General features: G+C 45.7%; 5 protein-coding genes and 1 long non-coding RNA gene across 11 annotated transcripts; 3 read left to right on the forward strand and 3 right to left on the reverse strand.

The window, feature by feature from the left end:
• The first annotated feature begins 1,796 nt into the window (after positions 1–1,796).
• Positions 1,797–21,568, forward strand: LOC140899951 (probable glutamate receptor). 5 transcript variants are annotated; one of them, XM_073316285.1, is made up of 11 exons: positions 1,797–2,060; positions 5,117–5,225; positions 8,435–8,466; positions 12,123–12,185; positions 12,922–13,101; positions 14,711–14,937; positions 16,315–16,412; positions 17,038–17,255; positions 17,678–17,903; positions 18,717–18,964; positions 19,935–21,568. In XM_073316285.1, the coding sequence occupies exons 1-11, from the start codon at positions 1,812–1,814 to the stop codon at positions 20,025–20,027; spliced, it is 1,743 nt and encodes a 580-aa protein (XP_073172386.1). In that variant the 5' UTR covers positions 1,797–1,811; the 3' UTR covers positions 20,028–21,568. The 5 variants fall into 5 exon arrangements, with proteins under 5 accessions (XP_073172386.1, XP_073172388.1, XP_073172389.1 ...); XM_073316287.1 differs by having other exon boundaries at positions 12,922–13,017; XM_073316286.1 differs by having other exon boundaries at positions 1,964–2,060; positions 5,120–5,225.
• A 2,357-nt stretch (positions 21,569–23,925) lies between these two features.
• PANK4 (pantothenate kinase 4 (inactive)) lies at positions 23,926–52,965 on the reverse strand. Of its 2 annotated transcripts, none has more exons than XM_073316276.1 (19): positions 49,778–50,904; positions 47,980–48,062; positions 46,038–46,246; positions 44,970–45,153; positions 43,141–43,233; positions 40,730–40,883; positions 40,348–40,529; positions 38,687–38,768; positions 37,296–37,396; positions 35,669–35,824; positions 34,661–34,773; positions 32,940–33,027; positions 32,042–32,193; positions 30,313–30,368; positions 29,607–29,656; positions 28,623–28,730; positions 27,495–27,595; positions 26,459–26,527; positions 23,926–24,681 (listed from the first exon to the last, which is right to left on the reverse strand). In XM_073316276.1, the coding sequence occupies exons 1-19, from the start codon at positions 49,875–49,877 to the stop codon at positions 24,468–24,470; spliced, it is 2,295 nt and encodes a 764-aa protein (XP_073172377.1). In that variant the 5' UTR covers positions 49,878–50,904; the 3' UTR covers positions 23,926–24,467. The 2 variants fall into 2 exon arrangements, with proteins under 2 accessions (XP_073172377.1, XP_073172376.1); XM_073316275.1 differs by lacking the exon at positions 49,778–50,904 and adding an exon at positions 52,802–52,965 and having other exon boundaries at positions 23,928–24,681.
• Positions 52,708–71,991, forward strand: LOC140899949 (uncharacterized). Its single transcript, XR_012155519.1, has 3 exons — positions 52,708–53,003; positions 54,961–55,064; positions 71,956–71,991. It is a non-coding gene; the product is annotated as an uncharacterized lncRNA (long non-coding RNA).
• On the reverse strand, positions 56,020–57,828 carry HES5 (hes family bHLH transcription factor 5). Its single transcript, XM_073316448.1, has 3 exons — positions 57,734–57,828; positions 57,425–57,590; positions 56,020–57,307 (listed from the first exon to the last, which is right to left on the reverse strand). Exons 1-3 carry the CDS (start codon positions 57,785–57,787, stop codon positions 57,054–57,056), a joined length of 474 nt encoding a protein of 157 aa, XP_073172549.1. The 5' UTR covers positions 57,788–57,828; the 3' UTR covers positions 56,020–57,053.
• Positions 70,829–72,000, reverse strand: LOC140899948 (transcription factor HES-5-like). Its single transcript, XM_073316282.1, has 3 exons — positions 71,935–72,000; positions 71,348–71,528; positions 70,829–71,097 (listed from the first exon to the last, which is right to left on the reverse strand). Exons 1-3 carry the CDS (start codon positions 71,998–72,000, stop codon positions 70,829–70,831), a joined length of 516 nt encoding a protein of 171 aa, XP_073172383.1.
• Positions 72,001–84,013: 12,013 nt separating this feature from the next.
• On the forward strand, positions 84,014–90,082 carry LOC140900084 (transcription factor HES-5-like). The gene is made up of 3 exons (XM_073316678.1): positions 84,014–88,413; positions 88,637–88,817; positions 88,953–90,082. Exons 1-3 carry the CDS (start codon positions 88,351–88,353, stop codon positions 89,192–89,194), a joined length of 486 nt encoding a protein of 161 aa, XP_073172779.1. The 5' UTR covers positions 84,014–88,350; the 3' UTR covers positions 89,195–90,082.
• The last annotated feature ends 12,751 nt before the right edge of the window (positions 90,083–102,833 follow it).

Genomic DNA, 102,833 nt, shown 5'->3' on the forward strand with positions numbered 1-102,833 from the left:
CTATCAGCTTGTACATGTTGGTTCGAACAAAACAACTCTAGCCTTCATATTACCCTTTTGCCCCTGTCTTTAGGATGGGTCCGCCTGTTCCTTGTTATCTGTGTGGAATGTGTGAGTATCGGAGTGTTCTGGTACCATCCTGGCACATGTTTGTACCTCTAGTGTCCAGTACCTTGTAGGTATGTGTATTTTTGCAACATCAGCTCTTTCCTTGCCCGCTTCTGTGAGCAGGGCCTGCCTCTGGCTCACAGGTTAACTTTGCTTTATGTTAACAAAGTCTTGACCATTCCTTTAGTTCAGGCTTTAGGCCTCATACCGGGCCTCTGATACAAGGGTTTATGTTTCAGGGCCTCATCTTACCACAAGGGGTTGCCCTGTTCGCTCTCTGACCACCTCATTTCCGGGCTGCGGTACGTGTACAACTAAAGCCAGCCTCCACAGCGCTGATGTATCGTCTTCTGGGAAGCCACCCTGCAAGGCCGTGGGCATCTGGTACCACCCAACAGAGGGGCGACAGTGGACCCTGGTGAAGGGCAGCAGCTCCCTGGAGCAGGAATTGTGCCTTCTAATCCAGGTCTGTAGCCTTCACACTTCAACTGCCTTGCAAGGTGCGTTGCACCAGATTGCATTGAGTTCCCTATGAAAGGGAAACTCTGTTCCTGCAAGTGGGTATGAATTTAAACGTCCAGGGGTCATGTACCTACATTACCGGGCAAAGCAGCGTTTCTGCCTGGATAGCACTGCGCTCCAGGCTGGCTCTTTCTGATGTGGAAATTGGTAAAGGAGACATGGCAGGGGCAGGATTTCACACAAATCTGTGTGTGATCAGATATTTTATAGCGTGTTTCAAAACACTGGTGAATACGCCTACAAACTCTCAATCACTTTGCCAGTTTTTATATATAATTATAATAAATTCTTTAATAAAAAAACAATTTAATTCCTCACTTAAACAGTTGATTAACGAGGGGCAACGAGGCTTCAGATAGTAACGAGGGCCTCCCCGTCGCCTGACGTGCAGCAAGGAGCACCCAGCAAACCATACCTTGCTTTATCAGCTCGCTGTTTGATAGTGTCCTAAGGTGGTTGTCACCTTGGGGTCCGGGCGCGCTTTACATGGCTGAAAGTTGGGCTGTTAACATGCAAAGCTAGAGGCAAGACCCACCTGCTGCAAATCAGTTTTCTCTTGCAAAGTCACTGAACTCTCTAGCGGTCGCTGCTCAGAGCCAGCCCTGGTTCATCTGTGAACGCCGTGAGCCCTTTGGTCTGTGACAGCTTGCCTGTCTCCTGGCACGTTCTTGCAGCGAGGGGGGTTTATCCCGAGAAGTATGTTCTACACATCTGATGGTCTCCCCCAGTCTTTGTAGGCCACATGTTGTGGCCTTACACTGGAAGCCCTTCAGCACAGGGACTGTGTTTGTGTTTGCACCTAGCATCACAGGGTCCTGATGCTGTGGGAAGGCCTGAACACTATGGTAAATAACAGACCTGTCAGACAGCCCAGCCCATAGCCTTAGTGACTTAGATGTGGGATTGGTCCTGCTTTGAGCAGGGGTTGGACTAGATGACCTCCTGAGGTCCGTTCCAACCCTGATATTCTATGATTCTATGTGCCCCGATGAACTTGTATAAGGAGACAAGCCAGCCAAAGAGCAGGAGGGTAAACTGAGGCACAGAGTGGGGGAAGCGCCTTGCCCAGACTCGCTCAGCAAGCTGGTGGCAGAGCCAGAACAGAACCCGAGTCTGCTGAGTCTGAGCCCAGCACCCTGCCTGTTGGAGCACTCTGCTTCTGAGCCCTCCACTTTGTTGGTATGACACTGCGTTGGCGTGAGCCCCCTCTCGCCTTCCCAGAATCAAGGGGCTCTTGCTGCGTGCTTGGAACAATAGCCAGCACTCTCCCTGCTGGAGTCCCCTTCGCCTGGCTCCTCCTACTGAGTCCAACCCTTTATCTAGGGGAAGGGGCGAGCCAGCCTGCATGTTCGATTTATCCCAGCTCAGAGTCGTTTCTGCTGCGGTCCCCTGGCAGACAAACCAGTCTAGGAGAGGCAAAGGGAATCGCTGTAAGTGAGACGCTACCTTGAATTTCTCCTCTTCTTGTTTAGCTGAAAGGCCAGGTGTGCAGCTGGCTTTTCAGCTCCGTCCGTTGGGGTCCTCTGTCCTGCTAGCTAGATTTGGCAGCGAACATGGCAACTTGCAAGAACTCTGCAAACGGTGGTTTGGTAATACTGACAGCTTTTGTATTTGTTAACTCTTTGTAGAAGGGGAAAGCCCCCGAAGATTGCGCACCAGCTCCGCTTGTCTCCCCTCCTGCTTCTAGTGAAGTGACTAGCCCTCTCCCTGTGAACAACAGTAGTGCTAACTCCAAGCCAGTTTCCCTAGAGCTGTGTCGCTCTACTCTAGCCCCCTCTCTAGCTTTCTGGAGACTGGGATGCCCTGAAACCCTTTGGGGCTTTCCTTCCCCTTGTGCCTGAGCTTACTGGGACCAAGTCACACACTGTTTCCTAGTGGAGCATGACACATGTTTGCATGGCCTTCCCAGGTTTTATTCCTGAGTGTAAGAAGCTGGAAAAGCTGGAATCTGTTCCTGCTAACCAGCATTTCACCAGGCTGTTTGCTTATGGCAGGCACAGGCAATTCACTACCAGCGCAAATCCAGGATATTCCTTGAGTGGAGATGCCAAGTCACTAGAAATAAATCCAGCACTTTACTGTATGTGCTCTGTTGTAAACGGCTGAGAGCTCAATTTGCAGTGTAACCCGGGTGGGGACTGTTTTTTTTCTTTATGTGCAGTGGTGGCTGATTTACCTGGTGTTCTGGCAACAGCTAACTGCAGCTGCTGCTCAGTCTCCACCCCACAGTGATTTTCCAGAAACCCAGGTGTGCACCCCAGACTGAATTCTCGCCCTGCCTTTGGGATTTAACAATCAAACCCCACTTTTGAAGTCTCTTTATGAAGAAGGCAGCTGTAATGTTTACTCCCGAAAGGCTGCTTTTGCATCAGCTTTGGTTTCTTTCAGCTCCTCTTGCTCTCTTTGGAGGGGAGAAGGAAAACCTAGAGGGAATCCGCTAGGGAAACAACTGTGTCTTTGTATTGTTGAGTGTGTGCGGGATCCCGGGCTGGGGGTGAGCGCCACTAGAGCTGGGAGGAAGAAGTAAAATATAAATGGAAGCATTTAAGAGGCAGTTTGGGAAGCACAGGTGCTGAATGAGTCACTGTGGGAGCTGCTAGCACTTGGGAGGACTGGATTTGTTGTTTTAGCCCTGGGTCCCTTCCCCTGGTGAGTTCCCACACTGGGCGAACAACTGGGGGAGCTTTGTGAGTCTGTCCAGCACCAAGGTTTGCTGGGACCCTCTTGGTTGTCAAGCTGGCAGTCTCTCTGGTTGGGATCCTGAGTGGTGCTAAGTCCCGCAGTTAATGGGAACTGAAGCCACTCAGCACCTCCCCGGATCCAGCCCTCTCTCAAGATCTGACCTGTGTGAACTGGACCATGAGTCCTGAGCCCAGCATTCAAACACGAGGAGCTGCTGCCTGTTTGTCCAGTTGAAAAAGAAGGTGAGCTTTTCGGAGCAAGGTAAATTTGAGAGACGTGTCTCTTCCCTGGGCTAAGGGTTGAACTAGGGATAGGGGGGCCAGGAGCTGATCTGGGAGGCTGTGCAGACCCAGTTCATTCAGCCAATGAGGTGGGGTTATGAGAGCGAATCAGCTTTGGGAGAAAACCTATTTTTCTCCCCAGAGAGGTGGCCTGGGCCATGTGTCCGGGCCAGAGAATTCCATCTACCCTCTCCAGCAAGATCTGAGGCGATGGTGGTGGGAACCTTAGAGGCGGCTGATGCTACCAAACTGTGCCCTGGTAACTCAGCAGTGTGGGCAGGGCCTTGGAAAAGTGTGTTAAGGTTTTTAAGTGGCTAGTCATTTTGGGTGCTTGGATACTGCGTGCCCTGCGTGAGGCACCGCCAGGGGTCCTGAGCTCCAGAGGGCAGGTGCTCCATTGTCTGCAGATCACGCCCTTTAAAATGCACCAAATTGAGCACCCAAAATAACAAGTTGCTTCTGAAAATCTTGGGCTTAGCTAGCTGCTCTGCCCTATTTTCTATGGACGGGGGACCAGAGATCCCTCTCCTTACCTTGTCTCTTAACCAGCTATTTGTGCTCAAACCACTAAGGGAGCGAGTCATTTCCAAGATTACAGCATCTTGCCCTCTCTTCTGTATAATTTCCTGGGGTGTGAGCTCTCTGGGGCAGGCACTGGCTTTGTGGTTTCGTGCTATGGCAATAGAGGAACTAGAGCCTTTTGCAATGGTCTGTGTGACTTGGCATAATACAGCACCATTGCATCTGTCATTGCAATTACAGCTGGTTGCAAATTTTTCATCAAAGTTGTTCAATGACAAACGGCTTTTCAAACTTTAGGAAAACTTCTGTTAAAAAAAAAATTTCATAACATTCTAACGTTTCCAGTTTTGTGAGGAAACAATTCAGAATGAAATTTGTTCATTGTTTGGTGCAGAATGAAAATGTTTCACTTCAAAACATTTTGGTGAAAAATCCCTGAAAAGTTTTGCTTGAAGCTGACACTTGTAATTCTGAAATCCCAGAAAACAAATCCTCCTTTTTTGTTGTTTATCCTGCCCTAATTGCAACTCAGGCTGCAGCACAAACCAGCAAGATTTCAGTACTTGGCCTGTGTCCAGTTGCTCTGCGCTCACTCTGCTTTCTTCCTCCTGCCAGCCCAAGCAGGCTAATGAGGAGCACTGCTTTCCTATTAGCACCTCATTACCACACACATCTGCAGCCATTTCTCTTCTGCCCCGGCACGCTAATTGTGCCAGAGGAGGAAATGTAAGTCCTCCCGTTTCCCCTTTCCTTCTGATGCAAGAACGGTGACTGGAGAACCCTGCTTGTGGCATGTCCTGGCCCTTTTGCTGCAGTGAAATGCACTGGTGACCCGTCACTGAGGTGCCTGGTCCCATAAGCCGTCATACTTTCCCCTGGAGACCTCCCTTTGAGTCAGAGATTTTTAAAAATACAATGCAGAAAATCAGCGATGCCCTGACATTTACCCAGCCCTAGTGAACTGTGAAACTGACTTTACCCTACCTGCCTTTTGTCTCTAGCAGGGCTCCCTCTGGGCACCAGCTGCTTCCGCCCTGATGGAGGAAGCTTTTCGCTTGGCTTTGTGCGTGACGATGGGCCTGCTGCTCCTGGGGGGATCGCGCCTGGCAGGTGAGAGCAAAGTCTGCTCCAGACGTGGGAGGGACCATCCAGACACATTCTCACTCTACCTTGGGATGCGGTCATCTGTGCAGCTCCCTCACTGATGTGAGCATACGGGACTGTCCCTTGTGTATTCTGCTCTGTCCAAGGCTTTAGCTTGGCTACAGGGATGCAGCCACGTGCCTTCTACACTGCAGCTTGTAACCATGCTGCCACCAGGTTAGGAGACATGTGGCTAACCCCGTTTTGGTTGTAGAGTGGATGAGTGGGGCCAGGAGGCAAACTGGCTGGAGAGAACTGGGAAGGGAGGCTGGGTTTTGCTAAACCACATCAGTGAGGTGTCTGTAGCTAAAATCTCCCCAGCATTCCCCACTTTAGCCTGCCCCTTGCCAGTGGTATTTTCATGTAACTTGTTAGCATCTTGGAAGGGAAGTGTGAAACGGGAAGCAGTCATTCTGACAGGCCTCCCGGGCATGGTGTGTCCCTGAGGGGACGCAGGGGCTCCAGGGAGGTGTTTGAGGGAGAGAAAAGCCCTGCTTGGTTTGTGGATAATTGATGCTGCGTTCCCTAGTGCTATCCACAGACAGCAACAGGAGCTTGGCAGGGGCTTGGCACAGTGAGGAACGGGTTCACCCCTCCCTCAGCCCTCTGCACAAGGAGCCAGTTTACTCTCCTCTGCTCAGGGGGCTTGTGTAGCCAAGGGAGCTGATGTTCAGCTGCTCAGATTCCTTCCACTTCCTAGGTTCTCCCAAGTCGTCTGCTTCAGGAACAAGCTCTAGGGCAAGCAGGGAGGGGGCAGGAAATTGGGTCAAGCCCCCTCCTCTGAACAGTGGTGCAGGGTCTCTCACTGCCCGTGCGGAACGGAAAAGCCCTGGGCTAAGGTCTCCTCTGGCAGGCCGCTTGTGCCATGTGGCATGTCGACCGGATGGGGTAAGGGCTGAGAATACGAGACCTGCAGTTCTCAGATCTCAGGTCTGTTGCTGAGGAAGCTGAGGTGGCCTCTTGCCACTGGGAAAGGCTTGAGGTCAGGGGCACGGAGCGGGGTGGATGAAGGCGCTGCTGGTCTTGCTGTCCCCAAAATGCACAGTCAATGCATGTCGCAGCCCTCCGGCTCCCCCCTGCCCTCCAGTGGAGCACCAGGCCCACACCGCCGATGGGAGCTGGACGTGTCCCCTCTGCAGCACAGTCCCTTCATCCTGTCCCTTCCCCCGCTCCTGGCCTCTCCTGGGTTCCCTGGAGACGGGCTTAGGCCCCAAAAGCCTCCCTCCCTTTGCGGCCTGCGAAATTGGAACCCACGTCTCGTTCCGTGGCTTGCGCCCTCGTCACGGGCGGGAAATGGCCGTGGCGGTTTGGCCCTGGAGCAGAGCCTGTTGCTGTTGAAGGGGCAGGGAGCAAGCGCCTACGTGGCCTAGACGTAGCGCTTCAGCCCTCCCCAGCACAGGTTGCTCTGTGTCCAGGTGGCTCACAGCTCCCGTTTGTCTCTGTTTTCCTCTACCCCCTTCATTTTGTGCTGTGTACTTGGATTCTCACAAAGGGCCGGCCGTGGATTTGGGTGCAAATGTTGCTGTTGGGCTTGGCGTGAGTGCTACCCCGCTCGGTTATTTACCGTCCTTTCACACAGTGAGAGCTGGATGCGGCTCTGACAGTGAGAGTTTTGAACGGCCCCATGCAGCGCCGCTGCAGGGGGGCTGAATACTTCAACACAGATGCTTGTTTTGTTCCAAGAGTTCCAAGAAACTCTTCAAAAAGGAACCCAAAGGAACTCGTGCTGGCTCTAACTTCTGAAACAACAAAAGAGCTCCTTTGAGGAGGTTCCAGCTCCCCAGAGAACTGCAGCGGTGAAGGAGAAAGCTGGGCTTGTTCTACATTAAGCTAGAGTTCAGCCTGAGAACAGAAGAGGCAAAGCTGATGAACCTTTGTTAAATGAAAGAGCCCAGCAGCTTCCATTTGAAAGTGCTCTGAATTCTGCTCGGGGTTTGGCCTTGCAGGCTGGTAGGTCGGTATCTCTCTCATCCCAAAACACAGGCTTGTGTTTTCCCGTGGAAAACTGATTCTGTGCAGCTAGTAAACGATGCTCTGGACTGTTTGCACTTTTAGTCCAGCACTTCCATTTAGCACTGCAATCCTGGGGTGGGAGGTGACTATTAGCTGTAATTTTGTAGATGCAGAAGCTGAGGCTCAAAGGGACTTGTTCAAGGTCAGGTGATAGAGCTGGGAATAGACCCCAGGAGTCCTGATCTCACCACTAATAATAGTGTCCAGCTTTTATACAGCACTTTTCAGCCACAGATCTCAAAGCACTTTACGACGGAGGGCAGGGTCGTTGTCTCCATTTCACAGATGGGGAAACTGAGGCACAGTGCAGGGAAATGATTTGCCAGCAGGCCAGTGGCAGAGCCAAGAATAGAGCCCAGGTCTCCTGAGTCCCTGCCCACTAGGCTGTGCTGTCACGCACCAGACAAAACTCCTGCAGCAGTAACTGGCATTTTGCTCTGTGTGCTCCCGAGGGTGGCACAGTGAGGCAGCAGCTCAGGCTGGAGTCCGTTCTTCTCTCTCCCCAGTGCCATCATCAGTGGGGTCCCTGTCTTCATTTCACTCTTTTCAAAGACACGGCATCTTCCCAGCACCCTGCATGCCATGCCAGGGCCAATGGGCTCTCCATAATGGGGCATGGCGGGGAAGGATTCCTGCTTCCATCCTGGTGGCTGCACGGCCGGGTGCCTTCTGCTGCCCCAGCCCTATGCAACTGGAGAGTATGGGAGCCTCGCTCTGATGTCTGGGTGTTGTTTTGTTTTTTTTTAATAACTTCCTGCCCCCCCTACAGAATTTCATAGCGAAGATGATTGAAAAACACTAGGGAACGTGTCTCCATCACTATCAGCTGCAACAAGACTTTCCCATAGGGATGCAGGTGAGGTCCCTGGGCACCCTTTCCTGGAGCGAACATTTAGGGCTTTCCGTACTGGTGGCAGCTGGGATTGTGGCATTTGGCCACATGTATCTGTAGGTATTTGCTGCCCACTAACAGTGTGGTGGGAACAAGGGAGCACACAGAATAAACCCATCAAGTGTCATGAAGCCAAACTCTGAACCTGATACAGAGCCCCCTGAAATCAAGGAGAGTCATTCCCTGGATCGAATTCCCCCCTAGGAAATGTGATCATTGCCCTTTAAAAGCAGAGTAACCCTCACCAAGAACATTTTGTTTGTATTTGCAGGAGCTATCGAGACTGGAAATGCTGTCAGTAAGGTATGTCAGTTTGTTAGTACACAGCTGTGAATGTTCATGTGAAAAGGCCTGTTTCACTCCAGAGTGGGTTGTTGGTATTAGTGTTGTCAGTGCATAAAGTTTGATCAGGAAGGATTAATTTTTGTAATTAATTTTCATGGTTAATGACATCGGTTCCTGTGTGTGTGTTTTTTTTTTTTTAATGGATTTTAAATTTTTTGCCGTATCAAAATAAGCCTCAAGGAAAAACCAACCTTCAGCTATTATTATTTCAGGACGATGGAAATAAACTCCTCACTGAGGGTCAGAACAAACACTGGATTGTCTGTTTTTTCAGCATGATGGAATGCTGCATTTTTAGCCAGACACGCACAAAATCCTTGTTCTTAGCCCTCAAGTTGTGTTTTAACTGCCAATAATTTCAATTAATAATAATTCAGGGGAAAGGGGAGACAGTGCCCCAGGTTTTTGCATGAAGGAAGAAATAGGCAATTAAAGGACGTTTACTAATTAAATCTAATCCTGTTTAGAAATAAACTGCAGGTCTGATAGCAGCTCGGGTAGGCATCCCCACGCTAGCTGTGATCTGGCTAATGCAGCTCAGGTTGGCAATGAAGACATGACAGCATGTGCTGCATGAATCTGCCTGGAAACCCGGGTCCACACTTGCGTTCCTGGTCTGAGCCAGGGTCCACACTACCATGCCTTCACTGCTGTTTGAGTCGCGCCAGCTAGATTCAAGCTAGCACGGATGTATCTACCTGACTCCAACTGCCAGGTACACATGCCCTTTATTATTTTTATATTAGATAGTGTCTAGATGCCCAAGCCAAGCTAGGGATTCTGTTGGGCATGGTGCTGTATGCAAAAAGGGAGGGAGGGGAAACAGTGGCATAGAGAGGGGAAGTGATTTATCCAAGGTTACACAGAGGGCAGAGTGGGGAACAGAACCCAGCTCTCCTGGATTATGGCTACACTCCAAAAAACAACCCCTTGTGCCAGTCAGGCTGCGCCTGGGGCAGCTGGCTCGGGCTGGCGCTCTGGGGCTAAATGTAGCCGTGTGGATGCTTCCATTCTGGCTGGAGGCAGCTCTGGGATCTGGTGAAGGGGGTGGGTTTTGGAGTTCAGGCACCAGCTCCAGCAGGAACATCTACACTGCGATTTTTGGCCTTGTAACGTGAGCCTTGCAAGCTCGTGGCAGTTGCTGTGGGGTTTGGGGGACTTCTTTGCAGTAAAGACGTACCCCAAATTCCCACGCTGGTGCTCTAGCCACCAGATTGTGCTGCTTCTGACAGGGAGGCAGGTAGATAAACAGATGGATTCATTCACTGTGTTTCAGAGGAGCAGCCGAGTTAGTCTGTATTCGCAAAAAGAAAAGGGGTACTTGTGGCACCTTAGAGACTAACCAATTTATTTGAGCATGAGCTTTCGTGAGCTACAGCTCACTTCATCGGATGCATACCGTGGAAACTGCAGCAGACTTTATAAACACAGAGAGATCATGAAACAATACCTCCTCCCACCCCACTGTCCTGCTGGTAATAGCTTATCTAAAGTGATCATCAAGTTGGGGCATTTCCAGCACAAATCCAGGTTTTCTCAACCTCCACCCCCCCACACACAAACTCACTCTCCTGCTGTGTTGCTGATTACAAAAATAAATACTTCAGCTTCCTGCAGGGTCCCTTATTTTCTCCCCATCAATACGACTCTTCCCGTTGGGCAAGTTTTTGTCTCTTCTTCTCGTTCAGTTCTTTCGATGGGACTGAAACGAACGCAGCTCGTTTGACTTCTGCAGCGCTTTGTGCGATAGTAGCAATTTCAGCATTGCTTCTAGAACAGCATCTTCCTTCGCTGCTGACGGATGGCACCCAACTCAGGCCCTGATTCTGGGAGGTGCCCAGCTCCTTCCATTCCAGGGGCACTCAACACCCTGGCAGATCAGACCCCCTTTTTCTGCTGCACCTCCTGCAAAAATAGTAGCTCTTGGTGTTTCTTTTGGCAGCAAAGCAGATGTAAATACGTCTTATAGAACCTGGCCTGTTTTCAGGCAAAGCTCAGAAGAACTTTAGAATGGGTCAGGTTCTGGCCCTAAAACCTTGCGACGGTGGCCGTGCGAGGGCTGTGAAGGTAGGAAAACACTGTTTTCCAGTTCAGTGCTCCATGCAGAACTGAATCTGTGCTTTCCTTACCTCCCCCTTATCTAATGCTCCCTGCCGTTCTGTGCCTCCTGGAAGTGAGCTCTAATGAGGCCTTAATTGGCTTCCAGCTGTTTTGTCTGCAGTGTAAATTGATCGTTTTTGAAAGAATGTGTATGTGCTGTGTATCCCAAGAAGTGAGACAACATGGAAAGTGATTTTTTGTTTGGGTAAAATATGTTGGCAACACACGATAAAGTAAACGGTTGTGATTTATTAATTACCATTGGGGAGCGAGTGACAGGTGACGGAGTCGAGTGGGAGGGGGAGACATATCGCTGCGAACACTGGGCCCGCTCCAAAGCAGGTGAAGAGCTGTGGTGCTTCATTGACTGCAGTGGGGTTGTGCTAACTTACACCGGCTGAGAATCTGGCCCTTTAAATCTAGACGTTCAGTGCTGGCAACAGCATGGAGAGTTGGCTGCCCTGAACATGGCCCCCTGGTGCCGGGGCTGCAGGCTGGAGGACCAGGGCCTGTGTTCCTGCAGAACCATGTGGCAAGTGGATTGCTGCAAAACCTCATACTTTGGAGTGTGGCTCTCTGATGCTGCAAGGTGCCCACCTGCCCCAGCGGGGAAGGCACAGAGGACCTTGGGGGCATCGCCAGGTGTTTAGTGTGTGAACCGGATAAACCCCAGCGGTGAGTCTGCCATTATTAGAACCATTTAACACATGCCTGTGAGATGCCTTTACCCCGGAGTTCCAGTGCAGAAAGCAGAAATGAGTCTGCTTTGCTGGATCGAGCCCTTCCTCCCATTTCTATGCTGAGCGCCTCGAAAGGAGACACTTAGTTTTTCTGGTGGCCTTGGCATTGCCGTGTGCCTCAGTTTCCCCACATGGGGATAATGATATTAAACTTCCACCTTTTGTGGTGGTGGAGAGTATTTATCCAGCACTTTGCAGGGCCGTGTTGGTAAGTGTCTGGCTTTGATGCAGCACTTTTTATCAGTGGATCTCAAAGTGCTTTATGAAGGAGGGCAGTATTGCTATCCCCATTTTACAGGTGGGGAAACTGAGACACAGAGAGGAGACATGTTTTGTCCAAGGTCACCCAGCAGGCCAGTGGCAGATCTGAGAATAGAGTGCAGGTCTCCTAAGTCCACTACACCGTGCTGACCCTGGTACAATGTGTGACGGAGCAGAGAGAGGGCAGTTTCACTCATTGCTGTCAGGAACGTGCCAGCATTCAACCCTCGATGCATGGGTGGAAAGTGGAATTTGCAGCCGTCCCTTCACTCCTGATGGCATGTGCCATTTGCTTTCCCACAGCTTGAAAGCAGGCTTGCTAATTCTGTGGTACCATTTAAATGGTAAGGCCCTTGGGACAGGGACCGTCTGTGTTCTGTGTTTGTACAGTGCCTCGCACTATGGGGTCTTGTTCGTGACTGGGCCCCTAGGTACAATAACAATGGGTCGGGCTGAGCCGGCGCACTTCATGGCTGAGATCCAGCTGCTCACCCTGAATGCTTTGCATTGCAGGGTGGCGATGAGGAAGGACAAGGGGCAACGGATCCTCAGACGCTGACTGTCACAACAATCCTGGTAAGGCCAAGGAGCGTGTTGCTGCTAGCAGCTGGGGTAGCGGACTCTCTTCATCCCACCCCTAGGCTTGCACGTGGCTTCGTCTGTTTTTGAGACCAAACTCCCTTCCTCTGTCTGTCTTCAGTGAGTCTTTCTAGGGCGCTCAGGTACCAGCTAGCACAGGCTAGAGGGAAGAGTGCCTGGAGGCTTCCAGGACAGAATGGACCCAATCCAGCAGGAGGGCTGGGTGGATGCTTCCTTCAAACACACATTATCTTGAGAGCTGGGCCTGTTCCCAGCTAGACGCGGCCAATGCCCACTGAGTCGTGTCCCGCAGCGGAATCTGGTAGTGCCCAGGCTTGTCGCTCAGCATTGTCAGGAGGCTCAAAAGCAGAGACAGATCATGTGAAAAGCAAATAAAAGCCTAAGTGGTAAAAAACGAGGCCGCCCTGCTTTAGGATTGGGGGAGTCTATGTTTCATGTGAATGAGTGACTGCTAGCATCTCTTACCAGGGAGGAGGTGTGTGGGGAGCAGATTTCCAGGCCCTGGAAGCACCACAGCTAAATCCTGGGTTCTGTCACCAGGTCTTGAATCTGCAGGTGGCCATCTGTTGGGGGTTTGGCAGGCCGAGGGGGGTGGAGGCTGCTGAAATGGGGAAGGATCTCACAGCCGGTTCCTGGTTGTTGATGGTGGAGCTGTCTGGTTTCAAACATCCTTCTCCTCCCCACCCCCCCACCCCCGCCCCTTTGCGTGCAGCAAGACCCCTATGCGATGGCAAGAGGCACAGAGCTGGAGGGCTATTGCCTGGATCTGCTGGACATGCTCGCCAAGAAGCTGCACTTCAACTACAAGGTGACAATAGTGAAAGATGGCCGCTATGGGGCTGTCTCCTCCAGTGGGAACTGGACCGGGATGGTCGGCGAGATCGTCAGGCAGGTGACTTCTCGGGAGGGCTGAACTTCCCCAGGTGTGGGGGTGGAAACAACCACGTTAGCATCCCCCGCCGGGGATTCTTGTTTCCCTGACAACCCCAGGGAGCTGTCACCCTTCCCACTTCACCTCAGCACTAACAATCCAAGTGCCTAGCGCACATCTCCTCTTCACGCAGTACTTGGCAAGCATTTGGCATGGAGGCCTCCCTGTGAGGTAGGCCAGTAGTGTTATCCCCATTCTTCAGATAGGGAAACTGAGACACAGAGATGGGACATGACTGTGCACAAGACCACAAAGGAAAGTGGGAGTTCCTGGCTTGCTGTGTTGTGCTCAGACCACTAGGCTGTGCTGCCTCGTGGACTGCTGAGAGGTACTGGATTGCAACCGAGTGGCCGCAGTGTTCCATTCAGTCTGATGTGCCGAAGATAAAGGCTTTAAAGGAAACTGTCTTAAAACCAAACAATTGGCTGAAATACACCCGAGGTGCAGCCCTTGCTAGCTGGTATCATGGAGTCAGAATGAAACTGATGCAAATGCCTTGGAGGCTGGGACAAACTCACTTGCCAACTTTCAAAGAGACAAGGTGGGTGAGGTCACAGTTTTTATTGGACCAGCTTCTGTTGGTAAAGGAGACAAGCTTTCTTGACCTGAAGAAGAGCTCTGTGTAGCTCGAAGAACTTCTCTCTTTCACCAGCAGAAGTTGGCCCAGTAAAAGATACGACCTCACCCACCTTGTCTCTCTGATTTCCTGGGACCGACATGAGTAACTTTGAAAACTTTTGGTCATAGCAGGTTTCAGAGTAACAGCATAGTAACAGAGTAACAGTCATAGCAGTTGCTCAACAAGGGTGCATTTACTGTACGCTTCCTGTTTTTCACATTCCATGGATCTATCTGAATACATGCTAGGGCTGGTCCAGAAATAAAGGGCCAGCCCAAGTGTATGTAGCTCCAGGTAGATTTTGGAGGAGGAGGGAGGGAGAAAGCAGGCCTCTTTGGGTTTATTACAATAAACTAGTTAAGGACACGTTTGAATGGGCGCCTTGTCCTGTCCTGTGCTGCCACCTGGTGGCAAGTTGCAAATTAGAGCCTACGCTGCCTTGAGTCTGGCCCTGTGTACCTACTTGCAGCTCTCCAAATCCTGGCTCTGGCTCAAGTTGCAGTGGGGGAGGTTCAGGTTGGATATTAGGAAAAACTTTTTCACTAGGAGGGTGGTGAAACACTGGAATGCGTTACCTAGGGAAGTGGTGGAATCTCCTTCCTTCGAAGTTTTTAAGGCCAGGCTTGACAAAGCCCTGGCTGGGATGATTTAGTTGGGGATTGGTCCTGCTTTGAACAGGGGGTTGGACTAGATGACCTCCTGAGGTCATTTCCAACCCTGATATTCTATGATTCATGCCTGTAAATGCTGCAGCCTGGAGAATTGGGAGACACAACTTGCTTCTCAGCCCTGGCTCTTCCCGAAATGGGGATGGCTTGCCAGAATGGCAAATAGTAGGCTGCTAAGTGGGACAGTGATGGGGGTTGTCCGGTGGCCACCTGTCCACTGGGAACTGAGACTCCTCCAGCTTGTGTCCCAAGGGTTGCTGAGACATCACGGCTTGTCCTGCAGGAAGCAGACCTCGCTGTGGCTCCCTTGACGATCACGTCAGTGAGGGAAGAGGTGATTTCCTTCACCATGCCATTCCTGGGCACAGGGATCGGGATCCTGCTCAGGAAGGATGCTGCCTCCCAGGGTGCTTCTCTCTTCGGCTTCCTTGCTCCTTTCAGTAAGGAGACCTGGACTGGCCTGATGGTTGCTTACCTGCTGACCTGCCTCTGCCTCTTCCTTGCAGCCAGGTAAAAATACAGCTGCTGTTCTGTACAATGTGTTTGGCTTTCTCTGGGACCTATTGCTTTCCCCAGGCACCGAACAGACCCTTACTCCTAGCCAAAGCACTGGGTTGTATTTGCTTCTGCACACCTCAGAACCGCTCACTGGGCTAAAAGTGCAGATAAAGTGTCTCTTTTAAGGCCTACAGTACTTGAGAGATCTCAGCAAAATCAGGGTCTCTTCCCCTCTAGATAGTCACATGCAGCATGTCTCTAACATTCTAAGAAGCTTTGGATGCTCCATTTAAACACACAAATTTCATCCCTGTGCTTTCACCTTCATCCCAGTTAATTTCTCTCCCCTTAAACCTGACTATGTTTGTGTCTAAGGCGCAACTCACCTCTGGGTGCTTCACTCACACTGGCTTCAGTGGGTGGAATTCTCTCTCCTCTAGGGTGACCAGAGAGCAAGTGTGAAAAATTGGGACAGAGGGTGGGGAGTAATAGGAGCCTATATAAGAAAAAGACCCAATAATCGGGACTGTCCCTATAAAATTGGGACCTCTGGTCACGCTACTCTCCTCTCCTGCCCATGCAGAGCAGGGATATCCAGGCATGATGCGGGAGGAAGAACTTCACTCCCCACTTCCAAGCCAGCCGCAGCGTGGCCCCCCTGCAGCCACAGGCTAGAACAGCAGCTGCTGCTTTGCCTTCCTTGTGCTGGGATTTCCCTGTGGAATCCATGTCATCACAGATCCACTCGCTGCGCCTCCTGTCCCGAGCACCCTGCACAGCCCATCTCTACTGCTTCAGTAGAGTTGAGGATGTGAACAGGGCCACTCTTAGCCCAGCCCCCCAGTAACCAGAGGCCTTGGTGATCATCTGAGCTGTTCCCCCTCCTGCCTCTCTCACTTGGAACTGCCTCATTGGATTCGTTCTTCTCCCTTGGCCTGGGCATAGGCTGGGGCAGTTAAGCAACCCCAGTGCCAGTGCATATCAGCCACCATTCATGCCCCCAGGGCAGAGTGATCTCAGTGTGCTGGGGCCCACACCGCTCGCTTTGTACCAGGTCTTTCCCTTCAGTGCCGCCCCACTCCCTGCGGAAGGCCCAGCTTCGCAGCCCAGCACTTGTTCCTCCCAGCTGGCTGCCACCGTGGCCAGGTTGGGAGAAGGAGGCTTGTCTGTGTTTCTGGGCAATGCACCCGTCCCAAGCCTTCACTGCTGCGATGCACCCCAGGTCGAGGGCAGCATCAGCTGGTCGCTTCCAAGGTCATGGCCCGGGTGCTCCAAACAGGAACGCAGTCACTGAATCATAGACTGGAGCTGTGTGGGCCACGGAACAACCCCGGCCCCTCTGCGGTTGATGCTGGCAGGACTGTTGTGACACCTGGTTTCTTTCCATAGGCTGAGCCCCTGTGAATGGAAGGAACCCAAGAGTGAGGAGAACCACTTCACCTTTCTGAACAGCCTCTGGTTTGGAGCGGGAGCTCTTACCCTGCAAGGTAGGACCCTAGTGGGGCTGTGGGTGTGACCAGTTAAACCTACAGCTGTCAGGGAGCCGATCGCACCATTTCGGCCCACATCCATCGCGGTGTAAAGACCTTGTGTGCGGCTGGCATGCTCTGCTCTATGGATGGCCCTGCCTGTTTGATTTTGATGGAGAAGGCCATCTCAGCAGGGCGTCCTGCAGCACTAACTCTGCCCACTGGACCACAGACAGTACCTTAGTCATCGCTCTGCTTGAGTACCGGAGGGGTGGAGGAGTCTGGCTGCAGTGGGAGGTGGTTTGAAGGGACGTTACCTGAACACCGGTGTTTGAGGTCAGAGGGTGCCAGGCTCTCCTTTGCCTCTGGCCATTGGTGTGGTTTCCGTGCAGCGGGTGGGTGGACTGGGCTGAGGCTGAGTTGCTGTCCAGGGCTCATGTACTAGCCATGGCTGCTGTGTGCTGGGCTCTAGCGCTGCCGGGGAAGTTTCCATCGGGACGAGTGTCGTTAAATAAAGAGAAACGCACTTTTTCAAGCTCCCTGAGTCCCTTTAAATACATGGATCCGCTCCCGGCTGCCCGCGCTGTCCCTTTCGTGAGCGTGTCAAGCTGCGAACCCTGCAGCTGCCTTCTCTCCTCTGCAGGTGCAGCACCTCATCCCAAAGCACTGTCCGGGCGAATCATTGCTGCCATCTGGTGGCTGTTCACCCTCTCTCTGCTGGCTGCCTATATTGCCAATTTCACCGCCTTGCTGCGTGCTGGGAACGAGCCGCTTCCAATCCAGACTTTTGAAGATCTCGTGAAGCAGAGAGAGATCGAGTTTGGGACAGTAGAAAGTTCCTCCACGTTTCAATTCTTCAAGGTGCCTGACCCTGTTGTAGAGTCCCTAAGAGCCCAGGAGCTGCGATTGTGCTCAGAGTCAGACTCCGCACGTAGACAGCTTGTGCTAGCCAAGCTTTGATGAGCTTCTTTTGCTTAGCTAGTGAGCTTCCTGCATAGGCTGGGTGTGTTCCCACTTCAATTCTTGCTGACTTTTAAAGCTGTGTATCCCCGGTCTGCCTGGTGACGCTTTACCTTTTATCTGAAACCTGTGTACTTTGCTGAGAGACTGGTTAACTTCCCCACCAGGGATAGTGCATTGGCAGCTCTCAGTGCAGAGGCTCAATGGGAGAGAGAGTTTAAACTATCTTCTCCAGATGGCTATTTTGCAATTGGTGCACACCGGTCTTGTACAGCCGCTTCCTTGATCACTGCGAGGTTGACGCTTTACTTTGTGGGCTGCAGAACTCCAGGAATCCCATCCATCAGATGATCTATGAGTACATGGACAAGAGGAGAGACCATGTTTTAGTCAAAAGCTACCACGAGGCGGTTCAGCGTGTGCTGGAATCGAACTATGCCTTCATTGGGGAATCTGTATCCCAAGATCTTCTCGCAGCCAGGCACTGCAATTTGATCAGGGCTCCCGAGGTTGTTGGAGCACGGGGATTCGGCCTGGCCACAGCAAAGGGTGAGACATGTCTGCTGCTTTGTTTCCACCCCGCCAGCTCCTTTCAACTCACTTGCAGTAACTGTGCCACAGAGCTAAGAACCCCTGATTTCTAGATCCACTTCAGTGCCCTTCTGCCGGCCCATGGGACATAGGAAACTTCAATGGGCCAGGTCCAAAACAGCCTCTCCTGCCATGAGACTCCGAGGGGAGCTCCGTGACCCGAAGCAACGTCAATATCCAACATATTAATTCTGCTGATGACTTTGGGCTCACAAAGTTTTGCTCTCTGACACGGACCCTTCATTCTTTAGAGGCTAAAGAATCCTCTGCCAGTCAGTGATTGGTTAATTTTTTTTCTGTAGCCCCAACGTCCCAGAATAGCAGCCGATGCATACTAAGGACTTTAAAAAAAAGTAAAAGTTTGCTGGGAAGGCTTTGATGATTGTTCTCTTTAATGGCTGTTCTGCCTGTATTTTTTACATTGCCTTTCCCTATATCTCTTTCATTATTTTTTTAGGCGGACTGGCATGAGGATAGCATAGCTGTTCAACAGCTCAGCCGCTCCTACTGCATGGCTGTTTTGAGATGTGACTGTTTGTTTTTAAAATGCAAAGATTTAACATTATCTGTCATGGTTATCCCATCTTTCCTCTCAAAAAGCTTCAACAATTACACACACAATATATGCCTGGACTGCAGCCATTCCAGAGGTGGTAGGCAGCAGCCAACCGACTGCCTGCTGCGTATTTATGGGTTGTGCCTGAGCAGCTAGCAGTAAGTTGTGCAAGTGTCGTATAATGCTCCAGTTCACTTCTCTCTGCTACCCTCCAGGATCACCGTGGGCCAGTAAACTCTCCCTTGCTGTGCTGAAACTGGGCGAGTCAGGCGACCTGGACTACCTACGTAACAAGTGGTGGGAAACCACCTGTTTCCATAAGGGCCCGGACACATGGAGTCCTCTGAAACCGCAAGCCATGGGAGGACTTTTCCTGGTTCTTGCCATTGGCCTCGTGCTGGGAGTGATTGTGGCTTTGGTGGAGTTGTCAAACAAGAGCCGACATGCTGCTGAACGGGAGAAGGTAAGTGGCACTGTGACACCTCCTTACCTTTGCACAGCTTTACTCTCATGCGATGGACCTAGATCCCTACCCCCAGTACAGCTGCACCTCCTCTGATGTAAGTAGCAAGTCAGAGCGGTGTCCTGGACCCCACCTGGTGGAAAACATTTGACATGGGGTAGATCTGCACTGCAACTGGAGAAGTTATTTCCAGCTCAGGTCGCAAAGCTAGGGTCTGAGTATGTACCTAGGATCTCAGACAGGATTGTCCATGAGCTGTTAGCCCATGACACCATTGCTATGCTGTTATCTCTGTCAAAGCCAGTGTGGCTACAATTACTCAAGCTGGAAATTACATCTCTAGCTGCAGTATAGATGTATCCTTAGAAACATCTTTCTGTATTACTATGGATCTTTGCACAAAACTACGATCTCCATTATGGAAAGAAATCTGTTTATTCCTCACTTCGAATGATGATCTATAACATTTCCACAGCCTGTGATTCGTGATGATATCATTGAGGGTTACGAATTTATTTAGGGAATAAACTGGAGAAGATAAACAAAAATCAAGTTTTTTTTCTTAACTCTCGTTAATAGTTAGTATCCGTGTGCCTTCTAACTTGCTGTGGACAGACAGAGGACGAGTGTGTGTCAGAGTTAACGTCAATTGCATTGCTTAAGTTATGCTGCCGTAAAACTAGTGCAAGTGGAAAGCCTTGGCAGTACACCCACTTTATTTGCTACTTCTGTCCTGTTTCCTTGGCAATGATAAATTTGTTCTAAAGTACCAGTAGTTCTAACGAATGCTTTGACAAGTAAGGGAATGAATGCAAAGAAAAGACAGCTCTTGCAGTTCCTGTACTTGGATCTCAGCCTTGTTGTGCTCAGCTGATTCCTTAGTACAACCAAGGCCCTGTGTATATTAAAAGGGACTTTTCTGGGTCACATGGAACACCTTCTCCTCCCCCACCCCCTTCATATCTTTCAGAAATCTTGCTGCTCTGTTCTCATCGAGGAGATGAGTCATCGGTTCAGAATAAAAGAAGGTGCAAGAGAGAATCCAGAGAAGGTTAAACCATAAGAACCTCTTTAGGGAGTGGAGTCTCCGTGTTAATCAATTTCTTTCCTAGTGTGTGTATTCAGTAGTAGCTGTTTCTCTGCATGAGTTTTCTGCACTGGTACTGTATCTCTGTATACCTAGAGTGTAGCTCCCCTAGCACTAGGAAAGGTCAATCTCTATAACGATTGAACTGCAGACAGAGAACTAAATAGCTCAGAGGCCTGACTCCAGATCCTGGCCGCTCTAGAGCACTAAATCCAGCCTAGCAATGATTACTGAAGATGTCAGCATCTGATGGCTACCGGGTGGCCCTCGTAAAACAGTCACAGCTCAAAGGTTGAGGATTGAGCAAACGTGGAGAATGAGCACCTCATTCATACAAGGTTCTGTCTACACTGGACTTGGAGGTGTGACTGCAGCACCTAACCATCGCAGTGAAGCCTTAGCAGCATGGGCTGGACAGCCCTCCCGCTGATGCTGGGGTATGTTTTGAAGCAGTTAGCCCATGTTACCCAAGCTAGCTCAAATAACTAGAAGTGAAGCTGTGGCCAGTCTGTGTGTGCCCGTCACACCTGACTGCAGTGTAGACATACCCTTAGCATATGGCGACACTGCAGCTGGGGATGTGACTAGCAGCTTGTGTAGAGTGAACTAGCTCGAGTACCAGCTACTGCAAGTCTGTCTGCAGGCTGTGCCAGTCACACCCTCGGCTGCAGTGTAGACGCACCTTTAGAAGTGGAGCCTGCAGCTCAGAGTGATGCATGTAAGCTGTCCCTGCTCTGTGACGCAGCAGAGGATTGTGGCTGTCAAGCCAGCAACCTCCATCAGTGGTAATTGTTCATTTTAAATGCTCAAAACTGAATGACACGTGGAGCTGCAAGTCAAGGGGATCAGTGTGAATATTCTGGAACCAAGCTTAGGAGACTCTAGAATGAGACTTTGAGAGCAGTGTAAAACAGAATAAGCAGCATTTTCCATGGTGCTGCCCAGGTTACTGCCTGCCATTTTTCAGTATGACAAAGATTGTGTCTGTACAGAGCTTTGAATAATGAAAACATAACAAGTATCAAAGAACAGCTTTGCTAGACAAAATACACTTATTCGGAGCCAGAGCATGGGAACAGCTCTATTAAAAAACAAACTGATATTTAGCCTTTAAGTTAATGCAGCTGCTTGCCACCTGCCAATGTTTATCAGTATAACTTCCTCCAAGTGAGATGCTAGCCAGGAGCATGTTGAAGGGCACAATGATTGAGATTCACTCTCATGCAAAACTTCCAGTCTCAAGTTCCTAGGTCTCACTCACCGACCACACGAAGGTGAGTTTTTTCCCAGTGAAAATGTATTGACTATTTAAAAAAAAAGGGGGGGAGAGGCGGGGGAGGGTGCAAATCTTGCTGCCTGCGGTTTTCAAATTGAATGACTCAATATCAGCCACCTGTGGAAAGAGTGACTGCAATGGAATATTAACGGCCTCAGTTATGCTGAGCTTGAACTAAATAAAATGAGGTAAATCAACTAAAATAAACTGGCTCTTAAATCAGCAGGGCCAATTTAACTAACTTGTGATCCAACAGAAGTTGCATTGTTCTTACCCTTGGTTTCTGAGACTTTTGGTTGCCTTTCCGCATATCAGAAGAGCTGGGCTTAGTGGCAGAGCATGTTACACAGCATATGCATTGCCCTCCTGTATATACTGCCTTATATCTGCTGCTAGTTTTGCCTGGCTGTAGTGGGAAAGGGTAAAGAGGGACAGTCAATTTCAGTAACATATTGAATATTGGCAACTGCAAAACTTGGGAAACATGCATTGCCTTGTGGTAGTAGGAACATCTGTAGAGTCTCTTTGCACCTGGCACCTAACAGTATATACAGGAGGGTGAAGCATAAGGGATGCTAAAAATGTTAGAAGAAAAGGAGTACTTGTGGCACCTTAGAGACTAACCAATTTATTTGAGCATAAGCTTTCGTGAGCTACAGCTCACTTCATCGGATGCATACTCCGATGAAGTGAGCTGTAGCTCGCGAAAGCTTATGCTCAAATAAATTGGTTAGTCTCTAAGGTGCCACAAGTACTCCTTTTCTTTTTGCGAATACAGACTAACACGGCTGTTACTCTGAAACCTGTAAAAATGTTAGAGGAACAGTCTGATCACTTGGCTGAAGTTACTTAAGGACATGTTTAATCCCAGCTATTACAGAGTAGGAATTTTCAAATTAAACATTCAATGTTACTGTCTGTCTGGCTTGTTTTTGATTGAACGATATAAGGGATCTAATCTAATTTAAGGGAGAATAAAGTAAGTGATGATCTCCATCTACCCCCGGAAAGGTAAGAGACCTTCATTTACTGTTTGGCTGGGTGGTGAGGGAAGAAGCAGCAGCATGTTGACTATGGTTCATATTCACCTTCGGGCTGACTGGAGTTTACTGTGTAAATACATGGTGCTTCATGGGGAGAGCAGACTTCTGTGCTGAGACTATCCCTCCTCTTGTAAGAGACACGCTAGTGCTTTAATACAAGGCTGAGAGCCACATAGCAAATGCTATTTAAAACTATGAAAGCCTGTCACCACTGCAAACGTAACCAGTCCGCCACCCTTAAAAAAGTTGTTTGAAAAAGAGCATGTGACTTACTTAAAACTAAATTAAATTAGTTCTTGACAAGTTGACTCTGCTCTTTCATCCCTCTAGACAACACTTGTTGGGACCTGTTAAGTAGAAGTAGCAGGGTTGTACCTAGAGGCCCTTCTGAATGCTATATTCATGTAGCCTGTAGCAGAAGGATAGCGTTGGGGTGTAGGCACTGGACTGGCCTTTCTGTCTCAGCAGTCTATCAGTAAAATGAAGAGGTACTTCCTCACTCATGCAGCTGGTTGATAAAACTTCTTTTTTGGAACTGCTCAGGTGCAACACAGAGGGGTGTATAAGTACCCTAGAGATACTTACATGGAGTTGGGGTCCAGGTGCACTAGGATTAGGGTGACCAGACAGCAAGTGTGAAAAATCAGGACAGGGGTGGGGAGTAATTAGTATCTATATAAGAAAAAGCCCTAAATATCGGGACTCTCCCTATAAAATCGGGACATCTGGTCACCCTAAATAGGATACTGCTGCTAATTTAAAGTTCTATAGTGAAAGTCAGTGAAGAGTACGGAGTATCTTTCCTTGCAAGCTAATGGAGACTTCACCAAGCAGGCTTACGTTACTACAGATTTTCCACTATTTAGAATATCAGGAGCAGAGAAGAAACAGGCATCTTCTCGCAGGTATCCTTGGAGAATGGCCAGGAGGGAATCATTACCATTCACTCTGAATGGCTATTTGATGCTGAAGATTTGGCCATAACCCTCCAATTACTTGCCTTTATTTAAGGGAAACTGGAGCAGAGCTGAAATGAATTTGAGCGTGACCTGAAGTCACTTGTTACCCGGCGTGTAGGTACAGTGCTTTGAGCTGATCAACAAAAGCCAAGTAGTTTAGCATGGATATGTGTACTTTCGTACACATATCCATGCTAAAATCTTATTGCCAGGGAGGCAATCTTATTGGCCAAAATCTTATTGCCAGGGAGGGTTTAACAAGCGGAACAGATTAAGATAAGCATGCATTAGCTGATTGTGTCTTTAGGGTACAGGAATATCAAATGGAAGAAGAGAGTACATGGGAATTCTTGAAGGCCTTATTCCAGATTAATTCCTAGTCTAATTTAAGTAGCTGTATGGGCGAGGAATTGAGCTTGCTTTGGTTCAGTCTTAAAAAATTAGACAATTTAGCTGAAGAGACTGGTTTTCCTTAACCCATTTAGATGGGATCCAGAAGACTATAAAACCCAGGAATGGAGGTGGACGAGCTTCAGGAATTTAACTTCACCCTGCAGCAGCTGGATAAATCTTAGCAGCAGTAAGTTTGCTGCTCTCATTGACGATCAGGTCAGTTACTGTTCTAGGCTCCCGTGTGTCTGAAATAAACACTGCTCAGAGCTTGCAAGGAAATAAGTCTCTTCCTAGCTTAACAAGAGAGAATTTAGAAAGGTCTGAAGTATTTCATGAACTAAAATATTCAAATGCAAAGTCAAACGCTTTCAGCACTTTAAAAACTCTATTTGGTATGTGCTAAGTCACTGCTGGCATAGTAAGCAGAGATATATAAAAAGAGTTCATTGACATTTAAATATATTTCTATATGAATGTCTCACAGAACAAAAAAATAAAGTCTTTCCATCACAAATACTGCAGCATTAAAATAAACACTTACCAAAATAAACAGTGAGTGATATACATATATATTTTGGGTGTATTTTTTATATAATGAATATTGTTGCTTTAAGTCACAAAGCACAGTATAAATATGGAATTTCATGTGAATTCATTTTCCCTGTCGTAATAAAAATACATTCTTTACAATTAAAGTAAAACTAGTGCAAGTCCATTGCTGCCATACTTCAGGCCTCCACCCCAGTCACTTGCGTGGCACTTCATACTTAAAGATGACACTGAAGATTTTTCCGCCCAGCCGATCAGCCAACCATGAGTTTTTGATGACTGCAAGTTTGAGGCTCTCACACTGCAGAGCTGCATAGTAATTCGTATGGATAGCGCGGCCCATCCCTTCAATTATAACCAAGTCAGTCCTCCGCTCCCTGACCAGCAGGGCCAGGCCTTTGTCCAGCCGGCTGTAATGAGATGCAGATAGAAAATTTAATTGTCCAGTTATGTCAGTAATGGAGTAAGATCTGACTACACCTAAAACATAGGTTGACCTAACTATATTGCTCAGGGCTGTGAACAATTTGTCACCCTGTGTGACATAGTAAAGTAGACTTAACCCCCACTGGTCAACTGAGGAATTCTTCTACTGACCTAGCTACCATCAGAGGTGGATTACCTATGTTGATGGAAAAACCCCTTCCATGGGTGCACAAAGTATCTATACTACACCGGCATAGCTGCTATTACCTGATAGTCCATTTGGCTTGCAGAGAGCACCTTCAGGCGCTCCAGAGACTTTACCCTGCATGGCAGGCGGATTTAATGTCTACACTGCAATCACAGACTGTGGCTGCAGCTTGTGTTAGACATATCCTAGTTAACTGTGTGCTGGTATCAGGGAAGGCTACAGAAGCCTTCCCAGACCCTCAGGTAATTATTCCGGTTGCTAGCTTGTGCTATCATGGCTTTAGGGCTCCAGTACCTGACTTAGTGCCATCGAAGCTAGCTCAGGTATGTCTACACAAGCTGCACTCACTCCACGATTTCAAGGTAGATATACACTTAGCCAGACCATATAGGTGGTACCGCTAGCGTATCTACAGCGAGTTCTCTCCTTCCATCAGGGAAGGTTAGGAATGGTTGATTTGGTTATTCTTCCAAGAGGGCTATCTTGCTTTCCCCATGCATTGTTTCTTCTTTTAAAGCAATTAGTCCAACAACTAGGGGATGAGAAGGGAGCAGGAGACTCATTCTAGCCCATTTGGAAATACCAATTGAGAGAAACCAAGAGCCACAAAGTTACATAGAGCAGGGCTTGTGAGATGTCCTCAAGCTCCCTTCCCCCTGCAATTTTCTCAAGCCAGGCCTATAGTGCTCTAGCTGCCTTCTCAGAAGACAGGTAGAATGCAAGCAAAGGGTTCCAGTTAACTTCTTTAGAGAGAATGAGGTGCCAAGGCAACAACACGCAGGATAGGAAATAAAGCATTACATCTAGTTCTACAAGTGACAAAGCTGTAAGAAGTCCAATTGTGCCAAGTACAGATGGGGTCAGGATGTTAGAAAAAAAACAAGCACTAGTGGCATTCAGCTTCTCAATGGGCTGCTGGAAAGGATCGCTGTCTTTCTGCATCGAGTTAAAGATTTTACTGCAGCTTTGATTTAATCACTAGACAATAGGAATCTGCACGATGAGACTGAATCTTGGGGTTAAGTCCCCTTTTCTCTGCACCGGGGCAAGGACTCAAGTTAACCTCATGTATGGCAGAGAGCAGTCTGTGCTTGCTACCAAATCCAGTATATAAGGCACCTGTGACTGAGAAAACTACTTTAAGACAAAGAGCCGATCCAGGCAGAACTGCCTACAATAACTACAGGCTTAGGCCTGTTACCCTTAAGAACCAATTTTTCATTTCCGACAATAACCACCTGATGTAGTTACATAGAAAATTCAGAGTAGTTGAATATTCTGAGCCAAAGCTTTTAATGTTTAATCCACTTGAGGGTGAAAGTAGATATGTTTGCTGCAGCAAGAGAGAATTAAGATATCAGACAGACAGCAGGGACTGATCATTATCATCATACATGCTTGTCTGCAGGTTTCAGCAAGTATAATGGATTTTATAGAAATGCTTTCTATTGAAAGAGAGGTTGGGTGGTTACTGTACTAAAGTGCATATCTACCTCACTGCATGGCAAAGGCAGAGAATTTACAATACACATTTCATCCACTGGTAAACATACCTCAGATCTAAACATGGGGAACTGGAGCCTGTTTGTACCAACAGCAACCTCTCTTCCGTCAGTGCAGATCTTTGGAAAAAACAACAAACAAACAAACAAACCACATAATTTCTTTCGCTATCATCTAAACAAGGAAGTCCTGAAGGCAAGAACCCTTGGGAAAGCCAGGCCCACAATGCAGCCAGACTGGCATTAGTCTGAAACAACGCAAGACTTAACTCCCTCCTGCAGACCAGAGCCAAGTTCTAGCTTACTCCATGGAGGCAGATGGGGCAACCTACGCACTGAGGCTGAATTGTGAGTATCCAGACACATGGCTGCAGGCTGCAACGTACCCTGCCACCAAGATGCTCTGTGCCTGTTACTGAGGATTGTTTCTCAATCTTATGTACCTATTCAGGCTGAGTAGAAAGGGGGGCATTTAGTCATCCTTTTCCAGAATTTCACTCTAAACTTACTACACGATTATGAAGCAGTTGCTCGGACAGTGGGGACATATTTCACTCATGCAACCCTAGAAGGGATGCTTTGTACACCACATTAATATACATTTCTCTCGTTTCATAATTCAAAAAAGTTAACACCTGTAAGGATTTGAGTGGCATCATGTAAGAGATCCCCAAGAACACTTAAAATACATCTTTGGTGCTTTATCATCTTATATTATGAAAGCTGAAAGTTTGTGAATTCTAGCTTATTGTAACAGAGTAGTCAGTTTTGAATTTCCACTCAGTTTTCATTAAGTTTCATTTCAGTATTTCCCCATTTATTTCAGGTTCTGGTTCTCATGCGTTAGCCAAATGGGGTTGAGTAGGAGATACAATCATTACAGGAGGTTTCTCTTCTCACTGACATTTAAGATATATTCAATCTTGTGTATATCATGTATTCTACACCTTCAGCATGGACAGTATTTCCTTTTAAGGAAATGACGGGGGAGAGGGCAGGTCAAAGTGCAGAATCTAGTTTAAGTATTTATAAATGTGGTCAGAGCCTTTTTCTTCACACAATTCAAAAAAGGAAAAAAGAGACTTACTGTATAATGGGATCCATTGCTGCTATCCGCTCAGCAACAATTAAGGATTCACTGTAGGTAACATCGTTTAGTGCAGGGCCAGAGTTACAAGCCAATATAACCTGCAGCAAAGAGATCAGAAGATTTCCCCTCTTATCTAAGATATTCACACATTCATCAAAACGGGTGGAGGTGGAAGAATGTCTAGCTGAAATCTCAATTTCAAAGATGATCAAGGTTGTTTCATGTTCTATGGCTGCCTTCAATTGCCCCTGCCAAATTGTGGCTTTACAATGACATTTTCCTAGTTTTGGTTTTCCCTCCCCAATACAGCATGGAAGATCACCACCAGCCACAGCCGACACCCATGCATGCACATTTTCCCGTTCGAATAGTTTATACAAATAGATAGAAGCATGGTTTTTAAATTTGCAAAAACCAATGGTTGTATCAGACTTTTAGTGTATTCTTTTAAAGTTTATTCCACTACTGTCTAATACAACAACATTTTGGATTGGAGTTGCCAGTTTCACAAAGTTATTGCTTTTACCAAGACTTGCTAAACTTTCTCTCAGATACCCCTAGCTTCTCTTAAAAGGACTGAGGACCTCAAACCTAACAGCCATTTATTACTCAATTTACCCATCACCGTTTCTTACGCTCCCTGTCACCACACTCACAACTCCCTTATCAGTAATCAAACACGCAGTCAGACTAAACCCAACATTTAGTGTATTAAAAACAAGAGTGTCAGATTTTTACTGCCATTTAGTAACTCCTTAAACTGCTCCAGCACATTTCAACTAAAGAGATCATAGCACTTTTAATTTATGCCTCCCCCAAATTCCTCAGTTTCTCCTGCAGTAGGTTATTATTAGACTCATTTTATAGCTCATGAGACAGAGGCTGTGATTTTTTTAAGTCAGAGCAGAGATGAATCTAGATGCCAGGAGTCCTGACTCCTAAATTCCCTTACCCATATCACTTGGCCACATTCCTCCCATTTGGTTTATTATTACAATTTCTGGTGCACAGAAGTGCTTTAGCAGATGTTAGTGGGAAGTAGTGTTAAGTCTTTCACTATTAGTGAACACTTCAAACAATTATAAAGCCCATGAAGCATCCATAATCCAGAGTACTCAAACTCACCTCTGTACCTCTAGAGAGTAGCTCTCTGACAAAGGGGAAGACTCCTAAAATGATGTCTATTCCACTGTTATCTGCGAAAATTAAGGCACATTTATGAGGGGGACCTTCCTGAAAGAGAAAACCAGTGCATTCAGGGTTGAGTTGCCAGTTCTCATAAGTTCAATGACTAATTTGTGTTAACTACAAAGATTCAGATCAAAACCCCAGACTCTTAATATCCAGAAATTAATGATATCGTTGGCAAATGTCTGCATGGGTCACCATTATTTGGAAGCAGCTCAGCTCTCCTGCTGGTGAAGAAGGCTATACTGACACTGCTGGAAACAGAAGCCCTATCCATAGTACAAGCAGAGCAAGATTTCCACAACATAGTCCTGCCAACAAGGTTTAAAGTAGCTTTGAACTACCCTATTCCCTTAGAGGTAGCATCTTCAAACTCTGATCAATTAATCCTAGGCCTGTCAACTAAAGTGAACTGTGGCAGTTTGTCACATCAACACCAACTGAGGCTATGGAACAGCCAGAGACATTAACTACTCCATTGTCGCCACTGATCTGGGCTGCCTTAGTACTAGGAAACTAAAATGAAAAGCTTATTGCCTAGTCCCACTCCCCTTCAATTCACTCCAATTCTTAGGCTATGAAAACTTTAAAACCAGTCTTATGGTACTGCAATTCATGCTGCTTAAAGTATTTTTGTTAAACCCTGATTGAGGTTTTGATGAGGAGTAACAAACCTTTGTTTCGGGGTTTTTAAGTTGTAGAAGGCAAGTAATATGTTTTCCACTTTAATAAACACGATCACAAAATGCAAATTTGATCAGTAATTACAGAGCTTGAGGATATCTTTTTTTTTTTTTTAAGATGGAAATTTACACCTGAGACAGTGATTGCATTATGCAACTCAAAAGGTGATCAGAGTAATTTTTATGACTATTGCATAAATCTAAGTGAATAGTTAAAGCCACAATGGACCAAGCATACCTTTAGTCGTTGTATCCACTCACTGTAGGAATCTTCTAGCCACGGGCGCTCTGTAGAGTTGACAAAATCAGGTGGTTAGCATTTTTCCCATGGCAATCTTTGTAAGCATTGTTAGAACAAGTACTTATGAAAAGGCAGGTCAGGTTTATATATATCTGCTTTAACATTAAAACATTGGAGCTCTGGACGATGCTATAATATTAGATTTGTAGGTTCAAAGAATTCTTGGGCTCTTAACTGTGAAAGCAGATCAGTTAGTTTCCCTGAAATAGCACTTGATAAAGAATACAGAACAAGTCATAAGAGATTAGAGTCAGTGTCTCCAGTGACACACTGTTACCCCTCATATAGGATGACTACTTTCTATTTGGTGTTGCTAAGCAGGAGGTATATTTAGAATAGCAGGCAGGAAAAGACGGTTGACATTCAGGCAGAGTCTTTTTGCTGGAGCCTTTTTGCTCACTGGAAAAAAAAAATCTTACATGTTCTGGACTAAGAGGAAATGGGGCCCTGACATCTTTGGAATTCAGAGAGCAGCAATTCAGTGAAGTACTGTAGCATAGTCATCTGGAATAAAGACTAGACACCATTTATTTCATGTGACCTTCCTTGGTAGAAGAACTCTCTCCCACTAGACACTTTCTTGCCCACCTCCATTCTTATATTAACACGCACAGGCAAGATGCCACAGAATGATTCTCTATACCTTGCAATTTTTCCTTGGCTTCTTCAAATCCAAATTGTGGCTCAGATTCCAGAACGCTGCATCAGAAGAAAGATGAACAGGACAGCATTAAACAAGTTTGGACAGGGCATCTATGTGGGATAAACAGCTCTGCAGCTGAATAAACAAAATATCAGATGGGGGTTTTATAGCATCAGTTTTAGTGGGGGTGTGCAGAGATCCACTGGCTGAACAATAGGTGCTTTATATTATTTTTATAAACAAAAAATTCAGAGGTTTTAAACAAGAGCCCTTATGTTCAAAGGAAAGAGCTGCCAGCACCATGTAAAAACGTACAGGCACTAACAATAGGTTCTAGGGAAAGCATCGAATGGTAGCACCTATATTCTCATGTAAACATAGTTATGATTTATATATAATCATGACAAACTGCAAGACAAGCTTTGGATATTTTTGTACAGGAAGCAGTAATTTGCCTTGTTTAATTTGAAGACGACAGTAGAATTGGTATTGAGCATTTTGTCAAACTTTTAAACTAAGCCATTTTAAAGTTAAACTGGTTGACAACATATTGCAGACTTCTCCATCAGCTAGACATTTTAAGCAAAAACCTCCACCACAGTTAAATGGTGGTGTGGATGATGCGAATATGATGGCCTGGTTTAATTTCAAGTGATCAGCAGTGAAATGTTGCAGAGCTCTGCTGGGTTTCTCCACCATCCTTGACACCTTCCCCATTCCCATTAGATGCATAGATATTGCCTGCAAATCAATTCCCACCGAGATAAAATTCCTTGAGCCAGTTGTGAATGCCATTAACTTGGACATCTTCCCTTAATCCTCTCCTCTAAGGGAAGAGAACATGCACTGATGAATAGGTGGGTGACCAGATCTATATTAGTAACTACAGTTGGTCATTTTAGGAACTGAAATTCTGTGATTTACTAGGCTAAAATCGGATTGGCCATGGAAACATTCACATAATACAAGCCTGTTTAAAGTGCTTTCCAAAGAGTGTTTTCTGGAAGGGGTCTATACCAGTATAACAAGCTTATACAGAAAGCCAAAGAGCCAAATCATCCTGGCAGGTGCACAAGGTCACCTCCTGTTGGTTTTAAAGGGGCGTTTTGTATGCACATCTCCCAGAAGTCAGACTCCCTGGGTTTAAGGCAGCTAACCCTGAGATACTGTGAGAATGCGGGTATTCAGGTATCTAGTGCTGACAGGAATGAGGAATTCATTTGTGTGGGAGAGTTTAATAAAGGTTTTCCAGATAAAGATTTAGTCTGAGCAAAGTATTGGTAGATTCCCATTCTATCCAAACTCGTTCAGCCATCCCTAATTACAAACTACCGAGTGAACACGTAATACAGGGTACTAGGACAGCACAGAATAACAGTGGGAAGTACACATTCATCTTACAGGAACATAATGCCAAGCTAAGTGGAACACATATCCAAAACAGTGCTAAAGATGTCCACTACAAGCGAAGTGCGCAAACTTTCAAATGTGAACCTCTGTATTATTACTACTTCATTCAAACATTCATAGTGACATCTGCCCGTTTTAAGGGTTGGTAATGGTGAATTTCCTGCAGCACCACAAGTCTTGCAAATAAACAACCAGCATTTGAAGAAGGTGACATACAAACTATTCCATTAAAATTGGATTGGTGCACTTGAATTTGTTAAAAGAAAGATGGGATATTTAGTGTCTTAAAAATGGTGTTTTTAAAATATTTAGCACCTACTCTGAGACTGCTTTTGCTCCCCAGTCAAAGACATTCCCCGCAAGAAGTCCTTTCACCAGAGCAAACTGCCTCTCCTCCCAGCCTAATGAATCCAAAGATTCGATTACGCTTGGAAAACATTTTAACGCTATGCCATTTTCTTTCTGCTTTACCTGTAAGAAAGATATGAGACATTGGATTTATAGATGAAAAATTCTTACCCATCATTGGTTGCCTCAGTGCCAAGACCACCTCCAAGCATTCTCCTCTAGGTTCATGGCCTCTAATGGACCAACAAGTTACTGTTATCAGCATGCTTAGTATGAACAAGTAAAAATAAAATATCTCCTTGGCTGCTAATAACTGCATTAATGCTAGAAAAAGAGCACAAATTGCTATTGTTTCTTTTCAAGACAGTGACAGGACAATGGATCTTGGCCAGCAGGAAGAAGTAGTGTCAAGTGAGCCATCAAGAACAAAAAAAAACAAAACAAACTAAAACAACCCTAAGCAAAGGCATCCCCATGATAATCAGCCTTGCAAAATGCATGCATCCCCCTTATATTTACTATAAATGTAACAGTAAAAAAATCCCAATGATAATGATTAGACTATATAATTTGTATTCTGAGAGGTTAACAAAATATTTGATTTAAAAGGGTAAAGGGGTGCTGGGAATAGGGGAACAAGATTTTCTTTAGTTTAGATTGTAACAAAAATGTTCAATGCCTTGCAATCACCCTGATTGCCTTTCATGACCCCTGGGGGTAGCGACCCACCAGCTGAGAAACTCTGCCTTAAGCTATCCAGTCCCCACCTCCTCACCATGAGCAACTACCTACCTACATCAAGTTTGAGAGGAACCAAAAATATCTTGAACTTACATTTTTGTCCACCCTGTAAAGCAAGAAGGACTTACCTTTGAATAGGGATCTGGAAAGTTGAATTCATTTAGACAATGTTCCCGCGTATCCAACAAACTTCTAACTGTTAAGGTGCCGTAGGCACTGAAAGAAAGAGTGAGAATGGAGGATCAGCTGCTTCAGACAGTGGAGGAAGAATTGGTTCTCTCCCCATGCCCACCATCTTCAGAATCTGATTCTGTAAACTGACCCAGATGTAATACAGGTGCCACTTCACTATACCCTAGATTCACGACATCAGTCACTATTGTATCTGAGCATCTAAAGCAGGGTTGACTATTACACACAGGCTTCTTTTACTCCAGTGAGAAAAGTCCTATTTTAAAGTGGCAAGGATAGTGAAATTTTGACCAAGAAACTGGCCATTAAACTATTCTAATTACTACTTCTAGGATCATTGCCATATCTAGACCATCAAGTTTTACTGTGCAATAAAAATTAAAATGTCTTTGTTAAGTTCTAGTAATTGTGGTCAAATCAATATGGTTAACTAGGAGCACAGGCACCTCTGAGGCTAGGAAGGTATTACAATATAAAAGGCTACCATACATAAGCTGGTCCACTGCAGTTTGTGCAAGCACAATGAGACACAGTAATGATTAGCTGGACATCTGAATCTAGAGAGGGCCTTAATCTTATTTTTCATACTTTAAGAGGTAATGTATCAGTCCATAGTCTACTCTTAATACGGGCCAAGATCATAAAAAATGGGGGCCTACAGCAAGCTTTACTTATGGACATACAATGGAATGTTGATTCCTACTCTAGGAGACAGTTGTCGTTTTGATTACTTGGGATGTAGAAATATTTTGTTTCCTACTAATGAATCTGAGCACCCTATATAAAAAAACAAACCTAATTTCTTCCAATATGCATCTGTAACAGGGTGGCCTGCCTCTTTAAGGGTAAGGAACCCCCAGGCTAGCCAGTGTGTTCAGATAGCCCCACCTCACCACACCTGTGCAGGATGTAGGACTTAAAAAGGGAGGAAGCCCAGCCATCAGGGGGATGGCAGTTGGATTGCAGCTGGAGAGCTATCTCCTGTAGGGTGTCACTGGAAAAATAGGCCAAGCTCCAGGGAGGCAATCCATGGGCTCAAGAGGAACCTGAGAAGGATGAGAGGCTCAAGCCTGGAGAGGGGTTAAATATGCTTAAGTTAGCTTTGTTTGTTGTTTTGAGTTCTACTGAGTGGTCCCCAGAGATTGACAGAAGAGTGTCAATCTGTTAAATTCTGTTTGAGTTGGAAGGACTTTGGTGCTGGCTCACAGAGGTGCCAGGTGAAGGGATGTTGAATAGGCCAGCCAAGAGAAGCCAAATGGGGGCTTGACAAGTTACAGCTGGATTTGGGTTCCCCAGAAAGGGACTGAACTCTTAAGTGTGAGCTGGCCGGAGGGCCAAGTCACTCAGCCAGACCAACAAAGGGTCTGAACAGCCATCAGGAGGAGGCAACCAAGCAGAAGGCCCAGCAACGCTGCACCCAACCATGAGAGGGCACCAGCTGGTGAGTCACCTCTGTATGCATGGGGCTCACTCTGGGGTAGGAACCTATAAAAGCAGTAGTTTTAACTTTTTATTTCTTATGCATATGACCTAAATGTAACATGTAGGGAACAAAGAATTACAAAAGTGAGCTACTTGCTAACAAATGCATATTAAACATACATTTACTAAATCACATCTAAGTTAACTGTGCTCACTGGAAAAAGCCCACACTTACAAAGGCTGCTGTCTGAGTGTCTGAAGCTTATTCCAATACTTCTGTCGGAACTTTTCAGCTCGCTCAGCTGCATCCATAGAGTCTGGCTGACTGACCATAGCACGATTCACTACCTGGCAGAGAAACAAGGAGGCTGGATTGGAGATAACAAATGCTTCTACCCTCACGTGATGGGTAATGCAACAGTCTCAATGGCTGAAGTTCAGGCTTAGAAATATTTGTTCTGTCTTCTGTAATGTTCAGTGTGTCAATGCCAAAGAACTTTAGACTTGAGGTTTTCCCCCCAGATTCAAGTCATAGGTTGAAGGATATGCAATCAGAGAGGAAATAGGCATCTAAAAATAAGTGCTTACTATTGTTTGAATAATACAGGTGGGGGGGGGGCATTCCAGATAATCCCAAAAGCTAGAAGCATCTGATACAGTATTCTACCAGTCTGCTACAATAAAGTTCAAATCATCCGCTCTTTAGTTAAGATGCGGGTTAGTCAATTGTTTTTATATCCAATAAATTCTTTGGATGGGTTTGCTTACTATGGATACAGGAATTCAGGAGTGATTTATAAACACAGAATCCTTGAAGAGCATGACAATCATGTGAATTATTTAAGTTAGGCCAAACTGTATTCATCTGACTCACACCAGTAGTTCCACTGCAGTCAGCGGGACTGCTTAAAAGAATAAGGACAGCAGGATTTGGCCCTTTAGGCATGATCATCTTTGCCCTCGTTTGTTTGTTTGTTTTTTAAACAGGGAGCATTTTATTGTTTAGAAACCATTCAAAAAAGGTCACAAGAAAAAAAAATTCCAGCTATGCTGAGGTAAGAGTGTCCAGAGAACCTCCACCAATGCACCTATAAGATTTGCTAGAGGGAAGGCTCCATTATCCACCAAGTGTAACTATGTGCTCAAGTTAGCAGTTTGAGCTCATCCATGTCAGCCCACAGAAAAATCTATTTGCCAAGTCATGAAACTATTTAGACACACATTACTGCATTGTGACCCTTACCCCATCCAAAGCCTCCTCAAAGCAAGTGAGCCAGTATTTCCTGGCCATGACATCATCAGTGAGGTCAACAGTGTCAGGGATGTATGTGGATGGGTCCTTTAGCAAGGGTAGGTTAACAAGCGGTCGCTCCAACCGATCCATTTCGAACATGTCAAACTGGGAAGTGATGGGGGGAAAAATAAAGGTATTAGACTTCTCAATTAAATTAACTCAGAAACAGGCTGGTCCAGTAAGATTGATTTGTAATGGGACTAGCTCACAGAAGTTACAGCTTAGTGGACAGCTGCCTTAGAGTGTGCATAGAGTATGGTAAAGAATGTTTCCACAATTGTCAAAGCTTTGCCTTGACATCTTAGGAGTTTTCATTAATAAAAAAAAGCTTCTTATAATCTCCCTATTTCTTTCCCCTTCCCACAAGTTTCCTGGTAAAACGAGAGGTGGGATCATTCTGAAGGGAGTATTCAAGCACACAGCTTTCACTTTATTAAAATGATATTTCCCCCTCCATTTCAGTTCACACATTCCTGTTTGCTGCCCTTCCCCCACAGCCCTTAAACTTATAGAAAAACAACACTGAGGGTCAAATGTTTAACAGGCAACACACAAGCAGTTAATTCCACATGTACAAATATTCTGTTGCACAGTTAAAAAAAGCTAGCAAAGTGCATAGATTTATTTTTGCAAATGAACTGCATATTATGCACACAGTTACCTGTTCTCACCTACGTATGATATGTACAACTTGGACACCTACTTTAAATTTTTTGCCATGTCAGATAAGAACTAGGAAGCTTAGAAACTGAGCGCTCAAGTATTTCAGTGGTTTTACATACAGCCTCTGAGCACTATTGTGTATATGCTACTCCTTATCTAGGTATAGCAATAGGCAACAAGAATCTCGTGTGTGTGAATTCCCAGATTTTTTTATTTAAATATTCTTCTAAAATGTTATCCAAGATTGAGTGTAAATCATACAAGTCAAAAGTGTTCTTTACTTCAAAATTAACATTGACTGCGGCTTCTTTACTAAAGAATTCTACCACCATTCTCTGGAGAAAGAGTACACCACATACAGACAGGTTTTCCACCTGTTGAGACTCAAAATCAAGCTTATGAGTCATATGGACATTACTAACATCTGAAATAGTTCAGTGTACTCCTTCTACTGCTTTAGGCATGAGCTGTAGCAATGGCTACAGAAGAAACACAAACACTGGTTTTTGCAGGTCTAATTGAGGATCTGATTTTTCACTTAGTTGGTTTTAAAACATTGACTTGCAAATGTTGGGCTCTGTTTTCAAGATACAGATTACCGACTGCACATGCAACACTGCATGCACAACTGTTGGGACTCATTTGCATACACACTGATTTGCATGTGCAGTCTTAACAACTGTGATGACAAGACTGACACCCAGTTGATGGTTAACTTTCTTCGGGCGGGGTGAGAAATCAGGCTACAAATTATTTACTTGGGATCTTGAACTATTATTTAAGATGGGGAGGAGTGTGTGCAGGGAAGGTAGTTAGGAGTTTGATAGTTTTATTACAGTCCTGAAGTCCCATGAGGGTTCCAAATGATCTCTCAGGGAAGACAGCTTGTGGTCCTAGAAAGACAGTAACTTACCGTTCCACTTCTTGCACGTTGCATGGGGCAGAGATCGGGTGAAGTGCTCATAAGGCCAGAACTCCCAGCATAATTCTCTCCCCAACTGTACTGGTTGGGATCTGGAAGAACAAAGACAGAGATGCCATAAACTGAAAGTAAGACAGTCTATACCACAAGTGATTTTAATGTCTATATGCCTCTGTTTAGGTTTTAAATAAAGACAAATAGCCATGGAAATAAATGTTTTTTAAAAAGTGCAGTTACTCAACCATCCAGTTAACTAGTAATTTGGGGCTTCTTATTTACTGAATTCGGGGAGGGGCAAGAAACCTTAAGTTTCAGAAATGATCACTTCATCACTTTTTAGTAAAGTAAACTTTAAAAAAAAAGGGGGGGGGGTGTTCTGTCAAGAGAATACATTTTTTTTTCCCCCTTCTGGAATTATCTCCAAGCCCCTATTTTTATTTCCAAACCTAGTACATCTTCATCTTTAGAGCTATTAAAGTTCTTATTAAGAATGCATTGCAACCAATTAGTTTAATAAACTCTTTACAGCTATTTCTAGGAAGAATTGGCTCTTTTGATAAATTAAAAAAATGCACTAGTCAGAGTGTAGGATATACAGCTACAGAAGAAGAATGCCTTGTGTTGCAGGGATTCCTAGTTACTCTTCCCACACCTACAGAACCTCCACCAATTTACATAGCTTCTTAGGACCTTAGTTTTCCATCTCTGTAGAATGGGTATGAAAATTTCCTGCTTTACAGGACTATTATGAGGCTTAATAATTTCTGTGAATGCAGACATCACTGGATAAGTAAGGAGAAGTTTTATTAACCCCAATCTGTCTGGTTCTGTTCCCACCCTAACACAAACTGAGTGGCTTGGCCATACAGCAACTACAAATAGTAGTGACTAATCAGAGAGTGCAGCACCACAGCTCTATACTCAGCAAAAACAACCTGTAACTGAAGAATGCTAGGAGCAGATATGTGCTCTCCAATTATTGAGGCGTTTTTATGGGCAAAAGAATGCAATTTCATAATTCCATTATTTCTACACTAACACACTGGCCATATTCAGAAACTGTCCTCTCTGGAGCAGAGAGAAATCAGAAGCCTGGCTTCTCCCTCTGCCTTTAGAGAGGAGGTTGTTCTTGGCACAGTCATGCGGGGGAGGGGGAAGAGAAGAAGCAAATCTTCCAGGCTCCTCAAAGTGGAGCAAGGAAGTGGAGTAAATAGAGAGCTCCTTGCCAGAAGAAAATAAGCGTTTACAAAATAAATCTGTGCTGTTAATGGCAAACCTATTTGATTAACCAATGATTTACATGCAGCCCCATGAAAGAACCTTGGACTGATACTGACATTTCAGAACACTGCATATACAGAACATAGTGATGCCGTACTTACTGTCTTGTTCAGCTCCTTTTAAAAATGCCCCAATGGCTCCCAGGTAGCCTTCATGTCTCAGGAACAATGCCTGAACCTCTCCCTGCCACAATATGAAACATTGCATTTGGATGGCCCCTGATTGCTAACATGTACTTTGTCACTAATTTACACTTAACACAGATAAACCAGCTAGAATATTTCATTGTATCCATGCTACATTCCAACACACTTCAATAATTTCAAATGGTGCTGTAGGAGGCATGTTTGAAACATGTCTTTTCAGCATGTGCTACTTACACCTACCTGCCCAGGATTATGACACAGCCAGGGAACATGCAAAGAGGAATATGCAGTTTGTTCTAAGACTGAATAATCCTGGAAGTGTAATTAGCCTCTGCTTCAGTATAGAAAGCTACTGCAACTTCCCATGGAAAAGTGCTGTTAATGTCGCGGCATTTGGCACATTCATTCATGTTTGGCAGTGCATCTCTCAAATGTTCTAAACCATGACACTCGTTTCCTTCCTCTACTTCACTCCCTCTCACGTCGCACTGGCTCAAGATCCAAGCACACACTGGAATGTCCATGCAAATGGAGAGAGCCAATACACCTGCGCACGCACACACACTTTGCTAAACCAGTCAGGGAGATATTCACTCGTCAACACCAGAAAGCAAGACCTCCGCAATACAATGCGGGAATCTTCGTGCTAAGGAGGTGTACCCATTATCCACCAATCCCCTCACCTTCCTAGGCAATCAGAAATTTTGTGGAAACTGGGAGGGAGAGAGGGGGGCAAAATCAGCTCCCACCTAAAGGAGCTCACAAAAGAATGTTTTGCGTGGGGTACAGCAAAAGACCAGCAATGACTTCACAACTCACTTACACAAGTGGAGGAAGTTTCCTAAAGCTTTCAGCTAGTCTATAAAAAGGCATTGTAGGGGTATGACAAAGGGAGATCAGAGAGAAACTGAAAAAAGATCCAGAGACCCAACCCTGGAGGGTTGAGTTGAGAATGAAAAAATCTAAGCATTGATGCCTACGGGGTCCAAATACTATTAAGTTTATAAAGCCACCACACATGTAGACCAGTTCCCACTCTGGCAAACCAACAGATCTAAAACCAGCTCTTGGCTTTGGATTTCACCCACACACTCAGTTCACAAAACTTTGGAACTAGGGAAAGCCTCTGTAAAGGGGAAATTACACTTTGAAATGATTTCAGATAGCTATTTTAGAAGGAATGGCAGTTGGTATTTTTTAAAGCTGGTATCAGTTGCAGGTTTTATCTTAGAAGAACAATCGCACACTGAACTTGACAAGGGAATGTGAAGTTTAACAAGAGGAATTGAATAATCATGGTTAATAATCATGCGAGGAAAATTGAAAGGATCAATGCTAAGCAGCCACAGGACAACTGAGATGGTTAGAAAACCCAGACAACTACTCTGCATAACTATTTGCAATTCATCTTTATAGCAGTACTTGACCTTTAGTAAAGGATGGCCCTAGTCAGTGGCCATTCATTATTAATAATCATGTGTTACAGATTCACTGCATTACTTTGATCATGCTGCCAACTTGGTACACTTGAAAACAACTATCTTAAGGTCTTCCAGCAAATTGGGAAAGGTACCCAAGACTTGTTCTAGTGTTCCTGAGAGCTTAGTTTTTATTACCTTGGAGAAGAAGTTAATACTGTAGGTGATTGTGCGCATAGTGACTGGGTGACCCCGAATAAAGAATCCTCCGAAGTAAATTTTGTGTAGGTTATGGAGTTTAGCATAGAGGCAGGCAAGCTGTCCAATGTCATTACTGATCATGTGCAGTAAACTCTTTGCCATATCATCTTTAGAAAATTCTAAAGAAAGAAATAATAAAATACATTAAAAATGGTTGAATCATGCCCAAGTGGACATTCTCATCCTTTCAGTATTTGAAAGTGTCACAAATATTCACACAATCAGCATACTAAAGTAAAATGGACAATAGGCAAAAAAATATAGTATGATCTGTACAGCAAAACTTGGGCAGACTCCTCCCCCTGCCCTGTGTTGGTACCTTTATCTGCTGTGGCAGATTTCCCAAAGCTGCTGGCTATTAGATTTCCACTTAACCCCAGTGTCTGGTAGGCCCCACCATACACATCTTTCACCAGCATGTCGACATTTGTATGCTGTCCCTTTGAAGCAAGCTGCAGCAATTCATCAAATTTCTGAGGAAGAAAAGCAAACGAACAGTGTTACTGCAGGTTTTCTGGATGGCCAGATAATTTTGTCTGAATCTCAAACTTCTGCAGAACTCTTAGTAAGACCAGTCATTCAAAAAAACCCAGCCCCCACCAAACAGGCATTCCTTGTATTTCATATCACAGGGACTGACTACCCACCCTAATCTTAGAGCAGAGCTTCAGAATCTCCTATTGTAACCACTCCTCTCTGAATCAGACCTCAGATGACCAAGTGATCAAGTGACCAAGATATGCAAGTAACTGGTTGAAAGATGTTCCTCCTGAAGACTGGAAATGAGGAATGTGCGAGTGTCCTCCAAGTTTATTGCTTGCAACCCCTTAGGGTATTGCTGCTCTCTGGTGGAGAACTCCATCCTAGACTAGCATGGTGCGAAATGAGACAAATATGTACCTTTCACCCAAACAACTCCCATGAATGGCTCAGAATTCAAATAGGGTTCCATAGGCATATATAAATAGAATGTGACCCAGTATCCCTAGATACTTTGGATTCTATGTTTCAAGAAGCAGATTAGCAAAAAGCCTTAGCTCAGTATCCTTCACCTCACCCTGATTACAGGGATAACATGTTTCATAGACTTTAAGGTCAGAAGGGACCATTATGATAATCTAGTCTGACCTCCTGCACAACGCAGGCCACAATCTCACCACCCACTCCTGCGAAAAACCTCTCACCTATGTCTGAGCTATTGAAGTCCTCCAATCATGGTTTAAAGACTTCAAGGAGCAGAGAATCCTCCAGCAAGTGACCCATGCCCCATGCTACAAAGGAAGGCGAAAAACTTCCAGGGTCTCTTCCAATCCAAGATTCCCCAGCCAGATACCCAGTAAGTAAACTGTAGTGAAGCTCACAAGAGCTACTCTGGATCAACTTCTTAATACTCAGCCGTTGTTTCCATTCCTTTCCTTGTTACTAGAGACTGTTGGTGTAGCCTAGCAACCTTTCAGGTATCAGCATGAATAGAATTCCAGCCAGAGCCTGCCACATAGGCAGCGTACCGATCATCTACTCAGGATGGGAGGCCAAGTGGGCTTAGTTATAGGATGAAGTGGGATTATGTCTCAGAGGTATTTTAGTTCAAAAAGTAAAACTATAAAAGAGGCTGTCTGTCCAGCTACAGAGAACTATTAAAAGGAAGCACCAAAATAAAATAAACCTAGCAGCAGACTAGTCCTGCCTTTCTGGGCTCCCCCACTGCTTACAGTTCAGCTATAAACTCTGTTAGAAGTCTAGACATGTTACTCCACCAAGTCCAGTAAAAGAGAACTTGTGAAGCTCTGCTCTGAGACTAATAAATGTATCTGACAAAACACAGCTAATATAGACTCTTCCCTTTGACCTTTTGACAGGTTCATATGTAACAGTATCTCCTCCTGTATAAGCTAACATTTACAGTCACATGCATCTTGGGACACAGAAAAGCCACATGATTTAAACAGTTGAGTTAAAACACAGCAGTACCAGGTTAGGCTGTGGACTGGCAATTGGCCTTCTGGTCTCTGAACATACAAATCCCCTAAAATGCAACAGGAACTGAGCTACCCCTCTTGCCTCAGATATACTGCAATACTCAGGCTCTCTACTTTGCTACTCTTCAGGACTTTAGACTGAAACTGAACCTGGAGATCAGATCTCAAGGCGTGAGCAGCTCAATCATGTTGGAACACAGGGCACAGAAAAACAGGTAACATGGAGCAGACTACTCAAACTGTACACAGTGAGGGGAAAAGACCCTTCAAGAATAAAAGGGAATTGTACACTGCACCCTCTCCATGCAATCCTAGAAGCTGTAAAAAAAAAAAAAAAAAAAAAAATCCTCTATCCCAGGCAGCCTCAGCCTTTTGCCCACTTGACAGGTATTTCTTTATTGCTTTGTCCCCTGTGTTTCTAATGGGGCTTTTTTTGGTTTATTGCTTGGATTTATGCACCAGTATCACAAAGGATATTATCACAGCTCAAGGGCCCAGGTTTGTTGTTTAATAGTAGCAGCAGAGACAAGAGGGAACAAAAGAGCATATTATAACAGAAAATATAAAAATAAGCTGCATAGTGCATTAATGGCCATTTTAAAAAAATTTCTGTGGCAGAATAGTGATCCTTAATCTGTAACGTTAGAAATCATAATTCTCCACCAGATTGTTTGTTCCTCGTTTCTAAAGAGCAACACAACTGAAGGCCCCTGTATTTCCCCATTCTACTTTAAGTGCAACTGTCAAATACCTTTGTTTTTGTGAGTAAAGCTCCTAGACCCCAGAAGGTTCCCCCTCCGATTGAACTCCCTCCAATCCATTCAAATTTGTCCTCTGTTTCCACCTATGAGTCAAACACAAGTTTAACAATCAATCATGGATATAAGTATGAATTAATACACAACACACTTATAAACCGATTAACATATGGACTCCAAAAAATGGAAAGGATGCAAACAGTATGAATAAATGCTGTTAACAGGGCTGCTTAATGATCTAAATATCAGGTATGAAATATATAGACTCCATGGAACTACATGATCCAATCTCGGTAGGATCCATTTAGCCCTTTATCTTCAGCTACAGACTTGCTACATGAAATTCAGTTTATGGTCTTCAGGATGACTCCTTAGAAGTTGGAAGTCCTTTCTGCTCTATGGACAAACCAACATCTCACAGTATCTGATGTAAGAGTAGGGGTTTGCTTAAGAGCCCTGGCCGAAATTTCCTCCCTTCTTCTCCCCATATGTTCAGTGTGCCAGCTGTCCACTTGGCTGCCACACTCCAACAGAGGTGGCAGCATTTCAATGGCAAAATTCTCTTATGTAAAGAATTTGTAGCGTCCTTGTCTTTAGATGATAAGAACTGGGTATGTCTGCGCTGCAATACAATACCTGCAGCTGGCCCAAGTCAGCTGTCTCAGGCTCATGGGACTATAGAATTGCAGTGTAGATGTTCAGGCTCCAGCCAGCTGACGTGGGCCAGCCACTGGTATTGTATTGCAATGTAGACCTACCCACTTGTTGAACATATTCGTACAGATCACAGCACAATCTTAATTGAGGCCTTTGGGTACTTCTACCACAATAATTACAAAAATACAATAAGTTATCTATAAGCTGAGATTCCTTGCCTTTGTTACATATCCAAGTTATACTTTGAAATCCTACATGGCTTCTATAATCTCTCACTCTGTATCTGGCCCACTGGTTACCATATAGCTTTTTCTTTAACCCAGACTGCTTAGGGATTAGAACTACAGACATGCTTTTACAGAAAGAGTTGCTTTAATGGACTGAGCATGATTTTAGCCACTACAGATGTGCATAGGATAGTTACTAGATTTAATTTAGAGGATATTAACTATGACAACACAACCCTTGTCACATGCCGAGAGTTGGAAATTGTTAGTCACTAATACAACGTACAGTGCTTTCGATCATAACCAGTCCTCTAAAACTTCTGAAGCAGGGAAGCACTGCCACCCCCCATACCCACTTTATATACTGAGAAGTTCCAGCAAAGAAGTTTAAGGCAGGCATTCTTCTTCTGCTCACAGCATCCATCTGAAGACTAAAGGCTTTTCTACCCTAGAAATGCTACCACAGTGCAACTGCACTGCTGTACTGCTTCAGTGTAAACACTACCTCCACTGACAGGAGGGGGTTCTCTCTTCAGAAAAGGTAATCCACCTCACACCCCAGAGACATGACATGATGATGATGTAGTTTCCCAGTGTGGACCAGCCCTAAGCGTTTATCCATAAGTGGCTGCCAAAAGTGTGTTTTTGTATTTGTCATTTGCAGCTGCAGTATTACACTAGCCTCTTTAAGCACAGCATTATCCAACTAAAAGGGGACAGATGGTAGTGCAGTGGAAAAGCAGGTAAAACGTATATTAAGAAATGGAAGTCAACATGTTGGTTGTGGTTTGGGTCTTTTTGTTTAAAATTTGATAACCCACAAAGGAAACAAACATCAATCTGTGTAGATCTAGATGACTACCGTTCATCAGTTTGAGGACACAACCCCCCCGCTCTCCCCACACACACTAAATGAAATAGTCTAAAGGCTTACTCACCTTCACTATAGAAACCCCAGAGCCAATATTGACTAGCAAATAAGGGAAAATATTTGGATGATTTGTCTGAAATCGGAATTCCGTATCTGAATCTTTCTGGTATGCAAACACCTCATGGGGTATATTTTTTAACACAAAGTTACACCCTTTAATTAGGCAAGTCATTACATCTTCTTTATCCACCCTGAAGAGAAAACACACACACTTATAAACAGAATAATCCTAAAGACAATATGCCCTTTTAAAAATTACCTTTTTTCCACACACATCCAACAACACTTGGCAGGAAAACAGAAATCCACAATCATGACTTTTAATGGCTTATGATTTTGGACACAGTCTATGTAGATTTATGTACAGAAAAATATTGACATGAGAAAATACAATAGTTACAGGCTAAAGATTCCAGAGCTTTGCAATTCCTGTTGTTAAAGAACTGATAGCATTTATATAGTGCTTTGAATTTTGAATCCACTGTGATAGGTATTCCAGAGATAGGAATGATGGTTTCTATAGGAACTCTCCTCAAAATGAATCCAAAGCACTTTAGAAACTGATGGAGAATCACTTGCCCACCACTGAAATGCAGCCACCTCTGAGATAAGAGTTGAACTGTCTAACATCAGAGTCACACTACATAGTGTTTAGGACACAGAGGTAAGATTACCATATGCAGCTGAAACCGCAGGGAGAGTTTTAGGGAAGCAGAATATATTAACAATGCTGGAGTTTAGCCAGGACCCTGAGGGTAAGACCCCTATTGTGTCAAATTTTCAGATCTTTAGTGACCTTCGTTATTTGTCAACTGAAAGATGGCATGTATGGCAGCACAGCACACCCAACCAACATGCTGGGGAAATTCAGTACCAACAAAGAGGGACAAGTATCTCCTAGTGAATTACAATCACATCAACATTCCTTGATGTCACCTATTCAAGCCCAGCCTTGCTAAGCTTATGAGGTCCTAGAAGATTACAGTACAAGCACGTAAGGCTACAGTCTAACATTTACTAGTGACAGTATTTTATCTTTCAAAAAGAGTTTGATTTTCAACCAGTTTCCACTTACTTCAGTCCTAGTTTCTTCTCAATGAGGTCTTTGAATTTGTAGGCACCACCCCCTGTGGCTTTGAGCACTTTAGTTTCTGTGTTGACAAGATGGTCTTTAATGAAATCTAAGCAGGTTTCAATGTAAGTGTTCTCAAATTTAATGAAGTGCAGTCGAGCCGTGATTTCCTCTTGAACTGTAATTTCATATGGAGATTCATGTTCTATGTCCTAAAAAATTCAGAGTAAGTATTTCTCTTTTGGCTTCACTTGTCAGGACATTTTTCTGAGCAGTAGAGTTAGTTATTCAGTAAGCTAGTGAATATTTCCATTTGTATTTTCTATGCATGCAACAACTACCTAATGGCTACCAAAGCCTCCCCACGAACACCCTCAATTTTCTTCACATAATATAATTGTAATACACACTAATTCATAGAGAATGCCCATTCCTCTATCTTTACACAGGCATACACAGAAAGCACCAGTGTACCAGACAGAACTTGAGTTTAGAACTTCAGCAGTCTTGTATTTTGTATATAAGATGGCGACCCTGATGTTGCATACATCAGCTGCATAGAGTCAAGCATTCCTTAATATCCAAGCCCATGAAGAGTATATATGACCATTGGTTTGATGCATGAGAGCCAACACCAAAAGATCGGTTCAGAAGACTCCTACCTTTTTATTCTAAGAACCAAGTAACTAGCCTTAGTCATCCAATGGTATTTATTATTCACACAGCATGTCAAACAAGAGCATCAAACTATACCATGGTCAAAGAGCCAACAGTTGGAGGAAAGCTTCCTCCCACCCCACAAATGCTGCAGTAAGACAAACTCTCCCCCTGCCCCCCCTCCCCCCACTTTGAAAGGGGGACTTGAAATTTGTGTCAGGAACGTCTTTTGCCATCCTTGTGAAAATATGTCCAAATTATCAGCCTTGGGAGGGGAAACAGGGGGGTGGGGGGAATCGGGGGGGAATCAAACGAGGCAGGGATCATGTGGAAAAAATAGTCTGATTATGTGATCACATACTATCATAATGTACATCCATAAGGTGACCAAGTTAAGGTTGCCTGTGCAATCTCAAATCTGGCATTTCCTAACTTGACTTAGCAGCCTTAATAACATCCTTTTAACAAGTTCTTTGTTGAGTTTGCATACTGTGTTCTTCATGCAAGCTTGGAACTAGAACTCTAATAAGCTTCCACAATGAAATATGAGTGTCAGCTGGCAAACCTGGGCCAAATGGTGGTTTCACCTGAAATACTGAATCAAACTCTATAGGTGTGAACAAAAACAAGGGTCTCACACACACTTAACCTGAAATGCAAGTATCTACAAATGGTTAGGTGCACACTCAAAAATTTCCGCATTACAAGCTATAATGCAGGACAACAGTAATTGATAATTTAAGGTCTCAGGTAGGACAATCGCCCTGGAATTTCCTTCTTGACCCCCAGCTGCCTGACTTCCACCCTCCTCCAAATCCCTTCTCAAAACCCAATTCAGTATTGGCTTATAAGCTTAGATGTTAGGTTTGTTTTTCATTTCAGATACTGTACATGCACTGCTCACTCACGTGAGCACACAACCTTACTGCCATTACCAACAATTCTTCCTTGTGCTAAGCCTCCCATTTTGTTTTTAACGCTTCTTAATTTAGGTTCCAAACTTGTAAACCCTTACTACAGTGCTTCAGGTCAATGGGACTCCTCACAGCAGGAACCATTAAGGGTTTGTAGGATTGGACTTTAATACCATGAGCAACTCGTGGCAAGAGCTGTGCTCTGAAGTACCGTGCACATATATAGTGCTATATAAATAATAGATATTCCTGGTGCCATCTGAAAATTGATATTATGGAAAACTGCCCTGTTTCAAATTTCCATTTTTTTTTTTTTGTTTTCTCATGCCTGCTCACATTAGAGGTTCTGGTTTGCTATATAATGCAATTCTTACCTTTCCAGAATGATCAAAAGATCTCACTCTTGCTACTTTATGCTGTACAGTTGAATAATAAGCCAACTTGGTTAACGACCCACCTGTTATCAAAAACAAGACATCATGCATCTCAGATTCAGGCGTCAGACAGAATTTAGATACTTCTGCGTATTAGTTACCTAGCACAGTTTTAAGAATGGCTTGGCTGCAAGCAGAGCTAATTAGGCAAAGCTCTTTATTCAGTGAACCAAAGGACAGTCATTTGGGGACTGTCTTGGCATAGCTAGATCCAGATGCATTGCGTGAAGGTAGAAGCTCCACAGAAGGGACTCAAGCCCAACTGATGCTGCGGTGGCTGAAGATGAACAGAGGTCATGAGTTCACTTCCTAGTTACCTCACAGTATGCATGTAAACAGACTACTTGCTTGAGTAAGGGCTATTCAGGTGATTATAAATAGATGATTGCAGGATTGGAAATTTAACCTCCGGCCCCTCCAAGATTCAAGAAAGCTTCTTTCCCCCATGAAATAAAATCCCTTAGCATAGACAGGCTCTCTACTGGAGGTAATGAAATCAAGCTTTCAAACTGAATGTGATCATTTTTAAGGTTGTACATCAAGAATTATGACTTTGCTAGACAGAGTAGAAGATGTCTAAAAAACCAAAGCTTTTAAACTAACATCTTAAAAGCCATTTTTGCCAACAGTTTATAGAACTGCATTAAAGGCAATATAATTACAATGTTCTTAGGAAAGTACTTTTTCAATCTAACTATTTTATAACTGCCAAAATAATTTAAGACAACTTGTTTTAAAGCAATGACAATTTCTTAAGGCTGTTGATCAGAATGTCGTAAGTGCTTGTTGCTTTGCATTACACAGAAATACTTTGATAGGCACCTTAAAAATATGCTTTCAAATGAAAACTGTTTCTCTTGCTTTAGTTGATTTCCAGTATTTAGTGCAGTTGTCATCCAGAGTATGGGAAACACTTCACTTCATACAAGCAAAAGTGGTGCTTTCAAAAGGGTTTGCTTCAAACCCATTGGTAAATGTGAAATAATGTGTAGACTTCAGTTCACCTTTAGGGCTTCTCGGTTATCTATCACACACCTTCTTGCAATTCTATTTCTCCAGTACCATCCCATACAGGGATTACCCACTCTGACAACCCCACCTAAAACACAAACACACACACAGAGCTGACTGATTGTCTTTAAAATGGATCAGCATTGCCTATGCCCCAAGAAACCCAGCATCACCAAGAACACACACAGAGAACCAAAATCTCAGCAGTGACTGGAACCAAATTTTTAAAACTCTTTAGCCAGCACTCTACTAGCACATCAGTTTCCTTCATAATTTTATTTTAGCTTCTGACTTTTGGACAGATGTTAATTTACAGGAGCCAATGCCCAAAAGCCTCTGGGCAATCTGAGAGGAAAATAAACCCCTATTTTAACCGCAAGTAGAAAACATTATTTAAAAGGTGTTATGGGCTACACATCACATAACTCCCTCCCTCCACTCCCACACACCTACATAGAAAGAAACACATCTTAAACCTTGCACCGAAGGATGCCAGTGATATGTTGTAGCCAACACAGGGCTACAACATATCAGGGCATTCAGAATCACAGATCCTGAAGGAAGATAGTGCCTCCTTTCCTCTTAGAACAGAGCCTAGGACGGTTCTAGGTCTCGTGCTGCTGTTTTGCAAATAACTATACAATTAATTCTCCACCCTATCTCTCTCATCCAACTATTTGGAGAGGTGTCCCCTTATTAAGATCTGCATTTCTCTTAGACAACATACAATGCACTCTTGCGGTCCACAGCAGCGTTCCGGATGCTGAACTGCCAAATCTCTCAGACACAGCCTGTGATTTTTCCAAAATCCAAGTGAAAATCTGCATGCACTAAGCCATATCATACTGCTTCACTAACTGATTCCTGGACTGCACACGTCCTCCATTGGTAAATTCAGTGTCACGCTTCTGCAAACTAAAATTTGCAGCACTAAAGCTCTGTAATTTAGGCAAATGAGGAAAGTGGGTTTTTTTGTTTTTGAAGAGTGGTACAGAGGAGACACTGAGTGCCAGACAGATTAAGCAGCATATGATGGTCAGTTCCACAAGACCAATGATGACCATTTATGGTAACAAAAGCAGTGAAACTTAATAACCCTCAGACCTTCTGAAGTCCCATTCTGATGCATCAGCTGAAACTGTCACTTCCAGTTGATAAGAAAATAACTTTTTACCCTTCTCCTAGTTTTAACTTCAAAATAGAAATTCAGAGATCAACACAAGCTTGATGGATCTCTGCTGAGAAGGTACATTTACCTTCCCAACCTCTAAAAATAGGGAAATATAAAAGATAGGGATGCTTTGAAATTAAAGTGGTGTTTGTAAAGCACTTTGAGATCCCTAGATGAAAGGCACTGCAGAAGTACGAAGTTATTTCTTGATATCTACCTTGCACTGCAATTCTCTATCTAGCTAAATTGCTTTTAGCTTTTTTTTCCCAGTTTGGAATTTAACCTGAGCTGCTTCACTTGCACCTAGAGAAGTATCCTGTCTCCCTTTGTGCCATTCTTGCAATGATCAAGTGCTGGCAAGGAATATGAAAAGCTGGGGGAAATCTATCCCTTCAGCCTCTGTTCCCTGGCATAAAGGTTCAACAGTGTCCCAACAAGTAACATAGTAGTTTCATCTTCCCATTTGTTTGTTTTCATTTTTTGATTATATTGTGACATGCTATGCACCTTGGTCCAAGATGTCAAGACCTTTGTGTATATGCCCATTGGGTTTTCACCAGTGCATATTGGTACTTTCACAGAGAAATATCCAGTGGTGAGCTGGAGCCGGTTCACATCGGTTTGCTAGAACCAGTTGTTAAATTTAGAAGCCCTTTTAGGACTGGTTGTTCTGCGAGGGACAACTGGTTCTAAAAGGGCTTCTAAATTTAACCGGTCAAAAGTGGCACCTTAAGCGCCGACTCCATGGGTGCTCCAGCCTGGGTGCACCGGCGCTGGAGCACCCAAGGGGAAAATTTGGTGGGTGCAGCGAATCAGCTGAAGGGAGGAGGTGGAGCGGAGGTGAGGTGAGCTGGGGCCGGGCACAGGGTGGGGAGCTGCCGGTGGGTGCTCTGCACCCACCAATTTTCCCCATGGGTGCTTCAGCCCCGGTGCACCCAGGGAGTCAGTGCCTAAGGTGCCAATTTTGATGTGATCAGTGGGGGAGCGACTGCTCCCCCTGCTCCCCCCCAGCTACGTTCTCCCACCCCTAGGAGCCAGAGGGACCTGCCAGATGCTTCCTGGGAGCTGCCCCAGGTAAGCACCGCCGGGACTCCCCACCTCACCCCCTGGCAGGTACCTCTGGCTCTTAGGGGTGGGGTGGGCACCCACTACGGTGGCCCATGAGACCCTCCTGCCCAGTTCTGGGGGCAGTCAGGGGGCAGAGGAGGGAGACGGATGGGGCAGGGGTCCTGGGGGGCAGGGGTGGGCAACAACCCCCTCGTTGTTAAGATTTTGGCAGCTCGTCACTGGAAAAATCCCATCTCCCTAGGTGGCTGTGGGAAATGCACACACATCCAGCTGTCAATATAGATAGGCTACTGGCATATTATAAATTCAGAAATTAGCCTTTCCTCCACCATCGCCCCCACAGTCCTTACATTCTCCCTAAAGCAAGGGGAGGGGGAAAGCAGGAGGAAAATCAGGAAAAAAAGACATAACTAACAATACTATGTCTTTCTCCTGAATGTGTTTTCTTTGAGGGGGTGGGTAGAAGACAACGGCAGCGTCAGAGTTTGTCTACAATGTAAGCTCAGGGTTAGTACAACTCGCATTAGCAGACCTTGGGGTTGTCAGCCTAGGTTTTGAGTATCCCTACGCTCACTTCTAATCTGAGGTTAGGAATAGTTGAACCCCCAGCTCAACCTGGGGCTCCAGCATCTATGCGGCCCAGCGTTCAACCAGGCGTATCCCAGTCGTCCTAGCACCCTCTCAAAACGTGACCGCTCTAGCCTTGGTCTGCGGGGCAGCATGGGGAAACCTGACCGTCCACCAAGCTTAACTGTCCAGAGGACAAAGAAAGTCAGCCCCTGGGCCTGTCAAATACTTTTGAAGGACGCCCCCGAGCACAAGTCCGGAGGGGCTGCCTCTACACCGAAAAGCAGCAGGGCTTGAACCCTGGGTGGCAGGGCGGGAGCCTGGGGCCGAGGCCTGAGTTAGCCTGATGGGTGTGCCAAGTTCTGCCTCCAGGCCCGCTCTCCCGAACCGTGCACCCGCCCGCGCCGAGGCGGCCCGGCCCGGCCCGGCCCGGCCCGGCCCCCCTCACGGGGGCTAACCCCCTTCACTCCTCTCCCTTGACGCTGCGGAGGCCTCCCTCAGAGGGGCCCGTCCCCCTAGCCCCCTCCCCGGGGTCGCCCCCTCTCCTAGGCTGCTGTCCTCCGGCCCCCTTTCGTCTCCCCCGCAACGGGCCCCACCCCGCTCTCCTCGGCTGGCCCCTCCAGCCTGTTTACCGCCCCGGCCGGCCCGTTAGCAGCCCCCGGCGGCATGCTGGGACTTGTAGTTCGACTGCCCGCCCTCTGCCTCGCCACGGGAGAGCCTCTGGACCACAACTCCCGTCATGTCCCGCTCCGCCAGCCCGCCGCGGCGCACGCCGGGAGCCGTAGTCCCTCTCCCGCTCCAGGCAGTGTGCGTCGCGCCCAGCGGGACTGCATTTCCCAACGTGCCCTGCGCGCCACTGGCTGTCCGTCCCGGCGGTTTCCCTGGGCGGTCAGAGCCGCTCCCCGCCCTCGACCGCTGCCGCCCCCGAGGCGCCCGCCCGGTTACCGATGTCTATGGCGAAGCACTTGGCGTTCTCCAGGTTGCGGAAGATCTCGTCAGGCGGGAGAGTGATGCTCTTGTCCAGGCTGCTGTCACTGCCGCTGCTGGTACCTCGCCCGGCCCGCTCCGCCATTTTGAACGCCACCCACCACCTTGTCTGGCCTCATCGGTATGCAAATATATGCGCATATATTTACATATTAATACGGTATGTGCCCATATTATGCAAATGAGGTCAGGCTGGGGCTCCCTAAAGCTTTACCAGCATTCATCCTTTTTGCCCAGGGCGGTATGAGAAGGTGGATCGTGGCCCCATTTTATCTGCAGCCGAAAAAGTTATGAGGGGGTGGAACTGGGCTCCATATTTTTTACCTTACAAAGTTATTGGTAGGTTAGAACTTTGATGCTAAATAATCTGCCCGCCCCCCCAAAAGTTACAGGGGTCTAGATCTATGATCTACAACGTTATAGGTGCGTGAGGGTCTGGATTCACTTTTATTTGCACCTCGGAGTTGCTGAGGGGTTTCCACCTGGCCCCATTTCATCCTCAGCCCACAAAGTTACTGAAGAGATGGTAGGGGGTGTGTTGGGGGTTTGTGTTCCATTTCATCTGAAGTCCCAAAGTTATTGAGGGGAAAAGGCACATTGATACAAATAATCTGTTTGCCTCTTCTCTAATATAGCATCATCATTTATTTTTATTAGCAATGATACTTTCTATGGCTCTCTCATCCAAGGATCTCAAAGTACCTTATGATCATAAATTGTTGTTAATAATACTAGTACACTATAATATCCTGCACTTACAGTAGATCACCCCAAATAAATACTTGTAGTTTGCAGCATGAGCTTTCGTGAGCTACAGCTCGTGAGCTGTAGCTCACGAAAGCTCATGCTCAAATAAATTGGTTAGTCTCTAAGGTGCCACAAGTACTCCTTTTCTTTTTGCGAATACAGACTAACACGGCTGTTCCTCTGAAACTTGTAGTTTGCAGGTCCTCCCTGCTCTTGAGAGAGTTTGTACCCCCACTCCATTTTTGGTGAGAGAGAAAAGGAGATTTTTCCAGGTATTGCACAAAAAATTGAGGACAAATTATTGCGAATGGATTCAGTAACACATTATCTTTTGATGCTAATCTGAAGACCCCCAAACCCACCCAAATGAGAAAGTTGTTGCAGCTTTCCGTAATATTGCTGTTTCATACTGACACAGTGCTTGAACTGGGCCACAGGGTGGCATAGCACAGTTGGAAATTACAGTTCTGCTTGTGCAGCAAACATCACATGATCCCTCCCTGAAAACGTATAAGTCAAAACTGGAGTGATGGTTCAATGTGGGTAAAGAAGACAGGAGTTTTTGGAGGGTAAAGTCAGAGTCAAACAAATGTCTCTACCTGTCATAAACTAACGATAGGGCAAACAGCAAGAGAAGTGGCAATACATAGAGCTTACATTGATGCAGGGGCATTGCTGGAAACTCCAACAATTGAGATATTTATACAGGACTAGACAAAATACTAGCAAATGTGCTGTAGGAGACACATTAGATGAGACCTGACAGACCTCTAATTTCTGTGATTCTAGGTGGGATACATTCCCTTATTGCAAACACCATTTTTTAGCTCCTTGCATATGTGCTTCTGCATTCTCAGGTAAAACATTTGCACTAACAGATATGAGGTAAAGGCAGGTTGGTGCGGAATGGAGGTACATTTGGGTTTAACTGAAATGAGGGAGAGTTAAGGGTTAACATCAGCGTAATAGCTCCCAGTATTCCTTTTTCTCTGAATAAAGGGATACCTTGCTGGCCTAACATATAGTTTGAGTTTTGTAGCCTCTAACTTTCCCACTCTGTGGCCCTAATACTGCTCCCATTCACATCAGTGTTGTGGGTTCAAGCCCCAGGTATACTGGCTTTTCCCCGCAAGGAAGAATTAAGTAGCTACAAATATTTCTGCTTTATGTGGAAAACCATTTGGATCTAAATTTTGTTGCATCTCTTACTACTAACTGTTGCTGCCCCACATCTAATTAATATATGAAAAGAAGGGAATTAAACATTAAGTGCCTAGCAAAGTTTGTTTTCACTTATGAAGTTATTTCTTCCTTACTTGAAGTGGATTCTCTGTTTCTAAAATGATGGCCCTCATTTTTCTCATTCATAGATACATCAGAGCCATCCCGGACCTATCAGTCTGAATATGAGACCGAGACCCAAGAGCTCCTGAGTTAAATCCAGCTGTGACACTCACCTTTTCTGTGATGTTGGGTAAGTCACTTGGGTCTAAGTGTCTAGTGACGTTTGGTTGTCTTCATTTTGGGGGAGTGATTTCTGAAGGTGCTGAGCGCTCACAACTCCAGTTGAAGTCAGTGAAACTGTATACCTTTATCACCTTGGAAAATCAGGTCTTAGACATCTGAAATTGGGCATCTGAAGATTAGGGGCTTGTTTAGAATATTTTTACTTTAATCTCTGTCTCAGTTCTTCTATATTTAAAGTGGGAATCATAATATGTAAGGGCTTAATATTATTGTTGGACGTCTGCAAGGTGTTTGATTTTGTTTGTTAAAGGGGTATATCTAGCATGTGACTAAGAAGCTGCAAAATGATCAGTTAAAAGTACAGTACTAAAGTTAAGTGTCTGTCTTTGAACTAATTTGTGAGTAGCCTTGTTAAATGAATATGAGATCTATGAGAAGTCTGCTATAGAATCATATTTATTGGACTCTTCCCCTTAGCAAGGGCTTTGCTTTCCCCTCACTGTCTCCTGGCACAGTCTCAACAACTCAGGGATACCAGCCATGAGTATAGTGGATTTGCCTTATTAAACCCAAAGGCAGACACCAAATGGCCCATTTGGTGAGTGTTGATAGTGAGTGTTGAGGGTGGGCATTCTGCTGCATTATAGAACGTGAGTGCTTGATCCTGCAAACCCTTACTCACATGAGTAATCCCTATTCACGCTTTCCTCACTGCTGAGGAAGGCTGACTATGGCTCCTTCTGGATCTTGTCAGTGCCATTCTGTATGTTAATCAATAGGAGTCGTTAATCAATAGGAGTCATTCAAATTACGGTGCCTTAGATCAAACTTTACAAATCTGGGTTGCTCCACAGCTGAACTGTGATCTTTGTGTATCTATTGTGAGGTCTCCTATGGTAATTCTTTAAAGAGCACTATCCTGTGAAGCCTCTGTCAAAGGGGCATCAGTTAGGGATTTCTACACAGGAGAGAATAACTTGCTGCATATAGATTCAGTAATCAGATTTTATTTTAACAGTGTGTAAAGTTTCTGCAACTTTTGAAATTCAAAATGGTTTCAAACACAGATCATACAATCGGTGCACCTGACAGATACACATCAGAGCATCCTCTGAGGATTATAGTGAATAGACTATCTTCCATAACATTATGGTACCAAAAATGTAAATATAACTTGTACAGTTGCCTTTCATGAAAGACTTTTGCTAAATATTTCTTGTAAAACCGACAACACATGTTGATACTTTCCTTCTTATGAGGATACAAAACAAGTTACTGCCTTTATAAAAGGCATTGCATATCCTGAACATAACAAACAATACTCTGCTTTTAAGAGTAATACATCCTGAAGAATCTCCTCTACGTAGCTTGAGTTATGGTGTAACACTTTTCCAAATACACTCAATAAACTCTATAAACATTATAGAACCCCTTACAACAACAATATGAGAGCCAGATTTTCAAAGGTGCCCACTAAGATTGAATGCTCACTTTATGATTTGTGGGTCATTGATTTTTCACAAGCGGTGAACTCCCACAATTCCAGTTGAAATCAAGTGGAGTGGGATGCTGCACGCTTCAAAAATCAATGTTCTGTGAGTCTCAGGTTGGGCCGCTAAAATTGGAGGCACTCCAGTTGAGTGGACGCTTTTGAAAACTGTAGCCTAAACTTCCTAGAAGTTACTTCTTTCTAAACAAATACACTCAGAAACCTCAGCAAGGTTAAAAAACCATTAAAAGTTCCCTTTTGAACAACTCCTCAGTCATCCTACCATGAGGATTACTTTGCACATTCTTTTAGAATAGCTACCTCTCCCCGTGGTGGGAGCATTTAGATCCTTCTAGAAGGGAAATTGACATCCAAGCATAAGTATGCTCTGTAAAAAGAAAGTATTCTTCCCTACTCATTAGAGGAGTAAGAGGACTTGTACAGCAAGTCACAGTCTCCTCTGGAATATGAGTGAATGTCCAGAAACCAAACAGAAGTCCTTCTAATCTACCAGGGCCTCCAAAGTCTGCTGGTGGGTTTCAGTGCTGCTTGTTTTGCAGATATTTGGTGGGCTGCAGAGGATGGAGCTGGAGAATTTGAGTCCTTGGCTGTAACTTTAGGCCTTTGGAAGTGGCACAGCAGTTTCATCTGCGTTTCTGTGTTTGCAGAATGGAGAGACAAGAACTGCAGAGCCTCTTTGAGGCACCAGGAATACCCTTCACTGTAATCCTGCTGCAGGCTTGTAGAAGTGGGTGCAAAATCTGGGAAGAGAGAAAAGATGGAGATGGGTTTTAGATAGGGACATCTAGGCTGGAGTTTGGACCGGGGATAAATGCAGCACAGGGGAGTTATTTAGAAGCGAAGGGGGAGGCACTTACTTTGACTGTATTTTAGGTAGCTGACAGTCATCTCCAGGATGTCAGCTTTCTCCAGCTTGGAGTTGGGCTGGTGTCTCTGGAACTCCTCCTCCAGCAGGAGTTTCAGCTGCTCGATGCTACTGTTAATCCGGTCCCGGCGCAGCTTCTCTACAATCGGCTTTCTCAGCTGTAACACAAGAGGGGAGAGAAAGTTAGTGACCACATTTCTCTTTTCCATCCATTTCCCATCTTCTCTGTGTAATCAGCTCAGCCTGTATCAACCACTTGCCCTTTAGTCAGTGCATGTTGCAATATGCAGTAGATACTTACTCTGTTTTTCTCTTTGGATGTTAAGATTTCCAGTGAGATAGTATTGGGTGCCATTATCCCAAATGTTCAAGTGCAGGTTTCACTTCCAATCTTGCTGTTTAGCCAGTGCAGAAAGGAGCTGGAAAGCTCTTCTATTTATACCCATAAGCTGCATTCAAATGTCTGGGTCCTAAGCTTCTTTGAGTTTCCCACACTCACTAGCCAATCCATGCATTTACCAGGACAATAGAGAAAGCATCTATTACAGCATGGTAAATTGACTGTGAATTGCCTGGGGATAATACTGTGCTCCCAAAGGAGCAGGTGGACTGGGGAGCGTGTTACACAATAGAGACTGGCCTTGGAGGGAACGTGGGAAAGCATTCGTAGTCATTATAATCAGTCTTGTGCCTGATGTTGGGAACATCAACATCTCAATATGCTGCCTTTTCCCAGGCTGCGGTGAAATTAAGCACAGAAGACAGCTCCCTGGAAGGGAAAATGTCCCCTTACTTTCCTGTGCCCAGAAAAGAAGCTGTAAAGGGAAAAGTGCAGAATTAGAGAGACTAAACATTTTCATTGACATTAAACCGTGCTTAGATGAATACAGTGCTTGTCAATTTGCAGGTTTCAGAGGAACAGCCGTGTTAGTCTGTATTCGCAAAAAGAAAAGGAGTACTTGTGGCACCTTAGAGACTAACCAATTTATTTGAGCATGAGCTTTCGTGAGCTACAGCTCACATCTACATCTGATGAAGTGAGCTGTAGCTCACGAAAGCTCATGCTCAAATAAATTGGTTAGTCTCTAAGGTGCCACAAGTACTCCTTTTCTTTTTGTCAATTTGCAGGCAACTGTGATCAAAATCAAAAGGGAAAACACATGTTTTTGGGGAAGGGATCTTTTTAAGAAAGATACAGTTCAAAATGCTTTTCTCCCCATCTTTTATAGACATTTTGGTTCCTCTGTCATTCTTTAAAAGTCTTAAATCTTTCTTTTTTGCTTTTTTTTCTGGGCAATCTCAATTCCTCCTATGATGGTCTGGCAAATCTGTACAATAATAATTAATAGTTGCTTTGCCCTTCCCTGACATCTTCCATTTGATATCTCAGAGTATTAGACAAATAATCATGAACTAAGCCTCACAACACTCTCCTGTGCCTCAGCCCCCATGTGCAATAGGGGAATATCTTCCTTAACACTTGGGGAAACTGGGGCACCAAGGAAATCATGCCCTCACCCACACTCGGCCTCAATTATCCTATCTGCAAAATGGCTATAATACTGCAAGATTTCCTGACTCCTAGTCCAATCTCTCTCTCTGTCTCTCTCACATACAAGCACCATTTTTTTTCCAATATGTTTGACTGTTTTATACCCCATATGCATTAGATATATTTGGCACAGTCAAATCTGCCACAGGGAAGTGTGAGAATAGCACACAGGTGGGTAGTCTGACCATGGGAATATTTTCTAAATAAATAAATAATATTTGTTTTATTTTTCATCTGACCTGATGCCAGAAATCTTGGATCCTGTTCCAGAGACGCTGGCTCAGTGATTAAACTGGCTTAGAGAAATGCTTTTCTGGTCACTTCTTCCCTTACCACAGGCCCTGCACTCATGAGTATTTTGACTATTAATAAAACATATAGATCCAGATTCATGTTTCTTTCTTAATTTATATCATCAATGTAATCATCATCCTCACTGTTTAATGGTTAAAGCATTGCTTAACAGCCTTCAAGTCGTAGAATGACATAAAAGGTTGTTATAAAGAGGTGGGTGATAAATTGTTCTTCTTAACCAATAAGGCCAGGACAAGAAGCAATGGGCTTAAATTACAGCAAGGGAGGTTTAGGTTGGAAATTAGGGAAAACTTCCTCATTGTCAGGGTAGTTAAGCACTGGAACAAATTGCCTAGGGAGTTTGTGGAGTCTACATCAGTGGAGGTTTTTAAAAGCAGGCCAGAGGTGGTCCAGATAATACGCAATCCCGCCTCAGCTGTCCAGTCCTACATTGCTGCGATTCCCCATCAGACACACACACAGCTACACACATAGGTTCAGAGGGTGGACTGCAATTGAATAGTGTAATCCTAAAGAACAATCAGAAGTAGTGTACTGGAAAAAACCACCCCCAAAGTCACACAACATGCACACAGGAAATACGGGGGATGGTAACAGAAAGGAACCACTCGTGATCACAGTAAAAACACCTTTTGCGGGGGAAAGGTTTAAGATGCCATTTAAAGTGGAGTGGGAGGGTCTGAGATGTCAGTAAGTTCCACTCTCTAGGGAGGGGTCTGAGATGTCAGTAAGTTCCACTCTCTACCACACCAGAGGCACAGTCACCTGCTGACCTGAGCCATGATGTTAGAATCTAGAATCATGTGGTGTCAGAGCAAATATGTGAGATCTTGTTTTGACAGAGGCACCAATTCTTTCTATCATGCCTGGTCAAACTGCCATGTTTGCTTGGAGCACCACTGATTTCAGTGGGGTTTGGTGTGTGCAAATTTGTCCTCTCAGGAGCTACACATTCCAGAATTGTAAGCTGGGGCCTGAGAGAGTACCCAGAGCCAGAAATAATAACATCTAGCACTTATATAGTGCTCTTCAGCAGTGGATCTCACAGTATCACTGTTCCCATTTTACTGATGGAGAATCTGAGGTGCGGGGGGGGGAGTGACTTTGCCTTCCTCTGTGGTGTGGGGCATGGGTCACTTGTGGGGGGTTTTTTTTGTTTGTTTTTCCAACTAGAGTAAATGGGGGATTCTCTGTAACATGAAACCCTTAGATCAAGATTTGAGGACGTCAGTAACTCAGACAGAGGTGATGGGCCTACTACAGGGCAGATGAGATTCTGTGGCCTGTGATGTGTGGGAGGTCAGACTAGATGATCGTGATGTTCCCTCCTGGCCTTAAAGTCTGAGTCTAAGATCATCCAGTGTGTCAGTGGCCAAGACAGGAATAGAATACAGATGCCCTGAGTCCCAGTCCAGTGCTCTATTCCCTAAGCCAGACTTCCTTTCACAGAACCCAGCTCTTCAGCTCTGCTGTTCACAGATTAAGGACCTAATTTTCTACATGCCTCAGTTTCCCCATTGTTACAAAGACGTTAATGAAAGCCTCATCTAACACTGTTTGTCAACCTTTTAAAATGCAGAGAAAAAACAAATAAACTTTTTTCTCTAAGCTCACTGTATGACCTCTCCATACTTCAGTTTCCCCATATGAAAAATTGGGCTGACAATGGTATCACGTATGGCTGCATGTAAATAATAACACACACACCGTTGCTGAAAGGGCGAATCTGTTAAAGTTTGAAATCCTGCAAAGTATATTTTACTGGTCATAAAATTTTGTCATAAAGTTATCTAGCTGTTTTTATGAATCAGTTGCTGTAGTAGTTAACTCCATGACTTCATGTGACAATGAGTTCCTTTCAGTTACCCCAGGGCGTGTTATATGTTAATAGCTTATTCATTATTTTTTATTGTTTTTCAAAGCACGTGGGTGACTCAGCAACACAAGTCCCGTTAAAAGTCTGCCTCTAGGTCACTTTATACATTTTGAATTATTATTATTATTACTTATTATTTTATTTTATATTAGCCAATACAGGACGACACACACTTTGATCACTGTTGTATATCACGGTGAAAATATAATGCAAAGCTCTGTACAGGATCAGCAGTATGTCACATGCATTGGACAGGAAGTCCTGTCACACGCTGGATGAGAGGGGATGTGTTTTCAGCAGCAGAAGGGCACCATCAGGTGGGAGGTTTCCTTCAGCCAGAGAAGCTTTTGATCCAATTTTCAATTCTGAAAATATGAAATGAGTGGTTTTAAATAATGCCATCCTCTCCCCGGCACAATGCCCGGGAACGCAAAGGACTGAACCAGCCCTTATTGATTAAAGCATTATCCCTTTCTCCGAGTGCTGGCCAGATGGTATAGAAGGCATTAGCTTTCTGCTCAGGACCTGCAGAAGCACACTTCTATTGTTGACAGTTTAACACTGTGAATGGAGTGATGTGTGGGAAACTCTCAAAATTCCGGACTCACACCGTCTGAGGTGAATGGTGAACTAGGCAGGCTGCCTTGCATTGCATGCACAAAACAACAAGCCTCTGGGGTTACAAACTCCAGCTTCCCTCTCTCTGTGTCATCAGTTGGAAAAGACCAGAGCTCTAGCACCACCCTCCTGTTTTCCGCCTCACCCCCCTGCCCATTCACAAATCAAAGAAATAAGCCAGTCCTTTCATATATGCTTTGATTGTATTATGCAAGTCTAAATACTTTATGGTAAGTGAATATTTGTAAATTAGTATTTTCTCACATGGTAATCTCAGATTAATAAAATCCCTAATTTTTCCACGGTATGCATCCGATGAAGTGAGCTGTAGCTCACGAAAGCTCATGCTCAAATAAATTGGTTAGTCTCTAAGGTGCCACAAGTACTCCTTTTCTTTTTGCGAATACAGACTAACACGGCTGTTACTCTGAAACCTAATTTAAGGCTGCCACATAAGTAGATTCATATGTAATGTATATTTTATTTATTTCCACAAGGAAGAACAAACATTGACTATTTTCAGAGTAACAGCCGTGTTAGTCTGTATTCGCAAGAAAGAAAAGGAGTACTTGTGGCACCTTAGAGACTAACCAATTTATTTGAGCATGAGCTTTCGTGAGCTACAGCTCACTTCATCAGATGCATATCGTGGAAACTGCAGCAGACTTTATATATACACAGAGAATATGAAACAATACCTCCTCCCACCCCACTGTCCTGCTGGTAATAGCTTATCTAAAGTGATCATCAGGTGGGCCATTTCCAGCACAAATCCAGGTTTTCTCACCCTCCACCCCCCCCCCACAAATTCACTCTCCTGCTGGTGATAGCCCATCCAAAGTGACAACTCTTTACACAATGTGCATGACAATCAAGTTGGGCTATTTCCTGCACAAATCCAGGTTTTCTCACATCCCCCCCACCCCCATACACACACAAACTCACTCTCCTGCTGGTAATAGCTCATCCAAACTGACCACTCTTCAAGTTTAAATCAATCATTATCACCTCTGAATATGGTGGAAATCAGAGCATCAAGGTGATTAGAATGGGATGCTACTGTACTTTAGCTGGAGTCATATTCTCCTCCCCCCCCCAAATATTCACTATTACATTTGAGCACCTGCAAAGCATCTTTGTGCATCAACATATCTTTATGTAAGTAGTCTATTCAGTAGGTCAAACTCTTCCCTGTGGTATAGCCATCAATGAAGTTACCCCAGGGATGAATTTGTCTGCCTCTATCTCATGTCCTTTTCACCACTCTTTTTAGTTTATCCCATGTAACATCATTGTCTTATTTTCTTTAACCCTGCAACACAATTTATGAGTCAATTTGAATGAAAAATACATGGTCTATTCAGAGTGGTAGCTGTGTTAGTCTGTGCAAAAACAATGAGGAGTCCTTGTGGCACCTTAGACTAACAAATTTATTTGGGCATAAGCTTTCGTGGACATCTAAGATATTTGCCCTTCTGGAAGAAAATAATTTGTATTGTCAACAGTCTGTTTGTCTTTAATAACAGGTTAGTAACTAAAATGTTGGTCTTGTTTCCGTCTGGCAAACATGGCTATTTTTTGTTTAGTTTTGCATTTTAAAGGGAAGCTGAAAAGTTCAGTTTCCGTAGCAGTTTGTCCTGTTAAAAACATGCTTGTGCTCCAAGATCACCCATTGTGGGAGGGAAGGAGTACTTGTGGCAGTCTCTAAGGTGCCACAAGTACTCCTTTTCTTTTTGCGAATACAGACTAACACGGCTGTTACTCTGAAACCTGTCATTGTGGGAGGGGTTTGTGGCTTTCAACTAGCAGTAACTGTAGGGGAAGCAGAGAACGTTGTTTTGTGTGAGACTCACAAAAATCGTTATAAGTTGTCTCCCCCCCCTTCCCGGTTCCCTTCCCCTCCATTGTTAATGGAATGATAGATTTAAAGAAACAAACCACAACATGCACAAAAGACACTGGAATCTAGATTGTACTAATCAGGTAATTCCAATTTTTGTAGATCTGCTAACTGCAGTAGTCTAAATAATTACCCTCTTCTTTGTATGAAGTGGTGTTTTAGCAGTGTTGATCCCAAGATATTAGACAGACAAGATGGGTGAGATAATATGTTTTATTGTACCAGCTTTTGAGTTTACACAGAGCTCTTCCTCAGGTCTGGGAAAGGTACTCCAGTGCCACAGCTAAATACAAGGTGGAACAGATTGTTTAGCAAACATGATTAACACATATTTCAAGGTAGCCTGTTTCCTCTTGTTTTTTCCTCCCCCCCCCCCCCCCCCCCGATGTTCTGGTTTAACTTGGATTTAAACTTGAAGAGTGGTCAGTTTGGATGAGCTATTACCAGCAGGAGAGTGAGTTTGTGTGTGTATGGGGGTGGGGGGGATGTGAGAAAACCTGGATTTGTACAGGAAATAGCCCAACTTGATTGTCATGCACATTGTGTAAAGAGTTGTCACTTTGGATGGGCTATCACCAGCAGGAGAGTGAATTTGTGTGGGGGGGTGGAGGGTGAGAAAACCTGGATTTGTGCTGGAAATGGCCCACCTGATGATCACTTTAGATAAGCTATTACCAGCAGGACAGTGGGGTGGGAGAAGGTATTGTTTCATATTCTCTGTGTATATATAAAGTCTGCTGCAGTTTCCACGATATGCATCTGATGAAGTGAGCTGTAGCTCACGAAAGCTTATGCTCTAATAAATTGGTTAGTCTCTAAGGTGCCACAAGTACTCCTTTTCTTTTTGCGAATACAGACTAACACGGCTGTTACTCTGAAACATATTTCAAGGGACCTATTCTAGGTGAAGTGGTCGTTAACACCTCTCCTGTCACAAGGGGGAGAGAAGGAGGAGGGAAAAAGCTGGGAGGGGTGGTTAGTGAGTTATGGATTGTTGTAATAAGGCATAAATCCAGTGTCTCTAAACAGTCCATGATTTTTAATGTCTAACAAAGTTATTAATTTAAGCTCCCAGGCTCATCTTTTGAAGGTGTTGTGCAAGCTTCCTTTGAGGATGAGGACTGAGAAGTCAGATACAGAACCATCACTTTGTGAGAAGTGTTCACTCACAGGTGATATGGTGGTTTTGTCTTTTTTTATAATTTTTTATGAGAGAGTTCATTCAAGAGCGTAATGATTGTCTTGTTTCACCCATATAGTTGCTATTGGGGACATGTAGTGCACTTTCTTCATTGTAATGCTTCCTGTCATATTTCATTGCTGTGAAATATGGACCAGATCTTGAGAGATGGACTGCAGCTGAGCACTTAAGCCATTGCACCTGTGACGTTCATTTTCTCAGTGGCCTTGTTCAATCATGAATCACGTTAACAGTCAATAGCAGCACTGTGAATATAGGACAGCTTCAAAACTATGATAAGAATCACTGAGGAGAATAGAGGGGCTGATCTATCTAGTTACGTTCATTATTTTGTATTGATTAAAAATTGGCACCAGAAATCAGTGATGTCACAAAGGCTGAGTCTTCTGTACACTATGGCCATGTGACCCCCACCTGCTGTAAGGCCAGGCCTTAGTGTAGATGAGAATCAGGCCCATAACATTTTATCAGTCATAACAATCAAACGCATACAGGGTTGCCCCCTTTTTTTTTTTTTTTTAAACTCCCATCTCATCCTGGGTGACTATCCCCATTCTTGGCACTCTCCCGCCCTTGGGAAGCATGGTGTTTATTATGCTGATCCTACAGCCCAGGGATACTCTTCTGACAAAGACCCTATTAACCTCAGAGTGTGGGCCTGAGTTTCTCAGAGTTTCCCACACTTTCTTCCCTATTTATGACATTCAAGGGAATCACAAAAGAAGCGTGCCTCACAACAGCCCCCATTAGTGACACTCTTTGACTCCGCATTGTGATTACCAGCAATTCCTGTCCCAATAGACCATCTGGAGAGCTATTTTCCCAAGGAGCACATTGATCGATCAGTATTATCCAGGCCCTTTTAAAACTTGGGAATGTTATGCTCTTTGACACTAAATAGGTGGCTTGAGGATGGATTGTCAGCTAGATTTTAAGATATCTAAGGTGCAGAAAAAGATGATGATTGTTCTTTTAAAACACACACACACACATGCAGTATCGATACCTTTCATGAGACAGGGTGACATGAAGTCAGGAAGTAGCATAAAATGCAAAAGAGGGTTATGTGAATGTAATGCTGGATGCACAGCCCAGGAGAATAAACTTCACTCTTTAGCCACAGAGCAAGTACAACCCTGGCAGTGGAAATGCAGGCGTCTCTCTTCTTGATTTATACCAGGATGAGTGGAAGGAGACACCTGCCTTATGGGCTTGATTCTGATCTCACACCAGTTTTTCACAGATGTAATTTTTCTGACTTTTTCCTGATTTAAACCAGCGCAAGCGAGGTCAGACTCAGACCCAGCAGTCCCTAAACTCTTGTTTTCAGAGTTTTTCTTTTCTGTTTTTCTGTCTGACTTCGTCAGTTTAAACTCAAGCCATGTGTGATGTTGCTCGGTGTGATTTTTAGCAAGGTTCTGTGGCTCAGTTTACTCCAAGTAGATGTAGGTTAGCTCCAAGGGCTTGTCTACACTACCGCGCGGGGTCGATCTAAGATACACAACTTCAGCTACGTGAATAGCTTGACGGTTTGACAGTTATGTGCAGATTTAATTTCCTTGGGAATTGTAGATAGGGAAAGTAAAACCTCAACATCCCGTGCTGAGCTTGCTTGGGAGTGGGATTTCTCTGGAGGAGTGGCACTTCTTAAGTGTGAGGGAAATCTAATCGTAGATAAGGGATGTGGTTTGAAAGTGACTGTAGAAAACCCTGTTTAGCTGTGTCACCGGGTGGCTGACTCCTTAAGAGGAGATGGACTTCAGTGCCTAGGGAAACAAAGATAAGAGGGCCTAGAGAAGCAGAGGGGTTCTCTGCAGGGAAGAAGGAAGAGAGCAGGAAGGAAGTGCTGGGAGTTGCTGCCAGTGCTTAGTAAAAGAGTAGGAAGACAGACCAGATCCTCAGGACAGGAGGACTGGGTCCATCTTGAGGCTGGCATGTAGATGCTGTGTGGGTTTCTGTGTTGTTGGTTTGGCATTGGTAGGTATATCCTAGACGGGGGGGACTTCTGTTAAATGATATAGCTAGAGGGACAAGTCACTGCAGCAGCCACACCAGGCTGCAGGGTTCTTTGAGATGCCCTGAGAAGGGGGAACTGATACTGTATTGTTCTAGAGACACCCTAGGCCATGAGGGGACGCTCAGTGGATGATGACCTCTAACACTGGTGCAGTCAGCAGGATTTGTCCTGTGAATCCCCTTTAGTTAGAGCAGAGGATGGAGGAGAGGAAGCCAAAGAGCAGCAGCCGTAGTTAAGCCGTGGGGTCAGCAGTAACTACTGTGGTTCCTGTTCCAGTTTTTAGAAGTGGACAGGTGGCACGAGCCAATCCAGGAAGTTCTCCTGGTGGATTTAGAGGCAGAAGGAGGCACTGTTGTATCTGCAAAGATGGCTGGCAATCTTGGAGGAGTAGCAACAGCAGCAGCACCTACTGGGGATTCTGCAAAAGAAAACATCCGTAGCCACAGATATGGAGACTAGAGAAGGTATACTATGCCTGTGGGCAACAGGGACACCTGAGAATGGTTTGTCCCTATGGCACCATTGTTGAGATTGACTTTGGGAAGCAGAGCACAAAGTTGCAGGCTGCAAAGAGTGGCAGAGAGGCTCCTACAGGGGAAAGACCCCAGGCTGGAAGGCTTGGGAGTGGGTTAAAGAATAGCCCAAGTGGGGTGGAATAACTCTTGTTTGTTTGGACTTCTGTTACATTGAAACCCAGGTGAGGGGGAAACTGAGGCAGGGTGCTGCAGTGCCATGCTGCCCACAAGGTGGCTAGACCCATGACAAATTCTCTAAAATATTTTTGTGAGAGAGTGAGTGGGGAAGGTGCTCAAGGCTGGCTTTGTGTTACCCAATAAAGTAATGCGGGGGGCTTCTCCCTCCCATCCTCAAATCTCCTCCATCTGTCTTCCTTCATTTTCCCTGGCTTTCCATAATCTCTGTCCCTGATGGTTGAGTGGAGGATGGACGTAAAAGTTCTTCTAAGGTACCTATCTTCCCCCCTCCCCGCCCCGCCACTACTGCACTATTTGAGCACCTCACAATTTATAATGTATCTTATCCTCCGCATACCCAGGGGAGTCAGATAAGTGCTATTAATTGATTTTTATAGATGGGGACTGAGACGTAGAGACTGACTGACTTGCCCAAGGTCACTCAGGAAGTCTGTGGCAAATCAGAATTGAACCCATGTCTCTCGAAGCCCAAGCTAGTGCCTATGACCATGGTGGACAACGCTGCTTCTGCTCCGGCACAGTAGAACTTTCTAACACGGGTGAAGCTCATCTCTGCGGGAGACAGCGCTTTCTCAGGGGCTGCTCTGAGGCTCTGGAACAAACTCCTGCAGGCGCAAAGGACCAACACAGGCCTCCCCACATTTCACTTCTCTGACCTGTCATCTCTAACAAAGACACAGAGCAGCATGGGAATCCTCAAACCTTCATCACCCCACCCCCAAACAAACCACCTCACTACAGACACACTTCCAACCCATCCAGCACTTCAGAGAGAGAATGAGAGAGAAAACAGCTGGCAGATGTTAGCCATGTCGCTTAATGCACAGCCGTACATGCTACAGTGATGAGGTGGGACAGGAACCTCGATAGACTAGTACAGAATAGAATGCTGCCTTTGTGCTTCTTTTCCAACTCCCAGGGAGTGAAATTGGCAAGCCTTCTCTTCTAAAGCAAAACACCTGTCCATTTTAATCCTTTGCCTGCTCTCGGGAACAGACCTGGCTGGTAATGTGGCTACTGCACCCACATCTGTGGTTCACAAGAAGCCTAGCACCTTGGATTTGTTTAGCTTGGGTCACCCAATTGGTGTGCTGGGGTTTTCAGGCTTTTGTAACCCCTCATTTAGGAGGGCATGTGGGATTTGTTTTCTCTGTTGGGGTGGGGGGAGAGATCAAAGTTGTCACGGTCATATTTTTGGATCTCAACTAATAGGGTTTGTGTTAAATATTTTAAATGCTGGAGTGTGGCAGTATTTCCTTGAGGCAAACAAGCCCAAGTTAAAAGTGTACGGTTAATACATAATAACATCTAGCATTCATATAGCAATTGTCATTCAGAGATCTAGAAAGGGTGGGACAGCACTATCCTCCCAGGCCTACAGATAGGGAAACTGAGGCACAGAGGTGAAGTGACTCACCTGAGGTCACTCAGCAAATCAGTGGCAAAGCAGGGTGTAGTACCAAAATCTCTTGATTCCCAGCACTGTGCTTGATCTTCCTGGACTATAATGCTGAATTTCTGAGCCTTACTTGGATTCCTTAAAGAAGAGAGTAAAATGCTTTTAGAAAACAAGAGAAAATAATCTGGAAAAGGAAATCCATAAGAGATTCTATAGATTTGCAATTTTCCTTTTAAAGGAGGAAGGAGAAGCTTTGTGTTACCTGTGAGGACCAGCGTTCTCCTAATCAGGTTTCTGTGAACAAGAGTTGTTAACATCAAAACACCAAGTGACTCCTGAATTTTCTCCTATTAAAGGAACTGGGAATTTTGCCAGTGACTTCAGTGGGAGCAGGTTTAGACCAGAGCAGAGCAAGGAGCTGAATTCTTCATAGTTCATAAGGTGATGTCCATGCTACCCACCCCTGCAGGGTGGGGAAACATAGCACTCTGAACTCAGGGCTTGACAGGTAAGTTAACAGAGTTGGTGAGGGAGGGCAGTGACATTTTTCATGATGTTTTATTTTTGAAGTCTATGCGTGGTTTAAGGAATCTTACACATCTGTCTATAGCATTTCAATTCACCTTTAATACACATTAGGCCTTTGTAACTTTTATTTTTGGTACCTTTTTTGTTTATCTTTTTAAGCCAAATCCTGCTTCTCTTCCAGCTGAAATCTGTGTAGGTGCTTGCATGAGTGTACACACTGGAGTTAGGGTTTGCAACATTTACAAACAGCAACATCCCCACAGAGCCTCATTCTGGATATAGACTAAAAAAGGGGGATGGTCTATTGTAATCTGAGAGCAGCAGAGTTCATAAAACAGTGCTTAAAGAGCACCCCGGCCCTAAGCAATCTGGCTTGATTCTGAAAAAATGTGTTTGCTCCATCTCCCAGGACCCCTTGTGACACTCCCACCCCACACACTTCAAGTCCTGATGTTCCTCACACATTGTCCAATAAAATTCTATGTTTTAATGACTTCAAACAAAAGATCAATGAATAAAAAAAACATTTTATTGACATTTACAGTAATGGAACCAATGTCACTTTCAGCATCACAACTTTATAAAAGTATGTTAAGCTCATCAGCACATTCAGTGAATGACTGTAGAGTACACATTTCCCACCATCCCTACTAGGTAAAATACACAGCAGGTACTTCCTTTACAAAAGGCATCAATTATCCCTCAACTGAGATTAACCCATGCTGCATGTTAAGAGAATTTCTCCTACAGTCATTCGTTATCATAATAACTTTGCACAAGAGATTATACTAAAATAGTATAGGAACTTCAGAAGCATCCATATTTCTGAATCAAATCTTTCACTCAAAAGGTAAAGGCTAGATTCTCTTTATGATACAAACTACATCCTCAAATGCCCCCTCTTTCTGAAGATCAGTACCTAATATAGGGCCAAAACAGCTTCTGAATCAATGCCCATAGAAATCCATGAAGATTCCCATTGACTTCAAAGGGCATTTATCGAGCTAAACTCTGATTGGAAGCCAATGGGAGATTTGCTCTGTAAAGTGCCAAAGGGCTTGGCCCTCTATTCAGCTAGGAGCCACCCATAAGGGCAGCATGTTTGCTGCAAGATACAGACACCATCCTTCACCATGAAGGGAAACTACTGCAGAGAGCATGTCTCATGACAAACAATAAAACCCCCTCCTGGAAATCAAAGTTTCCTACTTCAAAGAGGGACCATTAAATCAAAGATCCCTTTGGTTTTGCAGCACACACACACATAAATGTCCAGTCTACCATGGTCTCCAGATAGCAGCAACAGTCACAGGGATATTCTTCTGGGAAGGATGCTTCCTGGGTACCAGACATGGCAGTGAAGGTGGGCTATGCATGGGGGTTGAGCATAGGTTGTCTGGAATCGTCTGAGCTTTGCAGAAATGCTTGATCAGCCGGGCCTGAGCTTCCTTCTTAGGCTCACAGTAGGAGAGGAAATGCAGAGCTTCCTTCAGGCACTCCAGGTAACCAGTGTTAAAATCCTGTTCTGGGCTCTTTTGACTGAACACTGGAAAATAAATGGGAGAAAATCAACATGTTAATGGTCTGTCCAGACTCTGAGCAGTGTAAATACATCTGCAGGGATCAACACGAGGGGCCATCTCCCACAAATCCTTGCTCATGTGGATAGTCCTTATGCAAATGGTCCCATTGACTCCTGCAGGAGTAAGGTCTACTTGTGTGAGCAAAGATTTGTAGGAGTCGGCCCTCAAGGAAGCAGCATCTGTGAGTGAGTGAAAAGCATGCTGCATACTCACTTTGTGTCTGCAGCTGGCTCTGCTGTTTCAAGTAGCCGACTGCCACTTCCAGGATATCGGCTTTCTCCAGCTTGGAGTTGGGCTGGTGTCTCCGGAACTCCTTCTCCAGCAGGAGTTTCAGTTGCTCGATGCTGCTGTTAATCCGGTCCCGGCGCATTTTCTCCACCACCGGCTTCCTCAGCTGCACAAGAGAAGGGCCGGGTTGTTAGGGATACAGTTGGATCCAATTTATTTACATAATCTCCATTGATTCCCACCCGCGTACATTAGGACAAATTTCTACTCAGTAGGAACTCTATGGTCCTGGCGTGTCTGTCTGTCCATCTGTCTTCCTCTTTTTTACCTCTATATGTCCATCCGCCATCTTTACGCCAATCTTTGTTCTCGTTCTTTACATCTTTTTTTTTACTCTATCACTAATCTATCTGTTTATTCTTATTTTCACCTTTCTATTATATCTCTCTGATGTTCCTGTATAAAGTCGGTTAGGTAAACACCCAACTGGCTCTGAAGTTTCAGATGCATTAGGAGTCACACTGAATATAACCTAACACTCACTTTCCAGCCCTGTCCATTGTTTAACTTACTTTATTCTTCTCTTTTGGCAGCAGTTTCTCCTCCACCTGGGCCATGAAGCTGTTGCTGGGAGCCATTCTTATCCTTGCCAGTTAGGGCCACAGATCTGTGGATCAGGGGTTCCTGTGCTGAACACAAGGCTATGTGACAGCCTCTATTTATACCCAGAATGGCCAAGCCGATATGTGAGTCTCAGGCTCGTTGATGTTTCCCACACTTGTTCAGCCAATCCGGGCACATGGTCAAACAATAGAGGAGGCATCTATCAGTGCATGGTACATTGATTATAAATGCCCCGGAGAGAATAACCTTCTGCCCAAACCAACTGGTGGAGTGTGCAGTGTGGTGCTGCAGGGCTGCACTAGGATCTGGGAAAGCACTGACCCTCCAGCTGGTTGTCTGGGATCAATTGCATTCCAAAGTCGCAGCATGTGCCAGTCACATTCGTACTGGGGATGGAGGCACACGTTTCGGGGAAGGCGGGAAAAGGAGGGGGCAGTGCCTTAAGGGTTAAAATAAAGAGTTCTGCGTCCATCTCTCTGCTCTTTCTGGAGAGGGCATTGAACACCCAGCCCCGTTATCACAGAGTTTACCTGCTGAGGGTGCTTGTTTGTAGAGTACTTGGGGTTTTCCCAGTACTGACCAAATGGCAAAGTAAAATACTGTCTTAGTGTAAAATGACAGGCCCGTTAGAAAAGCAGGTTTTAAGTGCTGAGGAGATTCTAAGTGATGACTGCTGGATGGCTAGGTAGGGGTGTGTACGGGGGTGGATACAGTTCACGGGGGTGGCTGGGTAGGGGGAGTGTATGAGGATGGCTAGAGCTCATGAGAATGACTAGGCGGTTCCAGACTAGAATCCATTAGACTTTGCGCGTAACTGACTGTGTGACCTTTGGCAAGTCACTTCACCTCTGTTTCATGGTCTGGAATAATAGTAGAGCATGGAGACAAATGGATGAGGAGTGCATTCTCCTTTTTTTCCTTTTCTTTTCTTTTTTGGCTGAAATCAGCAAGTGCAGAGGCACCTAAGAATTTTTTTTTATTAAAATTTAAACTAACATTTTTGAGCCTCAGAACTCTCTCTTTAGGTTTAGTTCACATTGGGGCAAATGTTCAGGTCAGTTCTGATTTTTATCCAGTTGGATAAATTTAATCCCTGGGCATAATCTTAAAGGCAGCAGTGAAAATAGCATAGGGCCAGATCCTCAGCTGGCATAAACTGGGATAGCTCCATTGATATATGATAGAGGGGTATACATGGAGATGGATTAAAGAGGGTTACACATGGAGCTGATCTCAGTAAAGCTATGCTGTTTACACCAGCGGAGGATCTGCTCCGTACTGTCTAAAGGATAGGAGCCCTTGTTTCTCTACAAATGATGGGCATGGAACATGGAGGCAAGGCTGATGAATAGAGAAACAGAACTGTTTCTAGTTGTGGGAACTCAGCAATGGTTAAAGAAAGCCAGGGACTGTTGCCTATGTGTAAAACCCTGAAGTAAAGCCTGAATTTAATAGGCATTTGTCAGGAAGGGAAGTCAGAGAAATAGCCAGCTTCATGGTTTTCATTGTATGGGCCTGAAAGGGCTTAGTTCTTTGTTAGGGACAGATGTTGTCCTCAGAGCCTTTTATTCCCTGTGTTCTGGGAAAGCCGGGAGATAGGTCATCTCATGAACATTTTGATCCAGTCAAAGGATTAAAACATTAGATAAGACGCAGCCCAGTGACGGTTCACCAGCACCACTGGCTTTTGCCAGCTCTAATAAGATGCTGCCCTTTTCCTTGCATCATTTCACCGCCCTGTCTCCAAAAGGCCATGTCTCATGTCATTTTTCCCAAAGCGCCAGAGTGATGGCAAGGGACCTTGAAGCTAGAGTCTGACAGGTAGTCGTTGTACCAAGCTGGTTAAAGAGACTCTTCAGTGTCAAAGAGCATCTTTTTCCCAACTTCTGAGAGGCAGCCCTGACCTTTATTGCTATATTATAACTGCTAGCCAGATGGTCTTTTGGGAGTTGGATTTTTTCCCTTGAATTCATTCAGGCTCAGGCACCGTCACTAATGTTGCAAGTCGTCGCAAGGCACACGTCTATTGTCCAAACAAGAAATGTTATCAATAGGGGGAAAGTGTGGGAAACTCGGAGAAATTCAAACCCACACAGCTTGGTGCTAATAATTCCTTTGTGGAGTCTGCGCGTCTGTCAATGCGCCATGAATTCACGTGATTTTTCTCTGGGCGTCACTAAAGTGCTTGGATGGCCATGTGGGTAGGAGCGTCTCAGAGATCCTTACCGCAATATGGGGCAATATGGGGGGGCAAGGTGCAGAGTTACGCCAGTCTCTGGTTTATGCCCAGGGCTGGGATTCAGAAAATCTAGGCTCTGCCACTGACTCCTCTGTGACCTTGGCCTAGTCCATAGATGCCTTTCTGCCTTGGTTTACCCTTCCATGAAATGGGGATATGGTACTGACTTTCTTTGGAGGGGTCTTGCTACGACTGTTCATGGTCTACCTGCAAGCCTCAGTGTTGAGCCCATCTTTGCAGTGCCTCCAGTGTGCCTTTCCTGCCTCTAGGGCAGATGAGGCAGGTGACGGGGCAGGTGAGACCAGCTGAATATAGGACCCAAAGGAGGATGACTGTGTGAGCAGAGTCTGTAGGGAAAGCACTTCCCTGGAGATAGAAATGCCATGAGTGGCTTCTTCCTCCTACCCAGGAGGGTTACAGCTGGCAAATTCTCTTCTCCCCCCCATAGGGGAGTCTGGCAGAGACCTCTTCTGCCTAATACACGTGCCATGCTCCCCTTGGCACTGCAGCTGGATGGGTGGTAAAAACCTTGCAGAACCTGTTCGGACTGCACTCCTGAAAGGGTGTTTGCTTATACTTTAGGCCAGCCCTGTGAAAGCATCATTGTGCAAACTCCCTTGACTGACTAATGCTCTAAGCTTCCTAGATTTTTAGAACGACAGGGTCAAATCTCAGCGGGTTCAACTCAGCACTCATCTTCCTCGGTAGATAAACTGAGTTCCATGCTCTACTCTGCATGAGGGTCTCTTGGATGAGACCTGGGGAGAAAAAATCATTCCTGTGTACCGTGCATGACTGTTAACGATCCTTTGGCACTTTCTATATGAGTAGCAGTTTAAAGTGGCATTGTTGGACAAAATTCACTCTGCTTCAGTGTGCTGATGCCCCCCACTCCAGAGATGGAGTTATTTTAGTTGTCCTGTACTGTGTATGGCATATAGATTCTGAAGTGCTTTAGGGTGAAAGATGCTATATAAGACCTGATTCTGTTGTCCTTAGGTAAAACTCCTCATTCTGGGCCAGATTCTACCACTTTTATTCATGTTGATTAGTACTTCACACCACAAATAGACTAATGGAGCCACGTAGTATAAGTGTGGCTGAATCTGGCCCTTTCAGAGAAAAAGACATGATGATCGGGCCCATTATGTATAATTAATTCTTACTATGCCATTGTCTGGATGACTCCTCCTCTCACCTTCCCAATGCAGGACGCACATACAGGCTTTTTTAATGCTGACCAAAAAAAAAAAAAAAATGAGGAAGACCTTTTGTAATGCAGCTATAAACCATTCTCCCTGTATGTTTAACCTTCAGTTTCTTATTGGATCCAGCATTCTTAGACACTCATTCTTAGGTGCTTAAGGGAAGGCAAGCAGGTTTTGATCATTGAGGAACACAAAACGCATGATCCAACCTGATCTGCATTTCCAAGGTAATTAGAGGTGAAATCAGTTTCCCCAACTGCTTAAGCGAGTGACCCTGAAATACTCATGGGCCAATGACATATTCTCCTTACAGCAAGTATCAAAAATAATTAAAAATTAAACAGTTATTATTTTTCTGCCTAGTGGAAATTCCCACAAGTCACCTCTCAGTATATTCAAGGGTGCACAAGAAGGATTTATTATTTCCTGGTATATTGACTCTGAAAGGCCTGGGGATTACAGCTGTTTTGCACATGAATAGATGGAGTGTGTTGTACAAAAGGCAGGAGCTGTAAGATAATGTGTTTGGATGTGGGAAAGCGCTGACCCTCCAGGAGAGCAGGCTGGTGCCTGATGGCAGGAATCAGTTACATCTCAAAGGAACGCATTGCCCTGGGAGCAGGGGTTTATCAAAGCAGCCGCGTTACGTATTTATTCCTCCGCACCCTCTTCCCCTCCAAAATCAGAGAGATCTATTTTCAAACCTCTTTCCATGCATTTTTAAAATGGCCTCAGTGAAAGGTCCCAGGTTGAAGTCCTTTAATGATCCATAGAAACATGGGCACCAGCAGGGCAAACTTCCCTCCCAGCCCCAAGATGGCAAAGGTGAAAGAGACATGCGTGGGTAAGAATTGGTTCTTCAAGGGTTAATGCAAGAATTGTGCCCAGCCGAGCATATTCTGTGCCTGGCACTTACCCTTCTGCATGGGCTGCCAGTGGCCCTTAGCCCTGCCCTGCTGCAGGGCTGCCAGGCAGTATCATGGTAGTGGTGGTTTAAGTGAAGTGGCAACCAAGAAGCTGAACTGACACCCCTTCCACACAGGCCACTGAACAGCCCTGGGATGATAAAGCCTTGTTGACATTACTGACCTGTGCTGGATTCGAACAGGCAACCACGCGTTAAAGACTTTATGAACCTATTGCTGCTCCCATTGACTTAAATGGGAGCAGAAATGAGCCCTGTATCCCCAAGTAAGTAATTGACAGCAGGTTTCCTTGGGCCCTGAACTTGGCCTGGTGAGAAAAAGGGAGGGAGCAGCCCTCAGATTCTGAACAGAAATGATCTGTGGAACATAGGAAGCGAGCGGATCTGGCCAGTGGTCCAGCGAGCTCAGTGTCCTCCTGGCACAGGCAGTATTTGGTACCAGATTCCTCAGAAGGGATGCAAGAAACCCCATAATGGACAATCATGGGATAACCTGCCTAGAGGGGACGTTTCTTTTTAACCCCATCAGTCAGTGGTTGTGACTGCCCTGAATCATGAGGGCTTCTGTAGCTTTTTCAATATTTCATTCTGTCTAATATAACTGTGGATGTTCGCATTATTCATGTCAGTGACTTGTCCTTTTTTAATTATGTCAGGGGAGGTGCCCTTAATATTGTAGTCCTTTTTAGGCCTGAGTAATTAGCCAATATTCAGGCCTTGCTGGGTTGGTTCCATTAGGAAAATAAATTGATGATGGAGTCAGGTTCAGACAACCCTGTTTGTTTTCAAAGTCCTGTTTCCCCAAATACAGTGGAAGCAAAAAACAGCAGGCAGTACTCGAAAATCCAGGTCTGTTACTCCAGCGAGGACTGTGTCCAAAAGCAGCTCTGTCTCACAGCTTCCTCCCAGGCCAGAGGCCCACTCACTACTGCTTTTCTTGCTTTCTGCCAGCTTTCTGCATTCACACTTACAACCAATCAGTCCCCTAAACCCTGCATTTGCAATCAGTGCCAGGGAAACCCTTCAGCCTACACAGCTTACTTTCCTTGCCATGTGAAGCATGGCCTTGGGCGGTGGCTTCCAGCTATCAAGAGACATTCAATTGTTCCTTCCATATAGCATGAAAGAAAGGTGCTTAGCATACCCATCAACTTTTAATGAGGTCTGTGATTGTCTCTAGATCAGGGATGGGCAAACTTTTTGGCCCAAGAGCCACATCGAGGTTGCGCAACTGTACAGAGGGCCGGGTAAGGAAGGCTGTGCCCCCTAAACAGCCTGGCCCCTGCCCCCTGTCCACCCCCTCCCACTTCCCAGCCCCTCAGAACCTCCAACCCATCCAACGCTCCTTGTCCCCTGACCACCCCCTTCCGGGACCCCAGCCCCAACCGCCCCCTGGGACTCCACCCCCTATCCAACCCCCCCTTCTTGCTCCCTGTCCCCTGTCTGCCACAACCCCTATCCACACCCCTGCCCCTAACCGCCCCCCCAGGACCCCACCCCCTATCCAACTCCCCCTGCTCCCCGTTCCCTGACTCCCCCCCCCCAACCCAGAACCTCCACCCCATCCAACTGCTCCCTGTCCCCTGACTGCCCCTCGGGACTCCCTGCCCCTTATCCAACCCCCCCGCTCCCTACTCCCTTATCATGCTGGAGCCAGCCACGCCACCACGCTGCCCAACAGGAGCAGCGGGCCAGAGCGCTGCCCACATGGTGCTGTGACTGCGGGGGAGGAGGGACAGCGGGGGAGGGGCTGGGGGCAAGCCTCCCCGGCGGGGAGCTTAGGGGCCGGGCAGGACGGTCCCGCGGGCCGTAGGTTGCCCACCTCTGCTCTAGATCAAAGACCCACCGATGGCAGTCATTAATTAACAATACACACACACACATTCTGGCACGGCGCACCTTACCGCAGCACACGTGTGCTGCTACAACAGTGCCGCTGTAAGCTATGCAGGGTAGCCGCTCTTTGTCGGCAGGAGAGAGCTCTCCTGCCAACCAAATAAAACCACCCCCAACGAGGGACGGTAGCTTTGTCAATGGGAGAGCATCTCCCGCCCACAAAGTGCTGTCCACACTGGCTCTTTTCATCAGTAAAACTTTTGTTAGTCAGGGATGTGGGTTTTTTCACACCGCTGACCAACAAAAGTTTTACCAACTTAAGTGCAGGGTAGACATAGTCTTCGGTTTGTGAAGGTTAATTTGGATGCTTCATTTAACTAGTTCCATATGCTTGCGTAATGGGAACATGATGATGATGATGATATGTGTGAAAATAGCAGTAGCTTTGAATCCTCACCAGGCCAACTTCATTGCTACAACAATCCTTAAAATGATCTTTTAAACCCAGCTACTTATAACTGGGTATGGGTATCTCAGGGGACAGACGGCTGTGGAGCCTTTCACCTCCTGAACTCTGCCCACACTCGGAAACTAGCCTATGGCTGATGCTGAGAAAACCCTAAGAGGTACAGAGCACATGCTGGGCACCGTGTGATGAAGTTGATGGGGCTGTTCAGGAGGTGCTCGGCATCTGTCGGAGTCTGGCCATATTTTCAGCTCCAGATTTTCAAAGATCAGGACAACCCTAAGAGGTACAGAGCACATGCTGGGTACTGTGTGATGAAGTTGATGGGGCTCTTCAGGAGGTGCTCGGCATCTGTCGGGATCTGGCCATATTTCCAGCTCCAGATTTTCAAAGATCACGAGTCAGGTGCCCAATGGTCATGAGATTGGCTTAAAAAGCACGCGAGCTATTTTGGCGGTCTTTTTATTTGTTTTTTGGTTCCTGAGTCTTTTTGGCTGCATTTGGATCACACTTTCAAGTTTTTCTCTGAAACCGTGCGGGCTAGAAACTCTCTCTCTCTCATTTACTTACTTATTTATTTTATTTACTTTTTAAGTGAGAGAGCAAGCTGAAATTCTCATATATCCCCACATAAGGGGGGATATGATAGAGATCTACAAAATCATGGGTCGCGTGGAAAACATGTATAAGGAAACGTTATTTACGCCTTCTCGTAACACAAGAACGGGGGCGGGGGGCACCCAACTAAATTAACAGGCAGCAGGTTTAAAACAAACATAAGGAAGTACTTCATACAGCGCACTGCCAGCCTGTGGAACTTGTTGCCAGGGAATATTGTGAAGGCCAAAAGTGTAACTGGGTTCAAAAAAGAATCAGATAAATTCAAGGTGGATAGGTCCAGCAGGCTATTAACCAAGATGGTCAGGGATGCAACCCCATACTCTGGGTGTCCCTAAGCCTCAGACTGCCAGATGCTGGGAGTGGGCGACAGGGAATGGGTCATTCCCTCATTGAGTGCCCTATTCACCAGGCATTGGTCACTGTCAGGAGACAGGATACTGGGCTAGATGGACATTGATCTGACCCAGTATGGCCGTTCTTATGAGAGATTATTACAGAGCAGTGGACTTAGTGTCAGGACCTCTGGGTTCTATCCCTTTACTACTTACAACTATTGAAGTCAGTGATGGAAAAGGGTGTATTAATGGTAGATAATCAAATCCATTCCCCTGAAAGAGCAGGATTTATCCCCCAGATATTCAATAGTGAATGAGTCAGATATTAAACCGCTCAACCTTAGCGGGCTTATGAGGCTGGATCAGTTAATGTTCCTACAGTTCTTTGAGCCTTGGATGGAAGGTGCTAGTTCTGTGGAGCATATTGGTATGAGGCAATGCCTCCGGAATGGGCACCCACCTCTGGGACAGGTTAGTTTGTAATCCAAACTTGTCTATTCTTTGTGTTACAGTGCGATCCCCCTGGGCCCTAACCCTCCAGTATCCCAGCCTGGATCTCAGCACGTGAGCTCTGCACTTTCTCATGCTCAGCGGCTGTCAGTCACAGTGCTGGAGCGAACAATGGAAGTGTGTCTTGTGAAACTGTCTTTTTCACCCTGCTGGGCAGGTGGGTTTTGTGGGACGCAGGAACATGTGCTCTGCTGGCAATAAAGTGAGGAGATTATGCCTGTTAAGAGCAGACGGCTGCCTTGCAGGAAGAGCTTTCAAAAGCCAGAAAACAGGCCTCTGAGCCTGCCAGAGTCCCAGCACTCTCTCTAATACATGGGAGCGTGCAGTAGTTCCCACTGAAAGAGTTTGTGCGGTCTAAGAGCTCAGCCCTGAATGGGAATGCAACGGGGTACTGTGTGCTAAGACTTCCTCACCCATCCTCCTTGCACTGCTGGGGTAAAAGACCAGGGGAGTCCAGCACAATAAACAGAGCCAGACTCTCAAAAAGAAGTGGGACAGGATGGGGTGAAGGTGGGGGCCAAGATCCTGACTTGCTTCCTTCAGCATCAATGATACGGTTGTGAGCAAGCCCTGCTCCCTGGAATAAGCTGCAGCAGTTGGTGCTGTTTTGTATCCACCCCCAAAGTCAAGCATAATGCCTCCAGGAGCTGTCACCGGGACAGTGTACCTCTGCAGGACCCCCCAATATAAAGCCACAATCCACTTCTAGCACAGTAGCTGTGTCTGGTACTGATGACTTGATGGCTCCAGAGGCTGGTAATGGGCTATGGAGCCTTTCACCTGTGAGGGCTGATCTGCACTAGTGTAAAAAAATGCGCACCCCTGAGAGATGTAGCTAAGCCAACCTAAGACTAAGTGTAGACAGAACTGGGTCCAGGGGAGAATTCTTCCATTGACTTAGTTACCACCTCCTGGATTTACTGCATCGACCAAAGAACCCTTCCCGTCGCTGTAGGAAGTCTACACTACAACGCTACAGCTGAGCCGCTGCAATGTTCCTAGCGTAGACATACCGTAAGTCACTGGTTCCAATCCCGGCCATATCCCTAGTAGCAGAAATTCATCACGGTCTGACGGCTGTTCAGTACCCTGGGTTAGTGCTCTCAGGTCAGTTCCTAGCCGAAACATATTTCATGAAACTACCCAAAGGTCTGGCATAATTGAATATAAATTGCAGTCTTTACTCACAAGAGCTTCAGGTCTAGGGATTAAACATGAGGTGTTACTGACAGATCCATGTGAGGGTATATTGGCAGAATGAATGAGATGAGTGCTTATAGAGCAAAACCCACATTCTTTTCCTAGCTAGTCCTTTGTTACTGAATACATTGTGTAGTTCAGAGAGAGGTGTCAGCGTAGCCCTAGGGGACAGGAAGTCCTGCACTGTCACCCCAGCTCTGACATTAACTCCATCTGTGGTCTTGAACTAGTCAGTCTAGCTAAAATTTTCAAAAATGGCTCCTGATTTTTGGGTGCCTAACTGATGACAGCTTGGAGCCTCATTTTCAGAAGCATCAAGTACCCAGTTAAAATGAAAATGGGTGCTTTGCATTTCTGCGAAACAGGTATGTGAAACTGAGCACCCAAAACCACTGGCTGCTTTTGTATCTTTTGGGCTGATCCTCTCTGTGTCTCTGCAAAACGCAGCGACTAAACAACCCTCACTCACAAGGGAGTTCTGAGATTTCATCAGCGACTATTTGTAAAGCACCTTGGAAATGCAAAGCACGAGGTATTATTCCCAGACGTGATCCCTCACCACATCATTAGAATCAGAAGTTCAGGCTACTGCATACAGACTCATGACAACATCCAAAAGTTTAAAAGGAAGTGAGATTGTTAAACCACCAACTGCACCCCCCTGCCCAGGCCAGATGTTAAGCCCTAAAGAACTGAAGTGGCACAAGGAATTACTTTCCCAAGTTCCCCCAGCTCTGGCTGACAGACCTTGATCAATGTTTTTCTCCACAGTAAGAGCTATGCAGATGGTCTACCCAGAACAGGGTTTCTATGAAGTACAAAGGGAAGTCAAACACCATTTCTAATTCAGCTTGTAGCATGGCACACTTTCATTATCCTCTGTCTGAATGCGGTGAATAGAGAAACAGTGTGGGAAACTCAGAGGAACTCCAAACTCACACAGTCTGAGGGCCTATAACATACTCTTGTCCTCGGTCCCACATCTGCCTGTAGCAGACACAAGGAGAAAGAATGACAGAAAGAAAAATCAGGTTATAAAACACCGCAAGGGTGGAGGTTGAGGGGAAAGCCAGTGAAGAAAAAACAGGTTACTGTAGCTGGAGAGAAATTGCTGGAAATTCAAACGGGGAGCTCTGAGTAATATATAAACCCTCCTCACTCACAAGCAGCAGCACAGGGAATGACTAGGGGGAAAGGGCAGACCCAGGGCTCGATCCAGCACCCATTCAGGCCCATAGAAACAGTCCCACTGAGTTCAGTGGAGCTGTACTGCTGGGCCAGTATTAGGTTCTCTGATCCAGGCCTGCATAGTGCTGAGTGTTTTGTCTGCCCCAGAGTATGCAGTATGGGCCCCTGGGTTTTGCAAACGACTTCCTTGGTGCAGCTCCATATGTCAACTTTTACCGGCGAGAGCAAGAGCTGAGGCTACAACAGCATTCCAGGTGTCTGATTCCTTTCATGCAGAGATCTCAAAGCCCTTTGCAAATATTAATGAACCAGGCCACTTGGCCCTCTTGGAAGTGTTATTCTCCCTGTTTGACAGTTGGAGAAACTGAGGCACAGAGGAGTGAAGTGATTTGCTTAAGGCCACACAGTCCATTAGTGACAGAGCCCAGAAGTCCAAATTGCCAGTCCATTGCTCTAACCCCTCCCAGCTCTGTCAGGACAGCTGCTGTCATCAGGGAACAATCTGAACAAATGTCACTACCCTCTACAGATCAGTGTGTTAGCAGTAGTGAATGTTGCGGTACTTGTCCACTGGCTTTGCACCATAGTCGGGGGCTCACTGCGTCCTTACCCAGTGAACTCAAATCCACAAAGTTCTCAAAACTCAGTCAAAGCTGAATCATCTTTCACGTGGAGACCATCCCTGCAAAACCACAAACTGAGCCCAGATGGCCTCACGACTGGGCCAATGTTTGAGTTGTAGCAAAACAATTGCCAGATGCAGGCTGAGTCCTGAGTTGGCAGCGGAGGCCAGAGCCTGATTTGCGCAGTTTTGCTGTGGAGGTTTTGCAGCTCTCTGATTCACAGAGCTGGAGAGGAAGGATGGCTGTGTGTGCAATGGGAGTCCTCTGGACTATTGCCACATCTGCCATGCTTCCTGCATGAACTTTAAAAAGTCACTGAGGGCCTGATGGGTTGGTTGGTTGTTTTTTCAAAGTAGATGCCCACTTGTATGTCTGCTTTACATTTGTGCTTACTGTGTGTGAAAGGCCAAATACGGATTTGCACATGCAAGCCACCTAAGTAGCACCTATTTAGCCACCTAAGTGTGCAAATCATGTGACTTGGGGACACGCGCGCACACACACACACACACACACACACACACAGAGTAAGTACACTCAAAAAAGTAGGCCCAGATCTATTATGAAAATCAGGCTTTTAGCCTATTGCTGCTCAGTTATCCTGTGAAATGGGATATTCTACCCAATTTGTTCATAAATGCTTGAAAAGGGCTCTCTGAGCTGCTTGGATAAAAAAGGCCTGATTCTGATTGCAGCTATGTTGCTGAAAATCCGGGATAATTCCCCGGAAGATGGTGGAGTCACTCTGGATTTACATTGGTGTAGCTGAGATCAGAATATGGCCCTGGAAGTGCCAAAGGATATGGATCAAATCCATAAATCCTGCTCAGGCTTTAGTCAGGCTGAAATTCCCATTGGCTTCAGTGAGGGTTTCTTCCTGGAAAGAGTTTCAGGATTTGGCCCAATGGGAGTTTTCCCCGAGTAAGGTCTCCAGGGTTCAGTGCTAACTTTGTGTATCCAAGTCCACCAAGATCTTGCCGCCTTTCCCATCCCTCAAACAGAGTTCCTTTTCTCCTAAGTACCCTACCATGGTAAGCAGCTTATTAACATAAGGCTGTGGAAGTTTGTGTACCTCCAAGTTTCCCACACCATTTCTTAACTATATTCATTCCCCACACAAAGGAAGTGTGCCTGGCTACAAACCATATTAGCAATGGTGCTTGACTTTGTATTGTGTTCAGTGGGAAACCCTACTCCCAAAAGGCCATCTGGGTAGCAGTTATCAGAAAGGAAGCAATCAGAGCAGTGATGATCTCTGAAGACTTGGGAAAGCAGCAGCTCCTTTAAAACGCCTTGAAAGCTAACATCTGGCAGAGATTCAGGAGGCAGGATATTGTTTACTCCACATTTCAAGTATGGTACCTGTATGTAGGATCTTACGGTCATCATCTGTTTTCTTTCCAATGCCGTGTGCTCTAGTCCCACAGTAGAAAGCAATCATTCTGACATTGGGACATAAATTAATTCCAAATTCATGATCCCTGGTGTAACTCCATTGATACTTGTAGCTTTACACTGGGTATGAATCTGGCTCATTGCCCTTCTTTGGGATTTCCAAATCAAACTGGAGTTACAGAAGCTCATTCTCATGTCATACCAAAGTGACGGTCTCCTCCAAAAGCTAATTCTTCACGGGTTAGTTAATTTCCCTCGTTGATTGCAAAGCCACAAAGAAAACCATGGAGTCATTTTTTTAGTTTATTTTTCCTGAAACTAGAACATTTGTTCCAGGAACTACAGTATCCTTGTTGTGTGACTCAGAGGGAGGCAGGGAAAAGCTGCTGTCAAGTCAGGGAGACTTTGCACTTATATCACTTTACAGACAATAGATGAACCCCACAAAACCAGTAAAACACACTTTACAATCATCCTTCTTTTACAACTGAGGCCCATAGCAGTTAAGTGACTCACTCAAGGCCACAGAGCTCATACCAGAGACAAGGATAGAACTTGGGATTCAAGGGCTCCCAGCCCCAACCCTGCCACAATCAAATGGCTCTTGCAAAAAAAGTCCATCAAATTTCAAACATATCAAAAAAACAAACAGAACTAGAAAGTAATTCCCCTTCGGAGCTTATTGGCAGGGTCCTTGGAGGAAATCAAGTGGGGATTGAATTCCACACCGTTAATTTCCTGCAAGTGTTGATCAATCTCCAAAAGCCTTGAGGAGCTGGTGGGGGGAAATACTATGTTCTTTTTTCCAATGCGGCAAATTCTGCTGTCCTTAATTGAGTGAAATTACCATTGACTTCAATTGAGCTATAGCAATTCAAGGTGGCAAGATTTGGCCCTATGTAATTATTTGATTACTCAGGCTACCTTCAGATGAGAAGTAAAACGTCTGTTTGCAAATTCTGTTAGTTTGAGAACATGTGTTCTATAAGCAAGGGCCAGATCCTCAGCTAGTGCAAATGAGTGTAGCTCCATTGACTTCTGTGGAATTATTTGGATTTATACCAACCGAGGGGACAAAAGTGACTCTAATTACCCCGGCACAGTCAACTAACAGCTTTGAGGATCTGGCCAGTTCTAACTGAGTCTGACCCCAAGGTTCTCTGTTCGAAAGAGCATTCTGAGTCCTGGCACAAAATCTCAGAAGTGGCCGGAAGCCCAAACTGTGATAGAAAACAGGCACATGCAGGACAGGCTCACCTGTGCACTCCCACGTCCATGCTAACAGGCTTTACCACTGAGAGCTCATTTTCTTCCACAAAAATAGAAGTCCTGAGATGGGCCAGAAAACTCACAGGGCACAGAACCCCTCCCCCGGACCCTCCCAAAAGGAGGGTAAGTGTGAAAATGCTTTGATTGTTCTGTACAACTGGTTATTACAGGGAGGGGCATCTGACACTTAAAACTGCTTTGTTAGATTAAACGTGGGGCATGCATGTGTGTGGTTGATGTTGCAGGGAGAATTTATGGCTCTTCCCGTATCTGGTTATTAGTAAGCGCATCTGCAAAGCAGGAACAATCTCAGGCAAAGCTGTTAGTTGTGTGTGCGGGCTGGGGAACTGGCAGGTTTCTCCCAGTGTGTCATTGGCTAATCAGCCCTAGAAATGAGTTTGCTGCTTGAGAGTTTCTGTTTCAGAGGCTGTCCCCAAAGGGGCACGGGAGAGCAAAAGATGGGGTTTCTAGGTGGCATTAAATGGGCTCAGAATTAATCCACATGCTTTGGAGGAAACATGTGAGAGGGTGTCAGAAAACTTTCCCACAACTTGACATAAAAGACTCAGAGCTCAACAGCTGCTGTTCTGTACAAAAGAAGTGAGCCTATTCAAAGGCAGTACAATGGGGGAAGGAAAAGCAGATCCTGGAAGAGGTCTCTTAAGCCTTACCTGGTTTTAAGAATAACTGAATTAGAGAGAGATGGCTAAGTGTGTGCGTGTGTCTTCACTTTCATATACATAACGCACAGTTTTATACCACATTCCATGGCAGGATCCCCAAACTTTTAACAAATATAAACTGAGCCTTATAAGACTAGTGAGAGAAGGGAATATTATAATCCCCTTGTCACAGATGGGAACACTGAAGCACAGAGAAGTGAAGTGACTTGATTAAGTTCACACAGTGAATCCGGAAGAAATTTGAGAACAGAACCCTGTACTTCAGCAGCCTGGCTCCATGCTTTAACTCTACCCTTGAAATGTAACTAATTGGAATGGAAGACATGCACTGTTCTTATCAGGCTGACTCTATGCAATTCTAAACATACAGATGGTGCAGAAATCAATCTGCTTCCGTTTGATACTCAGCTTATCTTTGTGTGAGGTAATGTAATGCTCAGAAAAGTGAGCAAGGACTCCTTGCTATTCAAGCAGGCAGAGTGTAGTCAGGTGTAGTGCAATTTATTATTATTTATTATTATATTGTATTTTATTTTATTTATTGGAAACATGCAGCTCTAAGGATACATCTTAATATCCTAAACAGCAGCATCTCTTGCTAGTGTATCTCTAGAGCAGAGACTGCTAGTAAGATAAATTCTAGTATGGATTGTAGCCTAGAGAAGGAGAATGGAATCAGGACTCCTGACTTCTATTTCCACTTGTGTTTCTGACTTGCTGCATGACTTTGCTCTGTGCCTCAGTTTCCCCATTGGTAAAATGGGGATAATCACACTAAAACCTAAATTAATGTTCATTATATGTTTTGAGATTCTTGGATGAAGGTAATGCATAAATGCAGAAGTATTACATATATTCAGCACCCACTAAGATTTCCCCCTTTTACCTCTGGATTTTCTCTCGTATTTAAGAACAGATAAATAAAGTATTATTGTGACTATTTTTCCCATATGGAGAAGTTGAGATGATCAGAAGTGAAGTGCCTAAGATCACTCAGGACATCTGAGAACAGAACTCAAATCTCCTTCCTCCCAGTCCTCTGCTTAACCACAAGACTGTCCAAATAACAACACTCTGTATAGCTGTGTGTACCCACAATGAAGTGCATTGCTTATCCTGAATCAGACCATGGAGTACACACTCTGTTTTGAGTCAGGCAACACTTGCATTGATGTCAACTGAGGAGGAACTTCAGAATCTGGCTCATTGTTATTAAAACAAACCCACAGAAAACAACAACCCTGGTTTTAAATTAGCAAAATAAAGTCTATAGTTTATTTTCAGCAGCTAGTGAACCCAGCGATCTTCAAGCAAGTGTGCTGCTTGCCTTCATCGGTGTGTCTGTGTGTGTGTGCACGCCCGAAGTGTGTGCCTGGGTGTGTATGTTTTCAAAAAAGATACAATCCCATCTTTTCCTCTGCACAGATTAGCTTTTTTCCCGCCATCAGCAACTGGCTCCCGCATTCACCATTGTATGTGAACTGAATATTGTGTGTGCCCGGAAAGCTATTGATCTGCAGCATCAGTCAGCAGCCTTTTCTCACTGAGGGCCAGCTCTTTCCCAGCTTCTAACATGTAATTTGGATCCCAATCTTTCACGTACCACACACTCCCCACCTGCTCATCTGGGAGAAGGTCATTATCCCCCAGCTATTCACTGGCGATGGAGCATGCAAGAATAGATGCTTCTTCTATTGTCCTGCTTATCTCTGATTGGCTCTGGAGTGTGGGAAACTCAACCAAGTCAGAGACCCACAGATTCTCAACAAGGTTGTGCAGTATAAATATAGGGCAGAGTCCGCTTCCAGCAGCAAACTTCCACAGGACTTCAGCACGACTGAGATCTGCCTCCTTAGCTCAGGACAGATGGCCCCCAGCACTGTTTTCATGGAGCACAACAACCTGCTGACACCAAAAGAGAAAAACAAAGTAAGTACCGGCACAGGCTGCTTTGCTGACTGCTTCAGTGAAAGAGATGGGACTAGATCCTCAGCTGGTACAAATAAGCGTAGCTCTATTTCTGTGCTAATTTACACCAGCTGAGGATCTGGCCCAAAGTAACTACATGCATTCAAACTATGCCCCAAACAGTCCAGAGATGTGGCAGAGTTAGGATGTTTTCTAAGCAAATCTTTTGTCCTGCTTTTTGCAGCTCAGGAAGCCAGTGGTGGAGAAAATGCGCCGGGACCGGATTAACAGCAGCATTGAGCAGCTGAAACTCCTGCTGGAGAAGGAGTTCCAGAGACACCAACCCAACTCCAAGCTGGAGAAAGCTGACATCCTGGAGATGACTGTTAGCTACCTGAAACAGCAGAGCCAGCTGCAGATAAAGAGTGAGTATCAGACTTGGCTTCACTCCTGGCTGTGTGCAAAGCAGTGATGTGCTGTATGAAGCTCCAGAGAGTGACATGAAGAATGAGTCTAAATCATGATCTCTTTTCTCCTCCCCTATCTCTTTCCTTCTGTAGCTGCAGGATCCATCCATAAAAACTCTCAGTTCGACTTCAAGGAAGGCTACTCCAGGTGCCTGCAGGAGGCTTTTCATTTCCTGTCTCTCCATAAAACCCAAACAGAAACACAGAGCAAGCTCTTGAGTCATTTCCAGAAGAGCCAGTTGGCTGCTCCAGAGATCATCTGCTCCCCTTCCACCCAGAACACCCCAAAGCAAGCATCCCTGAAGAACGTCAATGCTCTCTGGAGACCCTGGTAGACTGCAGGAGGAGGGGGGCAGGAAACACTTGCTCTATGGACCTTTGTCTTTTATATTCCAGAGGATGGGTGTGACTGCATCTGATAGTCACACCCTGATCCTCTCTATGTAGGGAATATTATTTCCCATTTTATTTATGTGTGGAAAGAATGGGATACTTTTGATTCTTCAGTTTCATGTGGGATCCTCTGGAAAAGATTCAGGTATTCTGTTGAGTGGTATTTAAGCTGTGCAGACACTGGTGATAGCAATGTACACCAGGGCACCCAGTTTAGGGGTGCGTGTCTTCATAATGAAGGAGGTTTTTGTAGGTGGCTAAATGTTATCAGTGTTACAGTTGTGTTAAGATTGTAACAGATAGCGGTCTCTGTAGGAGAGAATGCTCTAATTTTGCTTGTAAAAGCTTTCCGCTTTGCTCCCGCTTTCCTAGCAACCTTTGCTCACTCTTAATTTAGGACGAATTTATTGTTTATTAATGTTGGTGGACGGTTTTACAAGTTCTGTTGCCCTCTGTTTGCTTGCAGCGCTTGTATGGCAGCAAAGAGAGATTCCTAGCTTCTGTTCACCCATCACACTTTAGGGCTAGCAAGAGGTCACTAGATAAAACTATGTGGAATATTTCTACCATTTTGCTGCTTTTTCTGTTTAGGAAAATAATATTTTAATGCTTTATATTAAAGAAAAAAGAAGGTAGATGCAAGGTTTGGTGGTTCAATGTTATACATTTTGGCTGTCAGGCTAGCTCTTTCCAGTATGTTCATTATTATAATGATTGTTCTCTGTACTGAGCGGTTTCATTCATTGTGGATGGTGAGTTTCTCCCATGTTCGGGAATGGCCCTGGTGGGCTCTGTGCATACCATGTATGCATCTGTATCACATGATTGTAGAGAGAAATAAAAATGCATTTGTGTGCAACTGCTGGCTAGGTTTCCTTCTTGTCAGCTATGTGCAGCTGCATGGGCCATTGAAACGCTCTTTGCTAATTTAACACCACCACAGTGATTGCAAGAGGAGACTTTTCAAACCAAAGGAGTTTGTGTTCCTGCCTATCCTAGGCACTGACAGGGCCCCCATCAGTGAGATAGCGGAGCACCTCACCGCCTGTAACACATTGATCTGCACAACACCCCTGGGAGGTGGGGCAATGCTATGATCCCCATTTGTCTCCAAGTCCCTTATTTTACTCACTGTCTTGCCCAAGGTCACACAGGAAGTCTGTGGCAGAGCAGAGAATTCAACCCCCCATTCTCAAGCCCCAGGTTTGATCCTTAACTAGTGTCCCGTCCTTCCTAGACCACGCACAGTTTCTACAGGGATGAAAGCAAAGGTTAGACACCTCTGGCCCACTCAGCCTCCCTTTAGCTGTTTTGCCACCACACCACTGCTCCAGGGAGCACAGGCATCCGCACTGGCAAGCGACTCCTGCCATTCTAGGCTCTCTTAAAATCCAGGGATCTGATTCTGATCAATTAGGGCTGTGGATTTACACTGGCATAAAACTGATGTAAAAGAGTACAATAGAGGGAAGCTCCTGGGCTCTCCTCCCTCCTGTTTTACGCTGTTGAATGACTAAAGGAGGTACATTGGGCAGGAAAGCATGGTTCCAGGGACACACCTGTTCATTTTCTCCATTGCCCACTATGCTACCTACCTGATGTTCTGCAGTAAATCCAGAGTGACACCTCCCAGCCAGGGTAACATCAATGCCATGCAGCACCAAGCCCTCTCCTGGCCAGAACCTGTGCCAGGTCACCTTGGATTACCCAGTGCTGCTGAGGCCCTTGCTTTAAATGAATGGTTCCAGTTCAGTGACGTGCCAGAAGCCAGAGGCCTTTGAAAAGGGCCCCAAGCCTGTGTCACAACAAAGATCCCATGTACTGGCTAAAATGGAAAACCTAAACCACCTACATTTTAAAAAATACTAGAAAGGCCCAGAAGAGGGGCAGTGCTTATTTAGGGGAGGGATAGCTCAGTGGTTTGAGCATTAGCCTGCTAAACCCAGGGTTGTGAGCTCAATCCTTGAGGGGGCCGTTTAGGGATCTCCAGCAAAAATTGGGGATTAGTCCTGCTCTGAGCAGGGGATGCGACTAGATGACCTCCTGAGGTCCCTTTCAACCCTGATATTCTATGAACATCAAGATTATAACATGAGCCTTCACATCACTGCCTGAGGTTCTGGCTGGGCTCAGTTTCCAGATCTGCAGCAGCCTCCGTGTGAGCTGCTTTAATTCCTTTACAGCCATCCCAGTTAACAAATCATGAGAGTGACCCAGGCAGTGTAAGTGGGTGCGAAGTTGCTGGGAAGAGGGATGTCCTGAGCAGGACTGTATTCTTCGCTAACAAAGCATGGAACTCTGCCATATCGTTTGCTCCCGCAGGATTGTGATTGTTTTTTGTAATGATAGGGACTGGAGGGTTCCATTCGATTCTGTTGTTGATTTGTAACACACTGTTTTGGACTGATGCTGGTGACTCTGATTCCTTGGCCATGGGGCCCTCATAAATCAATCAGATAAACGCTGCACGTCTATTACAGTGTGTGCGGCACTAGCAGAATGGGGCCTTCATCCCAGCTGAGGCTTCTACCGTAACACGAGTAATAACGTGTCTTCCAAGCAGAGACTGGGCCTCGGCTGCAGAGATGTTGCTGTACCAACATAGGCGCAGTTTGACTTCTATGTTTCGGGGCAGGGGGAAGCTCCAGGCAGGCTAGGGTGACCAGAGGTCCCTATTTCATAGGGACAGTCCCCATATTAGGGGCTTTTTCTTATATAGGCCCTTATTACCTCCCACCCTCTGTCCCAGTTTTTAACACTTGTTATCTGGTCACCCTAAGCCAGGCCAACTGGGTTGCGCATGGGAGAAAATTCCATGCCTGCCTGAGGCTTGCGGTTTGGGGGAGCAATGCCCGCTTATACCCCTCCAAACTACTCCCATGTGTACAAACTACACCATCATGCGGCATTGTGGTATTATTTATAACCTATACATGCCCTTAAAGTAAAATATTTGACAATGTCTGTGCTGTTACTTTTTCAGACTGAGTATTTTAACCTTATGGCTCTAAAACACCTGCAAGGATTTTAAACTAGATTTCAAGAGAGCACTTCTCCTTTTCCACCACCAGCAAGCAGTCTCTCAAATTGTTCTCCTCCTCCAGGCTGCCAGCTGTACAGGAGGAAGTGCCCTACACTCTCGGCTAGACTGGGGTCTAGAGCTGGCCTGGTGGGATTTGAGTTTGTTTACCAGCTGTAGTTGGTTTAGTCTCTTGAGAGGCCTCGGAGACATGTAGGAGGTCAACAGCTGTCTTGCAGAGCATGGATAGTACACAGCACACTGATGATTAGTCACTGTGGTTACCTGCCGGACACGGTTTCATTTTAATGAGCAAATGTCACGGGGAAGTGGGGGGAGGTGGAAGCTGGAGATTTTAGGTAAGCTCCCCGTGCGCCACTCATGGCATTACAGTCATTTCCACAGCAACAAGCTGCAGTGCCGCACACAGGATAGTTCGGTATTCAGTAAAATATACAGGGGAAATCTTCCTGCATCAGTACAATGGGGATCCTGTAAAAAATGCACCCATTAAACTTTGAGAACTCTAGGTTTGCTCTCCTCTAGGTTTTTATGTGGCACCTGTCATGGCAGTGTCTGAGCAGGCAGGCGGTTGTGGGCACAAGCCATCTCGCTGTGCAGCGCATGCCAACACATGCACTCGCTCGGAGTACTGAAATGTGGGGCTCTGCAGGTGCATGCCTCACACCGACATTTGCAAATGCTGCCCACAAGGTGCCCCAAAGGGTCTGGCACTAGAATGTTTTTCAGTTTCCATGCTTAGTGTCTCCTTAAAGGGAATGCCGTCAGCTTTATAACACTTCTCACTTCTGTCTGCACAGCTTTACGTACCCTTAGTCTGAGGCAAGACTTCTGGCTCCCAGAAATGATCAGGGTTCGAAGGACCCTGGTTTCCCAGTACTTGGTGCATTCAACAGCACTTGGGGGCGAATGGGAGAGGTTGGGTGCTCAGCACTTTTGAAAATCTGTCCCTATTATTTAGGCACTTATAAGCGATGCTGAGTGCTGTTGAGAAATACTGGCCATATTCGTGTATAGTCAGCTTCACGCTTTTCCCCAGTTACTTGTGCACGTCTGTCACTCGGCGCCAGGAGAGCGGAATGCATTGAAAAGAACAGGGAGATGTATAGGCAGGTGTAGCATCTGGACATACTGCTAGCTTGCGTTTTGAAAGAGATACAACTTCATGTTGGACCTTTTATCAAACCGAACCCCAGCAACTTGTGCAACAACATCCTGTTTTGAAAGGAAAAAATTCAGAGCTGTGGCTTTGTATTTGAAGAGAAGCTTTAGGCGGTGTCTACACTGCCACTTTCAGCGCTAAAATTTGTCAGTCCGGGGTGTGAAAAAACACCCCCATGAACGACCAAAGTTTAGCGCTGAAAACACCACTAGATACTGCCTGGTTCAGGGTGGTTATTTTTTATCACTGGGAAAGCTCTCACGCAGTGATAAAGTGTGACTACACTGCCCACGTCACAGCGCTGCTGCGGCTACACTGTAACGTGGGCAGGATAGACATAGCCTTAGCTGTAACCTTACCTTCCTGGGACATATGTGTGTGTGTCTTAGGGCTTGTCTACACTGGCAGGTTTATGCCCAACAAGTTATACCACGTTTATTAAAGTGCTGGAATTAAACCGCTCTTGCATGTCCACACTGTGCTCCTTGTGACGGTGGAGCGCATCCACATTACAGCTGCTTTTCAGCTGAAGTGGGGGTAGGAGGCAGAATGTGTGACAGGGAGAGAGAGAGAGAGTGTGTGTGTGTGGAGGGCGGGAGGAGAGCGTGTGTTTTGGGGACAGTGTGTCAGCACGAGCATTCCACATTAACAGTCTGCTTTGTGTCCCAGAGCAGATCAGCACAGCACACAAGGGCTGTCAGAAATGGAACTCTGAAAGGGGAGGGGCGCATGTCTCCAGGGCAGTCGAGTTCAAAACAATGAGCAGAGGGGCCACTTGAGGGATTATGGGACACTTCCGGAGGCCAATTGATTGCTTTCTGCACCTCCGTGTGTTTACACTGTCAATACAGTGCTGGAGCCTCTGCCCTTTAAGGGTGCGTCTTCATTAGCAACCGCAGCAGCGCTGAAATGTGGCTGTGTAGCTGCGGCACCAGCGCTGGGAGAGATCCGTCCCAGTGCTTTAAAAAGCACCCCCCCACGAGGGGCGTAACTCCCACCGCTGGTGCACTGTCTACACTGCCACTTTACCGCGCTGAAACGTGCAGCGCTCGGGGGGGGGGTGCTTTTTCACACCCTTGAGCGAGAAAGTTGCAGTGCTGTAAAGTGCCCGTGTAGACCTGGCCTAAGGCTCAGGACTCTCGTCGAGGTGGTTTTTTTGCAACGCTGCAACTGAGGAGTTTCTGTGCACTAAGGGGCTTGGCAGTGTGTGCACCTCGGGAGGTACAGCGCAGAAAGCTGCTTTACTGCACGGTAACTTGCCAGTGGAGACAAGGCCTTAGATCATTAGTATCTGTAAAGCTCGCTGAGAACCTCAGCTGGGGGCGGGAACGACAGATGACAGTAAATAATTAAAGGAGAGAAGGATCTGTGGTTTAGAAGATCCCAGCAGACTTCTGCCTGCTGCTGTGTTTCTTTCCCATTATTTAACCCTTGCAAATCCCTGTTATTCCAAATAGTCTATTTGTTATTTAAAAGGGCAGAAATTAGTTAAATTAGTTTCACAAACCTCCCATGCAGAAAACTTTCACTTATACTTCACTCAGCCCTGCCAGCTTCCTGGGAACCATGGCTGGAAGGGTGGAGAGCAGGATGGGCGGTGGGCCAGAGAGCAGGTAAGCGGAACAGCAGGCTGTCAGGGCTCCAGGGCCCCAGCTTTTCTACTCAGTTCTGGTTTTGTTTTATCTCCTTTCTCCCGGATCCTCAATTATGTTAATCCCCGTTTATTAACCACACATAGCCCTTTTGGAGTGTTTTTCGTCTGCAAAGATAATCAGTGGCAGCCTCTTAGAGCTGGATATTTCCTGCCTTATTTTGAATCAGAGACTTCATACCTGCTGCTGTAAATTGGCTGTGAGTATCAAATGTCAATTCATGCCTCAGTTTCTCCTGCCCACTTTCAAAGACCACCAGCTACTGCTATGATTGATCCAGACCCTTAGTCCCCCTGATAATTATCATCTGCAGATGGGGAAACTGAGACAGAAAAGTTAAGTGATTTGGACAAGTCCACGGAGAGTGGCAGTGTCAGAGACACGATTAACACAATTAGAATAAATGAGTCCCTTCACTAATACTATTTTTAAAATAATATTTTCCTGTCATATGTTTTAACTGAATGTACAACAGTTTCTGACTGCTCCTTCCTCACAACAATGAAACTCATGTGGCAATATTGATTTGCCGTTAGAGGCAAGAGCTGTGAATCGGGACTCCTTGGTTCTGCTCTTGGCTCTGTCACTGACTTGCTGCATGGCTTTGGCCAAGTCACTTCACCTCATTGTGGCCCAGCATGTACCTTGCAGCGAAAAGGGGGTAACAGCACTTCACTGTCTCAAAGGGCTGTTGTGAGTGTGTGTGCTTTGAGAGCCTCGGGCAAGAGATGCCATATAAAGACTAAGAATAACATTTTTATTGGAGCTGGTCAGAAAATGGTTCCCCCCCCCCTTAGGAAAAATATCAAATTTTCAGCAAAAAGTCAACATTTGAAATATTTCAGCCAAAACCTGGAAAATGTCAGTTGTTTGCCTTGTGGAACACAGCCTGGAAAAGACTTAAAGCTTAAAGCAGAAGACTGGAAAAATCAGCTCCTCTGCTTGCCCACCAAACCATGGCCTCCGGCAAGCGGTGCATTATGAGTCTGAACTCCTGGTCTCTTCTCTCAGCTTGGGGCGGAGTGGTTAGAGCAGTAAGACTGGGATTCGGGGCTGTGGTGTTATAAACAATCTCTACTCCTTACGGGCTGTGTAACCCTGGGCAGGTTGTATGATACACTGCTTTGAAAGGACAACGTTCTAGTGAATTCCTATCTATGTTTGAAGAGACGTTTTTTCTCCACAGCCCATGGGTGTATGTGTGAGAGAGAAGAGTGTATGCAGAAGTTCTTGATTTATAAGAAGAAAAGGAGTACTTGTGGCACCTTAGAGACTAACAAATTTGTTTGAGCATAAGCTTTCATGAGCTACAGCTCACTTCATCGAATGCATCCAATGAAGTGAGCTCTAGCTCACGAAAGCTGATGCTCAAATAAATTGGTTAGTCTCTAAGGTACCACAAGTACTCCTTTTCTTTTTGCAAATACAGACTAATACGGCTTATCAAAGCAGCCAGAAGCTGCTATTAGAGACCCAGGATTGACTGGTTAGTGAGACAGCCTGGCACTCTGGCCATGGAGTGTGGACAGGCTGCAGGGTGGGGGATATTTGGTACTTGTGCTGTTATTTCTTATTCATGAACTCAGCCAGGAGCCACTCCTGGAAGCAAAGCCCTGTAGAAGAAATGCCCCTAGTGGGAGAGTGGGGCGGACCCTGCAGGAAATGTTTGAACAGTCATTGTGATGTTCCAGGAAGCACATCCAAATTTCTTTCCTGAGGAGTAACTTCTTGGAAGGATGACGATGCTCACCTACTCATCAGAGGATCTGTGCAGCCTTCTGTGTGGCAGCTAGAGCCACGTGCAGCTGAGGGCCTGTTCAATAGGAACGCTAGGGAGCTGTGCTTTAGCTAAGGTGAATTGCACAGGATAGGAGGGGTACGTGCAATGCATGCTGTGACGCAATCTTCCTCTGCTTATATCTATGCTGCTGCAAAGATAATTTCCCTGGCTTATCACTTTTACCACGTCACTGGCTCCCCAGCTCCATTGCATCAAACACAACTTCTCCCTGCTCAGCATAGTGCCACACTGCCCATCATCTCTCATGTACTATCCAGCTGTTGATTCTCGCCATGCACCACGTGTGTGTGTGTGTGTGTGTGGAGGGGGGAGGGCTAAACCCCTTCCCAGGGCCTGAGGCCCCCTGACTCATCTATTGCCACACTCAGAATCTCTGGGTCTGCATCTGATCCCAGAGTCAGGGAAAAGGCATGAATGAAATGTGCAGTACCACTGTCCTTCACAAGGGGTTAATATTGGTCTATCAATCACCTGACTTCCCTTCCTGATGGGCTAAATCTACCCTGTTTTTATTGGGCCTTAGAGACACTTAGAGAGGAGTTGCTAGGCAGGTTAGCAATGTAGGCAGGCCCAGCCTGATTTTTCCCATTGGTGTATTTTTGTGATTGGGTGACCATGATGCCAGGTCGACAAACCACTCTGATGAAGTGGGTTTTAGCCCACAAAAGCTTATGCCCAAATAAATTTGTTAGTCTCTAAGGTGCCACAAGGACTCCTCATTGTTTTCACTCTTCCTCTGGCACTGTAATCGGTAGAGGAGGTTGAACAGAATGTGTTTTTTCGATTGGCTAGGGGAGACTTGTTACTAGGCAGAGTAGCCAACCCATTGTTGGAGCACCTTTAAAAGCAGACCCAGACAGGGGTGCTTGGGAGGGTGATTTTGCCCCCTCTAGGGGGGCCAGGGCTGGGTGTGTGACGTCTTGGGGTACAGTTGCACCCAGCAGCCCAGCTAGAGCCGTCTCTAATTGTCTCATGGCTTCCTGGGCCTGCACCGTCTTTCTGTCCATCTCCATGGGTTGAGGCTCAGCTGACGAGTCCAGTGGCAGCTCTGTGGGGCAGGGACCGTCTGTGTGTTCTGTGCCTGTACAGCACCTGGCACGGGGGAGGGGGCTGAGCCATGACAAGACTCCTATGTGCTACGTTAACACACAGCATAATAAACCCCAGAAGAAGGTTGGGGGGGGGGGGAAGGGAGAGAGCAAAATGGTAGAGATGTTGCCTTTTCTTGTGCTCTGGGTGCTATTCCCTGGGCACAACTGGCCTTAGGAATCAGGGGTTATAGTGGGCAGAGCAGAGATGCTGAAATCTACAGAGGCAGCCCATTTCCAGATGATCATGTCCCCAGCGTTCGCTACAACCAACGTAAATGCCTCTCCTGTGATAATCACCATTCCCTGATGGGGAGACAGAGGAGGACTGGCTAAGGGGGTTGCCCAAGGCCGTAGAGGGTGCAATGTCAGAGCCATTATTAGCATAATCAGAATGACAGGAGCACGTGGGTGGCTTCATTAATACTAACAAATTCTAACAAAAGTTCTTAGGCCTGGGAGCTGCCGAACGAAGATGGGAAAGAGAGCAGGAGTCAGTCCTCACTCCAGCACCATCACTCCCAGAGGGAGCTACCCTCCAATCTGTGTGGCCAGCTTTGGTGTCCAAGTGAGAAGGTCCCTGACCAGCTGTTCAGATCCTGGCCTCAGGTTAATAAATGAGCAAATATTATACGCTCTCGTAGTGGACTAGACTGCAACATCCTTTGTCAGCCACTCAAGGCAATAAATCCTACTCCTCCCCCCTCTCCCCAAAATCATGATCTGGTTGAGGTGGGGAGAGCAGGGGCTACCCACCTGATAAAGAGCTGCAAGCTGGTGGAGGGGGGAGGAAGAAGGAGTCCGGGCTGCACCCTCCCCATTTGCTAGCTAGGATAGTTGTCTGGATGGGGAACAGGTCCAAGAAAAGAGGTGAAGTGATTTTCTCATTCCTCCCAGCACAAGGGAGGCAGTGGGTCTTTGAGACACAGTTTGTTCTCTGCTCTGCTCCTGGGGTGGGGTAGCTACATGCTGCCCTTCACTCTGCAGATTGCAAAGGTACAATCTGCTCCTGAGCAAGAATCAACACGGGACCTGCTGTAGGCATTTGACAGTGGCATGGTTACCCAGTCCTTGCTTGTTACATTGGTTTGGGCTGTGTCTGACACAGGGGTGCCTACCCAGTTATCTGAGTCTGTATGGGTGATGGGTGCGTGCACAGGGTTTCAGCTAGCATGCCTCAAGCTGAACACTAGATAAGACGCTCACCTTGCACTATCTGGTTTTGAGGCGGGGGCTCAGACACAAATCTGGATTGCAACTTTGAAGAGCAGCTTTCTCTCTGGTTTGACTGCACATCTGTCCATTGCACTGAAGCGCCTTCTTGCAGTGCTCCTGAAAAACACATTCTCAAAGCCACCAACCAAGGAAGCCACAAGTACAATGTTGGTCTTTGTTGTATGCTTGCAGCGTGCTTTGCACTCTCTGTGAAGTATGCAAGTTTCCTGTGCATGTGAGGGGTCGGCACGAATTTTTTGAAGCAATTCAAACCCACGGTGCACACATGAGCACCTTTTGCAGCCTGTATGCAGTTTCAGAGCATGATATTGTGTCTAAGGGGGAGATCAGGCTTAGGAGACAAACTTAAATCACTCAAATGAATGTTTAGAAAACCATCTCCAAACACCAATTCTCTCCTGGGGTTAGGGCTAGCAGTGAGCCCGACCTCTGGAAATATAGGTCTTTATTCAGACCTTTTGAGGCTACTTCCCTTGTATTATTTATATTGCAGTAGCCCCTAAAGCCCCACTGAGATCAGGAGCCCACTGTGCTAGGCACTGTACAAACACATACTAAGAGGCTGTCCCTGCCAAAGAGCTAGTCTAAGGGCATGTCCTCACGAAGCCTCACTCTCCCAGCACTGTAAAAAAACCACCCCCAGGAGATGAATAGCTCCCAGCGCGGGTGCACTGTCTGCACTGCCATTTCACAGCGCTAAAACGTGCAGCGCTCAGGGGGTGTTTTTTGACACCCTGGAGCGAGAAAGTTGCAGCACTGTAAAGTGGCCGTGTAGACAAGGCCTAAACAGAAAAGACATGACAAAATGTAAGAGAACGTGATCCAATTGCTAGAGTGAGAGAGAGAGAATGATCATCCCCTCTTTAGAGAAGGCACAGAGAGATTAGGTGACTTGGGCAAGGCCACGCACACTATCTGTGGCACAGCTGGGGATAGAGGAACCTAGATTCATGGATGCCAAGGCCAGAAGGGACCATTCTGAGCATCTAGTCTGACCTTTTGTATAACAAGCCAGAGAACTTCCCAAAATAATTCCTTGCCCCAATCTTTTAGAACAACATCCAATTTTGAGTTAAAAATCGCCAGCGATGGAGAATCCACCATGACCCTTGATAAATTGTTCCAGTGGCTAATTACTTTCATTGTTAACAATTTACACCGTTTTTTTCCAGTCTGACTTTGTCTTGCTTCAGCTTCTTTAGGCATACGCAGCATATGTGGCTGCGTAGGGCACCCGAAAATTTGGGGCACCATTCCCCTCGCTGACCGTGGCTGGAATCCTCTCTTCTCTGGCCTCGCCCCCACGCTGGGCCGGCGGGCTTCTCCCAGAGCAGCGTGGCCGGTCACTGATGGCGCGGCGGCCCGACCCACCGCCGCTCAGAGCGGAGTCCCTCCCTGGACCCTGCCTGTGGGCGCCGCTCGGTCTCTGGCGGGGCCAGGACAGGAGGACCGAAACCTCCACGTGAGTCAGCGGGGGTGGGGGGGAGAATGGAGTGGGGGACTTAAAGTGACAGTGCGCTCACTGTCTCTCTCACTTCCCTAACACACACGCACGCACACGCGCTGTCTCTCACACCCATATACACTGTGCCTCTCACGAGTCACAGTCCCCCATACAGATTGTCACACACACACACAGAGTCTCACACTCCCCAACACACACACAGCCACACACACACACTGGCGCTCTCTCTGTCCCCCTCACATGCGCTGGCTCTCACACACACATGCACACTCTGTCGCACACACACACACGTATTATTGTTGTTGTTACTGCTTGGTACTTCCTGTCAAAATGCTCGTGGTGAGCCCGGAGTGGCTGGGGGCTGCAGGAGGGCCGTGGGCTCTGGCAGGATGCAGCCACCTTGTGACAGCGCGAAGCCGGCCTTGAGCCACTGCCGCGGCATCTGCTGCGTACGAAGCTCGGGGTGTGTCAGCAATGGGGGAAGGTTCTGGGGGTCCACGGGTGGGGGTGGTGGCTGTGCCCCATTGACACACTGGGGTCAGCGGCACCGGCTGGTGACCGTCTTCAGTGGAGCATAGGGGCACCAGTTTAATAATACTGCATAGGGCCCCATAAATCCTAAGGACAGCCCTGAGCCCCCAGCTTCCAGCCAGTGGCTCATGTTATGCTAGGGATCAGCGACCTTTGGCCTGCGGCCCGCCAGGATAAGCCCTCTGCAGGAAGCGGCGGCCAGCACATCCCTCGGCCCACGCTGCTTCCCACAGCCCCCATTGGCCTGGAGCGTCGAATCGCGGCCAGTGGAAGCTGCGATCAGCCGAACCTGCGGACACGGCAGGTAGAGAAACCGGCCCGGCCCACCAGGGGGCTAACCCTGGCAGGCTGCTGGCCAAAGATTACCGATCCCTGTGTAATACCTTTCTCTGCTAGGTTCACAAACCCATTATTAAATATTTGTTCCGCATGCAGGTACGTATAGACTGTAGTCAAGTTACCACTTAACCTCCTTTCTGTTAAGCTGAATAGATAGACTAAAGGAGCTCAATCGCTATTAGGCTTGTTTTCTAATCCTTTCATCATTCTCGTGTCGCTTCTCGGAACCTTCTCCAGTTTATCAACATCCTTGAATTGTGGGCACCACAACTGGACACTCTATTCCAGCAGCAGTCACACCAATGCCAGATACAGAAGTAAAATAACCTCTCTACTCCTATTCCAGGTTCCCCTGTTTATGCACCCAAGGATGACATGATCTCTTCTGACCACAGTGTTGTAGTAGGAGCTCGTATTCAGCCGATTATCCACCAGGACCCCCAAATCTCTCTCCGAGTCACTGCTTTCCAGGGGAGAGGCCCCCACTGTGTAAGTATTGCCTACATCCTTTGTTCCTAGATGTATACATTCCCATTTAGCCACTCACCATTCCCTCGGATTCCAATAGGGTAGCACCTCACCAATTAGACATATTGCAGAATAGTCCTAGTGACAAATTTCCGCCCAGCCAAGGTTCACTGGCTGTGTGTTTCAGGCTGACTGCGTGCCTGCGGTCAGGAGGTGTCAGGAGGATATTTGTAAGTCCCTACACCCTCGTCTCTCCGCTGTCTGGGTTTTGGCTCAGAAGTGGCTGCTGTCCTCTGGGGATTGCAAATTCAAGGCTGATTTATTCACAGCTGTTAAAACCTCTAGTGAAAGTTGGGTTTTTGTCACAATGAATCTATCCCTTTTGACAGGTTTCAGAGTAACAGCCGTGTTAGTCTGTCTTTGCAAAAAGAAAAGGAGGACTTGTGGCACCTTAGAGACTAACCAATTTATTTGAGCATAAACTTTCGTGAGCTACAGCTCACTTCATCGGATGCATACCGTGGAAACTGCAGAAGACATTATATACACACAGAAACCATGAAACAATACCCCCTCCCACCCCACTGTCCTGCTGGTAATAGTTAGACTAACCAATTTATTTGAGCATGAGCTTTCGTGAGCTACAGCTCACTTCATCGGATGCATACCGTGGAAACTGCAGAAGACATTATATACACACAGAAACCATGAAACAATACCCCCTCCCACCCCACTGTCCTGCTGGTAATAGCTAGACTAACCAATTTATTTGAGCATGAGCTTTCGTGAGCTACAGCTC

This window comes from Lepidochelys kempii, chromosome 18 (assembly GCF_965140265.1).
Source record: "Lepidochelys kempii isolate rLepKem1 chromosome 18, rLepKem1.hap2, whole genome shotgun sequence".
In the NCBI taxonomy this organism is placed as follows: domain Eukaryota; kingdom Metazoa; phylum Chordata; order Testudines; family Cheloniidae; genus Lepidochelys; species Lepidochelys kempii.

Coding starts and splice junctions, on each gene's coding strand:
- LOC140899951 (XM_073316285.1), top strand. CDS start 1,812: ATGACACTGCGTTGGCGTGAGCCCCCTCTCGCCTTCCCAGAATCAAGG. Junction 16,413..17,037: donor GGGAGCTCTTACCCTGCAAG/GTAGGACCCTAG, acceptor TCTCCTCTGCAG/GTGCAGCACCTCATCCCAAA. Junction 17,904..18,716: donor CGGCCTGGCCACAGCAAAGG/GTGAGACATGTC, acceptor GCTACCCTCCAG/GATCACCGTGGGCCAGTAAA.
- PANK4 (XM_073316275.1), bottom strand. CDS start 52,928: ATGGCGGAGCGGGCCGGGCGAGGTACCAGCAGCGGCAGTGACAGCAGC. Junction 35,825..37,295: donor AACGTGCAAGAAGTGGAACG/GTAAGTTACTGT, acceptor ATCACTTCCCAG/TTTGACATGTTCGAAATGGA. Junction 24,682..26,458: donor TCCCCATGTTTAGATCTGAG/GTATGTTTACCA, acceptor ATCTCATTACAG/CCGGCTGGACAAAGGCCTGG.
- HES5 (XM_073316448.1), bottom strand. CDS start 57,787: ATGGCACCCAATACTATCTCACTGGAAATCTTAACATCCAAAGAGAAA. Junction 57,591..57,733: donor CATCCAAAGAGAAAAACAGA/GTAAGTATCTAC, acceptor CTTGTGTTACAG/CTGAGAAAGCCGATTGTAGA. Junction 57,308..57,424: donor CTACCTAAAATACAGTCAAA/GTAAGTGCCTCC, acceptor CTCTCTTCCCAG/ATTTTGCACCCACTTCTACA.
- LOC140899948 (XM_073316282.1), bottom strand. CDS start 72,000: ATGGCTCCCAGCAACAGCTTCATGGCCCAGGTGGAGGAGAAACTGCTG. Junction 71,529..71,934: donor TGCCAAAAGAGAAGAATAAA/GTAAGTTAAACA, acceptor TCTCTTGTGCAG/CTGAGGAAGCCGGTGGTGGA. Junction 71,098..71,347: donor GAGCCAGCTGCAGACACAAA/GTGAGTATGCAG, acceptor TTTATTTTCCAG/TGTTCAGTCAAAAGAGCCCA.
- LOC140900084 (XM_073316678.1), top strand. CDS start 88,351: ATGGCCCCCAGCACTGTTTTCATGGAGCACAACAACCTGCTGACACCA. Junction 88,414..88,636: donor CACCAAAAGAGAAAAACAAA/GTAAGTACCGGC, acceptor TGCTTTTTGCAG/CTCAGGAAGCCAGTGGTGGA. Junction 88,818..88,952: donor GAGCCAGCTGCAGATAAAGA/GTGAGTATCAGA, acceptor TTCCTTCTGTAG/CTGCAGGATCCATCCATAAA.